This window comes from Condylostylus longicornis, unplaced genomic scaffold (genome assembly GCF_029603195.1).
Source record: "Condylostylus longicornis isolate FDR11 unplaced genomic scaffold, ASM2960319v2 ptg000342l, whole genome shotgun sequence".
NCBI classification, from domain to species: Eukaryota; Metazoa; Arthropoda; class Insecta; order Diptera; family Dolichopodidae; genus Condylostylus; species Condylostylus longicornis.
The window spans coordinates 1-104126 of record NW_026578304.1 but is presented as its reverse complement, the minus strand read 5'-3'; the positions used below and the strand labels follow the sequence as shown (position 1 = coordinate 104126).

At 27.7% G+C, this 104126-nt stretch overlaps 1 protein-coding gene across 1 annotated transcript; it reads left to right on the top strand.

Annotated features, from left to right (window-relative positions):
- The first annotated feature begins 8539 nt into the window (after positions 1-8539).
- Positions 8540-70982, top strand: LOC129616957 (GATA zinc finger domain-containing protein 15-like). The gene is made up of 5 exons (XM_055532430.1): positions 8540-8561; positions 11822-11938; positions 34338-35444; positions 55726-55889; positions 70881-70982. The coding sequence occupies exons 1-5, from the start codon at positions 8540-8542 to the stop codon at positions 70905-70907; spliced, it is 1437 nt and encodes a 478-aa protein (XP_055388405.1). The 3' UTR covers positions 70908-70982.
- Positions 70983-104126: the final 33144 nt, after the last annotated feature.

Sequence of the window (104126 nt, the reverse complement as noted above, 5' to 3'; positions counted from 1 at the left end):
TATTATATTATAATAATAATAATAATAATAATAATAATAATAATAATAATAATAATAATAATAATAATAATAATAATAATAATAATAATAATAATAATAATAATAATAATAATAATAATAATAATAATAATAATAATAATAATAATAATAATAATAATAATAATAATAATAATAATAATAATAATAATAATAATAATAATAATAATAATAATAATAATAATAATAATAATAATAATAATATAATAATAATAATAATAATAATAATAATAATAATAATAATAATAATAATAATAATAATAATAATAATAATAATAATAATAATAATAATAATAATAATAATAATAATAATAATAATAATAATAATAATAATAATAATAATAATAATAATAATAATAATAATAATAATAATAATAATAATAATAATAATAATAATAATAATAATAATAATAATAATAATAATAATAATAATAATAATAATAATAATAATAATAATAATAATAATAATAATAATAATAATAATAATAATAATAATAATAATAATAATAATAATAATAATAATAATAATAATAATAATAATAATAATAATAATAATAATAATAATAATAATAATAATAATAATAATAATAATAATAATAATAATAATAATAATAATAATAATAATAATAATAATAATAATAATAATAATAATAATAATAATAATAATAATAATAATAATAATAATAATAATAATAATAATAATAATAATAATAATAATAATAATAATAATAATAATAATAATAATAATAATAATAATAATAATAATAATAATAATAATAATAATAATAATAATAATAATAATAATAATAATAATAATAATAATAATAATAATAATAATAATAATAATAATAATAATAATAATAATAATAATAATAATAATAATAATAATAATAATAATAATAATAATAATAATAATAATAATAATAATAATAATAATAATAATAATAATAATAATAATAATAATAATAATAATAATAATAATAATAATAATAATAATAATAATAATAATAATAATAATAATAATAATAATAATAATAATAATAATAATAATAATAATAATAATAATAATAATAATAATAATAATAATAATAATAATAATAATAATAATAATAATAATAATAATAATAATAATAATAATAATAATAATAATAATAATAATAATAATAATAATAATAATAATAATAATAATAATAATAATAATAATAATAATAATAATAATAATAATAATAATAATAATAATAATAATAATAATAATAATAATAATAATAATAATAATAATAATAATAATAATAATAATAATAATAATAATAATAATAATAATAATAATAATAATAATAATAATAATAATAATAATAATAATAATAATAATAATAATAATAATAATAATAATAATAATAATAATAATAATAATAATAATAATAATAATAATAATAATAATAATAATAATAATAATAATAATAATAATAATAATAATAATAATAATAATAATAATAATAATAATAATAATAATAATAATAATAATAATAATAATAATAATAATAATAATAATAATAATAATAATAATAATAATAATAATAATAATAATAATAATAATAATAATAATAATAATAATAATAATAATAATAATAATAATAATAATAATAATAATAATAATAATAATAATAATAATAATAATAATAATAATAATAATAATAATAATAATAATAATAATAATAATAATAATAATAATAATAATAATAATAATAATAATAATAGTAATAATAATAATAATAATAATAATAATAATAATAATAATAATAATAATAATAATAATAATAATAATAATAATAATAATAATAATAATAATAATAATAATAATAATAATAATAATAATAATAATGATAATAATAATAATGATAATAATAATAATAATAATAATAATAATAATAATAATAATAATAATAATAATGATAATAATAATAATAATAATAATAATAATAATAATAATAGTAATAATAATAATAGTAATAATAATAATATTAATAATAATAATAATAATAATAATAATGATAATAATAATAATGATAATAATAATAATAATAATAATAATAATGATAATAATAATAATAATAATAATAATAATAAAATAATAATAATAATAATGATTATAATGATAATAATAATAATAATAATGATAATAATAATAATAATAATAATAATAATAATAGTAATAATAATAATAATATTAATAATAATAATAATAATAATAATAGTAATAATAATAATAATAATAATAATAATAATAATAATAATAATAATGATAATAATGATAATAATAATAATAATAATGATAATAATAATAATAATAATAATAATAATAATAATAATAATAATAATAGTAATAATAATAATAATAATAATAATAATAATAAAAATAATAATAATAATAATAATAATAATAATAATAATAATAGTAATAATAATAATAATAATAATAATAATAATAATAATAATAATAATAATAATAATGATAATAATAATAATAATAATAATAATAATAATAATAATAATAATAGTAATAATAATAATAATAATAGTAATAATAATAATAGTAATAATAATAATAATAATAATAATTATATAAGCGTCCTTGTGGCCGTGTAGGAGCTTCATCGGTGGGACCTGGGGGATCAGTCCCAGGATAGCACTGTGGCTATATACGGCCCTTGCTAGGCCCATCGTCACCTACGCGTCGATTGTATGGTGGCATAAGGCTCGTCGTTTGTATGGTGACATGCGTATAAATGCGACCCTTGATCCGTATTGCACCGTTTTCCAAGCCGAAATACATGAAATAGAGATCTGTCTGAAAGTCAATTTAGAAAGATAAAAACCGTACTATCTATGTGTTTTCGGACAGCAGGACTGCATTGTTGGCGTTTCATTCAGCTGAGGTTCAGCTGAGGAGCGGATTCACCGCAGAATTGCAGGGAATTAACAGGAGCCGGGTTCGCGCTATTGCGAATTTTCTTCACGGGGCATTGCCCAGTGAAGTACCCCCTGCATAGGCTGGGGAAGTCGGACTCCCCTCTGTGCAGATTTTGTGGGGGCGGTGAAGAGACCGCCGTGCACATCCTATGCGGTTCTCCGGTGCCGGGATTGTCTTGGACGTGGGTTTCTAAGTGTTCGGGAACTTGTGTCTAACTCTCTTGGAGATATCTTCGGCTTTATAGTTGGGACGGGGATATTATAGGTGGGAGCGTGGGGGATGCTACAATAAGTCAGGAATGGGTGCGGTGGCTGGGTGAGTTGCTGCTGCCCCACTCGGTTCCATTGAAAATCTAATCTAATTATATGAGCTTATTATGTCATAAATTTTTTTTAATCAATTATTATCTGGGCATAAGTTATATGAATTTTTGAACACATGCATTAAAATAATATTATGGTTTAATTAAGCCCATAATCAAAAACCATAATCTATATAATAATAATAAAACTCATAATCGAAATACAATAACAATCTGAATTTAGGTAATAAAACATAACATGCACTAAGTATTCTAGTTTAAAATGTTGGTATATATAATAAGGGAATTTGTATGAAATGTGTGAAGTATGCCTTTTTCGCATGTTTTTTAGACACATTTAACACATTTTACTGCAAAGCTATTAGAGACAGGGGAAAATATGATATGGGTCAACTTTTGTATTTCATAATATAACACAAATTTTCGAGAAGTTTCGATTTAAAAAAAGAAGCAAATATGACTTTTTTTAACCAGTCATCTGTAAAACAAATCCCCGATTACTCTATGTCGCATGGTTTCAAAGTTTTAAGTATTTATTTATATGCAGGAAAAATAACTAAAAAATTAAACATCGGAACATGGAATGTTCAAAGCTTGTATGAGGCTGGTAAGATTGATAATGCAATGTTAGAAATGATGAGGCTGAACATCGATGTACTCGGTATTAGTGAAACGTGGTGGCCAGGTGCTGGAGAGTTCCGAAAGGGTGATGCAACAATTTACTATTCCGGTAATCAGAATAAAAACCATAGGAATGGAGTGGGTATAATTGTAAGAGGTACCGCCGCGAAATGTGTTTCACTATTTATTCCTAAGTCTGACAGAGCGATGCTACTCAAAATCAATGCAAGACCTGTTAACATCAATCTAATTCAGGTATATGCACCAACAGCTGACAAAAGTGATGAAGATATTGAAGAATTCTACAACAACATAGAAGAACTGCTGAAAATAACTAAGCCACACGAACTTAATGTCGTATTGGGTGACTTTAACGCCAAGGTTGGCTCTACTAAAGTAGAGGGAGTCATTGGCCCTTTTGGTTTGGGTGAAAGAAACGAAAGAGGAGACAGACTGGTTCAATTCTGCCAAGAATACAATATGAAAGTCACCAACACGTGGTTTAGATTACCCCCAAGAAGGCTATATACATGGAAGTCGCCACAAGATAGTAAACCATATATTGTCCGAAACCAAATAGATTTCATAATAGTTAACAAAAGATTTAGTTCCTTCGTTTCGAGGGTCTGCACTTACCCGGGTGCCGATTTGACGGCAGATCACAACCTTTTACTAGCTAATATTAAAACAAAGCTAGCGGTCTTTCGAAAAACCCCACAGAGACAGAAACTTAATGTAGCTGGATTGAAAGATGACTCGACAAATAATATAACATCCGTTGAAATCAATCGAAGGCTCAGTGAAATCGATTTGGAAACAGATGACATAAACAGCATCTGGACAAAAACCAAAATGGTTTTGAATCAAGTTGCAAAATCAAAGCTGGGTGTAAAACAACACGTCTCAAATAACAACTGGATGACAGGCGAAATAATAGAATTGATGGAAGAGAGACGAAAGTATAGAAACATCAATCCAGAAAAATATAAACAGTTAAATGCAGTCATCCAAAGAAAAATCAGGAATGCCAAGAAAGACTGGCTCAACCAGCAGTGTGATGAAATGGAAAGACTGCAACAAGCCCATGACGACTTCAACCTTCATAAAAAACTAAAAGAGGTATCTGGTATCTACAGGAAGAAAACTCCATCTCTCCTAGTGAACAACGAAAACAAGATGGTTCATGAAATGGACGTAAAAAAGCAAGTTTGGGAGGAATACATCAAAAATCTATTTTCAGACAACAACAGATCAATTTTACCTGATATAACAACAGAAAATCTAACAGGTCAACCAATCATGAAAAGGGAAATTGAACAAGCCATCAAGTTGGCCAAAGATAATAAATCTACGGGCCCTGATGAAGTCCCAGCTGAAATAATAAAACTAATAAATGAAGAAAACTTGGGAATATTAGTAAAGTTGTTCAATAAAATATATGACACAGGAGTATACCCCAATGATTGGCTAAAATCGACCTTCATCACCTTGCCAAAGAAAACCAACGCGAAAAAGTGTGCAGAATACAGGCTTATCAGTCTAATGAGCCATACCCTGAAAATATTTCTTAAAGTCATCCAGAACAGAATATATAAAAAATGTGAAACAGCCATGGGAAAGTCTCAATTTGGTTTCAGAGCAGGAATGGGCACACGTGAAGCTTTATTTTGTACAAAAGTTTTGGTAGAAAATTGTAAAGATGTGCAAAAGGATGTATTTATTTGCTTCATAGACTTTGAAAAGGCCTTTGACAGGGTACAGCACGATAAATTGATCGAAATCTTGCAAACCATTGACATCGATCAAAAAGAAATTAACTGTATCCGAAACTTATATTGGAAACAAACTGCTGAGGTCAAAGTTGAAACTGAAACAACAAAAGAGGTAGAAATTCTTAGAGGCGTAAGACAGGGCTGCATTCTATCACCACTACTTTTTAATATCTATTCAGAGCACATATTTAAGGAAGCACTCAATGATGTAGATGAGGGTATCAAAGTAAACGGTATCAATATTAACAACATAAGATACGCTGATGATACAACTTTGATAGCAGGAAGCTTAGAGGGTTTGCAAACGTTGATAAATAAAGTAAACCACCACAGTAAGCAATTCGGTCTACTCATCAACATCGACAAAACAAAATATATGATAGTGAGTAGGAAAAACACATTCAACAATACAAATCTTACTATAGAAAACAAGACATTAGAAAGAGTGGCCAAGTTCAAATATCTTGGATGCTGGCTTAACGAAAATTGGGGCTCTTCAGATGAAATTAGATGCAGGATTGAAGTTGCTAGAGCCATGTTCTTTAAATACAAAAAAGTGCTTTGCAGCCATGATCTCAATTTAACACTGAAAGTCAGATTCATAAAATGTTACATATGGTCAGTGTTGTTGTATGCAATGGAAGTATGGACTCTGAAAGTGGATGATATGAATAGAATTGAAGCTTTCGAGATGTGGTTATACCGAAGAATTCTGAAAATTCCTTGGACAGATAAAGTGCCCAATGTTGAAGTGCTGAGAAGAGTCAACAGAAAGCGTGAATTACTTACAACCATCAAGCGCCGAAAAACAGCATACTTGGGACATATTATGAGAAATGAGAAGTATCACCAACTACAACTGATAATACAGGGCAAAATCCATGGAAAAAGAGGAATTGGTAGAAAACAAATATCGTGGCTCAGAAATATTAGAAATTGGACGGGCTTAAGAAATATAACGGAATTGATGACATCAGCAAAAGACCGAACAACGTTTAACGGAATAATAAACAACATTGCATAAGTCAAGTAGATCGCCAACATTCGAAATCGAATAGGCAGAAGAAGAAGAAGAAGGAAAAATCCGGTACATTTTTTTTTTCAGAGGCGATACAGATTTTTTTTTGTATCTCGAAAACAAGTATATCCGCTTTAAAGAAAATTTTTAATTTAATAAAATAAAACTTAACCTGTTTAAAGGTCAATTGATAAATGGTGTGCAGACGTGTATTTTTTTTGTTAATTTTCACTACCCTTTGATAAACACTTCCAGGTAAGCAATATGACGCATAATTTGATTAAGGTATATGTGAATCACGTGTGTTGTACATTAAACTGCTTTATTGTAAATAATAACTAGAAGCCCTTAGTACGAATCACACTAATTTTAAATATTTCTGAAAACAGTAAAACAAAATCACCTGTGAGCGAGTTATCACAGGTGCAATCCTACTATTTAGATTTCTCTTAGTATATATATAAGTAAAAGTGCTACATATATAAAATTAATTTAATGAAGGAAGGAAAACCAAAACTTAGATAAGATATGCCGTTAGCTCGCAAAATACAAAAAGTTACTTTCATATACCCACACTGCTCATTATAGTCAATCAATAAGTAATGATTTGCAATGAACATGAACTGTATGCCCAAAAATGTATACTTGTCCCGTATTTCTTGTTTTATTTACTTTCGGATGTATCACTCACATCGACTATATACCAATCAAACCTTAACTATTATATGCAGAAAAATCTGCATACACCAAACGTTGATACATTATTTGCATTGAAAAAAGCTTAATTGTGTAGTTAATTTAAAATTTTTTTTTCAACTTTTTAAAATATATTATTTCTTTTTGTATAATAAATGTATAAAAGCTCTACGTACAAGATCACATTACTTATAGTCACTTACGTAATTTATAAAACTAACAGAAAGTTGGGTATCCTTTTTTTTTTTAAAATTTCACGCAGCAACTTTGGCATCGAATGAGCAACTTTTGTATTTTCTTTAACTTTGATTTCGGACCATTCTTCTTTTAAAACATCTTTTAGCACACTTTTGGAAGTTATGTACCATTCGCGAGTTTTATATTCCAATAAATTCTATAAATATTCTATTGGATTCAAGTCGGGTTATTGGGGTGGTGTGTGCATCTGTTTTTTCATATTATAAAGTAACCACAGCTTCACAATACCAGCGGTATGTTTAGGATCATAATCGTGCTGAAATTGATATTCCTCCTGTAGATTCAATTTCTCAACACCTTTTTTAGCACTTTTCCAAACATTTTTTGAAATAAAGTGCTTATTAGTTTCACTCTGTCCGTCCGTCCGTGGACATGTTTACAAAACTTTTACACCCTTGAAGATAGAAAGCTGAAATTTTATATGTCCAAAGACCTTTACTAAAAACTTATTTCCGTAAAACAAAATTTTTACCTATCTCACCCCCTCTAAAAGTTATAGCCCCCCAAAACCCTGAATATGACCTTTTTTAACTATTTGTTGCAATGAAACCGTAAGTATTTTAGAAATTTTGCAAACGCAGAAAGGCAGTGGCTTGCTTCCTCTATCGTGGCATACTATAGTTAACACTAATCATACCAAGACTTAATATATACCTATTTTTACCATAGCGGGTCAAATGACCCGTTGTGGTAGATATCGGTATACAACAAGAATTACTCAGAATAAACAAAACAAAACAAACAAAAAAAATTGTTATAACTGTACATTAATTACTTAGAAAAAGTCATGAAGTCAAATGTGCAACCGCAATAAAATTATACGTGCATTTCCAATGCAAAAGTTCAAAATGGGTCATTTGACCCGTTATGGTATGTTTAGTGTTAAACTTCAGAAAAACAAAATGGCCGTTCAAATTTACCGTTATCTTAAGTCGTTTTTTTCCAAATTCTTGATGTCATTTTTCTTCAAGACCCCAGCCTGAAGAACTTTGAAATTTTAGGAGCTTTTAGACATTAACAAAGAATTCATTTCGTTAGAAGAAAATTTTTTCCCATCTTCACCCCCTCCCAAGTTATCGTTTCTTGAAATTTGTAAAATTTGAATTTTCGACGCCTTATATTTCCGAAACTGCAAGCTTTTTCAAACTTCTAACGGTAAATTTCATGACATTAAAAAATATAACTATTTTTTTTAGCTTACGTAATTAACCCTTAAAATTGAGCATTATGTCAAGCCCTCTTTAAATTAATTTTAGTTTTATTTCAAAGACTGATATAAATCGTAGTTTCGTATATGAATGAAAATATTTTTAATAGTGTGGTAGATATACTAGACTGTGTTTAAAAGCAGTATTTTTACGAATTGTTTAATGGAAAAGTGCTACAATACATACCATTGGTTTGACCCAATTTTATTAAAATTTGTTTTAAAAAATCTAAATAGCACTTTTTCTTCGTAGTCGATTCTATAAATTTCAATTCTCCTACACCACCATGTTTGACTGTTGGTAGTAAATTTTTCTCGTTTAGAGCTGTACCATATATGCGCCACACCACCTGGCGTCCTTTTTTCCCACAAATACAAAATTTGCTCTAATCTGAAAATATAGCTTTTTCCCAGAACCTGAGCGGTATATTAATATGCATTTTTGCAAATTCTGATCGTTTTAAATGATTTATTCTGATAGGTATAAACCGATTGAATTATACCCTGCAGCTTTCGTTGTTGTATAGCAATTACCCAAACCTATAACTGGACGCACAACTGCCAAGTTTCATGAATCTGACTTTATTATTTTTTCAAATATTTCAAATAAGCTTTTGGACTTGTATGGACTCGAACCTGTCAAGCAATTTAACCAAAACTTCAGAAGAGTATCTGGCCTATAACTGGACACACAACTGCCAAGTTTCATGAATCTGACTTTATCATTTTTACAAATATTTAAAATTAGCTTTTGGAGTTGTATGGCAGGTATCCGAACCTGTCAAGCAATTCCACTAAAACTTCGCGAATATATCTTATCTATAATTGGACACACAACTGCCAAGTTTCATGAATCTGACTTTATTATTTTTCTAAATATTTAAAATAAACTTTTAGACTTGTATGAGAGCTACTCGAACCTGTCAAGCAATAACTATAACTATTTTTCTTAACTATTTTGATCGTTTTAAATGATTTATTATCGACATAAATGGTTTTCTACATGAAATTCAGTCTTTAAACTCAGAAGAGAATTTTTGAGAATTCCTTTTTGAGAATTTTTCTGAGAGTATCAGCACAAATGTTTTTGCTAAAATTGTAATTTATATTTTTGAAAATTTCCGAAGCTGCTATTTTTGGTTTTTACTCTCTTGATATCACGTTTTTCTCTAGGCGTTAATTTTTATGGATGACCAGGACAGGCTTAGAGACTAATGTACATGTTTTTTTGAAATTGTTGATCACTCTTTGTATCTTCTGCTCACTGTTTCACCTATTTCTCTTAAAGTTTTACATCCTCTCTTGAGTTACAATTATGCAGTAAAATTTATTAAAATTAACTCAAAAAATAAATTTAGAGACTTTTTTTTGTTTTAAAGCCGATCGAAACATCATTCTGTTCCTATTTAAATTAAATCAGAACAATTTTCTGGGAATTTCCTTTTTTAAGCATTAAAGGGAATTTTTTACGAAATTTTGTTTTTGCCTTTTCTTGTTACTTTTTTTGATTTATATAAAATGAAATATAATATATTGAGTCGGTATAAACCGATTGAATTATACCCGGCATCTTTCGTTTTGTATAGTAATTACTCAAACCTATGACAGCATTCTATAGAAACTTCACGGATATGTCTGACCTATAACTGGACGCACAACTGCCAAGTTCCATAAATCTGACTTTATTATTTTTCCAAATATTTCAAAAAAGCTTTTGGACTTGTATGGACTCGACCCTGTTAAGCAATTCAACCAAAACTTCAAAAATATATAAATATATCTAATCCTTAACTGGACACACAACTGCCAAGTTTCATGAATCTGACTTCATTATTTTTTCAAATATTTAAAATTAGCTCTTGGAGTTGTTTGTTAGGTACCCGAACCTGTCAAGCAATTCCACTAAAACTTCAGAAATATGTCTGATCTATAATTGGACATATGACTGCCAAGTCTCATGAATCTGACTCTATTATTTTTACGAATATAAAAAATTTGCTTTTGGAGTTGTATGGCAGCCAACCGAACCGGTGCAGCCATCCCATAAAAATTTTTAGAGCATGTGTAGAATATGATTGGACACATGTATACAAAATTTTATATTTATAACTTTATTACTTTTTGAAATATTTAAGATAAACTTCTTCAGTTGTATGACAGCTACCCGAATTCGTTGTGCGAATTAGCCAAGTTATATATATAGGGTTCGTCTTTGGCACAAAAGAAACAATTTGTGAAAGTTTGTTGTCGATTGCATTATTCGTTTTTGAGTTATTGTGCGATCGGACAGACGGAAGGAGGGATATGTCTAAATCAAAGCAGAATTTTTTGCTGAGCAAGAATGTATATATATGTCCATACCGCAGATGACTTCTTCAAGTAGTTACAAATTCCATACCAAAGTTAATATACCCTTCACGACCTATATGAATTTGGCTTGTATAATATAATATATATATTTATAAATAAAGGCCAATAAATATTCTAGCATTAACCAATAAAGGACTTACACAAGAGACTAATATGTAAACTTGTTTTAGATTGCATTAAAATAATAAAATAATATAAAATTAATAGCTTATTGTCTAAAATGCTTATACGTATATGGGAATTAAAAAATTCGTCTCATTTTATATCTCATCTATAGTTTGATCTGTGTAGTTCATGGTACTAAATCTCTACAAAAAGTTTATTTCGTATTAACAAAGTTCATTATTCCTAGATATGAGCGAAAATGTGTAGTGTAATGTGTAATAAATTACGACATGTCGTTTAAAAGAATACATTTACACATATATTAAAATTATTTAATAGGTACTATGCAACTATGCGGCTACATAATATTATGCAAACTAAAAAATTATTTATATATAATATATAACAGTTTTGCATTAACTATGTATATCTATAACTTTAATTGCAGATAATAGTCTGATAGTAAAAGATACATATAAGAAACTGGGACCAGGACAAACCATCACACCAAGTCATTCAATTGATTCCATTTTAGGACTTAAAAACTACACAGAAGAAGAATCTGGTAATAAAAATTTATACATTAAACACTTTTTACAAGTTTTATTCAAAATTTCTGCTTGTATATTATATTTACTTATATTGTGAACATATTGTTTTAAATGTTTATTTATTAAAATAAATAATTGGAACGATTTGTTTAGTTACAACTAAAGTGTTACAATAATCCTTTCAGTGTTTCTATGCTTGCATTAATTCATATTTTGCATAATATATGCATAATTCATTTTGTACTTTCGTAATGGCTTTTATTTTCAGACTAGTAAATAAAATAAGTTAAATTTAAAAATTTTATTATAAAATTTCTTTGACTGTTTTTCTTGTGCTCGTTGACAATTGATGCTTACACATTATGTGATGTGGGAAAAAAATTACTTCAAATTCTATAAAACTTTTATAAGCCTAAATCACTGAGTTTTTAGAAATTTTCAAGACTGCGTCTCAATTAAAGTTAGGAATTCTTTTGCTTAAATATAAACTATAGTTTTCATTAAGCATGAATTATTTTAATAAAAACTGGCCATCTTCAGTTATTCAATATTTTTACTAAGATGTTAGCTCTACTAATGCAAATTAAGATTTATGGTTGAATTGCAATAAAAAAAGACTGTTTTGAGATTTGAAATTTATTTAAAATTTGTAATACGGAAAGAAGCTTCATAGGTAAAAACGAGAAAAAAATAGAGTTGACCTTGTCAACTCTGTGATACCCGTACGAATTTGTTATACTATGTGCGAATAACTAATGTGCCATAACTAAATATGGGGCAGACTATGACTTAAAGTTGCCGTATTATCATATTAATTTATGCAAAATTTCAGTACTATGTGTTTTTCCAACTTCCGGTTGTGCCAAACTACTATTGAAGTTGTATGGCAGCTACGAGAAAGAGCAAAGAAATTTTAGCGAATTTTATCAAGCACATCGGCCCTACTAATATATTCACTTGTGTGAAATCACAGCTTTTATAGTTTCTGAGATATAGCCAAATAACTTTTGAAGTTGTATGGCAGGTACTAGAAGGAGCCAAATAATTTCAACGACTCTTATGAGACACATTGGCCCTACCAATATATTCGTTTGTGGGAAATTTCAATACCATAGCTTTTATAGTTTCTGAGATATAGCCAAATAACTTTTAAAGTTGTATGGCAGGTACTAGAAGGAGCCAAGTAATTTCAACGACTTTTATCAGACACGTTGTCCCTATCAATATATTCGTTTGTGTGAAATTTCAATACCACAACTTTTATAGTTTCTGAGATATAGCCAAATAAATTTTGAAGTTGTATGGCAGCTACCCGAACCGGTACCCCGATCACGGCCAATTTAAATAGGGTTCTGGCAATTACTACAATAAATCATCTGTGAAAATTTGGTGAACTTAGCTCAATTAGTTTTTGAGTTATCGTTCGGACGGGCGGACGGACGGACGGATAGACAAAGCTAAATCAACTCAGAATTTGACGCTGATCAAAAACATACACTTGAGTCTATATCTAACACCGTTATTTCTTAGCGTTACAAACGGTAAGGCAAATTTAGTATACCCTTCGAACATATGTTCGTACGGGTATAAAAAACGTAGAACAATATTTAAACATTTCTAAACACTTTCGCCCTGCCAATTCCAGAATTGAGTTTTGTTTTTTTGGTTCAAAATCTTATTGTTTTGTTTAATGAAATGGGAAAAATATATTTAAAAGAAAATCATATAGCAAAAAATTTTAAAATTAATAAAAAAAACTCTTATTATTCAATTGGAAAATTTTTAATTTTAGTGTTATAAAGTCCCGTCTGCCTAAATCGTAAAAAAACTTCTGTTTCTTGCGATTCCGCCTTTGAATGTTTTTACAATATATTCATTTATAGCAAAAAGAAATACAAAAACAAAAATCTGATGTGATCACCACATAACTGACTGCAATGTGTATAGTTTAGTTAAGGGAAAGTGTTACCGAAGACTATAAGAACATCTTTAAACACTTCTTTCCAATTTTTAGGGCGCTAGTAAGCTTTTAGTTAACATACTTAGAAAAATGTAAGTTTGGCTCTTAGTAGAGTTTCGCTTTGTGCTACCCGAATTCTCTGAAATGCTTGCCAGTTAGTTTTGGTAACAACCAGAGCTGAAATATCAAATGTCAAGAAATTCCATTAATTAGTTGCGTAGATATAGTAAAAAATGTAAAATCGGCCCCCAAATCAGTTTCCAAGCCCTGATCTTTCCAAAAAAATTATATGCTCATAACTTTAACACTCCAAATTTAAAGATTAAATTTCAAGGAAATTAGTTTATGACTTCTCTTCATATGGGAAAACATCTAAAATTAGCCCGCTAAAAAGTCTAGTTTCCAAGGCCTGATATATCCAAGAGTTCGTCAATTCTTGATATAGCCAAAACAAACTTAATTAACAATAAAATTTCATAAAAATCGGTTCAGCCGTACTTGTGATACACGTGTGCACACACAAACAGATAACAGACAGACCGGGAAACCAACATCTCTCTAAAAATACTTTATTTACGCTCCGTACTATGGAGAAGTATGTTCCCACCAAAAGCACGATATGCAAAATTTACTACCATCACGTAACCTCCCGTATTGTATTTAATGCGGTTGATAAAAACAATATGAAAAAAATTAAAAGCCTAAGCAAAAGGGTAAAATACAGTCACTATTTTGTGTTTTGTATTCAATTGATACATTAGACAAAAACAAAACAACTGAAAGCAAAGAGAAGAGAACGAAAGTAATACTCGTATTCTCAAACAAAACACTTGCATATTAATACACGCAATAAAGTGTACATTTCAACATGAGTTCAGGCAGTAATGTTACAATTTCGCTTTTCAGTAGAAAAAACTATTTTAGCAAAAAGAGCGAAGTTTAATACGCGAGGTATCTATGAAAGGAATTCCATAAATGTACATATATATAAAAATTTTATGACTTTAAAGTTTTTACAGTCATGCAATATTAAAAATTTTTGCAGTCAAAAACTTATTGTTTGTATTTTAAAAAAAAAGTTGCACTCTTAATTAGACTTACGAAATTTTCAACTTAAGAATACATAATTTTTTTCAAAAAGGGAAATAAAGTTACCCATTTGGACTTTAGTGTCCAAAAGTGTAACTTTATTTCCAAATGGGTAACTTTATTTCCCTTTATTTAGTCCAACAAAGCACTTCAACTTTTTCTTCAAACATTATTTTTGAATAAATTTTTCATTTCCCTTGCCACATTAGCTTTTATTTTCGAGTACAGTAAAAAATGTCACACGTATACAATGCTTTTATGTTAAATACGGGCTCCTGCGGTTTGCTGATAAACTACCTTATATGTTATAGTTGTGTTCATATTGATTTTTAAAAAGCAGTATTCGACTGTATTTGATCGTCCTTTTTGAAAATGTCTGTAAAAATAGCGGGATTGTGGAAATTCCACTTTCAGTCAGTTTTAAAATGTGTTTAGGCAATGGCTATTTATGCATATAAAGGTTTACCTACATAAGCATATTATATGAAATTGGTGTGAATGCTAATGGAAATATTTCTTTTTCTTTTAATTAGAAACGACTTCGATTTAAAGAATTGTAAAATAAAATATGTGTCAATGTTACTTATATAGATGTGATATAAAATTTAATTAAAGAACTATTTTTTTTAGTAATTTAGAATTATTTAACAGATATTTTCATTACAACTATGCATTAACATTATTTAACAATTTAGAATGAAAAATTTGCCAATAAACAACATTGTTTGTTAAAATATTTTTATCATCCATATTTTCCAAAAAACCCCTAAAAATTTTTTCCTTGAATTTTTAAAAAATTGGAATCAATTGCTCTTGAACATTCTGTGTGTAATTGCTTATTCGAAAAACACGGCTTAGGCAGAAAGAGGCTGACTTTGTTTATAATTTTTCCTCTGGACTTATTTATCATTATGACGTATGAACAAGGGATGGAGAACTGGTGCTGAACTAAATTAAATGCTGCATCGTTTGATGTATTCTGAAAAATTCTAGGGATAAAATGATAACTTCTAGAAAAAGCAGAATTGAAGAACATTCAAGAGTAGTTTAATATTTCTCTTTAAAAATTCACATGAGCCAAATATAACAAAATAATCTTGTTTATCAACAAACTTATTGTTGTACTTCTATGTATTTAAAAGTCTTACATGAGACACAGCTTTTGCTGGTAATTATACTGTGCGTCTGTATTTGTGGACAAAATTTTAACCTATTCATAAACTCCTATAATGTACAAGACATGTTAATATTTTTGTGTTTGTGTCTATTGAATAAGATTTTATAAAAAATGAGATTAAAGCATTCTTTGGTTCATATATAAATTTCGTACGGGAAGGCTGTGTCGCTGAGCAGTAAAATAACTTATTTGCTGTTTAAAATTCAATTTTAATTTAAATTTAGTGAATAATTATATTAATTTTTTGTGTTATTAAATAAAATGAAGATAGGTAATTTTTATAAATAAATTATTTCTTTCATTTGTAATATTTGGTATAAAACAAAGGTGGAATTTGAAAAAAATAATACCAAAATTTATTTAAAACAAGTAAAAACGTTTCAGTCGGTATAAACCGATTGAATTATACCCTGCACCTTTCGTTATTGTGTAGCAATTACTCGAACCTCTGAAATCATTCTATAGAAACTTCACGGACATGTCTCACCTATAATTGGACATCCGACTGCCAAGTTTCATGAATCTGACCTTATAATTTTTCCAAATATTTAAAATTAGCTTTTGAACCTTATAATTTTTCCAAATATTTAAAATTAGCCTTTGGAGTTGTATGGTAAGTACCTGAATCTGCCAAGCAATTCCACCAAAACTTCACAAATATATCTGATCTATAATCGGACACACAACTGCCAAGTTTCATGAACCTGACTTTATTATTTTTCCAAACATTAAGAATAAGCCTTTAGATTTGTATGGGATCTACTCGAACCTGTTAAGCAATTCCACCAAAACTTCAGAAATATATATGACCTATAACTCGACACACAACTGCCAAGTTTCATGAATCTGACTTTATTATTTTTCCAAATATTAAGAATAAGCTTTTAGACTTGCATCCGTCCGTCCGTCCGTCCATCCGTCCGTCCGTCCGTACGTCCGTCCGTCCGATCGCACGATAACTCAAAAACGACTAATGCAATCGACACCAAACTTTCGCAAGTTTTTTCTTTTGTGCCAAGGACGAGTAGATCCCATACAAATCTAAAAGCTTATTCTTAATATTTGGAAAAATAATAGATCAGATATATTTGTGAAGTTTTGGTGGAATTGCTTGACAGGTTCAGGTACTTACCATACAACTCCAAAAGCTAATTTTAAATATTTGGAAAAATTATAAGGTCAGATTCATGAAACTTGGCAGTCGGATGTCCAATTATAGGTCAGACATGTCCGTGAAGTTTCTATAGAATGATTTCAAGGTTCGAGTAATTGCTACACAATAACGAAAGGTGCAGGGTATAATTCAATCGGTTTATACCGACTGAAACGTTTTTACTTGTTAAAATTTTTATTGTAATCATATTTAAATAAAATATAATATGTAGTATATTTGATTACGTACATATAAAGAGAAATGCCCCGAAAGTGTTATGTCGAAGGATGCAGAAGCAATAGTCTACGAGAAAAGGAGAACGTAAATGCTATACCTACATTTACTTTGCCAAAGAACGAAGTCATCAGGGACAAATGGATACAAGCATTAGGAAAAAGGAGTTCTACACCGCCGAAGTGTTTTTAATTTTTAAGAACTTTAAATTTTATTTTGTTTCCTGTGGCAAATATAATTTAATAAAGTACCAATTAATGTTAAGATTTTAACAATTTAAATAAGTATGTAATTTAATCTCTAATAAAAGAAAATTAAAAAATTTTGTAAATCTAGTTAAATACTAGGTACATATATGCAGTGATGCTTTTTTAAAAATTTTATCAACCGGTTCGCAGTGAAAAATAATTTTGGTTCATATTCTTTGCTAATAAAATACAAAGTAGAATGAAAAAAATGTACCACTTTTATTTCTCTATTCATTTCAAAAAATAAAAAATTGTTTAAATATAACAAAAACATAACGAAAAATTCAAATTTATTATCATGTATATATGATACTATAAATATTAATTCATTTTAGATATTTCCAAATAGCTAATTGATTTTCTGTATATTCCTTGGCTTTGGATTTTTTAACCCTGGTATCATCTGCTGAGTTATGGTTCCTTAACCAACTTGTTACATAGGGAACTGCACTCCAACTTTGCAGTGGTTCACCAAGTAAGTTTAAAGTCATAAGATTTGATAAATTCTTCACCGATAATCGAGATCTTATGTCGGTAATTATAAGGTTCATCAGAGAAAACCCCCGCTCTGCTTCAGCACTGCTAACAGCAATGGTATTTATAATATTTTTCGCTTTTTGAATGTTTTCTTGAATTTTAGGAATTTCCTGATTGCCATTGCTTATTATATCTTCTAAATAATTACGGAAATCATTCTTATGGATATCAAATTTGAAAACATTTCCAAATTCTTCAAATTTCTCTTCGGCCTCTAACCACGGAACCACAATATGTTCAATTTTCCATGTACTCGGCTCTAGCAAATTTGCTAGTTCATAAATTTTGGTGTTTTCAATATTTTTTTTATCACTACTTGATCTTATTTGAGAACAATCTATCAATCTTAATTTCATATTCTTGATGATGCTGTCAATAAGAGAATCTCTAGGCAGGTTTCCATAAATTTTATTTTCAGTAAAATTAATATTTTTTAATGCTTCGGAGTTAATAACTTCATCTACTTTTTTTTCGTAAAAACCGCGACTGTTTTTGAGGATTTGGAAGGCATTAATTGTTCTTCTAATTAGTTGATCGCCTCTGGCAATGTTTATATTTCTAGCTTGAAGTGCGTTGGATAATAGAGAGCACTCCTGAAGGATGTCGATCATTAGAGCTAAATCTATTAGGAAATATTTTGTTTTGTAATCGTTTTGCCATTCCAGAAAACTTTTGAATAGAGTTAGAAGAAAAAAACTCATATAAAGCAGGGTAGCTTCGCTATACAGCAAAAGCAGCTCTTAAGCTACATGAAGCCCATCTTGGCCCCAACACTCTTCCAATTTTAATGATATCCAAACAAATGTTCTCAGAAATATTATTCAGTTCTTTTTGGTTTTTATTAGATTGATGAAAAATACTATATATTCTGTCCATAAAAAGTTTAAAATGATTAATTTGTTTGATGTCGTTTATGGAATCATCTAAAACAAGTTGCAGACGGTGACTAAGACAATGCCAAATAATAACATTTGGAAAAATTTCTTTGATTCTTGCACTGACTCCAGATTTAAAGCCAAGCATAACGCTAGCGTCGTCAGAACAAAATCCTATTAAATTACGTTTTAAATAATTCATGTCAAATCCTACAGCGAGCAATACTCTCAACAAACTTTCAAAAATAGTTTTCGCATCTTGTGCATCAAGCTCCGTAATATCTACGAAAATTATTGGTGATATTTCAGAAGATTCTACTGTAGATGATTCCACTTTAATGAAAACTATGAGCGTTGATTTACTGGAAATGGTGGAAGCTTCGTCAATAATAATACAAATTTTTAAATTCTTCTTAATAATTGAAGTAAAAATTTTTTTCTTAATTTCTTTTGAAATATGTTCTACTATCTTAGTTGAACTATGTCGAGAATGAAGTCCAACTCCCATATTCAAACCATTTTTGACTTGAAGTTCAATCTCATCTTCTAGGTCTGAAAATGGACGATTTCTTTTGGCTAGGCTATAAACAGTATTAAAAACTTTCGTAGTAGATGCAATAAATTTCTCGTTTATTTTATCGATGCATGTAGCCAAAGTTTGTTTTTGCTGGATTTTTTTATGTTCAACAGCTTGATTGTGTGCTTTTGATGCAAAATGTTCGCTTATTTTTTTCCTTAAAGATGCTTGTTGCACTGTTTTGTTTTTTCCCGATGTGGTAACTTTACATTCTTTCCATTCCTTAGATACTAAATTGGAATTCATTTTTAAACAATACTCACATCCCAACTTCTGATTTACCACCAATAGGCCATCATATTTCATTTTAAAATGTTCCAACTGATTCGCATTCCAACATTTTGAAAATTATAAATTTCTAATGTTTGATTCTCTAATGTTGATGAACCTGCTTCTAACTCAACTCTGGACGATATGCTTTCATCATTTGGTGATGTTTTCCGGTTTCTGTTTTTTTGAAAAATAAATGTTTAACACATTTTGTCTCTTCATTTTAAAAAAAAATTAGGATTGATTGATAAATAAATTACGTAAGGTGAAACATTAAAACGGTTATTTATTTTAAATTACTTCCAAAATGACATTACGAATACCGATTTAATGTTAATTCACAATAGTGTTTATCAAAAATTCACAGTTTCAGACTTCAGCACAAAAATTCAACAAATGACATTGCGAATATACTTGAAAATTACCTATAAACATAGATTTAAAAATATTGTCAGAGCAGAAATTTGACACTTATATATGTATATGTATATTGGATGTATGGTACATTCGAAAAGAATGCTACGGCTTTTAAAAAACGATCATTATAGAAAAACAGTTTGAGTCATTCTTAGAACAAAATTTACAAGATTTATATTCAAATTTGTAATTTAAAAAAAAAAATTTGTAATGAAAACATTACAAAAGTATTTTTACTTTATGTCTACTAATTATAAAATGCCGGTTTATTTTTATTTAGATTTTTATCAAACGGTTCGCGCGAACCGGTGCGAACCGGTAGGAAAGCATCACTGCATATATGTCATAAAATTAATTGCTTCTGTGATCAAATATTACTAGTTTTAAGAAAAATTCATTAAAAATTTTATTATTTTTATGAAAGTATATTTTGTAGTTTTTTCAAAAACAATTTTGTTACGCTTTTACTACTTTGGTTTTAGCTGAAAAATATTTGGTACTTGTAATTAGTAATTAGTTTGTAAGAACATAAAATTTAATGTTGTTAATATTTAAACGAAATAAAATAATTTCTGAATAGTTTTTCTGAAAATAAGTTCTAAATAGTAAATTGTGTATTATCAAGTCTTATATAAAGATGTCTGTGACCTATTATACTGTTTGTTAGAATTGGAAATCTTGAATCTACTGGATGAAACTTATGGTTTAGTTTTGCATCCTACTGTATAAATTGAATATTCATTAACACCTGTTATTTAACATTTTTCGAAATTATTTATTAAATCATTATTTAATATAATTCTTCATTTGTTATGATGATTTCTGCTCCTGTATCTAGTAATAAATTCAAAGGTTTTGTGTTATAACAGCAGTAGTAATTATTGCTGCTATTATTTTTAAAATGTATTAATTTTTTTAACTGTTTGTCAATTGAGCTGTTTTTCAAATCTTGATTATTATTTATCCTTTGTGTTGTCCACAACGCGTTGTCTTCTTTCCAAGGATTCGACAGTTATTTTCTTCTCTCTAGTATACAATGTTTTTAGCTTTGGAAGGGTTTGCTGAAATGGTTTATCATGATTTTTGTTATATATAGAGTTGTTAATATTGTTAATAAAATTATTATAGTTTGTTTTGCGTTATTTTGCGTTTGAATCTTCGTAGATGTTGTGGCTAGTGGTACTGCGTTGCTATTATATTTTCATATCAAGATTTTAAAGGCCTTAATAAAATGTAAAAATCCAAAAATTTGTCATTATTTTTGGTTTTTATTGATTTTAAAAGTTGTTTCATCACCTACTATTAATTTTTAGCTTTCAGAAAGGCAGTTCTATATGCTCTTGTGCCCTTTTTTAGAATTTTAATCTTAGAAAGCAAAAACAAACCAGTGTTTTATGTTTCAACTAAAAGTTAAGGTTAATTTTTTTGATAATTTGTACAAATATTTATACTAAAAATCTTATTAAAATTCTTAAAAACTTATGCTATAAAATATTATGTTACAAAACTATTGCGAAACATATTTTCAAATTTGAGTTTATAGAACATACAGCTATGGTCAAAATAATAGAAACACTTAATATACGTTTTTAATTTCTTTTATATCTTTTGTAAATTATATTCGAATTAAATGCTATCTTTTGCAAAATTATTTTGCTATATTATGTTCTATTGTGAATATATTTATTGTCACTAAAAAACTGTAATCTGCGGGAATTCACCATTTGAAAGTAAAAATACCGTATTTCATCTGGTCAAAATAATAGAAACACCCGACGAATAAAACTAATTTTTTTTTAAACTATTTAAGCAAATATTGAACAATATTTAAATTATAATAATCAAATAATTTAATTTTTTGAAAAATTGGAAAAATATTGCAAAATTAGGGCTCGATCGAATCATTGTAGTGTTAAGAAAAAATAAATTATTAAAAACTTAAGAAACCAAGGAAAAAGTGTAAAAGAAATTGCCACAATTATTGAACGTTCAGTACATATAGTACATAGTACATACAGTTATCAAACCATAACTGAATTTTCTTCGATCCGTAGATCAATAAAGAATAAAATGAGTAATGAAATATGAGCTTATTACGAAACATACATCCACGAGAACAATTCAAATACGATATCGCCTATTGTAATAGTTCTAATTGTTATTACAATATGCGAGATCTGCTTAAAAAACAGAATCTAAGAAGATTACGAGTAATAATTGATTTTAAAAAAAAGTTTTATGCATTTTATATTTGCTTTTAATTTAAAACTTTGATTAAATAGATTTGAATTTTAAAACGTAAAAAATTAGATTAGGAAAACAAAATATTCCAATTGAGAAGAATTTTTTTCCAAGTGCTCATTTTCCACGTATAGGAGAACCTACTGTTAGGATTCCATTATTTCCAATTTTGTGCACGTTTTTTGCTTTACTTTTTTTATCTACACCGATACCTAAGGCGCAAAGTTGTATATGGCACTTTGAAGCATAATTTGTGTATGTCGAAAATTTTTTTTTTAGCCGTAGGTTAAAAATTCCAAAAGTAATCTAGGCCGAAAGAAATAATTCTCGCAAAAATTAAAATCGGAATAATAATCCATCAAGGGTCACCATTTTTCGTTATTTTACTCAATATTGATTACTTCACCGAGTTGTTCTGAAAGATGTTCCTAAAGTCAAATTTTTTGAATATGCAGCTAATATTTTATTTAGGTGTTCTGGAAAATGTTGGAAGACAGTATCATTAATAGAAAATATAGAAAACTCATGATTCTACCAATTCCGATCGGAAAACTGTAGCAAATCATTTTTGCCACAAAACATTATGTATTAAAACTAGAATTAAATATAAAAGAAGCTGTGTACAAATAAAAAAAAAACATAAGAATTTGGAAATCAATGTACAGTATAAATTTAAGTGTAATACTTATGCTCGGAAAGTCACAGAAAAAACTATCAAAATAAAATATTTTATTAAAATTTTAGTGTGCAGGAAGGAGGCGCAGAGCTCCGCTAATGTTAAAGTCGTTAATTATGTTGTCATGCGATGTAATGTCACATACAATGTAATAAGTTGCTAATTAAGCACTTGAATTTGTAATTCTTTTTATGAAAGAAGCAATAAATTAAAAACTTTTGAATGCGCATGCGCAATTGATCTTGATAAATCTTTAAAATAAATCTTTCTGATGCACCAAACAATCCTTAGAATTATGCTTTTATGTTATAAGAATAATTGAAGATTATAAGATATGCATTACATGCTTAAAAGTTTAATCAACGTTTACATAACATTTTACTGTTAATTTAGTTACAGACATAATTAACATAATATAACAAAATAAAATCACGAATTTTCAAAAAGGAGTTTTCCAAATCTTAAAACTGAATTTTGTATGTGTATGGATCTATATTTCACAATCATATAAATTCTATCATATCACATATTTTGATATTTTTTACCATTATTACCAATTATATATCAATTTAGTTTAATTTGATTAGTAATTTAATTTAAATGCTTATTTATCTTTTTAAAATAAAAAAAAAACAAATTTTATTAAAAAAATAAGAAAAACGGCAGACTTAAAAGTTATGTTTTTAACATATTGCAAAACTCGGCCAAAAAAAAAAATAAGCTTCATTGAAATAGCCAACATACACGAAATTCTAAAATTTAAAAAATTTGATTTTATAAATTCGTAGACAGGATATTTTTAGAGATAAATGTATAACTTTAGAACATTAAGAAAATAAAATCTGATGTAGTCAGCACATAACCGACAGCAATGTGTGTTGTCTAGTGAAGTGAAAGGGTTGCAGAATATTATAAAAATGTCTGTTGAATACTTCTTTCCAATTTTTAGGACTTTCAAGTACATCGGTTGAATCTTTTCTTCAAAATAATCAAAAACGTAAAACAGGCCGGCTAAAAAGTACAGTTCTCGAAACCTGATATATCCCAAAAGTTGATCAATCTGTGCCATAGTCGAAATAAACTTACATATAAAATATCATAAAAATCGGTTCAGCCGAAGTTGAGGTACAAGCGTGCACACGCAGACCGACAGGCCGACAGCTTGCAAAAAATAGTTTATTTAAACTTCCCTACCATGGAAAAGTGTATTTTCCTATAACCTACCTATTGCATACATAATACAGTCCGTAAAAAGATATTAAAACACAAGCTAGCTCCACTTGGGCATAACTTGGATCTTAAACAATATCAGCAAAAAAAGCAAATTTCTTTTGGAATTTCATTAATCTTAAAAAAATGTGATACTACCTAACTTTTCCTAATTATCACTTTTCCAAAAAAATTTTGAAAAAAAATGCTTATTAGTTTCACTCTGTCCGTGCGTCCGCCCGTCCGACCGTCTGTTCGTCCGTCCGTCCGACCGTCTGTCCGTCCGTCCGTCCGTCCGCCCGTCCGTCCGCCCGTCCGTCCGCCCGTCCGTCCGTCCGCCCGTCCGTCCGTCCGTCTGTCCGTGTGTCTGTTTACAAAACTTCTACACCCTTGAAGATAGAAAGATGAAATTTTGTATGTATATAGATCTTTACTAGAAACTTATTTCCGCAGAACAAAATTTTTACCTATCTTCCCCCCTCTAGAATTTAAACCCCCCCGCAAAACCCTAAAAACGGTCTTTTTTAACTATTTGTTGCAATGAAACCATAAGCATTTTTGAAATTTTGCCAACGCAGAAAGGCAGTGGCTTGCTTTCCCTAACGCGGTATACTGTAGTTAAACTTTAGAAAAACAAAATGGCCGTTCAAATTTACCGTTATCTTAAATCTTTTTTTTCCAAAGTTTTGATTTGGTTTTCCTTCTAGACCTCAGCCTGTAGAAGCTTAAAATTTTAGGAGCTTTTAGACATTAACAAATAGTTCATTTCGTTGCAAGAAAATTTTTTTCCATCTCCACCCCCCTCAAGTTATTGCATCTTGAAATTTGTAAAATTTGAATTTTTGACACCTTATATTTCCGAAACCGCAAGCTTTTTCAAATTTCTACAAACACAAAGAGCTAACAGTAAATTCCATGACATTAAAAAATATAATTATTTTTCTTAACTCACACAATTAAACCTTAAAATCGAGCATTATGTTACGAGTACCCCACTTTATATTAATTTTTGCTTTATTTCAAAGACTGCATAAATCGTTATTTCTAAATATATGCAATCCTAGAAATAGTTTTGTGTATGAATGAAAATAATTTTAATAGTGTGATAGGTATACATAGACTGTAATAAAAAGCAGAATTTTCACTAGTTGAAGGGAAAAGTGCTACAATACAAACCATTGGTTTGACCAATTTTATTTTAACAATATTTTTCCAAGAAATTATTATTGTAACTTTAGCAAAATGTAATATGCTGTTTCAAATATATTTAGAAAATTGGTATAAATTTTTACCTTTTCGCATGATATATACGAATTTCGGGTTTGAAATTTTCAGAACTCATCTTTCCCGTAGTTTCCAATAATTTTTAATTTCCCTATACTTATTCCAAAAGTTATTTGATTAATAGATAAATTATCTGTTATTTCATGAGTTTCCGATTAATGAATATGTTGTAGTAAGTTTATTGCTGCTATTAACATGATTTACTTAAAAAGGAAACCAATAGTAGTAACCAATTTGATTGAAAAAACTTTAATTTTTACTAATAATATGGAAGATGGTCCATAAAGTTTTCACCGTGAACTATTTAACTATGTATTAATGAGCTTTCACCGTGAACTAATTATTAACTATGTATAACTGGTTTTCCAAATTAGAATTAAATTATACTTAAAAAGACGGTCTTCATTTGTGGCAAGGCTAGGGGCTCCTCAGGGTATTATTTCTTGACCATTGCTATTTTTTGTTGAAAAGTACACTAATTATACGTTATACGTACATTAATTATACTATGACACGTTAATGTTCAAATAAAAACTAATGGCAATATAAAAAGATTTGATTTAAAATACGAAACTTTTCAGGGAAAATCTAGAAGATTCTTCAAAATAAAAAAAAAAATTCTATTAATGATGTTCCTTCAAAAATTTTAAGTTGTACGTGAACAAATGTACTGTAATGTGTTACGTATTTCATTGTAAATCGGGCCAAAGGCTGGGAGAAGTAAACTCCGAAATAAAACAAAATCAATTCAATGAAATAAACAAATGGATTTATACCCCAGGTGGTAATCTAGTAAGGTTGGAGAATCCACAATCTTCGAAGGCTGGTCTCACGGATTCTGCGTGAGACCACTTATTGCATCAAACTAACACTAGCGCCCCTTTTAAAAGAACACCTCGGGTCATGCGGACCTTCATGAAAGAAAATATGACAAACAGAAAAATACCAATATGGGTGCAGTTAATGAAATAAAAGATCAGAAAACTGATAACTGCCACTTAAATATGAGTGAGCTAGAAGCGCTTTGTAAATAAAAAATTAAATCTAGTCCCTCAGAGAGGAAAATATTAAGTAAAATTGGAATCAAGCAATGTAAATGCAATAAAAGAAATAAATACGGAACAAGTTACGACAAACAAAGTGAAATACTGCACAGACGAGGGGGATCTGGCTCGGGAAACCGATTGGATTCTCAAGAGAAAAAGCAAAAAGCGAAGAGCAGATATATTACCTGAAATAAGTCCTGAGGACAAAGTGAGCAAAATAGCAAAATCAGTGCAGATAAATGCAGCACAAGAAAGATTAAGCACTACAAGAAAGATCAAACCCCCTCCTGTTGTATTAAGCAACGTGGAGGAATATACAAAAACAAAGAAAATGCTACAAGAAATCAAAATAAAATTTAGGGTCAACATGATAAATAATAATCAACAGTAATATATGTTTTGTAACAGAGACGCATTAAAAACATATATCAATAAAAGCCGTATATTAGAAATATTACTAAGGACCCAAAATATTGATATATGTTTTGTAACAGAGACACATTTAAAACAGCAAACAGATATAAGAATAAATGGTTACATGGGATATAAAGCTGCGCATCCTAATAACGAATCAAAAGATGGTTGTGCTATTTTGATAAGGAATAATATAAAACATAATGAAATAACCAAAGTATAAAGAGACGATAGCCAATTTGTTTCTGCACGAATAGAGTCTTACAAAAAAATGTTGGTCAATATTGGTGTACTTCACTGCCCTCCGGGACCTGTTACAAGGAGTGGTTCATTCAAAGATCTCCTGAATCTTCTTAAAGAAAGGTTTATTCTTGGAGGTGACTATAATGCCAAGCATATTGATTTCAGATTGACCTCAATAAGAGGTAGAGAGTTAAGAAAAGCTATTAAAGAGATTGGTTGTCGCTACCACTAGTGGACCAACATATTGGCCAAGTGATAGAAATAAGATATTTTTTCATTATTTGTCAAATTTCATTAGTTTAGAAGGTAATTATGATTTAGATTCGTATCATTCTGCACTTATATTAAGCTTGACTGAGATAGTTACCAACAAATATAAAAACCTCATGTTGATTAATAATTTCACTGACTGGACTAGTTTTAAAGAAGAGATAGAGAATAAAATAAACTTAAGAATTAAAGTACGAACCCAAGATGATTTGGATTCTGAGGTAGAAAATTTTAACAAAATCATACAAAGCGTTGCCTGGAATAATACAAAACAATATGAGTATAAATCCGTGGGTATGTCCTACCCGAGAGAAATACTAAATATGATAATCGGAAAGAGAAGAACTAGACGCAAATGGCAAAACTCATGAGTTCCGGCAGATAAACCTGCACTCAATCGATAAAGAAGAGTCATTTGATAGTTACAATAAAAATTTGTAAGCCGGACAAGAAAGTAATTATTCCTTATGGAAAATTGTAAAAAATATTAAAAAGCCAATTTTACATGTCCTTCCTATTAAGGGAACGGATGGCAAATGGGCAATAGAAAATAAGGATAAGGTCGAATTATTTGCAGATCATCTTGAACAAATTTTTATGCCAAATGACATACACTCAAATATAAATATTGCAATGGGAAATGTGAGAGCAGAAAACGTTATCGCTCCATTTGCACAAAGAGAAATATTGGAAGAAATAAAAAGTTTAAAGTCAAAGAAAGTACCGGGTTATGATTTAATTTGCTCTGAAATACTGAAGCAATTACGAGTACTAAGAAAGGGTATAATAATGTCGACTTTTTAAATGAATTCTACATTAAGGTTACAATATGTGCATAATGCTTTGAAGGTGGCAGAAGTTATATTGACACCAAAATCTGGTAAACCTTTAAATGAGACCAAGTTTTATAGACCAATTTCTCTGCTACCAAATTTGTCTGAACTTTTTGAAAAGTTATTACTGTTCTGTTGAATATACTTCTGCATTTATTCCGAAGACCATTTGACTCCTCGCACCATCATTGCTCTTTTCTTTTGCCTCGCAATCGTTAGCGGACACGCCTACTGGGAGCAATCGTTAGCGGACACGCCTACTGGGACTGGTCAGGGACTGACCAGTCGACTTCTCCATGTCTTTTTGAGCTTTTCTTTGTCCACTTGCAACTTCACCAACCCTCATGAAATCTTCCCTCTGCACAGGCAAGAAGTTTGTCAATCCCTGGCGCCAACCTTGGTCTCTGTGCGAGAAATATGAAAAGTCCGCTATCAGTCGGCTTTCAACTTTTCTTCAAAAGATGTGAGGACTGAAATCACCATCTTATTGCGCATGGTCCACCATAGGACGCCTTAATCCGGCCCAGGCGGAATCTAAATTAATAAAATACAACGGTGGGATAGGTGCGAAGGAAGGGTTTGATTATCTTTGGTTACAGGCCTCATGTGGGGACGTATCCAAGACTGCTTCACTCTACCCGACTTCTACTCCACGGCAAGGTAGATAATCCCATAGAAGATTATTTAAAAATTCTCGTAGAAGATAGTTACCAAAACTATTGTCAAAAATCAATCTTTCTTTGTAAAATGCAATCCTTTACGAGGATGTAAGCGATCACAGGAATTTTATTCAATCAAAATTTACTATTCTATACAATTCCTGATATTAAGGTACGATACTTCTCCCTATTGTTTGCAAGATGAAATAACTTTTGTGTCGTTCCTACACTTGTCCAGTTACTAATGTTTGTCAACCATGATAGTTGTTTTCTCCATATGCTTATTCCCGTCTCGATTTTATCTTCGACTATTTGGCGCTGAAATCGACATGCATAATATTTAGGTTTACCGGCTGTATTAAATTTGAGAAGTAGTGTTTTTTCAGAATATGGAACAAACTCATTGGCATATTGCCGCATATATTTTGGAACGATAATCGCAACACCTGTGTTATTTTTGTCTGAAGAGTAGAATATACTATCATTTGCTTGGTATTTCACGCAATTTGACTACGAGGTTTTACTGACTCCAAGAATATCAATATTTAGCCGATTCATTTATAGGATCGTGTTGACCAATACTCCAGGATCTAATAAACTTCGAACATTCCACTTTTTGACAGAAAGTGGAATTTTCTTTCGAACAGAGCCTTTCTGGTTAATTTTGCATTTCCATGTGACTTTTCTAGGTATATTATTTCAGTGGTTTCCCGTTGTCTTTTGAAAGATGTACTAGTTTCCCTTCTTATAATTACTGCCGTCCCACTGAAAGAAAACGCGGACCAGGAAGTCGCCTATTCGGGATCGAACGCTTCTGAGTTTTGTTTGATTTCAGAATTTTCCTCTTTTAGCCTTTGAGAAAGTAATCTCGTCATCTACATAGCAGCAGCGTTTCTCTCTCTTTCATCTGTTCCTGACCTGATCGCTACTGTAGGATTGCTACCCAACCGCTCACGCAGGTTGCTCAAGTTAGCAGTTTCTACCCCGTGAAGGTGAGAGTAGGAATAAGGCAGAAGTGGCTAAGTGCTGTTAACTGAATAAAGCAACATATTTTTTTGAACAAAATAAATAATACCAAAAAGGATATAAATAAAATAATAAAAACCAAAACAAGAATAATGATAATAGAAAAAGCGAAAGCCGATAAGAACTAGAGAACAAAAATTGCAACTTAATCAGATGGTGAGAAGCTGGAAGCAATTAGGATGAAGGATTCATAGAAAACGGTGTTTTTGAGCAGCTCGAAGTTTATATATAATGTAAATTACGTGTGTAAAATTTATGGTTCCATAATACATAATAATGTACAACAAAAAATTTCAAAGGATTTAGCGGACCTTAATAAAATTTTTTATATAGTAAAAAGTAAAAAACGAGTAGAAAGATTTTCGAGCATTTATAAATAAATTACAGGAAAAACTACAGGAAAAATAATCTAAACAAGATATGCGAAAATTCCATCCTACATGGACTCTTCAACTTAATGCTAGGTTGAAATTACTTCAAGTTAAACATTTTAAGTCCCAAGAATTATATCCGCAAAAGAATTTTATCCGCAAATTAAAATTACCCCGATGAAATCAATATCCTACACAAAATTATCCACAAATATGACCTAACCGATATAACAAAGATCCTCAAAGATCCTCGGCGATATTGATTTCAATAGAAGTGAATCAAAGCACTCATTCCAAGACAATCGTATGAATCGTAAGAAAACATGTCATCGTATTAAAGATATACTTTTAAAAGACCATTAAACAACTCTACGAAAAGCAAACAGTATTTAATACGGAAATACGGACAGACAAAGATGAAAATTTTGCCGCCCCAATTTAGTCAAATCCTCGCCAACCTACATCCTGGAATTCTAACCAAAGCTTCGAAATTTGCGAACAATTTTTCGGTCAGATCCATCTCAATGTGCGAATAAAATAATACAAAGACGAAACTTAACTGGACGTATCCTATGGCACCGATGAAAGAGGTAGAGCGTTAAGGTTATGAGTTATTAGATAAGGCATTATAAGACCTTAGAAATTACCGTATGTCATTAAAAATTAATAATAGCAAAATATTACCGTAAATAAAATTTTAGAATACCAGAAAAGCACCCGATCTCGGGGATTGACAAAGTTCTTTTGAATCTCTTTATTGACGTCAAGAATGGATTTCACCTAATATTTCTAAGATCTTCTGCTATTAATTAAAGCAAACTTGCATTTTTTCGCTTTGCGAAATAATAAATTGTGTGTTAAAAATTAATAAGGGCAATAGATTACTGTAAATTAAAATGTTTCGAATTTCTTTATTGACGTAAAGAATGGATATCACCTAATAATTAAAATTAACTTGGATTTTTTCACTTTGGTGGAAGAACGTCTCGCCATTTTTTTAAAGAGCCCTCATCGTCATCTCGACAGAACATATTGAAAAACAATATCGTCTGTCAATCATAGCATTCAGTAGGGACCTTGATGAGCATCTAAACAATTTGCAACTTGCTTTCATGATATTAAATTTCGCAAATATGAGGGACTAGTTCAATAAACGCGGATTCTTTTGAACGGAGTTTGAAATACTAAGGTTTGTTTTTGGAACCGAGAAGTTGAAACTAAATCCTAATAAAATTGAAACTAAATAAGTTATCAACATGCCCATGCATCAAATACAAAATGTTAAAAACCACTTTAGTATGTTATGCTAACCACTCAAATTTTGCTAAATAATTAAAAATCTACGATCAAAGCAAAGAATTATGCAATGGTGCAGTTCTGATGAAAAGTAACAAGCCGATAACTTTTTTATCGCGTACACTAAATAAACAGAAGTAAACTACGAAACGAATGATAAGGAGATGTTGGCCATTATTTACCTTGCTCTAGATAAACCGAAGGCATTTCTTTTGTTGTTTTAATATTCCAAATCTTACCCTTTTTTCTGTAGGTTGTTATTTGGCTAAACTACTGAAAATAAAATAAATTAATATAAATATCTAATAAGTAATGTTTAAATGTGTTGTTCTTAAATTTAAGGTTCCAGTAATTTAATTAAATTAATATTTTAAGTTTACAATGATAAATTCTATGAAAAGACGCTGTTATGTTTAACATATTTTTCAAATTATTTCAAATCCGTTTGAGGTGTCGTTTTGAAGGATTTGTGAAATATAATATAAGAAAGTATAAACTTTTTTCTGCTAACGTGGTAAACGTACCGTTTAGTCTTTAATACCACGTAGTTTAGTCTCCAGGGACAGGGTAAATTGTCTTTTATTGTCTCCAGGGACAGGGTAAATTGTCTTTTATTGTCATAAAAGACAATTTACCCTGTCTTTTATGACAATTAGTTCACCTGGACATAATTTATCAGTCCTCTTATTCTATTTATGCCTTTTTGTAGTTCACATAAGTACTGTTTTCACCATTGTTTCTAAAACTGACAACGAAGACTGCAGCAATTCCCATCTGGTTGGTAACCAACCTTTGGGTTAATGCTCCTTCTGTTAGAAAGTATGCTGTTGTTAACGTAAAAATATCAGCCATAGTTGCGAAGGTTTGAACTCAGAATAGCTTCAGTTTCCATCACTAAGGTTTCCATTTCTCCCTTTTTTTATTGTAGCTTGGCCTTTGTGTCAAATCCTCCCGAAATTCCACTAGTTGAAGCCTTCGTGTTATAGCAATTTCTGCTAAAATTAATTCTCCACATGTTAAATGCACTGAGTTAACTCTTATTCTGGATTTCAAAACTTGTGTAAATCTTAATATTTACGCTACAATTCTCTTAACTGATCTAAATGAATCTCCGTGATTTATATGCCTTCATATATTTTGTCCTTCAGAAAGTACTGTTAATGCGGTTTCCCTTTTTCTAAAGTAGAAGTTTTGCTTGGCATAAAAACTGGATCTTCTGATCCGTGTAAGAATAATGTGTCGTTTTTTAGGTTGTAACTATAATGTGTAGTTTTTTAGGTTGACATATTGCACTTGCTTCATGTGGAAAAATTTCTCGTAACCTCCACCCTCTCACAAGCTATCGGCCCTTGAAATTTGTGAAATTTGAATTTTTGGTGCCTTATACTTCACAAACCGCAAGCTTTTTAATTTTTTATAAACGCGGAAAACTAACGCTGAATTCCATTCCACTAAAAAATATAATTATTTTTCTTAACGCTCATTCTAAACATATGCAATCCTTAATGAAATAGTTTCGTATATGAATAAAAGTAATTTTAACAGTGTAGTAGGTATACTTAAATTGTTCTTAGAAGCAGTATTTTCACTTGATGAAGAAAAAAGTGCTACAATACAAACCATTGGTTTGATCAAACTTTATCAAAATAATTTAGGTCATGCTGCAAATCTTTCAAAGCAACTATTCAGTTTGATAAATAAATATTCAGTTCGTTTTATAATTGGGTCCACTGTACTTTAGGCCACCGCCATACATTGCAAAAAAAAATCATCAAATGTATGAGGTGGACTAACGCGATTCTTTAACGTTCCTTTTCAAAGACGCTTGTTTCAAAAATGTTTCAAAATTGTTATTAAACAATAAAAAAAAGCTATTTTTTCGGCTAGTTTACCTATCAAGTTCAATCAAACTTTTAGAATAAATTTGCTCGAAACTGACTAAATGACGCGTGGCGTAAAATAATTTTCTGCCCATGATATATTCAAAAAATGCTTACTTATAAAAATTACAAGACCACGGAAATATTTGCTTGAACTAAACTCAAAGGAACTACATATTTGTTCTGTTTAAGAACGTATTTTATGATGAGTGAGCAATTTCACTTATTTAATGCAGGTTAGTAATTTATCAACTTAATGTAGGTTAGTAATTTATATAAATTTTACGAGACTTTATATTTATGAGTAACAAAATATATAAAATATATAAAAGATAAACAATGTATATAAAATATATAAAAGACACACTTTTTTACAAAATGTATAACAATTTCTTATCTGATTATGATTTTTGTTTTGTTTTTTTCAGAACAAACAAATAATGACGCACTGACAAATCGAATCAATCTTTCAAACAACCAAGTAATTTATTTAAATAACATAAACACAATTGACATAGAAAATACATCCAACGTTTCTAATACTGTTGCTGAACCACCAGAAACAAACAAAATTGTAACAGAGTTTATAAACTGCAAAAATATTAACGATAGAACGCGTGATAGTTTTCCAAATGCTGCTAAACATAATTTACACAAAAATTCAGAATTCCAAGCTATTGATACAAGGCAATTATCATCAATTCAACAACTTTCGTGCAATTTAGGATATTCATACCAATATGTTAATAATAATTCAAACGAAGAAGAGAATCATAAAAGTTTATATAATATAAATTTATGCGAAATCAACTGCAAATCAAGGAATAATGATTTTATGGAAAATACTTGTTGTAATAATCAAATTTCAATTGAAAGTGAAAAATGCTTAGATAATATCAAAAATGGAAACAGCAACTTTGAATATAATATGCAAAACTGCGAAGACTCGTCATCACTTAATGACGAGGATAATAAAGATATTTTGAAGAAAAAAACAGTAGATTTTAAACCTGAATCTAGCTTTGCGACAATTGGCTTTGCTGAAGCTCGATTGCTTTCGAATATTCCATCAACTCATAAATATCCCTTTGAAAACCAAAAATTGGGGCAAAATGAAGATCTGCCTTTTAAAGAAAATAAAAACAATAGGCTCAGTGAATCGTCTGAATTCGAAATATCTACAGATTCTGAAAACAAAAAATGTTATGTGAGCAAAGAAAACATAAATTCATACGAAAATATACAACAAAAAAATTATATAGATTTAGAATATAACACTGACGGTGCTAATATTAGAGATTCAAGTGAAAACTCGGATAATTTATCTATTATTTCATTACAACTAACCCAATTTCAGTCTCACCCTGAGGAAAAATTTAATAATACTCAAAACTATAAAGATAATCAAAAACAAGTGGAAATTGATAATGATAATCGCAGTGTGCATGAAAACCAAAATTCTAATGATGAAATTATTCAAACAAATGATCAACAAGGGAAATCAAAAGGCAGTAGTGATGAAGAGAGCTTTCAAGGTAAGATAATGTAAGACAGTTTTTATGCTAAGTTTAAATTAGAAAAAATTAAGTAACAAAATTAAGTAAGAACATTGAGTGAGAAAGAACAACTAGACAAATAAGGAAATTGTGAAAAATTTATTGTATGTAATGGAAACTAGGTACTTTTATATAAAGAAAATTATATAATATGCACAATATTATGTACTTTGCGAAATTAGAACATTTTTTTGTATATGCACCTATTAGCATTAGGAAAGTTTTGGTTTACATTGACCAGAGAGATGGTACAGCTCTGCGGCTAAACTCATAAACTAGATATTGGCAATACCTCAATAACTATGGGAAATGTAATTTGATTTAAAGGGTATTTCGCATAAAGTTGCTAATTATTTCAGGGATGATTTGATCAATTTCTAGCAAAATGTATAGGCGAGTGAGTGCAGGTGTACTCGTTTTCGAGATAAGGCCTGTTGAAAAAAAACGATGCCGGAGTTTTCCTGCATATAAATAAATGCTGATAGCTTCGGAGCAATGCAACAAAGAGTAATCATCAGGTGATTTTTTTTTTGTCTTTTCAGAAGACAGGCGATTGATTGCTCTTTATTATCGATTTGTAACAATTTTATTTGAGCCCGATTATTAGTTTCCGGGATAAAGCTCGTCAAAATCAGACTTTTTGTTTTTTTTTTTTTTTTGAAATTTTTAATTGATTTTAATTTTAATTGATAATCAAAATTTTGTGTGTTTTTTTTAAATTTTTTTTCTATGCGCTACAATGAGAGCTTAAAGTGAACCCATATAACATTTCCCTCCGCGTCTTATAGCTTTTCCAGTAAACGTGTTAAATGTGTTTTAAAAACGTACGAAAAATGCGTTGTTCATAAATTTCACATAAACATAACATACACTAAATAGTTTTTTATTTTTTTATATTTCAAGTACCTACAAAACAAACCCCCAATGGTTACCCTAAACGGTAACTTTGCTTTCCACCAGGTTGTAGCTCGCAAACGAGTCGCAATTTTTTGTTGACAGTTGATCCGTATCAGCTAAGAATCATCTCTAAAATTTTTTGTCGCTTTATGCCAAATGTTTAAAGTTACAAATATTTAGACACCCTGTATAAAGAAACAATTAAACAATTCAGTATTGAGTTCGTCATGTTGGTCTATTAAACAGGGTGTTTGATATTTAAGGTAACTCTCGAAGCAGGTTAATGGCTTCAGAATAACAAAAAATCCGAAGAGACATTTTGCTTTTTTAGTCCTTCTTCTTCAGTTATGAGATCTCACAGTTGGTATTTTGGAAAACCGTTTAATTTTTACATTTTTACTATTTATATTTCGGTCACTATTTATATTTCGGGTCCTGGCAATACTAGTGCTGCCAGGTGCAATCTGACACTTCCATTGGAAAGTTTGACATTTTTTAGGACAACTTCACTCAGAACGTTTTGTCATTCGAGCGCGAATTGTTTTGTTTACAGTGACTTGAAAAATTCATCTCGGTCAAAAAATGGAATTGTCCCGTGAAAATTTTCGTGCGATGATTTTTTACGATTTTCGGCGCGGATTATCGAGACAAGAGTGTCTCGATCAACTTGTTTCGACTTTTGGTGATGAAGCACCATCAAAAACCACTGTAAATCGCTGGTACCAAGAGTTTGGTTTCGGACGCCGTTCGCTCCAGGATGAATTTCGTGAAGGTCGGCCAATTTCGGTCGTTTTGCCGGAAACCATCGATGCTGTGCGCGAAATGATAATGATGGACCGGCATGTGACATACTGTGAGATTGAGGCATCCTTGGGCATTAGTTCCACCAGCGTACATAAGATATTGCATGAATATCTTGCCGTGAAAAAGGTGTGTTGTCGATGGATCCCAAAAAATTTGACGATTGCACAAAAGAAGGCTCGTGTCGATTGGAGCAAAGAAATGTTGAAAAAATTCAATCGCGGTGCGTCAAAAGACGTTTATAAGACAGTCACAGGTGTTGAATCATGGATCTATGCATATGAGCCCGAAACGAAACAGCAATCGACCGTATGGGTGTTCCAAGACGAGCCAAATCCAACAAAAGTTGTTCGTGGAAGAAGCACATCGAAGCAAATGATCGCGTTTTTTTTGGTATAACCGGTCATGTGGCCACAGTACCTTTAGTGGAACGTAGGACGGTCAATTCTGAATGGTACACCACCATCTGTTTGCCGAAAGTTTTCGAAGAAATAAGGAAAACAAACAAGCGCCGGCGAATCATTCTTCATCATGACAATGCAAGCTCTCACAAATCAGCTGAAACAATGGACTATTTGAGCACTCAAAATGTCGAATTGATGGGTCATCCGCCGTACAGTCCTGATTTAGCACCCAATGACTTCTTCTTATTCCCTCACATCAAAAAAAAAAAATGCGTGGACAACGATTTTCAACACCTGAAGAAGCAGTCAATGCGTTCAAAAACCATGTTTTGGAGGTGTCTCAATCGGAGTGGAAAAAGTGCTACGAAAATTGGTTTCAGCGCATGCAAAAGTGTATTGATCTTCATGGGGAATATTTTGAAAAACAATAAAACCATTTCCAATGATAAATGTTTGTTTTTTATTGCTAGACCCGAAATATAAATAGTGACCGTAATATGGCAGGTAAAGAAAACTTTGTTCGCTTATTTTGAAGCAAAGTCAAGATTTTTAAAAAATTTTTTCAATCGACTTTCCTTTAATCTTAATTTACTTATAATTACAACTCACTAATCTTACAATAATTTTTTTCTACAGGAGATGAAGATTCCTCTAAATATTTAAAAAACAAAATATTTTCAAAATGAAAACAAAATTTTTTAACCTTGTGTGATTTTCATAATGAGAAAGATATTCTTCACCTTATTTCCGATGCAAAATATTTTCAAAATTTTCAGAAATCTTGTGAATACAAACGAAAACATAAGACTAAATTCAAAAAAACCAACAAAATAAGCTATGTTGGAATAAATTAATTATAAAACAGGTTGTGCTGTTTTATAATTAATAACAGGAATTTGGATAATATCAAGAATCAATTTAACATTTTTCTAAGTATGCAAACCAAAAGCTTGCTAGTGATCTTAATATTTGAAAGAATTGTTTAAAAGACGTTTTTTAAATCTTATACAGCACTTTCGCCAAACTAGAAAATACACCTTGTGGTCGGTTATGTGCTTCAATTTTTTTTTTATTAAATTAATTTTTTTGGATCATTGAAAGTACTTCAGATGCAATAAAGCCAATTGTTTTCATATGAAGTGAAAAATACGTTATTTGAACACAATTATAATATTATTATAAGTGTAGTATATAATATTATTAAATTATATAATGTATAATTTCGGATGAAAATTAAATTATTTTGCACGCCCATCGTTATATTTGGTATGATATAAATGTGAAGCAAATTCATAAAATATCGTTTGAGTTTTTAATTCAGTCATCCTCCATGGCTTCCTCTGTTTTCTTCATTTTTATTTTTTATTGGTCTAAATGGCAATTTCTGGTCAATGGATTTATGTACAACATAATCAAACTAAATTGTAAATGCTGTTTGATTTCACGTGCAACACCAATTATTTTAATATATTAATATTGTAAATTTAATTAATGCTTCCACTTCATCTTTACATCAATCGACTGTATTGTCGTTCCCGAAAAGTAAATTTTTTGTATCAATAAAATATATTTATATTAAAGCTTGTTTGTTCAGTAAACAATCTAATTTATTCTTATAAGTATTTGTAGAACAGCGGTTAGCTTTTGAACAGGGCTTTCACGATTTTAAATTATTAGCGTAAACAAACGTGATGACAAACAATGTCATGAGAGAACGAATAGTCTTGAAAAATGATGTAAAAAACCGTCGTTATTAAGAGCTACCTATATGTTAATGTTTACCGATTTGTTGTGGCTAAAATTTAATCAACCACTGGGCTTTCGAACGGTGCGATATAAATTTTATTGGTTACATGGTATATAATAACAATATGGCTTGAAAATTTTAATTAGTTAATTACCGCAAGAAATTCACCTCAATTTATTAAATCAAGATGCTAGAATTTCAAAACGCGTCGCAGAATTGTACTATGATTGATGATTATTATTACTACATATGTAATTGCATTAAATGTATGTATAACTGTATGTTTCACTTTTTACTTTTTTTAGAATGAAGTCTTTTTACAAGTATATAAAATTTTATAATATTTAATGCTAAGAACTGCAGCTGTATATAAATGCTCTTTTTCAACAATTTTTTGCCTCCAAACCTTGAATTTCAAATTGTTAGCACTTTTCCAAAAAATTTTTTTAAAAAAAGTGCTTATAAGTTTTACTCTGTCCGTCCGTCCGTGTGTCAGTCTGTCCCTGTGTCTGTTTACAAAACTTCTACGCCCTTGAAGATAGAAATCTGAAATTTAATATGTACATAGATTTTTAGTAGAAACTTATTTTCGTAGAAGAAAATTTTTACCTACCTACCCCCTCTAAAAGTTATATCTCCCTAAAATACTAAAAAATAAAATTTGAAAATTTTGAGCAGTATTTGGCCCGTATAAATGTCCACTAAAAAAATTGAGTTACCTGTTTTGTTTGCAAACGGAGCTTTTATAGAAAATTTCACAAAAATCTGGGGGTTATTTTACTTGAAGTAGCCAGCATCATAACTTAATGTTATTTTCGGGAATATCAAGACTTTGAAACTGAAAGTTCTGTTTTTGGGGCCGATTTTGTATTGTATTATAGATATTGTATCATGTTCCATGAATAATATTGATGGAATTTCTTGAAATTTTTTTTGTTGGAGTTGTTTTCTTTTTTTGACAAAATAAATTGGCTTGGAATTCGTTTGGAAAGGAAATCACGAAAAATGAATGACTACTATAAACCAAATTGACACTTTTCTAAGTACGAATACATTAACTAAAGCCTGGTTTCTATTTTTCACAGAATTTGTAATAAATGTCTAAAGCATAATGTTATGCGGTCTTAACCTTAACAATGTTTTCGGTTATGTACTGCTGACCTCAGATTTTTTTAAATAGCTGTTTATTTATTTCAAAAATTATAAACAAACGTAATAAAGAGGAAACCTTGTTTTGAATTTCTTTGTTCCAATTGCTACTAATTATAAATACAAATTACGGTCGAACTAAATCGAAAATAAGTTCGAGAAAATAGAGCTAAAGAGCAACGCTAAATGTAAAAGAAAATTATTAATTTGAGAAATCGACTATCTATAGTAAGCAAAATCAATAAAGCATTTAAAACTTTGGATCTGAAATTTTGGAGTTGAATTTTCATATTAAAACTAAAATTTAAAATAATAAAATAATTTGTTGTAGATTATTTGGCAATTGATACAAATAATGTTTAATCAAACTTAAAATCGAAATTTATGATATAATCAATCAATCAACAAACAAAAATAAGTAAAATTTATGATTGTTATTTCGGGTAAGGCAAAAATATAAGAAATATAGTCGAAAATGCGCTTTCAATATATATATAGTTCAATTACCTATTCCCTCCAGTAGAAACTTTTTATTTTGTGCCTAACTGTTCCTGGAACAATAACCTCTTTTGTAAATGTGTAATAGATAGGGAGTCTTAATATTATTTTTACTCCTAATTTAGAATAAGCATTTTCATAATGATGGTAGTCATTAATTATAAACATATGAAAATAAATCAGAAATAATATAAAATAAAACAAGTAAAAACGTTTCAGTCGGTATGAACCGATTGAATTATACCCTGCACCTTTCATTGTTGTATAGCAATTACTCAAACCTGTGAAACCATTCTATAGAAACTTCACGGATATGTCTGATCTATAACTGAACACACAAGTTTCGTGAATCTGACTTTATTATTTTTCCAAATATTTAAAATTAGTTTTTGGAGTTGTATGACAGGTACCCGAACCTGCCAAGCAACTCCACTAAAACTTCGCTAATATATCTGATCTATAATTGGACACACAACTGCCAAGTTTCATGAATCTAACTTTATTACTTTTCCAAATATTTAAAATAAGCTTTTGGACTTGTATGGGAGCCACTCGAATCTGTCAAGCAATTCCACCAAAACTTCAGAAATATCTTTGACCTATAATTGGACACACAACTGCCAAGTTTCATGAATCTGTCTTTATTATTTTTCCAAATATTTAAAATTAGCTTTTGGAGTTGTATGGCAGGTACCCGAACCTGCCAAGCAATTCCACTAAAACTTCAGAAATATATCTGATCTATAATTGGACACACAACTGCCAAGTTTCTTGAGTTTGACTTTATTATTTTTCCAAATATTTAAAATTAGCTTTTGGAGTTGTATGACAGGTACCAGAACCTGCCAAGCAATTCCACTAAAACTTCGCTAATATATCTGATCTATAATTGGACACACAACTGCCAAGTTTCATGAATCTGACTTTATTATTTTTCCAAATATTTAAAATAAGCTTTTGGACTTGTATGGGAGCTGCTCGAACCTGTCCAGCAATTCCACCAAAACTTCAGAAATATCTTTGACCTATAATTGGACACACGACTGCCAAGTTTCATGAATCTGACTTTATTATTTTGCCGAATATAAAAAATTTACTTTTGGAGTTGTATGGCAGCCACCCGAACCGGTGAAGCTATCTCATTAAAATTTTTAGAGCATAAGTAGAATATAATTGGACGCATGTATACAAAATTTTATATTTATAGCTTTATTAGTTTTTGAAATATTTAAAATGAACTCTTTGAGTTGTATGGCAGCTACCCGAATCCGTTGTCCGAATTGGTCCAATAACAATAGGGGTCGTCCTTGGCACAAAAGAAACAACTTGTGAAAGTTTGGTGTCGATTGCATTATTCGTTTTTGAGTTATCGTGCGATCGGACGGACGGACGGACGGACGGACATGTCTAAATCAACGCAGAATTTTACGCTGAGCAAGAATATATATATATGTCCATACCGCAGATGACTCCTTCAAGTAGTTACAAACTCCATACCAAAGTTAATATACCCTTCACGAAGTGCAGGGTATAAAAAACCGGCAATTATTGCGATTCAATCACTATTTTCAAAACCAACTGTACGAGCATGTACTGAATCAAATTTATACAAATAATCAAGCTTACTTGGAATATTTTCATATTACTCCAAATCATTAATAGCAAAATCGACACAAAATGCTAAAGCAGAATCAATGGAATGATTGCTTAAAGATTCAAAAACATTTAATTGCATTGAATATTAACGTTCCTTATCGAAATTTATAAAAGGAATCGAATACAAGGAATTTTTCTTTTGGGTGAGACTTCTGATGATGCCATCAATTAATGTCGAATAAAAACTATGCAGTTGTCGGTGGCATCTTTTTTTCAGGTTGCGTTGAAAAAACTTCCATAATTAATTCTGGAATTTAATTTATTGTGGTATTTGATCGGTCTTTTTCCTTCGGCCTAATGCTTTTCCACCTTCAACTGTCGTAAGGAAAATTTTAATAAAGTTGGGTTAAATGATCTGCTTTGAAAAACAATCTATGTATACCTACCACACTATTAAAATTATTTTCATTCATATACGAAACTATTTCTAGGATTACATATATTTAGCATTTAGGTTAACATAATGCTCGATTTTAAGGGTTAATTGCGTAACTTTAGAAAAATAATTATATTTTTAATGTCATGGAATTTAGCGTTAGCTTTCTACGTTTATAAAAATTTGAAAAAGCTTGCGGTTTCGGAAATACAAGGCGTCAAAAATTTCAAATTTTATTTTTTAGTATTTTAGGGAGATATAAGTTTTAGAGGGGGCAGATAGATAAAAATTTTCTTCTACGAAAATAAGTTTCTAGTAAAAATCTATGTACATATTAAATTTCAGATTTCTATCTTCAATGGTGTAGAAGTTTTGTAAACAGACACACGGACAGACTGACACACGGACGGACGGACAGAGTAAAACTTATAAGCACTTTTTTTAAAAAAAATTTTTGGAAAAGTGCTAACAATTTGAAATTCAAGGTTTGGAGGCAAAAAATTGTTAAAACGAGCATTTATATACAGCCGCAGTTCTTATTATGCATTAAATATTATAATATTTTATATACAAATTATTGACTTCAATAAGAGTGTTTAAAAAAATTAAAAAGTGAAAAACAGTTATGCATACATTTAATGCAGCTTATATAGAAAATTTCAGGAAAATCTGGGGGTTATTTTATTTGAAGTAGCTAGTTCATTTCCTAAAAAGTATGCCAAAGGTCTCATACCCGAAGTAAGCTTGGAATTCATATATTAATTTTATTGAAAATAAGTTCAGCTAAACTTGAGATACAGCTCTGCGCAGACCACAGGCAGACATCTCTCTAAAAGTAGTTTATTTACGCTTTAATACCATCAACATATTTTTTTAGTGTGGTTTATAAAAAGAAGAATGAAATTCTTAAAGTCGTTGTCAAGTTATGGCGCGAACAAGGGAAATATGCATTTATCTTTTTACATATAAATTCGTAAATTGTGAATAACGAAAGGAAATATTATCCATGTTTTTATGATTTCCAATTCACAAAAAAGTTCTTTCTACACACGCCATGAAAAAAAAATTTACTCTAGGTATTGATAGAGTTGGAATATAAAAATAATGAGCCCTTTTTAAAGGTTAAACAAAATACAATAGGGTGACCTTAACTCATTTAATAAAATATTTTTTTTTAATAAAAATCTATTCATAAAGAAATGTTCAGTTTATGATTATGAATACTAAAATATACAAAACTTTGCTTTTAGATTTTTTAAAAGTTAATCAGTTATATTACGGCAGTTTTGTTAAAAATAATTCCTTTTCCAAATTGAAGTAAAAATTGATAGCTTTAAAGTAATAGTTTAGAAAATGCTATCGTGTACCGATTTCGTATACCGAATTAGAAATTCGGTACACGGTAGCATTTTTTAGTATTCCTTTTAAATATATTTTCTTTTCTATTCAATAAAAAACAAATTCAACTCGGTTATACATTTTACTGAAGAGCGCAAGAAGGGACTCATGGTGTTCGAATTCTTTTGAAAATTCCTCGGTTATTAATCAACTATCATTTCTCAATGGTGTGGTAAAATATGTAAAATCTGTAAAATATGTTAAAATATGTAGAGAAAGTTCAGTTTCTGAGATCTGACAATTTTAAAAATAAACTAATGCATTGTTTTAACATTCTGAGTTTAAATATTAAATTCTAAGAGAATTGGTTAATTATTTCTTTTTATAAAAGAAAAATGTAAATTTGACCCGACAGACAGACAGTCACCTCTCTAAAAATAGTTTATTTAGGTTAACCTTCACAACGAAGTGCATTTCCGCCGAAAACTCCACACCAACAAATATTTGGGACCATCACATAATTTCATTTACGTATGTATTGTATTGTATGCAATCTAAATTTTATAAATATTCAATATTATTGCTAGTGATTATTGGTCTTTGTTGCTGCAAAATTTCTTTTAGATTAAAAAAAGTTACGATAATTTTAAACAAAGAAATTAGCTAAATTTTATGACAATACAAAATCTAAGAAAACGTATATATATATAATTAAGGTTTTAAAAAACCCAAAAAAGGAGTCAATTATTTAATAATACGTGATATCTGATAGAATGATAAGTAAATTTCTATAAATTATGGTAAACAAATGCTGCATCATGTCAAATAATTAAGTTAATTGATTTTATTTCTATAAAAATATAAAGAAAAAAACAAATCCACTACAGATTATTTACGAGTCTAACAAGATTTCTGTTGCTTTCGTGTTATAACAAAATAATTGTAAAGTTTGCCAGTCACTTCTAAAAAGGTACAAAAATATGTAAAAGATTAAAATCTTCTAAAATGTCCAAAGAAATAAAATGAAAGAACAAATAAGATATTAATAGATTTAATTTAGCTGTAAAAAGAAAAAATCACGTACCGTATCAATTAGGACGTTTCAGAATGAGAGTTATAATCCATTCCAAATTAAATTTAAACAAGTAAAAACGTTTCAGTCGGTATAAACCGATTGAATTATACCCTGCACCTTTCGTTGCTGTATAGCAATTACTTAAACCTGTGAAACCATTCTATAGAAATTTCACGGATATGTCTGATTTATAACTGGACACACAACTGCCAAGTTTCATGAATCTGACTCTATTATTTTTTCAAGTATTTAAAATAAGCTTTTGGAGTTGTATGGCAAGTACCCGAACCTGTCAAGCAATTCCATCAAAACTTCAGAAATATGTTTGACCTATAATTGGACATACGACTGCCAAAGCTCATGAATCTGACTTTATTATTTTTATTCTTTATTATAAAAAATTTGCTGTTGGAGTTGTATGGCAGCCACCCGAACCGGTGCAGCTATCCCATTATAATTTTTAGAGCATGTGTAGAATATAATTGAACACATGTATACAAAATTTTATATTTATAGCTTTATTAGTTTTTGAAATATTTAAAATGAACTCTTTGAGTTGTATAGCAGCTACCCGAACTCGTTGTCCGAATTAGTCCAATAACAATAGGGCTCGTCCTTGGCACAAAAGAAAAAACTTGTGAAAGTTTGGTGTCGATTGCATTATTTGTTTTAGAGTTATCGTGCGATCGGACGGACGGACGGACGGACGGACAGACGGACATGTCTAAATCGACGCAGAATTTTACGCTAAGCAAGAATATATATATATGTCCATACCGCAGATGACTCCTTCAAGTAGTTACAAACTCCATACCAAAGTTAATATACCCTTCACGAAGTGCAGGGTATAAAAATTAATAAGCAGGATAAATACCAGCACCAAACTTTAAATTTTTACTTCTTATAGACTTGGTAATGTATAAATAAATAATTATAAAGTAAAAAATTATTTAAATAAAAGATTAAGTATAAGTTTATAAAAATAATACTGTATGATTTTCTATTTTGCATTCATGTTTTGGAATGGAATATAAATATAATTGTAGATACAAACAAATTAAAACAGCTAATTATTGTTTATACAAGCAATTTTGAAAAAACAAAAGCTTATTAATTTTCAAATTTTTAAATTATTTTAGAAATACTCGTAAATTATAAAATTTTTTAAAGCTACCTCTTTTTAATTTTCATGTACACTTATTTAAATTTAAAAATAAACCAACATTAACAGCTATGTATTAACGATCGATTGACGATAACTGAAAGTTTTTAGTTACTAATTACATACAGAAATGTCAAATATTATTTATAAACAGAGTAAGATTATTGGTAACTAAAACTAAAAAAGAAATTAAATACTGAAAGTGAAATTTGGTGTTCTAAAATTCACAAAAGTTTTCAACTTTACTATAATAATTTGAAATTTTAAAAGTGAAATATAGACTTATAGGCGTTTTTAAATTTGAAATTTAGCATAATATAAATATAAGTATTCCTCCTTTTATGTAAATGTTTAATATAAAGTTTTAAATACATATCTATTTGATGCGATTAACAGAAATTGGAGATTGATCAACATAGATTACAGTTTCCGTAAAAATTTATTGTAAGGCTTCCTTATTAATTCTAAAACTAATTTTAAACTAGAAAATTGATTTATCTTCTAGTTTTAATTAAAGCTGGAAAATTGACAAATTTGAATACAAAATTTCTAAATGAAATTAACTAAAAACTTAAAAAAATATCAGCTGTCTTTGATGTTTACTAAGCTGATTTCGAAAATTTTCGAAAACACGTTAAATGTAGAACACCGATTTTGAAAACGAATGGAACTCAAATTTACCTAAGATTTAATTTGTAGTAGAATGCAGAACATTATCGAATAACTATTGTCCAATGTACAATAAGGAACGGTATACGGAAAGAAATATTGAATGGATATTATTTGGAATTTCATATTTCGAGTCTAATTTTCAAAACCCCCGAACTAAAAAATTTTTCAGAAACCTTAAGACTCGAATCATAACTTTTTTCTACTTTTCTTTTTTTTTAAAATTTAAAATTTGAACTTCTAATTTTTGGATATCTAAAAAAACTTTCGCAGTAAATAATTATATTTCAGAAAATTACTGTGGCAAAGTTTGGTGTTCACAATTTGTTATTTGTATCCATTTCGCTCTCATATTAAAAGTAAAGTATCGAATTGTGTTGTACACAATAAGTTAATACGCCTGGTATAATAGCATAAGAATTCAACATAATTTATTGTCTTCCTTTCTAACGGTAACATTTACAAATCCCAAATATTTAGACATCAATCAAAACATCCTTTTAACACCTCTATGGAACTTAGAGAAGAATAGAAGGTGTCATTGGCAGCATTATATTTTAAATTTGAAAAGAACAGTTTTGTTAAGTTTTTAAGCTAAAAAATACTTTTCAAATTATAAACATACTTAACGAATATATAAAAGTGATCCAGAAAAGTATACAACAACATATACCATTGATTAGAGGATCGAAAATGGCTAAAACTTTTGTTCCGGTTTAAGTGCGAAATAAATAGCCTAATAAATTTGGAAGTTTTATGGCAGATAAATGAACCAGTACCCCGATTTCATAACCAATTTTGTGAAAATTTCGTGAACCTAGTTACTTTTTAAGTTATCGTTTTACAGTTACTTTTTAAGTTATCGTTGGGACGGACGGACAGACGGACAGACGAACAGGCTAAGGTAATTCGACTAAGAATTCGACGTAATATTTATAGTCACAGTAAAAATAATTTTGACCTTTTTATTATGATATAAACATAATTCTTATATGTAGTCAAACGAGCTAAAATTATTTCAATTATATGGATTAAATAAAACTAAATGGGATATAATGTATAGCAATTTCGTAAATAAACCAATTTCGATATATGGATGTTGTAATAAAGATATAAAAATAGCTTGGCAAAAGCCCTTTTGTATTTTTCAAAGTAAAATATAGCTGAATAAAAAATATTTTGATGGACACAAGTTTATTGGTATTCATATAAAAACATTGGCAAAAGAGAAAGAATTTATTGGCAATGTGTCATAAAAATGTAGCTAAACATGTTGCAATATACCAATACGTATATATACCTATGCAAATATTAACAATAAAATAGTTTTTATTTAGATTTTATAATCTTTGCTTTTGACATATTTTATGGCGGAAATACAAATCACAAGTCGCAACAAGTCGGTTGCGGAGAGAATCAGCAACTAGTTAGGAGCCATATATAACTGGGTAGAGAGTCGAAAAGCAGTAACATTTTTGTTCGGAATATAGTGTTAAATCGAAATATTTTTCTAGATACAGGAATTTTAAGAACGTCACTAAATTTTAACACACCTAAGATTTTTTGTTTACAGCTTCCGTTCCAGAAAAGAAGTTCAAACAAACATTTTTTGAAAGCGCTATTGGAAGGCTTTAAATAAAGAATCACGTATTATTAGGTTTTACATGTTTTTTTGGAAAATACAAGCTTTTGAGCTTTATGAAAGGTTAAATTTTCTTCACCTTTTATTTTTTACCTTTTTTTTTGTCTCGACAATTTTTCATGAAATTGTCGAAACTGCAAATTTTACCAAAAAAAAAATCCTATATCTCATGTACCATAAAAATTTTTTTAACGTCTAATAACTTAAATTTTTTGGTATATCTCCTGTACCATAAAAATTTTTGTATGATGTAGCTCGGAAATGGTTTGCATTTAACATCTACATATGTTCCCAACAAATATTTTACTCATTTTCAACCCTATACCCGGTGATATATGGCTCCTAGTATGTTGTAATGTACCATGTATATATCACATTAATATTATAAAGTATATAATATGAAAATAAAGCGCAAACTTTTGAGATACACTTTTATATTTAAAAACTACATTATTGTAAACCATTCAGAAATATTCTTTATTCTAACTGAATGATTTATTTTCATAAGAGGCTCAAAAGTGTAACTAATTTGAAAATATTGTATTTCTAAAACTGTTTTGAATTATATCCAAAATAAAAATAATTGTGTGTTTTTTATATTTATTATTACACACAAACAATTTATGCTATACATCCATGTACATATGTATATGTACCTGCACGCAAAAATTTTGCTTCAAAATATACACATTTTTTGCATACGCGTATACATATTATAGTAAGTGAATCGATTTTAAATACATATTTGCGGTACATAATTAGGCATATTTAAATGATGATAATATTATATCCACTGTTTCTACTTGTGAAAAAGGTATATGATTTGGAGAAAACGTTATATACATTATATACTGCATACATTATACTTACGCTCCACAATCGTTTAAGCAGCACTTTAAGGCTCAGTTTCACTTTATAATTTTTTGGTTATTTTTATTATTTAAAACAATTATTTGAAAAATGAAATATCTCGTTTTTTTGTGAAATGTATACAAAATTTATTTACTTTGTTTTCGAAAGTGAGACATTTAGTCAATAATTTGGGAAAAAATACAAAAACCCTATTGCAAAAATGGAAATCTTATTGAAAAGTGAAACAGCCATTAGAAAATTCTCAGAATTCTGATTTGGAAGTGAATAAAAAATAAAGTTGGGTCAAACCAATGGTTCGTTTTGTAGCACTTTTCCCTTCAACAATTAGTGAAAATACTGCTTTTAAATCTACCTTTTAAAAGATAGAAACCTGAAATTTAATATGTACATAGATCTTTACTAGAAACTTATTTTCGTAGAAGATAATTTTTACCTATCTGCCCCATTTTTTATATCTCCCTAAAACCCTAAAAACTACATTTTTCAACTACTTACCGTAGTACAACTATATGCATTTTTGAAATTTTACAAACGCAGAAAAGCAGTGGGTTGTATCTTCTATCTCAGCATACTATAATTAAATTTAAAAAAAAAAACAAAATGGCCGTTAAAATTTACCATTATATAAAATCCGTTTTTTTTTTTAATTTTTCATGTTGTTTTTCTTCTGGACCTAGCTCATTTCGTTAGAAGAAAGTTTTTTTCCACCTGCACCCCCTCTCAAGTTATCGCATCTTGAAATTTGTAAAATTTTAATTTTCGCCGCCTTGTGTTTCCGAAACCGCAAGCTTTTTCAAATTTCTATAAAAGCAGAAAGCTAACGGTAAATTCCATGACATTAAAAAATATAATTATTTTTCTTAAGTCACACAATATTATCCCTTAAAATCCAGCATTATGTTAACCCCTCTTTAAATTAATTTTTGGTTTATTTCAAAAACTGCATAAACTGTTCATCCTGAATATATGTAATCATAGAAATAGTTTCGTATATGAATGAAAATAATTTTAATAGTGTGGTAAGTATACGTCGATTGTTTTTCAAAGCAGTATTTTTACTTGTGAACTTTTCACATGTGAAGGCAAAAGTGCTACAAAACAAACCTTTGGTTTGACCCAGCTTTGTTAAAGTTTTTTTTGCACTTTTCCAAAAAATTTTTGAAAAAAGTGCTTATTAGTTTTATTCTGTCCGTCCGTGGCCTTGTTTATAAAACTTCTTTACCCTTGAAGATAGAAAGTCGAAATTTCATGCATACATAAATTTTTACTATTAACTTATTTCCGTAGAAGAAAATTTTCTGTCTCTCATTTTTTTACTACTTATTATCATGACATTTTTTTATTACTTATTGCAATTAAACCATTTTTCAAATTTTACAAACACAGACAGGCAGTGGGTTTCTTCTTCTTTCGCGCCATATCATACTTAAACTTGAAAAACTAAAATGGCCTCTAAAAGTTAGCGTCATCTAAGGTCCGTTTTTTACAAATTTTTGACACCGCTTTTCTTCTAAACATAACGTTGAAAGAGTCTGAAATTTTACAGCTCTTAGATATTCATAAAAGTTTAGTTTGTTGGAAGAAAATTTTTTTCCACCTCCACCGAGGTGGAGACAGGTAAAAATTCATGTTATCGCCTCTCAAAATTTCTAAAATTTTAATTTTTGTCACCTTATATTTTCGAAACTGCCAGTTTTTTCAAATTTCTATAAATGCAGAAAGCTAAAGGTTTCAAATCAAAAAATATAATTATTTTTCTTAACTGATGCAAATTTGCCATTAAAATCGGGCATTATGTTAAAGTGTCTTTAATTTTTTTTCTGTTTTATTTCAAAGACTGTATAAATTGTTCAGTATAAACATATGCAACCCTGGAAATAGTCTCGTATATGAATGAAAGTAATTTTTATAATGTAATACATAGCTAGATTGCTTTTAAAAGCAGTATTTTCATTTGTTGAATGGAAAAGTGCTAAAGAACAAACCATTGGTTTGACCCAACTTTATTAAGAAATGTTTTTCTATTAAATTTGAAGAAGTTAAATTTTACCTTCATTATCAGATTTATTATGACTCTGAAATTTTACTTTCGGACATACCAAATGTTTAACGACATTCATAGTTATATGTACAAGAATAACTCTTCGGATTAAAAGTACTAATCAAAATAAAACATATTTTACTCGTACATAGGTTGAGTTCAAGTTTGCAGATCTTAAAAAGTAGTTCTTATGTTTTCAGCGCTATTCTGCAAAAGAAAATTCAAAAACTGAAAAAAAAAGTTCTGAAAATAAAAACGTCCCACTGCAACCATCTGTTTTTGACATGTCAATTTTATTTTGTCTTTTTAGTTTTAAAACTTGGTGTTGGTATGTTAATATTATTAATTTATTTTTGTTTAAAAAAAATTAATAAAAAATGGATACGGATGGCAAAAAAAAGATAAAGGAAAGTAATTTTCTCTTAAACAACATCTTACTAAGCAGCTTCCAAAAAAAACTTAACAGAATAAAAAAACATCGAAATTTTTTACAACAAAAATCTAATGTATTAAAAATGTATTTGCTGGCAGCCTCAAGAAGAGGAAGAAGAAGATCATACCTACAGTGCAAAATTATTTTAATGATTTCTTTTAATTCAATGAGGGCTTGAAGCTGAAATCAACAAATATATTAAGATTTATACATATTCCATAAATAAATAATTATTTCATACATACCTTTGCTTTTTCTATTTCAATGTTTTTGTTTTCAATCTCTAACAGTTCTTTGTGTCTCACTTCAGTTCTTTCATTTTCAGCTTTATTAGAACATATATTTCATATTTTTTAGATCTCTTTGGTCTATTTTTCTCTTCTTCGTCGCTGATTCCTTCTGTAAAAGGAAGGCTTTGTATTAATGTGTTTTCCGGCGGTTTGATGGTAAATGAAGTGCCATATACTTCATCAAATAATTCATAAAATATCCAGATTGTTGCACCTTGACCAGTTTTTTTATTTTTTTTTTATTCTATTAAATGTTGCTAGAAGATTAGCAAATTTTTTGGCTATTTGCTCTCTGGAATAAGGAAACTCTGGATGTACTTCAAGAATGTTGTTTAAAACTACTCCCCACATCACACTCTTCTTTCTTCGCCCCGAGCAGAAGTCGTTTTCTAATTTCAGTCTTTCAGTTATGAGGAGTTTGGTTTCTGCACTGGACCATCTTTTTATTCTATTTTCTTCATCCTCAAATCTACATAATAAGAAAACCATTTCAAATTTATTGAAAAATTTAATTTTGATAATGTAGATATGTATGTACTTACATGTTCTCACTACTCTCGAGTGTTTCCGACATTATACAATTTTGAAAATTAGCAAGTTTTTTTTTTAGAAGAAACTATTGAATTTTGTTTTAGAAGAAACTATTGAAATTTATTGAAAATTTTTGAACAAAGTTAAATTTTTTTAAAGAAATTAAAAATGTTTTAGCGGTCTTATTACGCGGTCTTATTTCATACTATTAAAATTTAAGGTTATATTTTTTTCTTAATAATGACAGCACAAATTTAATGCTGCAAATGCTGCTGAAGTTCTTTACAAGTTCTACAAGCAAAAACGCGCTACTTTTTGCAGTATAAATACAAAAACGCATTTTTGTTCAAAATTTCATATTTTTGAGGTATGTACATACATATGTATGTAATAACTTAAGAAAGAAATATACTAACATACTATGTACACACGTATTCTGACAAAAAAAAATATTGGGTCAAACCAATGGTTTATATTTTAGCATTTTTCCCTTCAACAAATGAAAATACTGTTTCTAACAACAATCTATGTATGTATACTAACTACATTATTAAAATAATTTTCATTCATATACGAAACTACTACTAGGATTGCATATGCTTAGCATGAACGATTTATGCAGTCTTTGAAATAAAGCGAAAATATATTTAAAAAGGGGTGGTTAACATAGTACTCGATTTTAAGGATTAATTGTAACAAAAATAAAATAATTAAATTTTTCAATGGCATGAAATTTACCGTTTGCTTTGAAATTTGAAAAAGCTTGCGGTTTCAGAAATAAGGTGCCAAATATTTCAATTTTACAAATTTCGAAAGGCGATAACTTCAGAGAGGTGGAGATGAAAAAAAATTTGCTTCTAATCAATTTAATCTACATGTAAAATTTCAGCATTTTATATTCAAGGGTGTAAAAGGTTTGTAAACATGTCCACGGACGGACGGACAGATTGAATTAACTAATAACCACTTTTTTTTCAAAATTTTTTTGGAAAAGTGCTAAAAGTAGATTGGAAAAGTGTTACTTTTTTATTATTTTCTAAATTTTAGATTAAATATTTGAATAGAAATTTAGCAGTACCATGAACATAATATAATAGGCTTTGAAGTGTTTTTCGTTATAATTAATAATATTAATATTTTTTCTCAAACTAATATTAAAGTTTAAAATTAAAAATACGTTTTAAGAAATCAAAACCCGAAAACAATATCTGTGTAGATCTTATATATCCACGTTTAAACTGATAATAATATTTTTTTTTCTTTCACTTTCTAAATATTTCATTTTATAAGATTATTTAAGATTCTTCAATTACATAAAAATATTTTTGTTTTGTTTTAAATTCCGCGAATTTTTTTTAAATGAATTCCATTCTACAACAAAAGTATTCAATAACGTTTTATTCACGGAATGATGATATTTTCGCAGTTCGCATTTACTGCTGCAAGTATGAAAGATGTAAGTCTTGCTTGTAAAAATTTAAAGAAATATAAAATATAATACTTTTGTCTTGATTAAAGTAGTAAATATAAAAATATAAATTAACAGTGTAAATTATAAACATTCTGAATTATAAATAATCTCTTAATTACCAGATAATAAAAATTTTTAAAACATGAATAAATAGTTTTGTAATTATTTTGTAAATAACAAAATTAAATGAAACAGTTATGGTTGTCATATTAAAATACAAACTATATTTTTATTTTATTCTATTTGTTTTAATTTTCCATTTTCTTTAAACTAAAAGAAAAAAAAAATTCAAACTTGCACACTTCTTAGAAATTTCAGTAATAGTATCGAGTAAATTAATACGACATCATGATAGGAGAAATCTCCTCTTTTTTGACCAAATTCACATAGATTGTTTCTACCATTACAATTTATAATAGTTTTGTTTCGCTTTCATAACAGTGTGAAATATCATGGTTTTTATAAAAATAAATATACAATTAACGTGCGGAAAGATCAGCATACACTTGATTACCATAACTGTGTCTTTGGTTGAAAAACTTCCAAAGCTAAGTCAAGTACAAGTTTAACAGTATTTTGTAAATCATTCATTTCATTTAATAATACTAAATATTTATTTTCGAAATTTCATTTCAAATGGTATGATAGAACCAACATTCTTCTACTGTCAAGTCATATTTACATTACCGTTCTCAATAAATATGTATTCCACGTATTTTTCACATTATTGTCCACTTTTGACTCAGTACTCAAACAAACCTGCATGAATGCTGTACATTACCTTAACATAGAAATTTTACCTGCCTTTTTCTTTTTTTTCTGTACATAGGCCTTATTATATTTACATGATATGGGAAAGGGCTGAATATTGTCTTGAATTTTAAGCAATTTTTCTTAATATTGGTAAACAAACGTACTACAACTAAGAGAAGGCGATTTATTTTTGATTTTGAAAGAGACTTGTTTAAACCATTCATTTTTTTTTACAAATTCTCTGGCGAACTCCGAAAATCGTGATTTAATTTCAAATCAAGAATTTTCACGAATTTTTTGGTTTCTTTTCTAAAATTTTTTAATCGCGTGCTTTTAAAATAAATACGAGACAATGTATTTTTTGTAATTTATAATTGAATTTTTTTGTTCGCAGCTGTAAAAATATTAATAAATTTTTATAAATAAAATATATGTTACCAAACTTTTATTTTAGGTCAAGATGATTATTCAAAAAAAAAACACAGAAGGAATCGTACAACATTTACAACTTATCAGTTACATGAGCTAGAGCGTGCTTTTGAAAAATCACATTATCCTGATGTTTATTCTAGAGAAGAACTAGCTATAAAAGTCAATTTACCTGAAGTACGGGTTCAAGTAAGTAGCTTTATGTTTCTTAATTTTTTTATTTTGCTTATTAACTCTTGAGATCATAACTACATCAATTCCCGACGTATATATTTCCCGCCCCGTTTTATATGCATTATATAAAGTTAAATCATAAAGAACTGTAACTTCAAATTACAATAGAGTCCATTTTGTACTCTACATTTTGGCAGTCAAACATCATTAGGCATCGTATGTGCTCATAGATGCATTAGAAGCTCTAATATTCTTCAACAAACTAAAGTAAAACCAACAACACGATCAATTTAAAAAAAAACTCTGAATGTAGCCAATTTGGAGTATGTTATTAATTTCACTGTTAAAAACGCAAACATCTAAAACTGCAATATTATATCTTTTGGAAACATATTTAGATTTCGAAATGTCATGCACCTTCCTGGGTCATAAATAACGTACGAAAGGATATGAATATCGATTTTTGATTGAATTTCCTCTAACTTCAACATGAACCACATGAACCGTAAATTATGAATTATGTATAACAAATTAATGCGTAATTAAGTTTTACATGTGTTTTTATTTTCGGAACTTCTCATAATTTTTACCGACCGCATTGCATACAATAAGGAAGGTTATGTGATGGAAACCAATTTTACATATCGAGTTTTTGGTGGGAACGCACTTCTCCATAGTAGGGAAGCGTAAATAAACTATTTTTAGAGAGGTGTCGGTCTGTCTGTCTGTGTGTGCACGCGTGTATCTCATGTGCGGCTGAACCGTTTTTCATGAAATTTTATATGCGAGTTTTTCTTTTACTTTTATAAATAACTTTTGAATAAATCAGGCCTTAAATTAAATTTATAATCAGGCTTTATTAAATAACTTTTGGAATATATCAGGCCTTAGGAGCCAATTTTAGATTTTCGCCCATATAAAAGAAATAATAAATCAATTTCCTTGAAATTTAATATTTAAATTTGGAGTGTTAAAACAATGAACGTATAAATGTTTTGAAACGATCAGGGTTCAAAAACTCAACTGAGGGCCGATTTTACATATTTTACCATATGTATGGAACGGATTAATGGAATTTCTTGAAATTTGATATTTGAGCTCTGGTTGTTACCGAAATTAAATAGTGAGCTTTTTAGGAAATTCGAATGGCACATTTTGTAACGACCAGGGCTCTGAAACCAAAGTGGGAGCGATTTTACATTTTTTACTATATCTAAGGAACGGATTTGCTGGAATTTCTTGAAATTTGATATTTGAGCTCTGATTGTTACCGAAACTAACTAGCGAGCATTTCAAGGAATTGGGATGGCACAAAGTTAAACTTTACTAAGAGCCAAATTTACATTTTTCTGAGTATGTTAACTAAAAGCTTACTAACGGCCTAAAAATTGGAAAAGTCTTTGAATGGTATTTTTCCATAATCTTCTGTAACACTTTTACTTAACTAGACAAAATACATTGCTGTCTGTTATCTGCTGACGACATCAGATTTTATTTTCCTATTTTCATTCGCTCCATGTAATTCATAATTTCTTGGCGTATCAACAAATAACGATGGCAAAATAACTCGTGAAAGCATAAATATCATCACAACCATTTAGATGTAGATTCAAAAAATCCACCAAATTATTGTAGATTTCAGCCTGAAAGTTTGTGTGATTATTATCACGAATAAAACGTAATTTTGTGCTTTCAAGGCAGACATGTAAGACAAACCATCATTGACGAAGTAAGTTTTGTGCACTATACAAAATACTTAATTCGTGTTAGCAAGTGTTTAAGACGTTTATTGTAACTTAGTTATTTTTTTGCTATATTTAAAATTGAAGAATAACAGACCTGCAATGCGAAGTAAAGCTACATGCGACCTACAATCTCAGAAATAAGAAAGGATAAGCCATGAATTTAAATCTGGAACACTTCGAAATATTTTATTCTCCTTTGAAAAGAAAATCACGTTGCGTTCACAGAGTAGTATAGTAAGTAGCTTTCTGCTGTCGTTTCTACATCGTAGCAAATTTGTTGTGCGTAGCTTACTGTAGCATAAAAAGTTGCAATACAATCAACGCAATGCCAGAAACCAACATGAATTTTGAAATGGATCTGGTATACTACGAATCATTGCAAAAAATTGGTTGTACTACAAAATATGATAAAATTAAGTAGAATTATAATAATATTTTGACCTATTTTTAATTACGGTTTAGTTCGATTCAAGACCACTATAAAGATTTTTAAAAAGTTGTGTTCCGAATAGGGTCCTCATCGACTTTATACTCTCATGGCAAAATAGTTAAAATTTTTTTATGTAATTTAATCTCGGAAATTAAATGATGTGCAGTGCAGTGTGCGTAATGTAAAACATACTATAATTTACCGAAAAAAAATTTTCTAGCGCGAAATGAATCATCCTAATTATTTTCGTCATTAATTATTTTCTCACTAATTTTTCGACCGGTTATAATATAAAAATTTATTTTAATTTATTGAAAAATCAAACTCAAGACTTTTATTGAAAATAAAAACTAATATTTTTCTTTCCACAATTTTTAAGAAATTTTCAACATATATATTTCATAAGGAAAAAAATTTGCAAAACGTAAAACGTACATTTTTGAAATGTACTTAATCTAATATTTTTTAAAAATTAAAAACCAAATAAAAATTTATATAAATAAATGAATTTTCAAGTTGAGAGAAAATTACACCTTTAGACAGTTTCTTTCTTACAATTTTATAAAGCATTAAGGCATTGTTGTTTTATTGTACCGCTCACTATTAAATGCGGAATAATTTAAAAGCGGAGTTCTCTTACGTTATATTTTAATATTACAATAATAATGGATAACGTTAAAAAAGAATTTCACGCAGAAATAGCTCTTGTTAAATAAAAAGATTTTTTTTTAATATGATTAAAGAAATAAATTATTTTTATCGTAATAAAAGAAACTCGACTTTACGCAACGCTTTCGGTCTTTACTTTTGGAGCATTGCTCCAAATTAGCAAAATAGGAGTTTTTACAAAAAAAAAATATAGACTCTTAATAAATCTAGTGGAGAAATTTCGATATTAAGTTGAATCACCAACATCTCGGTTCTAAGTTTCTTTCAAATTTTCATTATGTTACTATTTATAAGTTGATTTTAATAAAAAAGATTAAATCATAAAATCTCAGAAAAGTTATTTTGTCAATGGCTAATTATAACTTGTGGAATTAAAAGTATGATTTGCAAGACAAGTTCTATTTCTGGAATACCATTCGCGAGTTTAATCACGCTATTACAATATTCATTTTAATTGGATTGTGCCGATGCAAAAATTTTTTTAAGATTTTCCCTTCGCCACTCCCCTTAAAAGGATCCAAGTTTTCTTCCCCATTTTTCTCCCAACATTTTAAATAACATCATTGTTAACTTTAATGTTAGGTTCCGCTCTTCTCATCTTTTTGTAATTAATTTGCACATATATGATATGAAATGTTACGAGGGTCACTATTTATATTTCGGGTCTAGCAATAAAAAACAAACATTTATTATTGGAAATGGTTTTATTGTTTTTCAAAATATTCCCCATGAAGATCAATACACTTTTGCATGCGCTGAAACCAATTTTCGTAGCACTTTTTCCACTCCGATTGACAAAACGTTCTGACTGAAGTTGTCCTAAAAAATGTCAAACTTTCCAGGACCCGAAATATAAATTGCCAGGACCCGAAATATAAATAGTGACCCTCGTAATATTCGTATAATTCGTAATTCCTCGTAATATGTCAGTAGAATTTAGAGTCTGTGTAAAAAATTCAAGAACATTCTTGAATATTTCTTACAGAAACAAGGACCTCACGAAAAAACTCTTGTTTGCTCAAGTACTGTTTTTTAATTAATGTTAATTTAATTAATAACACATATTCTGTAATTTTAAATTGTCTTTCATCTTTTATTTGATTTAAGGTAGTTTCTAAGTTTAAAATAATTCAAAATTTGTAATTGAATTTAACATCTTAAAATAAAAAGTTAAATTAAAATTGGAGCTTTTAAAATATGTTAGTAATACACGTGCTGTTTTAAATTGTTTTAACAAAAAAAAACCTTTTAGATTCCAATGTGAACAGTCCGTATAGTAATTTTTTTCCAAGATAATTTATTTTATTTCCTTAAGGTGTTAATTATGAACTGGCGCAATTTGTTTGTGTGAGGAATTACAATTTATTGGAAGACAAAGTATTACTAGATTCATAATGTTACAACTGTTAACTAAAATTATAAAATATAAAACTTTTTTAAAACGGCAATATTGCTTTTGAGTATAGTTAAACTGCTTGTGTATATTATGTATTTTTACAAAATATTAAAAAATAAATTCTTAAAAAATTTGAAAATTTTAAAATTCTATTCAAAATAACCCAAATGGCATTTTGCAGTTAAATTATTCAAACAAAAATTTTTTCATTCTGAAAAATTTAACATACCATAAAATTTTTCTTGAAAAATCAGAAATTTTAATCTGTCATTCAACATTATTTAAAATTGTTTTGAAAATTTTATAATTTAAAACCAATTCATTTTTATTTTTATTTTTTCCTATAAATTTGTATAGTAGTTACACGGCCAACATACATATTTACCGTTTTTATTTATTATATTTTCTTTTCTAAATCGGGTTTATTATATTTATCATTAAATACACTTCAAATTACAATTCTTTGTTACGTAAAGTATTCAAAAATTTATCCTTTTTTGAAGGCGTTTAGCGTCAGCTTACGTACACAACATATGCACAAAAATAAGCTGTCAAGCTAATAAGCTTACATTATTCTATCAAATTAATTGAAATGATAAATATTTTTTTTTTTAATTTTCTACATTCTTTCTAATCAGCCCAGAAATTACATTCAATTTATTAAAGTATTTATTAAAGTTTGTATTTCTAGAAATCAAAAATTTCGAAAATACCATTAAACATGATGGAAAAGTGAAAGTGGCCAACATTTTAAAGAGACTTTAATAATATCTTGTTGACAATTTAGAATAGATGTGGAATTATTGAATAAACGCAAAATTTCCTTTCGGCAAAAAGATTCAAATCCACGAAAATAATTTTAAAAGAAGAACGTTAGTGTAAAATGAAGTTGTACCATTTACACATGAGCAAGATTATTGCTAATTCAGTTAAAAATTGTATAATCTAAGCGTTGTAGAATAAGTTTAAGGCATTTCTTATGTCATATTACTGATATCTCATATCAAATTATATGTATATATTAACGGGTCCGGATACAACTATTGTACCTCAAAAACATAAGATTAAGTCAGGAAAGGAAAAACACTTCTCATTTTGTTATAAATAAAGGTATCGAAATGAAAAAAGGGCAAAATAATGGAAATAGTTTTCTTAATAGATCCTGGTAAAAAAATTATTTTTTATACCCGTACGAACGTATGTCCGTCCCAACTTCAACTCAAAAACTAATTGAGATAAGTTCACCAAATTTTCACAATGGTTTATTACAGTAAATGCCAGAACCCTATTTAAATTGGATATGATCGCACTATTCCATTTCGTAAGAGGAAACTTTAAAATATTTGAAATAAATGGTGTTTTACAAAGAAGATAATAAAAATTTGTTTCAAGTTTATAAATCTAAAAAAAGTAATATTTCTATACGATATTTTATAAACACCTATTAATATATAACAGATTTTTGTTTTAATAACAATATTTTCTCTTTAGTCAAATAAGTACATGCATATATGAGAAAATAATGTAGATAAATTAAAAAATAATTAATACGGATATCATATTACCACACTGTGCAAGAAGAAAAATTGAATTATTTCCATGTCGTACAAAATTGAACGACCCATGTCATACAAAAAAAAAATTTATCTATCACAAAAATTGATATATTATATTATAATATGATTCAAAAAAATTGTATAAAAATTTGATGTATAAAATAATGTTTTTCTTGGTTGAGAGTTAAAACATTTAATTTATTTTTTACAATTTTACTTTTATTTAAAGCTAAGTTAATTTTGCGCACTAATCTAATTTTTCAGTTGCGTGTGTTATTAAAAATACAAAAAAATACAATTAACTACAAAAAATGCCTATGTTGCATTTTATTCGAATTTTAATTTTACAATTTTAATTTAAAAAATTATAATATCGTTGGCTCTGCTAACTTCTCCAATCGTTAAATTCCGAACGCCCTCGTTTGGTTGTTGAATTTGTTGAATTATTTCGCTTATATTTGGGATTTCAAATTGCTTCGTTTTTTTTTCTGCATAGTTCGATGCTAGTTATTATTGCTATCAAAACTACAAGAAAAAGAATTATTATCCATTTATAATTATTATGGTTTGACAATTCATCATAAATTAAGCCTATGTGATTGGTATTATCGATATTAATTTTATGTAAATACGGCAATGACATCTTGGCTGCGTGATGAGTTTGTGATATTTTAAGTAATTTTTGTGCATGTATTTCGGTGTAAACATCGGGCAAGTTTATGCCATTATTTTGATACAATGTACCGTTAATTCTTATGGACTCCTTAAATTCTATTAGAACCGTTCCATTTATTGTAACTTTCTGGTTGTAAAATATTGTGGTTGGAGGGACGTTGTTGAGAATAATCATGTCATTTCTTATTTGGAGGATTGGTGGAATATGATGATTATTGTTTTGCAAAATTTTTATTTTTGCTACAGTGAGTAAATTATTAATGTTAATTGGGAAATTGCCAAGATTGATTATATATCTTAGTTCAATTTCGTCCAAAAGAAGTGAGTTAACTATATTATTTCTTGCCAACACTATTGATATTGAAATTGTATTTAAATGGTTTATTATATAATTATTTCGATTATTTAAAAATTGTGCAACACGCTCTTGTCACCCTTCTGAGTTGTCGAAGTCATTTTTGTAATTGTCACATATTTTGTTAATTTCGTCAGTAATTGTATTTATGCGGCTCTGTAAAATTGAGTTTATTTTAGTCTGTCTATTATTATTTTCTATTAGCATGTTATTTTTTGTCAGTAGGAGTTTGTAGTCATCGTGATCGGAAGTTCCGGCTATGAATTTTAGAGCGCTGCCAATAAAATTTATCGATCTAGGTATGCGTTTTGGTATTTCTAGCGTATGAATTATGTGCGAGATTTCGCTTGTTTGTTGTTCTAGAATACTCCGGTGCCATGATGTACTTGTCAATTTGTTAAGAAGATCCTTGCTTTCGTCAGTTATTTCTTTGTAATTTGTTACGTTGTGTGAACGATATACGCAAAGGTATCGTATAATGCTACACTTCCTTGTGTAACAGTAATAAAATTGGCCGATGAGTATAGTCCAAAATTTTGGCCGTTATAAGCCGAATTAGTAGCAGTAGTAGTCTGAAAAATTAACGAAGATTGCTTTTATGAATTTTTTTACCATTTATTAGCACGGTATATTAGCACCAAATCTTTTTCTACAATTTTTTCTACGTAAATTTTAGAAAATTTAGTTCCTAAACGTTTATTTACGCGAAGAAAGACTTAATCGCCTGGTTTGTATTTCTTTGTAATTGAGTTAGAATTCATTTTGTTTAGTACTTTTTCTTGACATTGTGAAAGCCTAGGTGTGGTTATACAGAATGAAAGGTGTGGTTATACTTATAAGTTGATAAGAGTATTAATTCAGTGGGATCAATTATACGAGTATTATGTTGTTCCTTAATGCAACGAGCTATTTTCAGCAATGTTGAATGGAAACGTTCAACCTGTCCGTTGCTCTCACTATGTAATGTGGGTATAAAGAATTGTTCTATACTAAAGTGATCCCTTAATAATGTTTTAATGCTATTTGAAGTAAAAGCTCTTTCATTGTCTGAAACTATTGTTTTGGTATTTTTAGATATTAATAAAATCTGTAGTAGAGCTTCTTTAATATCAATTATAGTTCTAGAGGCTTTCGGTTTAACTATAGGAAATTTAGATAATTTGTCAATACATGTAAGAAAATTTTGTTTTTCGTTAATGAAAATATCAATATGTAAGATTTCCCCAAGTAGATTTGGTATTGGTGTTTTACCGATCTCTGGTTTTGGGGGTTTGCGCTGATATTTATTTTCTGCGCAAATCCTACAGTTTGTAACTATCGAACGTATCATACTTCTCATATTAGGGAGATAGTATTCGCCAGTTTTAGATTTTCTTAAAGGGATCTATGAGCCCTATTGTGTTCTGTGTTAATTGTTTCCAGTTGGTCGTCTTTATTTGTCAAGTCTATTACGAATTTTCCAGTATGAAAAAATTTTATTCCGGGGAAATAAGACAATATTAAGTTTTGGACTTTAGCTAAAGCTTGGAGTCTACAAGATATTGCGTTAGTTACATTAGGGTTTACACAAGTTTGAAGTGTTTTTTGAAGGTAATGTAAATTGTTAAAATCAATTGTATGCCTAACAAATTTTTGAAAAATTATTTTAGTGGTTTTGTTATTATTTTCGGATTCCGAAATAACTAATTGTTATTTAAATTGATTTACGGGATACTGGATTGTTTTTATAACGTTTGTGCTAGAAATTTCACTGTGAATGGTTTTGCTTTCAGTTTCTGACATATTATTAATATATTGTCTTGAGAGGGCGTCGGCTACAGTATTTTCTTTTCCCGGTTTATAATGGAAAGTGGAAGAGAATTCTTCGATAAATGATCGCCATCTCTTGAGTTTTGTATTAGGATTTTTGTCGGACATGGCAAATGTCAAGGGTTGATGGTCAGTGTAAATGTGAATATTGTGTTGTCCGTATAGGTAATGTTTTCAGTGCCCATACAATCGCGAGAAGTTCTCGCTCATTAGCCGCATAGTTCTCTTCAGTTCTTCAGTTTTTGTTAGAGTTCGAGATATCATTGTTATTGGTCTTAGAGGCGTCCGTGGTTAGGTCAAACGGTTTCTTATAGTCAGGATATAATAAAAGCACTTCCTCTGATGATAGAATTTTCTTAACTTTATTGAATGCAGATAGGACCTCTGAGCTTAGCTCAATTTTGACGTCTTTTGATTTATTTGTTCCTATATGACCGTTTTCTCCTCGCAAATATTTTGTAAAAAGCTTAACAATAGTGGTATAGTCTTTAATTAATCTAAGATAATATCCAGCCAATTCCAGGAAAGACCTGAGGGCTCTTAGGGTTTTAGGAGGCTCGTAACCAACGATGTCTTTTATTTTATGAGGACAGGTTTTTATGCTCGATCTAGACGTGACAATATTTCCCGATATATTCCCGAAGAACATCATCTATAGCCCTTTGGAAAATGCTGGGAGCATTTTTCAAACCGAATGGGAGTCGGCAAAATTCATACTTTCCATTATTTACACTGAAAGCGGTTTTTTCTCTATCTTTTTCATACAAAATAATTTGATGAAAGTCAGATTTCAAGTCTAGTGTCGTAAAAAAATTTGATTTTCCTAAATTTGCCAATATAACTGACGTATCCGGTATAGGATATCTGTCAGATATGGTTCTTTCATTTAATTTTCTAAAATCTATAACCATCCGTAATTTTGGTTTTCCTAATTCGTCAACACCTTCTTTACTAACCACATGGATAGGTGAGTTATAAGGAGATTTAGGCTCTCTAATAATTCCATTTTGTAATAACGTTTTTATTTCTTCGTTAACAAAGTTTGTAACAGATATCGGGTAAGGGTAGCCCTTCGTGTATATGAGCCCATTCATATTTGTTCTTATTATAGCTTTAACTTTGTTATATGGTAGTGTTATATGGTAGTTTTTCGTTAGCTTAGGCGAATACATCGAAATGTTTTTTTTATTAAATTTTCAAAATCAAATAAAATGTTTTTAGGAATTGAATTGTTATCTATTGTTACCGAATTTGCCTGTATTGAGGAAACATGCTGAAGTTTTTTGTCTGCTGATTTATAAGTAAGTACACCTGTTTTGAAATTAATATATGCGTTTACCCTTTTTAGGAAATCATAGACTTTTACGGCGTCAAAAGCTTCCAGAGCTGGAAGGATATAAAATGTGGACGTTTCGCCCAAAATATTTATTTTACATTGGTTCGTAATATAATTACTTGCATTTAAAGATTTAACCACGAATGGTTTATTTACTGGGGTACCACCCCTTAGAAACGGTAGATTTTTAATATAATTTTTAGAACTTCATGTATCTATTAATATTCGAAGCTCTTGACCGTTCTTACTAGTTTTAGTAATGAATGGCAAGAGCGACCTTAAGCTAAAAAATGAACATCTTCGATAGGATCGAGAGTCTCATGTTCAAATGATGATGAGACCGCAGAGTCGTTATCATATGTTTCCATATGATTTACTCTCGGAATCTTTAAAAATGGTGATCTTCCTGATTTATGTACTGGTTAAATTGTTGTGGTGGAGTATTTGAGTTAAATTGTTGCGGCGGTGTATTGGTATTAAATTGGGTAGTTCTTCTGAACTGTGAGCTTTCACGGTCGACTTCCATTGGGGTTACGCCATCCCTCTGTTGGTTTTGGTGGGTTTTAGTTTGAAATGGAGTTTTCTTGTCTTTTGTATAATTACCAAAGGCGAAGGTGCTTGCAAATTCGTTTCTTTTATGATTGACCTCAAACTCTTGAGCTGTAGCAAGAGCCGTAGGTAAATCAGCAGGTCGAGCCGAGAACAGAATGTCGCACAGAGGACGGTGAAGTCCTGATATGAATACGATAAGAGCAGTTTCTCAGGCCCGTTCGTTAAGTGCTGTAGTTAAAGCTCGGTTTTGGCCATTACTCATAATATTTTTATTGATAATTAAGGTTAATTGTTTGTCAACCATGTCATAGTATTCTGTAAGTGTTCGGTTTCCTTATCTTAAGATACTGGGTTCGTTTTCTAGTACGTGCAAAGGTCGTTTGTCGGAATATTCCTGATCCAATTTTCCCAAAATTGCATCAAAATTTAGAACGGTATTAAAGGCCGCTAGGGTCGCGTTTGCAGACCCCACAATTTTATTTCGTAAAATGCCGGTAGCGATGTAGTAAGTTTCAGACCCGCGTGTATGGTAGTCCATGGCATACTTTGCAGCAGTTCTCCAAGCAGGATATGCTGCGGGTTCGCCCCGAAATTCGGGTAGAGATTTGATTAAATCAAGTCTAGTGTGTGTCTCGCGAGTGCCATCAACTATTGAAACAGGTTGAAAAATCTGTGGTTGGGGTGGCCTTAAACTTTCGATTGTTCCAGTCAAACTAGATATTTGAGCTGAAAGTTCATTTTTAGTCCATTCAACAATTGTATTAACTAAGGTTTGTACTTGCTCTGACGTTAAACTCATCTTTTAAGGTAGACAAAGAAAAAGCAAGTATAAAAAAAATAGTGGTGACAAGATTACAATTAATTAAAAATTTTTCACTTAAAATTTTTTTTTAATTTTTTTAGTATAAAGATTTTTTTTAATCAATTAAAAATTTTCACTTAAAATTCTTTTTTTTAATTTTTTTAGTATAAAGATTTTTTTAATCAATTAAAAAATTTTTCACTTAATTTTTTTTATTTTTTTCTGGTGTAAATTTTTAAAATTTCAAATATGTTTCTTGGAAATCTTCAACAAAAAGAATTTGTTAGATAAGCTTTTGTGAATATATTTTTCAATTACCCACTTCTATAGGATGTATTTATAAAATTAATTTTTACTTTAATTAACATTCTAATAATATTTTTTTTATAATTTTTTTTTTTATTAATTTTTATTTTAATTTTAAATATTTTAATAATTTTTTAATATTTATGAGAAAATGTAAAATGTAATAATCAATCTTGACTTACAATTTCATGGGTTCTAGGGATGATCACAGCGATATCGGAAGGATACTATTATGGTGTCTGCTTGCTGTTGTTGGTTTCTGTTGTTGCTGGTTCTGATGTTCGCGTCTTCTTCTATGAGAATTTTTTTGAAACACCAGATTATTTTGGTCTTGATGTTTGCGTCTTCTTCTATGAGAATTTTTTTGAAACACCGGATTATTTTGGTTTTGATGTTTGCGTCTTCTTCTATGAGAATTTTTTTTGAAACTCCGGATTATTTAAAGTGACACTTTTAGTATTTATTATCTTTCGAACTGGGCCACGTTTGTCGCCAAATAATGTTTTTCTTGGCTGAGAATTAAAACATTTAATTTATTTCCGTCCGTTCTGATGCGGATGTGATTTTATTCTGACTTAAAAATTTATTTTTTACAATTTTACTTTTATTTAAAGCTAAGTTATTAAAAATACAAAAAAATACAATTAACTACAGAAAATGCCTATGTTGCATTTTATTCGAATTTTAATTTTACAATTTTATTTTAAGAAATTTAAGATATGGATATGGATACGATTTAAGATATGGATAAAAATGTCTCCCAAATCGATTTAAAAATGGTAGTTGATCAAATAACATCTAAATAATCACGAAACTAAATGAAATAGCGAACCTGTGAAAGTGTTAAGTCAAAAATCACAGAAGTGATTTATGGATCGAACAACTACTTTTCTGTCCATGCTGATTTAATAAAGTTGCATATTTTAAATTAGAGAAAAAGTTGTCGACTGATGTGCCTAGAAGAATACTAGAATATAAAGGATGAGGAAACTCTCTTTGATGAGCCACCAAAGAACTAATTTTATACAGCTACATTCTTGACATTAGAAGGTTCAGTTCGTTGAGCTTCCGAACAACTCCCATTTCGATCAAAACTATAAACTTGAAATTTCATATGATATTATCAAATGTTGTGTCCAAAAATATACCTCAATGTGGAGGTTTTAAAAAACGGTGTGATAAAAAATTTCATTTAAAACGAGAAAAAATAGAGTTGACCTTGTCAACTTTGTGATATCCGTACGAATTTGTTATCCTATGTGCGAATATATATGCCATAGCTGACTATGGGACAGACTATGACTTTAAGTTGCCATATTACCATATTAATTTATGCAAAATTTCAGTACTGCGTTTTTAATATTTTCTAAGATATTGCCCAACTACTATTGAAGTTGTGTGGCAGCTACCAGACACAGCCAAGAAATATTAACGAGTTTTGTCAAACACATTGGCCCTACTAATATATTCGCTTGTGTGAATTTTTAATATCATAGGGTTTATAGTTTCTGAGATATAGCCAAAAAGCTTTTGAAGTTGCATGGCAGCTACCAGAAGGAGTTAAGCAATTTCAGCGAATTTTATCAAACGCATTGGCCCTACTTATATATTCGTTTGTGTGAAATTTCATTATCACAGCTTTTATATTCTCTAAGATATAGCCAAAAACTTTTTAAGTTGTTTATCAGCTACCCAAACCAGTACCCCGATCATGTCCAATTTAAATAATAATTTCATGTTCTGACATTTACTAAAATAAATAATTTGTTAAAATTTGGTGAACTTAGCTCAATTAGTTTTTGAATTATCATTGGGAAGAACGGGCAGACGGAGAATTCGACGCTGATCAAAAACATACACTTGAGACTATATCTCAGACCATTATTTCTTAGCATTACGAACGGTAAGGCAAATTCAGTATACCCTCCGACCATACGTATGCATATACACACATTTGCTTTTGCGCAAATACATTGGTTAAGGTCGAGGTTAAATTCGAAAAAACTATAGATAGCAAAATGCTATAGAAAATACAAAATGTGTTTTCGGTAAGAAAATAGGGAGGAAACTTTTTGTTTTATTGGACATATAACCAAAATAATTTGGCCTTAGCACAAACGGGACCAAGTCCATTAATGAGTCAATAACAGTTATAGGATGATTCGCCAAATAATGCCTTTATAAGGCACCCTTAGTGCATTCTTGTGCGTTAATGGTAATTAAAACCAAATACAAGAAAGTACTGTGGATGGAGTTATAATAAACGACCATCATGTACTTCTCTTAGTCGTCTTAAATCACTAGACTAATCTTTAAACAAAACAATCAAATTTTTTAACTTTGTTTTTATTAGACATGTATTCGAAAGTTTTTCTAGCATTTCTCCAAAAAAATTTTGAAAAAACTGCTTATTAGTTTCACCCTGACCGTCCGTGGACATGTTTACAAAACTTCTACTCTGTTGAAGATAAAAAGCTCTTCAGAGTTGTAAAGATACAATTTTTAGCACTTTTCCAAACAAATTTTGAAAAAAATGAGATTTTGAAACGTACGGACGGACGGACTCCATCTGTCAACTTATTTCCATAGAAGAAAATTTTTACCTATCTCTCCTCCTTTAAAAGTAATAACCCGTCAAAATCCTAAAAATGCCTTTTTTCAACCATTTTTTGCCGCGAAATCATAAGCATTTCTCAAATTTGGCAAACGCAGAAAATTAGTAGCTTCTCTTACCACGGCATACCATACTTGAACTTTAAAATAACAAAATGGCCGATAAAATTTACCGTTATAAAAAATCCGTTTTTACCAAAATTTTGATGTATTTTTACCTGATTTTGATCAGGTTATGAAAGTCTAAAATTTTAATAGGTTTTAGACAGTTTATTTCTTTAGAAGAAAATTTTTTGTGCTTTCCCCCACTCTTAAGTTATCGCCTCTCTAGTTAGCTTAATTTATAGTTTCTATAAACGTATCAAGCGGAAACGCCATGCCATCAAAATATAAAATTATTTTTCTTAACTCACGAAATTAACCCTTAAATCCGAGCATTATGTTAACGTGTCTTAAAATCATTTTTGTTTTATTTAAAAGATTGTATATTTTGCTCTTCCTAAATGTATTAAATTTTTATAATTATTTGGTGCATATATGAATGAAAGAAATTTTAATAATGTAATAGATTGCTTTTAAAAGCAGAATTTTCATTTGTTTAATTTTCATTGGTTTGACCTAACTTTATTTACCTTTAAGGGCATTTGATACAAGGCTTGTTTTTTAAAAAAGTTTTTTTTGTTCTATTATTTTATTTATTTTTAATTTGATTTATGCGAAGTTGCTAATAAAATTTTCTTTTTTTCTTTTCACAAGTATCAGGGTTTATATAAATATGCGTATGGGTAAAATTTTGGCTCAAATGTGGCTTTCAAAAATTATCTATCAACAAAAACTGTATTCGCGAATTTTCTTCGACTTTTGCAATTCTTCTTCGACAAAGAGTTGAAGCAAAACATGAAGTATAGTAAGTAATATTTAAGTGATAAGTGTTGGAAATTAACGTTCAAAGCATAAAGGTGGACATTAAATATAATAACAAATTTGTTCCTTTCTTCTTTGTAAATTTAATTTCTGTAAATAATTCTGCAATTCTATTACTTAAAAAGATTTATTTATATTTCCTTCATAAATTTACATTGAAAAATTTGCATTTACACGCTTATTTTATAATTCATAATTTATTTGGCAATATGGATTTAAATCCAATTTTTAGCTTTTATTCTTTTAACTTGATTTTTTTATTTAATTTGTATTTTTGTTATTTTTATTACTTTTATTATTGTTTTTTAAAACTTTCAGTTCAAACTTATGGGCCGAAAATACTTTAAACCTTGTTCTGAGTCAAGCTTAATTTAGCTAGGGATTGAAAAAATGAAAAATTAGTTTCTATAGATAATTCTGCAATTCTCGAAAATGAAAAAATTTAATAGAAGAAAAAACTAAACATTTGATTTTAAATACAGATTTTTAAGAGGGGCTTTAAGTAGAAGGAGTCATCATCATTTGGCAAGAATACTGGATGTTTAGCTGAGTCCGATGTATCTGCGTTACTAAGTCTTCCTCCAACTTTTAAAAGCATAAGACTCTGTGTCTTCATGTTCTAAAAAGGGGCTAAAGTTTTTTAAATACTTTTACAAAGAAATTTCTTTAATTGATTTTTAGCACTTTTCCAAAAATTTTTGAAAAAAAGTGCTTATTAGTTTCACTCTGTCCGTCCGTCTGTCCGTCCGTCCGTCCGTGTGTCTGTTTACAAAACTTCTACATTCTTAAAGATAGAAAGCTAAAATTTAATACGTGCATAGATCTTTATTAGAAACTTATTTTCGTAGAACAAAATTTTTACCTATCTCCCCCCCTCTAGAAGTTATACCCCCCCAAAGACCCAAAAATGGCCCATTTTAACAATTTTTTGCAATGAAACCATAAGCATTTTTGAAATTTTGCAAACGCAGAAAGACAGTGGCTTGCTTCCCCTAGCGCGGTATACTACAGTTAAACTTTAAAAAAACAAAATGGCAGTTCAAATTTACCGTTATCTAAAGTCCGTTTTTTCCAAATTTTTGATGTCGTTTTTCTCCTATACCCCAGCCTGCAGAAGCTTGAAGTTTTAGGGGCTTTTAGACATTAACAAATAGTTCATTTCGCTAGAAGAAAATTTTTTTCCTTCTCCACCCCCTCTCAAGTTATCGCCTCTTGAAACTCGTAAAATTTGAATTTTTGACACCTTATATTTCCGAAACCGCAAGCTTTTCCAAATTTTTATAAACTCAAAAAGCTAACGGTAAATTCCGTGAAATTAAAAACTATAATTATTTTTCTTAACTCACACAATTAACCCTTAAAATCGAGCATTATGTTAACCCCTTTTTATATTAATTGTTGCTTTATTTCAAAGACTGCATATATGCGTCATCCTAAATATATGCAATCCTAGAAATAGTTTTGTATATGAATGAAAATAATTTTAATAGTGTGATAGCTATACATAGACTGTATTTAAAAGCAGAATTTTCACTTGTTGAAGGGAAAAGTGCTACAATACAAACCATTGGTTTGACCCAACTTTATTTTAAATAACTAATTTCTAAAAAAAATAATGTTTTAAATTATCTCGCTAATTTTAAAAAGTGCATTGTTTCTTTCTTTGGAAGACAAAGTGCCAACAAGACAATCAAGTTTTATAGACTGACTTTTTTGAAAAATTGATAGCATAGATAAAACTATTTATAATATTATCATAATTTATTGATGAATTTGGATAATACATCGTAGAGATAATTGTCGAATTTTTGTCTCGTTAATGATTTCTGCGTAGAATAATTTATATTAAAGATATTGAGTTACTACTTTTCCAAAGTAGTTAACTCAATATCTTTTGCTTTCTGTGCAGGTCAAAATTCGCTTGGTTTTTCCAAAAATCCCGGACCAGTAAACCAATATGAATTCAAAAGCTCCGCCACATCTGAGCCCCTGCACAACATCTCAGCAGTACTTGGTTTTGAGTTCACGTGTGACCAATTATAATTTTCAGTTAATTGTTGTATTTGTTGAAATTCTATTAGCTATAAAAACAGTCTATATTGAAGGATGTGCGGAAAGCCATCATAAGACTATTTCAGAATCAGTCCATAGAAAACATGATCAAATTTAATGTTTATCGTCGAATTAACCTGTCCAACAGATTTCATGAAAGCACAGCAGGGGAAATGGATTGTGTTTTAATTGAAGTGGTTTTGGATTTGGTCGTTAATAGATTTACATAAGTTGTACCATCAGGGTCAAAGCATATCAAATATATGCAACACCCATAAGTTTTAGAGCTCGCATCGCATAACCCATGAAGTTAAACATGATGTGCATTTTTTTAATAGCTGAAAAAGCGAGGTATAGAGAATTGATTGTAAAAACATAGGTCATTTCTAAAATTTTGCTATTTAGAATGCAGATCTAAAGGAGGGATTCATCCTACTCCAGCTTCCAACACCCAAAGTCTCTGTATAAACAATTTTTTTATGATTTGTGAATCATTTACATCTAGAAGATTTTCCCTTTAAGGAATACTGTCGAGAAAACGGGAATTTATAAAATACCATTTCCTTAATTGCATACCTCCCGAAGCCAAAATGGCTTCTGCTTCACATTTTATGCGTGAAATTTCTTCATATGAATCACCCTACTAATTAAGTCGTCAACGTACATGTCCTGTAGTATTTTTTTTTTATCCTTTTAGATAATTATCTCTATTAAGGGATTAAGGCTTGCCAGATTCACTAAAAGCTTTTTCACCAAGTAGGAAGCTGCAGATTTACCGTAAGTTACAGTTTTTAATTTAAAAGTTTGAATATCTTGCATAGGATCATTTTGCCGTTATATACACTAGGGTAACAGAACTCATCATCATCATTTTACCTATCTACCCCCTCTAGAAGTTATACCCCCCAAAACCATAAAAATGCCATTTTTAAACTATTTATTGCAGTAAAACCATAAGCATTTTTCAAATTTACAACCGCAGAAAGCCAGTGGCTTACTTCTCCTATCGCGGCATACTATAGTCAAACTTTAAAAAAACAAAACGGCCCTTCAAATTTACCGTTATCTAAAATCCGTTTTCTCCAAATTTTTGATGTCGTTTTTCTTCTAGACCCCAGGTTTTAGGAGCCTGAAATTTTATCAGCTTTTAGACACTAATAAATACTTTATTTCGTTAAATGAATATTCTTTTCCATCTCCACCCCCCTTCAAGTTACCGCCTCTTGAAATTTATGAAATTTGAATTTTTGACGCGCTACATTCCCGGAACCACAAGCTTTTACAAATTTCTAAAAACGCAAAAACCTAACGGTAAATTCCATAACATTAAAAAATATAATTATTTTTCTTAACTCACGCAATTAACTCTTAAAATCGAGCATTATGTTAACCCCTCTTTATATGAATTTTTGCTTTATTTCAAAGACTGCATAAATCGTTCATCTTAAATATATGCAATCCTAGAAATAGTTTCGTTTTTGAATGAAAATAATTATTAAAATTATTAATTAGTGTGGTAGGTATACATAGAGTGTATTTAGCAGTATTTTCACTTGCTTTAGGGAAAAGTGCTACAATACAAACCATTCATTTGGCCCAACTTTATTTACACATTTTTTCATCATTCAAAAATGAAAAACTTTTTTCGACTTCGGATATATCGTGTAACAATTTTTATTTTATTTTCTTTTAATAGTACGAAGGCAATATTATGATGTAATGTGAAGAAAAATGAATAGCAATAAAAGTATTTCATGTATAGAGGGAGAGTTATCGCATTATATATTTTACTCTCACGACACAATTTAAGACGTGTAGGTTTATAGAAAAGTATCATCAAAGTTTGTATTATGATATATGCGCTGTATCATATGATTTTGTAATATTTTGCTACACTTACGACAAATCGAATTTACGTAACTGTATTATCACCTATATATTTATAGAAATAATTATACATTTTCCAAATAAATTTTTATGGTATAACCAAAATCTGATGTGGTAAATAACCGACCGTAATGTATATTGTCTAGATTAGTAAAATTATTCCAGAAGATTATTAAAATATGTTTTAAACACTTCTTTACAATTTTAAATACACTAATCAGCTTTTAGTTAAAATACCTAGAAAAATATGAATTTGGGTCTTAGTAGAGTTTTGTTTTGCGCCCTCTGAATTATACTAAAAGTTTGCCAGTAACTTCTGGTAACAATCAGAGTTCAAATAATAAACTTCAAGAAATTCCATCAATTCGTTCGATATAGCTAAAATGTAAGACCAGCTTACAGATCAGTTTCCGAGCCCTAAAATTTCCAAAAATTTATAGGTTCATTGTTTTATCACCTCGAATTTAAATATTACCAAACGAATGAAATCGTTTGATTATTTCTCTTTATATACGCAAAAATTAATATTTGGCACATACTAAACGCCCAATTGCTGACACCTGATTTCTTACAAAAGTTAGGACGTTTCTCGTACGGTCGAGCGAAGCTCATATATGTATGAAATTTTAAGTAAATCTGTTGAATATCTTTTTTCAACAGATTTACTTGAAATTTCATTTTTAGCTTAGGTATTTTCAAAAAAAAAAATTCAAACTTGTATAAAAATAATAATAAAGTTGGGTCAAACACCAATGGTTTGTATTGTAGCACTTTTCCCTTCAACAAGTTAAAATCCTGCTTTTAAAAACACTCTATGTATATCTACCACACTATTAAAATTATTTTCATTCATAAACGATACTATTTCTAGGATTGCATATATTTAGGATGAACGATTTATGCAGTCTAAAAAAATAAAGCAAAAATTAATATAAAAAGGGGTTAACATAATGCTCGATTTTAAGGGTTAATTGTGTGAGTTAAGAAAAATAATTATATTTTTTAATTTCATGGAATTTACCAGTAGCTTTCTGCGTTTATAAAAATTTGGAAAAGCTTGCGGTTTCGGAAATATAAGGTGTCAAAAATTCAAATTTTACGAATTTCAAGAGGCGATAACTTGAGAGGGGGTGGAGATGGAAAAAAATTTTCTTCTAACGAAATGAATTCTTTGTTAATGTCTAAAAGCCCCTAAAATTTCAAAGTTTTTCAGGCTGGGGTCTTGAAGAAAAATGACATCAAAAATTTGGAAAAAAACGACTTAAGATAACGGTAAATTTGAACGGCCATTTTGTTTTTCTAAAGTTTAACTGTAGTATACCGCGCTAGGGGAAGCAAGCCACTGTCTTTCTGCGTTTGCAAAATTTCAAAAATGCTTATGGTTTCATTGCAACAAATAGTTAAAATAGGCCATTTTTAGTGTTTTGGGGGGTATAACTTCTAAAGGGGGGGAGATAGGTAAAAATTTTGTTCCACGGAAATAAGTTTCTAGTAAAGATCTATATACGTATTAAATTTCGGCTTTCTATCTTTAAGAATGTAGAAGTTTTGTAAACAGACACACGGACAGACGGACGGACGGACGGACGGACGGACGGACGGACGGACGGACGGACGGACGGACGGACGGACGGACGGACGGACGGACGGACGGACGGACGGACGGACGGACAGACGGACGGACGGACGGACGGACGGACGGACGGACGGACGGACGGACGGACAGAGTGAAACTAATAAGCACTTTTTTTCAAAAATTTTTTGGAAAAGTGCTAAAAAATGATACCGAAAATTTTATACTTCCGTTTCCTTTTTTACCGGTATGAAAAAAGTAAAATCTTGATTCTGGAACAATAGCGCAACTTCTATTCAAACTGCAAATCCTTTATTTTTGACTGGTAAACCGTAACAGAATCGAGCAACTCAAACAGCACTTGTAATTTTCCAAAAATGGTAAATATTTCTAATTAAATAATTTTCACTTTTAAATGTTTTTAATATTGTTTAATTTTCACTTATAAAATTTTTAAATGTTCTAATAACTGGTAGGGCATAATTTAATTTTAAAAATGCAATATTATAAATTTTAAAAAATGCAAACCGATTTTAACTGAAATTTTACAAAAAATTTAACTTAAAATTCATTAAATATATTTTGATTTGAATTTCGGTATAGAACCTTAAATGTTTTGACTCTGGCTTGATTTAGCTAGAATGTTTAGATAATTTTTAATAGATTATTAATTATGAAAAAATTCAACAAATATTTTAAATTGTAATATTTGAAGGTGTTAGAAGAAGAAGAAGTTAATTAACATTTTCAATATTTCATTTTTATATTCTGATTTTAATAACGTTGCAACTTTTTACCTATTGGAAACATAGAATTTTTATTTTTTACATTTTATATTTTTCTTAAAATACTTTCAAATAGGGTATTTCAAATTTTTGTGAATTTTACGGTATAAAACCGGAATTTAGAAAAATATGCAATTAACTCCTTTTTACACCAACAAAATTTACAAAAAACAAACTGTCGTAGAATTCAAAAGCGTTAATTGAATTTTTGTTTTATAATTTTTTTTACTTTTTTTAATTTTTTCATAAAATTTAAAAAATAAAAAAGGAAATTTAATTAGAAAATAACAACATAAAAAAATTAGTCCTATATTTTCATAATAAACCTCACAAACTTAATAAAATAAGTATATAATTTTCTTTTAAATTAATTGAAAAAGAAAAAAATAAATACATAGGTTTTACAATATATTAATACTAATATTAAATATAATAATATTAAATAAAAATAAAATCATAAACTATTAAATATAATATCTATACATAATATTTATAAAATTACTAAAAAAAGCACTTTTTCAATGCAGATATAATATCTACCTGTGCATGTGGGTACTCAAATTAATAAACAAAAACAAAAAGTGTGAAATAATTTTCTGTTAATTTGTTAATATCATCCTTCCGACTATATTTTGATACAACTATTTATGTTCATTTGGAATGAAAATGAGCTGTTCTTTTAAATTTTTAACATTTCTTCAGTAATAGATTAGTGAAGTACATACTAAATTGAGCTTTTTCGGTATGAACGTTGTCTAGAGATTTCTTTTTTTCTTTTTCTTGGTCCAAAACCGGTTTTACCATTTCCTTTCCTTTTGATTCTATTGTTCCCATATTATAAGAAATTTGACTTACGCTTTCTTAATTAAACAATAATAGTAAAGTTTTAACAATAATAGCAAAATTTTAGCCCTCATAACACTTAACAAACACTAGTAACACTTTAAACTAAAATATCATAACGGTTTTGTTAATATTTTGTTTTTTTTTTTATTGAATTGTTTGTGGATGAAAGTATCAAATGCGTACTTAACCCTTTTATGAAATAAACTTTTTTCTCATTTTAATAGAATTTTATTTGGAATCAAACATTTATATTGTATGTTAAGTGAGCTTAACGCCTTCATTTAATAAAGAAAAGATTAAAATGTGTACTTAACTCTTTTTTTTATTGTCTAAATACCGTAAAACTTAATATTTCAAAAAACGGGTTTTTGTAAAAGATGCGTAATATTTTAAAAGAACCAAAGCTGTCAAAAACGATTTTTGAGAAAAATGTCACTTAACTCCTTATTCTTCTAACCCCTTCTCTTGTTTGAGAGTTCCACATTTTAGTGAAGATATCTTCGTCACTTGCAATATTGCGTGCTGAAATAATAAACATTTGTGCCAAATTTCAAGTCTCTTTCTGTTCTTAAATAGAGTTGTACAAGAACAGACACGAACTTGATTATAACGACTAATAATTCAAATTTGAGCAAGCACTAAAATTCGTTAATGAATAATAAGTTTCAAAAGAAACTGTATATTTACAAAAGCCTATATAATCGGTATTAACTATTTATTATTAATGGAAATTTCTTCAAACAACTGCAGAACAGATGGATGAAGTAATCAAAGAAACGAGTTAAAGGCGGAATAAGTAAAATATTCTTCTCGAACTGGACTCTTCTCGAAGTAACCTACCCCTTTCGGACGGTCTACCAACTGAGCTACAGAGGTATGAACTTCATAAAGTGCTGTTAAAGTAAATTGTTTTAAACTAATGCTGCATATTGATGTTTTTTGTGTGGTTGTGCTACCACATTTTCAATTAGTGACTTTTATTTAAATTTTATGAAATTATAATTGTCATAAAATTTCCTGAAGAGAGTTTTGTTTCTTCATACTAAACAACATGCATACCTACCCAAATTCAATTTGTTATAATAATACTTTTATGATATTTTGTAAATCCAAGTGTAATTATCTGAAAAAATAAACATCTCCTTTTAAGGGTTACTGCACTTTACTTCAAAATTATTAACACAACAATAAAAATTTTGTGTGACCGCACCATATGCTTTTTCTTCTAAAATAATAATGGTGTACTTGTCAACCTGAATCTATTTCGAATTTTTTTTTTCGTGAAAATACTTAATGTGACTTTATTGAAAATACCGTAAATTTATTGGATTAAACCGTGATAAAAAGAAAATTTGCAAGGTTGTCAAGAACATATTTTCATATAAACATATTTTCAAAGTTTATGACACTAGAGTAAAGATTATTTAGTTTCAGCTAAAGTATTTTAATCTCATATTCATTTAAGGGATTATATTAATTTTTCTGCAAATTATTTTTTTTGTTTCAATTAATAAATGGAAATTCAATTAATAGATAAAATGATTTTTACTTCGTTATAACTAAATTGAAAAATAAGTTTTATTGGTAAAGTATTTTTAGTTCGGAGGCTTATAAAACTACTGCAACATTGAAGGTATTATGAAATTAATGAATATGAATTAGTTTTGTATAATTAACTCTAAAATCCCAGTTGAAAATTTTTGGTTTCGACAAAAAGGTATATCGACTTAAATGGCTATAACTTCCTCAATCTTAAATTTTAGGTCAAAGTCAACGGAAATGCCATAGGTATTTCTAAGTTCAAATATCATTTCGCTCTTAGTTATTTCATTTAGTTAGAATTAGTATAGTTCAATTTTACTTGAACTTTTATTTAGTAATTAGAAAATATTACTCTAAAAGTTCAAGTAAAATTGATTCTACAAAATGGTTGAAAAAATTTTAATTTCTTAGATTATTAGAAACGAAATTGCCAATCCTCTATATAACGCGCATTGAATTCTAAATATAGAGCGTTGAAAGAATTTTTCAAGAAAATACAAACGCAATAACCTGAAAAATTTTTTACATAAATGTATGAAGCATGTAAATACGTACTTCGATTTGATGTTTACCACGTTTGGTATTTAAAACTCTGATTGACTTTACATGCACGTTCGTAGTGGCTTCAGGTTGGGAATTATAGGTATTCCAAAATAAAGTACCACAACCAAGTACTCATATATTTTACTGCTTCACAAACTAATAATTGAGTTTTTAAGAATTTTCTTTACATCTGCTTCTTTCCTTTTCTAATTAAATAAACTTTTCAATTATGGCTGCATAAAAAATATCAATATGAATTTTTAAGAGCTAAAATAAAAAATAGAATTGAAAATAAAATCAAAAATTTATAATATAGAAAAATAATCTCAACTATTGACTTGTAAAAATTAAAATTAAATACAAAACAATTACATAATAAATGTTTAACAAAATTTTTTTTTTCTTTGAATAAATAAAAATCAAATTTTCAAGTAATACAATTATGTCCTTTTAATGTTTGCTCAAAATTTAGAAACCAAACTCTTCCCCTTTACGTAAAAAATAATTATTCTTCATTTGAGTGTCATTAAAGAAACACTTGATTTCATAAACTTCATAAAAATAAAATTAATCTGCAAAAAAACAATAAATTGTTTAGGATATTTAACATTTGTTAGGTGTAATACGTATTTGATACAAAATAGGTTTATTGTAAATGCATCAAAAATTGAAGGGTGGTTTTATAAAACTAAAGCGGGGTCAAAATTATTATTCATTCGCATTATTTTTTTATGCATGCATGTGTACATACATACATGTATATTATGAACAGTACATGTATGTACAAGATCACTCCTTGCTTAAAAAATTAGTTTTTTAGTAGGTATTCGTGTTTTGATTATTATAAGGGTAAAACCTATAATGAGAAACACTTTTAAATGCTCTAATTTTTAAGTAAATTTTTGTAATATTTTTTATTCAATTTAAAAATATTGAACGAAAATATTTTGGTTGATAAATTATCGTAATATATTATTATTTTATAAATTCTTTTAACGTTTCACAAAAAAACAAATGCAAATTAAAAAGTATAACTACAATATTCGGCATTAGAATATTCATACCAGGAGGTATAACAGTAAACATCTGTTGCAATATAAATTAAGATAATATTAAACTCTTAAAATATTTTAAAAAATAAATATCTAGAAATAATAATACAAGAATTACATGCTCAATTTCTAGAAATAATAATACTACAATATGCAATCATTTTTACCTTTATTTTAAATTATAATTTTTACACAAAAAAAAGTTGATAAAAAATAATAGCTATAAAGCGACTGAGTTAAAAACTCAATGTTATGGTATCAGATATCATCATATTCAAATCGTAGTAAACATTCATGTATTATTACCGTAAAAATTAAAATAGGAAATTAAAAATAGGAAATTTATTCTATAGTACTAGTAACTTATGTAGACTTGAAAATTTTACTATTACTACATGCCCGTAGATTACAAAACTATAATAAAATAATTTAATAAGATATACATTTGTTATAACTTCCTCATGTGCATCTTACCTAATGCAACGTCCACTTAAACCAGCTTAGTAAACGTTGGAATCATGTTTACTTTTTTTGATATGCAAAGTTTGTATAAATATCTAGGAAAAAATTTTAATTTTTCTCAATTTAGAATGCTTGGTATCCTGAATGTACATAATATACAAATCAAAATGCTTAATACCATTTTAAAAAACTGATTGTTTAAAGGTTTTATCATTTTCATAATTGGAGTTATAAGAAAAAACTTGAGCTAGTACAAATTTTGTGAAAAATCGATAAAATCCCTGAATATTTTACCACTTTGAAAATCATTAGAAAAAATCTGATGTGGTCAGCACATAACCGACCGCAATGTGTATTGTCTAGATTAGTTAAAGTATTTCAGAAGATTATCCAATTGCGTTTTAAACACTTTTTTACAATTTTAAGGACACTCATAAGCTTTCAGGTGGCATACCTAGAAAAATATGAATTTGGCTCTTAGTAGAGTTTCATTTTGTGCCCTCCGAATCATACGAAAACTTCCTCAGCAGCTTCTGGTAACAACCAGAACTCAAATATTAAATTTCAAGAAATTCCATCAATTCGTTTTGTAGATATGGCAAAAAATGTAAAATCGGCCGTCAGATAATTTTCCGAACCCTGATCTTTCCAAAAAATTTATAGATTCATTGTTTTAATACGAAGAATTTAAATATTAAATTTGAATGAAATTGGTGAATTATTTCCCTTTATATACGCAAAAATGTATATTTGGCTCGTAGTACATTATCCGGTTGCTGACATGTGATTTCTCCCAAAAACTTGGCGGCTCCGCACACGCCTGAATGAAGTTTTTATTTGAAATATGTTGAATAGTTTCTTCAAAATGATCAAAAATGTAAAACAGGCCCGCTAAAAAGTCCACTTCCCCAGGCCTGATATATCCCAAAAGTTGATCAATCCGTGCCATAGTCGAAATAATCTTACATATAAAACTTCATCAATATTGGCTCAACCGAACTTGAGATACAAGCGTGCACACACAGACTGACAGACCGACAGATTGCTAAAAACAGTTTATTTACACTTCCCTATAATGAAGACTTCCCTACCACCGAAAACTCGATATGCGAAGTTTGTTGCTATCACATAACCTACACAATGGTCGGTGAAAAAGGAAAAAAGTCAAAACCAGATAATAAAAGCAAAACCTATGAACTTAACGCTTAAAGTCCTTTGCATTAAGTAAGTAACACAAAAATCTTAAGTGTAAAGGATTTATGCAACTTCTGTGAAAACACAAAAAAATCTGCAAACTGCAGGCGGAAAATTTTAAAATTTATAAGACAGTTCCTGTTCTTCTAGAAGGGTAGGAACATTGTGATGTACGGAACTGATGCAGGAAGTTTAGCTAGAGAAACTGGCTAAACTCCCAAAAAAAGAGCCACAAAAATTCAACAGGAATGAAGCCGACCATTAGAATTTGATAGCATTAAAACAAAAATATTTTTAAGGATCTAATTTGTATGTTATGTGGGATTCTATAGCGCCCTCAAATAGAGGTAGTGGACTAAGAAAAGGCTTGAAGAATTGGGATGATGTTATAATTCTACTAGTAATCCCACTTATTAACATGTGTTAACAAGGTTCCTTAACTTTAAAAATTAAAAGGTTTGTTAAACTAATACACCTGTTGAAAGAATTAATTCTCTGAATGCTAACCCGTATCAACTAACTATCCCAAAACTGTAATCAATTTATAGTACAAAAAATAAGAGCTAGATCATTTTATCCAGATGATAAAATGATTGTGAATAAACTTTTACACACAATCGAATAAAAAATAAAGTGGCAAATAATTTTAGGGATGATGCTTTTATGAATTCCCAACACAAATTTTATGAAAGTGTGGCTAAGGGATGGGGCTGCAGTTATACTAGTTTTCGAGTTGCAGCATATTGAAAAAACGGTACCAGATTTTTTCTGTATATAAATAGATGTTTATTTTCTAATTCGTTTTATTGACGTTGTAAGTTAAGCGAACCTTTTCAGTTTCATCTGAGGCCTGACAGATTTTTTTTGGTTTTTTATTATGGCAGAAACATTTTATATCTGGGAATACTTTTATCAAAAGTAGCGTTGGGGGAAAAAATTGCATATGACACATTCATGTTATTAGCCTCAGAAATTGTTTAAAGTTTATTAGACCTGTGATCGAATTTTGTATTCACATATGTATAACATTGCCACGCTGAGATTATTCATTACAATGTAATATATACATTACAGGTTATATTTACAAGTTGATTGCCCTTTTAAGCAGTACATATCTAAGTACAGTATTCTTTAAAATGAATCGCTTTCTGAATTTTAGGATTAATACCCAAATATGAATAGAGCTATTGCTTGAGCCATCAGAAGCACATGCTTCTATCCATTGAGGACAAATCTCGAACAAAATAGATACATAACAGCTATCAAACCACATGTAGTATAATAAATTGAATAAAAGTAATTTTAGTACCACCTAGATAACTATTTCGCAAAAAAAATCGATATAGAGCAAAAACAAATTTTCTCAATTATTTATTGATATTTCTATTTTGACTAACGAAAATTTATGATGAACAACGATATTTTGTGTAAAAATTACACATTGTGCATCTCTGGTAGTAAAAAATTTCAAAAGGATACTGTTAAATATAACTTCGAGAACGACTTTTTGGACAAAAATGTAGCACACCTTTTTGTTAAATGTTAACAGTTTAATCCATATCTGGACCATTGGGCTTATTCCATATCTTTATATTTTTGTATACTTGAAATTTTAATTTGATGCAGTCAAATGCAGTTTTAATTTGATGATTCTTTTCTTGGAGTAAAAATTTTACATATAATTCTACATATAGTAGGAGTAAATGTTATTAGAATCTAAAGCTCTATTAGTTTGGCGGTTTAGATTCTAAGTATATTGCAGGAACAGTGAAAACCATCTAACACCTAAACCATCACACATCACTTACACCTAAACTAAGGATTTATTTTTGATTGGGCTTAATGAAGCTGAGTTTAAAAAAAATTATTGAGTAACTGGTTTAAATTTCGTCTTTTTGTGTATAAAATATATGAAATACACACTGCTTACCCATTTATGTTAGATTTAAGGGTCGGAGTTATGTGAAAATGCTGCTTAATATTGATTTAGGTGAGATATTTTTTGAAATTCAGAAACTGCGGTCCGCTTCAATCGGCTCTCGAAAATTTTTCAAAGCATCATTACTTCTTTCTGACAAAATCAGAATTAATTATGGTGATGAAATAAGTACTCAAATTTATATTAATATTCAATATAATTTATAGGTACTCAAAATTATATTGATTTTAAGCTATCCTTTCTAAAAAAAACTACAATAATAAAATAACTTTATTATTTGCATCTAAATGTATTGTTAAAGATAATTTAAATGTTGTGGAATACAAATTTTTAAAATTTGTTTCTGGTCATAATCACGGTTTTACCACAACTCTGATCTGACATTCTCAGCCTCTTTACTGAGTTTTTGGATCGGTTTTGGTCTCATTCTACAAAAGATTCCAGTTCCCCAAAAGTTTTTTTTCTTTTTAGTTACTTCAGCATGCTCATTTCTCAATGCAGCAATGCGTCTAGCCAATATCATCCTTAAATCTGTTATTTGATTGCCCCACCAGAGGTTAAAATACAGAGACATATTAAGCTTATATTCCTCGTTTGGAAGGCACTCAGATATATGTTCCCATGGCTCGAAGTGCCTGATGTTACATTCATGTATTGCTCAAATACAGCTTTAATATGACCATCATATTTATCTTTTATATTGAATAACGTTTAAACAACAAAAGTCTGTTTAAAGCTATAAATTCTGCTCACGTCATTCCCGAAGAGACAGAGAATATAATATCAAATTTAAGAGTCGGGCAGAAAGGGCTGCTCAATTTTTTTTAGAAAAACATTAATTTACATTTAAATAGGGTTATGTAGCATATCTTTGAAAAGGTTTTGATGAAGACCTCAAAATTTGAGAAGAAACTGCATTGCTCCATCTGCACCGGCTTTCGTAGTGCGTTTATGCAAAGTGTATATAATACCTCCACTTAATCATTTGATTAAGTGAATTTGAAAATCATTACGAATCGATATTACGAAATTCGAACACTAATTCAAATGTTAATATGTTTGCGATCGTATTATCAAGTGTGTATGAAAATTTACCTAACAGTATTCAATTAGAGCCTAGGTTCGTAGTCCACAAGCACTTAAATACTGTTAATAGCTCCAATTTCATTATGTATTCGCCGTAATGAACATATAGACAGCAATAAATTCAAAGAACTATCGAAAGCATAATAAAATAGTTAAAATCCAAGAGCAGCTCTGGATGTTTTATAGAAATTGAAAAACGATTATTGTTCGGTACTGTCTTCCGTGATGTTCCAGTTATTACGGGTCTCGAATTTGTACAGAACTCTTTTATATTAATCACGAATTTATGAGTTTTGTTAAGGGTTTTTACCTTTCACCTCAACGACAAGCAGCTTCAGCAAAGAACAGAACACAATGCATAGTCGAATGTGATACAAACGTGATTTCTAAAAAGAGTTAAAAGAATTTGCAATCGTATTATTAGTTCTTCTTATATGCAAGTTATGCTAGACTAAATTGAAGTTCATAATATAGAAAAGATACTGGATTAAGAAGTAAAAGTTCAAGTAATGCTAAAAGAAATTAGTACAGATAGTTGGCGCAAAAGTTTCTCGGTTTCTACTTTGATATGGTACCAATAGTCGAAAAAAGTAACGCTTTTTTATTACTGCATTCCTTGACTGCTATCTATTTCTATTAATAGAACTGATAATTTTCTTTAACTCTACTAAATGCCTTTAAATTTTTCTATGGTGTCCATTTTGACCATGTCCGTGTATGGAGAGAAGATTGAAGATCAAGCGGTTATGTATCCTACCATAAAAGTTAGAGAAGTACAAAAACGTATAGCACAAATAAAAAATCACGGATGACGGATCACCAGCCTTTAATTGTAAAATAATTAGAGATTCATATAAAAAATTTGTTTGAAAATGGTGACATAAAATGTTTCCTCAAGAGATATGAGGAAAAGAAATGAACTTTTAGTCAATTCTTTGAAAATAAAGCAGATTTCAAGGACAGCATTTCTGCTCACTAGAAAAAAAAATATGTTCACATTTTCATACAAAATAAAACCACGATGTATCAATATATTTGTATTATAATGCACTTTTAAGATAAACCAATTTTATAAATTGTTTAAAAATTTTGATTACACATTTAGTTCCAACTTTTTAAAAATTTATTTCATTTGTATATAACTATTTTTTTATATAGATGTATTTACTATCATTTTTATTTTCTTTATACATCAATTAGGCAGTCAAAAATAGTTAATCGTCACAAAATAGTGACTTAGAGGAAAAATAAATTAAAGACAAAAGCTACCTTTCACCGAAGAAAAAAAGAGTGAATGATAAAAAACATGAATGTATCATTCATTTTTTTTAAATGATAAGAATGTAATTGATAAAAAAATGTTGATAGGTCCTTCATATTATTTCAGTGGTCATTTTCATAGATTAAATATTATTTTGATGAGTGTATGCACGTACATCAATAATAATTTGGTTGTACCATATATGTATGAATGCTTATATGTATGTATGTCTTTCCATAATTATTTTTGATTCATGTAGGAATATACAATTTTTAAAAATTGAAATCACATATCAATGAAATACATAAATAGAAGATTAAAGCACATTTCAATTAGTTACTTATTTAAATTGCAAGAATTATGTAATAGAATACATTTTCAAAACAATTAATTATTTGATACAACTTAGAATTATTGCTTTTCAACACTTGTGTAGATTAATTGCCAAATGGTTGCAAATGAAAAAAAAAATTATTAAAATTGATTAAAAATTTATAAGTTGTGGAACATTTTTACAAATTCTAAAAGTTTTCCAAATTTAAAGTATTATACAAAATTGTATCTTAAAGGATTTATTTTTTATCTACCAAAAATAAGGGAAAAGTAAGCGACATTTCACCCAAATTTTAAAATATTTGCGTGTAAAAATTTTAAAGGAAGGGCAAGACTGTGGTTTTTGTCTAGTACATTTGCTTATTCTCTATATTCTCTATACTATTAAAGTCTTCTTCTTCATTGTATGCAATTTCAAAAAAATTTAATCTCTCAGATGAATATAAATTGATAACAGTTGTTTTCGCCGTCAAAGAAAGGAACCGAAAGAAGGAAGTGATTGCGCGGAAACTTTGAGGAGTCGGGTCGTTTTCAAAAAATTGAAACCAATTTGATCAAATACAAATGAAAGACAAAATAAAAATCAAAGAACCTGAACGACAAATTCAAGACACCGCTTGAATTTATTAGTAAACAATATCAATAATTTCGTCAAAAGATTACTGGTCAAGAAATATTCTATCAAAGAAATAAGATTTCTATAAGAGAAATATTCCATCATGCTACCAGTTACATTCAAACTGCCGAACCAAAACAATAACAAAGAATTGCGCAAAACTGTTTAGACTGTTGGTAGCAGGTAATGGTAAGAGAGGCAAAATTGTCATCCCCCTACATTGGCTCCCAACAATGTCGTTGTCTTGTGTCAACAAGAGGTGGACACGAAAATTATAAAACTTCTAAATACATTAAGAATGAGGAATATGCAACTGCATTCAAAGGGTCTTAGGGTTGCAAAAGAAGTTAGCTGCAAAAAGACCATGGGCTCTTGAGTGGTCAGTAAAATGTTAGGTACGTAATTTTTGATCAAATCAAATTAATTTACACTATTAAAACGTATTTGGATATGTTCGAGGTTAATCCCGTGTTTAAATATTCGAAGTTAAAACTCTTAACTTAAAATATTCGAAGAACAAGAAGGAAACTGTTATCATTCATCAATATTTGTATGCAAAAAATTTATTTAGATAATAAGATTAAAAAGTATATCTCTTCATTTTTATACACATAGGAATTAGTGTGTGACGGAAAGTGTACGCAATAGATGTCAACCAATTTTCTTTTGACATATTTTTAAGTGCGGCATCCTTATTATTTTTTCGTATATAAAATATAGGGAAAAATGTTAAAAATTTTAAATATGACACTTTACATTTCTGTAATTCATTCCAGTACAAGGTGGCAAAAATGTTATTCCAAGGTACTTTGTGACCACTTTTCACAAAATACTACTACTTCTTATGGGTGTGTTTGTTTTTGATAGTATAAAATATTGTATATTTAATAATTTCTGGAAGTGTGAGTTACAACAAGAAGTGAAACTTGCTTAAGAAAATGGTTAAAGCTAATTGCTAGTATTATATTATTCTTAGTGTATACTCGTACAGCAATTCCTCGCTTAAAGTGCTTATTGTCAACGGTAAGTTACCATTTTCTCGACATACGAAAAAAATTTGATGTGGTCAGCACATAACCGACCGCAATGTGTATTGTCTAGTTAAGTGAAAGTGTTACGGATTATAAAAATGTCTGTAAATACTTCTTTCCAATTTTTAGGGCATTATTATGCTTATAGTTAACATACCTAGAAAAGTGTAAATTTGGCTCTTAGTAGAGTTTCGCTTTGTGCTACCCGAATTCCCTGAAATGCTCGCCAGTTATTTTCGGTAACAACCAGAACTCAAATATCAAATTTCAAGAAATTCCATCAGTTCGTTCCGTAGATATGGTGAAAAATGTAAAATCGGCCCGCAGATCAGTTTTCGAGCCCTGACCTTTCCAAAAAATTTATAAATTTATTGTTTTAATACGAAGAATTTAAATATTAAGTTTCAATGAAATCTGTTGGTTATTTCTCTTTATATACGCAAAAATGTATATTTGGCCCGTAGTAAACGTCCAGTTGCTGACACCTCATTTCTTCCAAAAGTTAGGAAGTTTCGCGGACGGTCGAGCTGAGCTTATGTATGTATGAAATTTCAAGTAAATCGGTTGAATATTTTCTTCAAAATGTTCAAAAATTTAAAACAGGCCCGCTAAAAAGTGCAGTTCCCCAGGCCTGATATATCCCAAAAGTTGATCAATCTGTGCCATGGTGGAAATAAACTTACATATAAAATTTCATCAAAATCGGTTCAGTCGAACTTGAGATACACGCGTGCACGCACAGACCAACAGACCGACAGACCAACAGACCGGCAGACCGACTGATCGATAGACCGACAGACCGACAGACCGACAGACCGACAGACCGACGGACCGACAGGTTGCTTAAAATAGTTTACTTACACTTCCCTGCTATGTAATACGGTCGGTAAAAAAGAAAAATTAACTCTTCAAATTAGGGTTATTTCTACAAAAAATCAATTAAGAAAATATTAGAACTAAAATTAAATTTTTTTTTCCAAAAATTAAAAATTTCGTTTTAGTGTTGTCAAGCCATGTCACCAAAACTTCAAAAATATAATGTGACATATAATGGGATACGCGGCTGCCAAGTTTCACAAATCTAACTTTAATATTTTTCCAAATATTCAAAATGAGCTTTTGGATTTGTAGGGCAGCTACTCAAACCAGTGCAGCCATTTCATTTAAATTTTCAAAGAATATGTACAATATATTTGGATACACGTGTACAGAATTTGATATCAATATCTATATTAGTTTTTGAAATATCTAAAAAAATCTCTTTGTGTTGTATGGCAGCTACCAGAACCCGTTGACCACATTAGGCCAATTTGGTAAATAGGTTCCGGTCAATAGTGTCCGTCCTTAAGACGCAAAAAAACAACTTCTGAAAGTTTGGTGTCGATTGCATTAGTCGTTTTGAGTTATCCTTCGATCGGAAGGACATGTCTAAATCAATGCAGAATTTTACGCTGAGCAAAAATATATTTATATGGAGACGACTCCTTCAACTGGTTACAAACTCCATACCAAAGTTAATATCTTTCACGAAGGTGCAAGGTATGAAAAAATTAATTTATTGTTTTGATTAATAATTTATTGTATATAAATGGCATTAATATCATTGATTTTTTATTTAAATGTTTCTTTATAAATTTAAAACACATGTTTCCTGCGAATATACATATGCACGTGCCGGTAATATATTTCATTAAGTATGAATAAGTAAGAAAATGACGCTTAACTATAATATTTAAATCATTATTAACATTTCAAGTCAAGTAAGTACAATTTTATTTATTGACTTAGGTTAAAATAGCTTCAAGTCAAGAACGTTTATAAAGAGTAAGATCAAAAGTAAAGAGTAATCAAACGTCTGTAAAACAAGCTCCCGATGGTTGCTCTATGTCGCATGGCTCCGAAGTTATAAGGATTTATTTATATGCAGGAAATCTGCACCAAATTTGGAACGTTTTTTTTTCAAGACGCAGAAGCCCGAAAACGAGTGTATTTTTTTATTCAAAGAGTTAATCTTATAAAGAAAAAACCTTACTTAAACAAAATATAATTATTATTCTTACATATGTATGTATATACAAAAATTGTTTTAAATTATTCTCATGGCAGTAAAATTCAAATAAAGAATTTTGAATACTAATGTAAGAATAAGATAACATTTAAATATTTAAATTTTTCTGTATTCAAAACATTTAACGCAAAATGTTTTAATAAAACGCCTTCCCCACCGAACTTTGTTTTAATTAAATACAAAAAATATAAAATAGTGGGTGCTATTATTGATATGTTAACAATAAAATATTGATCCAACAAAAATTTTATTAGACTTTGTTTAGTTTACAATTGACACAAATAGTTCATACATATATGCATATGTAGGTGTATGTCATTCACAAGACTTACCATTTGTCATATATGTATACGTAAAAATATTATGTTAAAATATTACGTAGTTTAGCAAATTATGTTAACTGTATTTTTTTTTAATTTGGATGAAGAACATTGCAATAATTTTTATAACATCAAAAACATTTATTAATTTTAATTAATATTGCCAAAGATTTCATTTTTGTAATGCTGATTTTACGAATTTTTAAAAATTCGGCGACAAATTAGTGATTTCGTAAAAAATTTGCATTTGGGTAAATCTTGTATCCACGCTTAAAGTTTGAATTTGATTGAAATTCAATATAAAAAAATTTTCTTTTAGAGTCATCTTTGAATTGAACCATTGAATTATAGTTACGAGTGCATGCTTTTAAACAAGATTTTGAATAGATTTATCTAAAACATGAAGTTTTTCACTAATTGCTGAAAAATCAAACTTTGCTAAACCGTAATGTTGAACCAGATAGTTCTCTTATATGATCATACCTCAAACATGAATGAATTTTCAACTACTTAGATAGAAATCCTACGGGAGATATTTATTTTTTATGTTTTTTGAAGTTTCTTAACAAAAATTTTATCTATATAAAAATCACAAAGCCCCATTTGAATCCATTTCGTTCTCTATATCGGCGACTTTAATGCTAGTTAGAAACAAAGGTAAGAGCATTTTACTAAAAAATTAAAAGCATATTAGATATAGTCGAAAATTAAAGATAATAACAAGGATACATTTTTTGGGGGTAATTTATTTAACGCTATTTTTTTGTGTAATTCATATGAACACCGAAAGTACCAGTAATGCAAAACACAGCATGAAAAGTTGAAATGAGAGGTTTGTCGCATAAAAAGTTTTTCTTTTCTTTTCTCAGTTAGAGAAAAGTATATAGAAAAAAAATCTTGCCTGCTTTGCGACATTAATGAGCAAAATACGAGTATGTAGCAAAAGTATAAAAAAGTTTAAATATAATTGTTTCTTTCCTATGAAATGTATGTTGGCTTTAATCGATAAAGTCACAACGCAAATATCAAAATGGATAATTCCTTTATTAACAAAAAAAATTAAAAAATCAGCAATAACTTTATTGTTCGACTTATGTAACGTTGACTAAGTACGACAGACATAACATTTCCATTGTGCAATAAGCTATTTCAAAAGCTTCTAATTTGAATATCTAATTTCCTTTCGAAAGCAGGTTGATTTCCGACTTTATTTAAGAAGCCTTTGAGTTTAGGGCAGAGGTTCTCAAAGTTTTTTCTCTTGTTTACCTCTTGTCGTGTTTTTCTATTTTGATAGACTCCCTGCTACTTTCTTTGATAAAATTTCTAACAGTAGCAATCATATAAGAAAGTTAAATGAAAAACTTATTTAATTTAATTAATTTAGTTATTAAATTTAAATAATTTAATTATTAAATTTAAATAAAAGCAAAATAATTGTTACATGAACGAAACAAAAAAAAAATAAATTCAATCTTATACTTGTCACTTGCTTTTCGTAGAAATAAATTCAATCTTATACATTTTCACTTGATACACCCCCAATTTTTTTTCACCTTCGTAGACACCTAGCAGGCCTTCAAGAACCCCTGGGGGTTTATGTAGACCAGCTTGGGAATTACTGATTTAGGGAGACTTTTCAACAACATCCTTAAGTACCAAATTATTCAAGTTTTTTAAATTCGGATTTTAAAAGTCGAGATTTACTCTACCACTGGGATCTGTATGATAATAAATCACAGCATAATCACATTTACATTTACCTAATATTTATACTTTTATAGAATTCGCTACTTTTTGAGCTATAAGTGCCATCTGATCTCATAGAATTTAAAAATTTTCAACACAGCTATTAGTCTTAGTGCAACATTTCCTCAAACTCTTCTTTGAAACTGAGAGCCCCAGAGCAACACATTACATGATTTAGTCCTAAACAGGACTCGTCATAGCTCTCTGTATTTATACCCGTACGAACGTATGTTCGAAGGTTATACTAAATTTGCCTTACCGTTTGTAAGGCTAGGAAATAACGGTCTTAGAGATAGACTCAAGTGTATGTTTTTGATTAGCGTCGAATTCTGAGTTGATTTAGCTTTGTCTGTCCGTCCGTACGTCCATCCCAACGATAACTCAAAAACTAATTGAGCTCAGTTCATCAAATTTTTACAAATGATTTATTGTAGTAAGTGCCAGAGCCCTATTTAAATTGGATATGATCGGGGCACTGGTTCGGGTAGCTGCTATACAACTTTAAAATTTTGAAAAATACTGTGCCGAAATTCTGCATAAATTAATATGGTAATACAGACATTTAAAGTCATATAGGAGAACACATAGGAGAACAAATTCGTACGGGTATCAAAGAGTTGACAAGATCAACTCTATTTTTTCTGGTTTATAATAAAATTTATTATCTTTGTTTGAAATTTTTTATCAGGATATGAAGACCATTTTTTGAAAATATTTTTAAGCGATTAAAAAGCTTCAGAAAAATAATTGTAACAAGAGTATTTGAGAAATTTGTTTCAAAATTATTTTCAAATTCAAGGATACAGGAAACTTATAATTTTCTTTTTTTAAAAGAATCGTGACTCTAATACACATATGTGCATTCACTTCGTGCTTATTAGAGAATGTGAATTATACATGCATGCAAAGGACGTCATTTGAAGTTTATATACTTCAGAATACTTTCATAATTTTGTTAAACTGCACTGCGTACTGACACATTTTATATTAACTCCAAAGTACAAAACCGTAATCTTTTATTATATAATGATTAATATTGAATACTATGAACATAATATAAATGTTTTTAATTTTGTGTATATACAGAGTGATTCAGAAATCGGTGACATAACGTCCATCATTTAGGCCATCAAAAGTGAGTAAAAATTTTGTTCAGAAACTGGGTGTCAAATCCTAGCGGTTTTCGAGGTAGAAGGATTTTAAAGAATTTTCACGAAATTTCTACTTGGCCAAGTTTTTTTGCTTATAACTTCTCTTCCGAAAAGGATAGAAGTTTCAAATAAACAGTTTTTGTAAGGGCTAGTCCTGTACTCTAATTTGAAGGCGACATATTATTGATTTTATATTGTATCAATAATATTTAAAATAAATAAAAATTAAAGATAGTGACAATTTTTTGATTTTTCACATTTTATTAGGGGCCTTAAAATCTTGACATAGAAATGATTTTTTTCCTCTATCTCCTATACCATATAAAATTTTTTAACATTTAATGACTTTGATAAAAGCTTGAAAAAGTGGCCCAAATTCTGAAAAAAAAACAAAAAATAAAAGAAGGGAAAAACTAGTTTTTTTCAAAAGTTCGAATGCTTAAAGTACGTGTTCGAATCCGAAAGTACGTAAAATACAAAATCAATAATATTGCCTTCAAACCCTGTATTAGCCCTTTCAAAAAATGTTTATTTGAAACTTCTATCTTCTTCGGAAGGGAAGCTGTAAGCAAAAAAACTTAGCAAGTAAAAATTTCGTGAAAATTTTTTAAAATCCCTCTACCTCGAAAACCTTGGTATTTGACACTTAATTCTTCATATGTATATGTACAGTTTTTTGTTAACCAAACTTTTATTCTACTACTTTAGGCATTTTTCAAATAGTTTAACATTAAAATATATCGGACATCTGGTTTTTTTCATAAATTTTATTGGTATACTTTCCTTCCATTTTATATATTTTGGTTTTGTCGAATTTCAAAAAAAAGGTCGCGAAAAAGGTTGATCCGCTTCTGACAATTACTTTTTAGCAATTTTAATATTTTACAAAGTGTTTAAAAGTATTTTTTATGATATATGTATACGAGTATATATGGTGATTTTCTTTGAAAAGAATGTTCTAACATACATACTAATACAAGCCTGTGTGACTATACCTTTGAGAATAAATTTATTGCTACATTTCATGTTATACGAAAATAAGTTTTGTCTGAATAATATACTTTAATTCTCTCTTCAATACTTACATATGTACGAGTATGTACAATGAATATACAATTCCACGCAAGTATATACTTTTATAATAAAGTTTTTATGAGACACTAAAAAAACAAGTTAACTGTTAAACAAAGAAAGAAATTTTTCTGGTGTAAGTTAATTATTTTGTTGAATAAAGAAAATTACGTTGTAAATAGTTTGATTAAATATTAACACCATAGAATTGTTTTAAACTTTTTTCCTTAGGTATTTATAATTACTTACGTGATTTATGTTTAAAATGTTTGTATAAATTTTATTTGGTTTTGCCTTATCCTTCATAAAGAAAATCTGACTCCAGAATTATTTTGTCGTAAACGCAACACAAAAAAGTGATATATGAAGTACGTTCTACCAAGTTTTCTGTGCTTTATCTATTGGTGAAACCCTGGAATTGCATATAGTATCGTAGTTCCAAGTGACATTAGTTGGGGATATAAGAATTTTTTTCACATACGCCACCAAGTCAGCAAATTTTAAAATTATACTGTTTTTAATGACAAAAACTTCTGTATAAAAGTAACGAAAATGAGCATAATTTTCTATCGTATGTAAAAGAAAAGTTTATGTTTTAATCAAAAAATTATTATGCAATATGGCTTTAAAATTACACATACATTTTAATTGACCTATATATTTTGATTTACATCATTTATTTGTCATTAATTCGTTCCTATCTTTAACATGTTCGTCAACTTTGGGCGCCCATAGTTCGTTACACATAATAAAGGTTATCGGGTTCGAATTACCCGTGTCTAAACTGTCCTCTTATAGTCCATAAAGATATTCTCTTATAGTCGACTCGAAATTTAAAACCTGAGTACTTCAGAAACTAAAAAAATAATAATTGCAGATCTTTTGTATGTTCTTCAAGAGAAAAAATCCATGCTACTAAAATTAAAGCAATCATAGTTATAATGTAAGTTAGACTGGTAGACCAGTCTAACTATAAGTACCTTTACTCATTTTTGACCAGAAGCGATAGGTTTAATTTTGTTCTGGCTTGAAATTGTTATTAAAATTCTATAATTAATCTTTAACTATGTGTGGTAGATTTTTTGACACTTCGCAAATAAAACTGCAAAAATTTTTCGTTTATCATGTTTGTAGCAACATCATATCACTTGTAGCTCTCTCTTTTGTGGCTAGCTTTAATTTTGTATTCATTTAAAGCTAGCCCCAAAAGTTTAGTGGCAAAAAAATACCACATACAAGGTAATGTGATTTTCATTATAAATGATCATTTTCATAAAAAATTATAATTTGGTTATACTAAAAAATTGTGCAAAAACTGTGCAAAAGCATATAACGATTAAAGCTATGATTGAAATTGAGGCCCCTGATTTTTTTAATTTTAGGATATTCAAATAATACTTTTTGTTTTTACATAATTGCAATAAAATTAGTTCGCTTTTGCAATTTTTTTGGTAAAAATTTAAGTTACATTTTTGTTAATTTTGAATCCGCACCTCGCACGTAATACAATTAACTTAAATTTAAGAAATCAATATGATTATTTATTTAAAGACGAGATACTATGCCTCCCATTGCCAAAAAATTATCAAATCTCAATAACTCAAATCTCAATAAAAATTATCAATAACTCTTGAATCGCTAATTTCATAAATTCAATGTCTTAATCAAAAAATATGGGTTGATCGTCTCGTTAGTTTGAAAACTCTCGTAAAACAGAAAAGTAATGAACAGTGAATAAATTTTGCACGCCCATGTGAATATAGCATAATAGATTTTTCTTCCAGATACTGCCTAGCCTTTTCAAAGGTGAGGCAAGCGAAGCATTTAACTTTATTTTATTCACATCCTTGTTGATACAGTTACAATAGTGTTGGTAACGTATTTTTACTGTGGATAAGATATTATTTAAAAAATCAGTAACCGTACTTTTGCAACATTAAAGAGCTTTTTTAGAAGCTTACGCAAATTAACTTTTAATGAACTTCTAAACTTTCTGGGTTATGAAAATTACGTATTTCCCTTTCAGAACAAAAAACCAGTTTTCATGTTGACTTTAGTTTAGTTGACTTTTCATGTTGACTTTAGATTTAATCTAAATTAGCATTTAGGTTATTTAACAATTAGGTTAAAATCGGATCAATATTATTGTCCGAATTCGTTTTGTTGTACATGTATATTTATATGACATGTACATGTTGCACATTTTGTATGGCGTATAAGACAAGATAATTCTCAAAGACCATATCTGCATATATTTCTATAAATTTCTATAAATTTTATCTAATGTTAACAAAACAAGAGTTCTTAGTTTATTCGTTCATTGGCTAAATATTTATTTCAAACTTTAAACTCGATTTCCCAAAATTTAAAAAAGTGAATGTACGACAAAACAAGTTTGGGACGGCGATTTTTGTAAATGCAATAACATAAATATTCATACACATACATTTATTCAATTTATAAAGAGATATAATCGAAAAATAACAAATATTTTCTTCTATTCACATTATCAATTACTTTTTCCATTTTCAGTTTTTCTTTATATTACTATGTTTATTTTACTACAAACAAGAGACAAGTGTTTTAGTAGACAATTTAATAACTTGCTTATATGAGGGTCACATTGTTATTTCACGATATGATTGTAAATGATTAATTTTATATTATTATTGTACAATTTATATATATTTCTTTTTCTACATATTTACTAACATAAACACCTGAAAATTAATTTGTCATTCCTGTTTTCTGACAAATTTATATTTATTACAAACATATAACAATAAAATAAAATAATTAGCAATAATATCAAAATAATTTTGCCACTTCAGTTATTTTTTGCTTGTGATAAATCAATAATTTGTATCTCAATATTATTAATCTATGTTTGGGGAATGTTTTAATTTAATACTTATTCCTATCATATGGCCCCGTGAAGTGACTAGAAGCATATCACATGTGGAAACGCAGTAAGAATTCCCGCTTTCTCTCAAAGAGCCTAGAAGTTCTTGTACCACAAAAAAGAGGTTTCAGGTTCAGGCTTTTTTTTATGATAAAAACAAAGAGTTCCAATGATTTAAATGGAAAGTAACCATCATTTAGAAGTGTTAGAAGTGAACCTCAAAATTAAAATGGTTTTTTATTTACTCATATTTTCTAAGTAATTATTATTATAAAATATTTAAATATTATATGCCGAAACTCCAGAGTTCTGACATGAAATGAATATGATGTTAATAGTTCTGTACAGGGTTATCCGCAACTATTATTAAAATCCATACGGAGATTGGTGTAGGAGGGCGCAAAACGAACGTCTAAGGATAATTTTACAGAGTTAAAGAAAAGTGTTGAAGATAGAGCAATGTGTGTGCGTATTTTTTTTCTCAGTTAATAAATTTACAATACAGTAATTTTTGTTGTTGATGTCACAGTTACCGCTTTCGAATGTCTGTAACATCCAAAATAGATATAAAACGCAAACTTTATAAAGTTTTTACTAGTGTTTCCAAACTGGTCTGAAAGATATTTGTTAATTTTACACAAAAAATATTCTTAAATATTTATTACCTAAATACTTGTAAAAAAATTCCATTTAATACTCCACTTTTTTTCAAAGAGTTTCTTGACATTAATACGGAAATCAAATTAACCTATGGGCTATATAATATGTTTTTTATATAAAATAAATTATTCAACCCATTTAAGACTTTAATGCTTTTAATGAAAAACGCCAATTGAAACCATTGCCAATTGAAAATATAATAAAAGGTATGGCCAGAAAAAATTTTTTTCAAGATAAAAACATTATTTAGAAAAAATGAATTTCCTCTTCCTTCTAGAGTGAAAATCAAATAACCTTTTAAAAAATATATGCTTTTTTATTCCTCCGAAGGTAAAATATTCCGCTTTAATGTTGCGATATACTTTCAAAAAAACGACGACTTCAGAAACAACTTCGAAGACTTCAATCGGGTATAAGGAGCAGTATCATAAGAATTTTTCAGTAACACAGTTTCTTTTCTTTTTTTGTTTTCACTAAGTGCATACATTTTTCGTGAAATGATCAGCAAAATAATATCACCGTTTTTTATTCATATTATGTCGACAAAATCAAGAGACAAAATTGACGCAGCATAAAATTACAAAGACTACTATTTTTATTATTATTATTAATATTATTTATATTATTATTATTATTATTATTATTATTATTATTTATTATTATATTATTATTATTATTATTATTATTATTATTATTATTATTATTATTATTATTATTATTATTATTATTATTATTATTATTATTATTATTATTATTATTATTATTATTATTATTATTATTATTATTATTATTATTATTATTATTATTATTATTATTATTATTATTATTATTATTATTATTATTATTATTATTATTATTATTATTATTATTATTATTATTATTATTATTATTATTATTATTATTATTATTATTATTATTATTATTATTATTATTATTATTATTATTATTATTATATTATTATTATTATTATTATTATTATTATTATTATTATTATTATTATTATTATTATTATTATTATTATTATTATTATTATTATTATTATTATTATTATTATTATTATTATTATTATTATTATTATTATTATTATTATTATTATTATTATTATTATTATTATTATTATTATTATTATTATTATTATTATTATTATTATTATTATTATTATTATTATTATTATTATTATTATTATTATTATTATTATTATTATTATTATTATTATTATTATTATTATTATTATTATTATTATTATTATTATTATTATTATTATTATTATTATTATTATTATTATTATTATTATTATTATTATTATTATTATTATTATTATTATTATTATTATTATTATTATTATTATTATTATTATTATTATTATTATTATTATTATTATTATTATTATTATTATTATTATTATTATTATTATTATTATTATTATTATTATTATTATTATTATTATTATTATTATTATTATTATTATTATTATTATTATTATTATTATTATTATTATTATTATTATTATTATTATTATTATTATTATTATTATTATTATTATTATTATTATTATTATTATTATTATTATTATTATTATTATTATTATTATTATTATTATTATTATTATTATTATTATTATTATTATTATTATTATTATTATTATTATTATTATTATTATTATTATTATTATTATTATTATTATTATTATTATTATTATTATTATTATTATTATTATTATTATTATTATTATTATTATTATTATTATTATTATTATTATTATTATTATTATTATTATTATTATTATTATTATTATTATTATTATTATTATTATTATTATTATTATTATTATTATTATTATTATTATTATTATTATTATTATTATTATTATTATTATTATTATTATTATTATTATTATTATTATTATTATTATTATTATTATTATTATTATTATTATTATTATTATTATTATTATTATTATTATTATTATTATTATTATTATTATTATTATTATTATTATTATTATTATTATTATTATTATTATTATTATTATTATTATTATTATTATTATTATTATTATTATTATTATTATTATTATTATTATTATTATTATTATTATTATTATTATTATTATTATTATTATTATTATTATTATTATTATTATTATTATTATTATTATTATTATTATTATTATTATTATTATTATTATTATTATTATTATTATTATTATTATTATTATTATTATTATTATTATTATTATTATTATTATTATTATTATTATTATTATTATTAATTATTATTATTATTATTATTATTATTATTATTATTATTATTATTATTATTATTATTATTATTATTATTATTATTATTATTATTATTATTATTATTATTATTATTATTATTATTATTATTATTATTATTATTATTATTATTATTATTATTATTATTATTATTATTATTATTATTATTATTATTATTATTATTATTATTATTATTATTATTATTATTATTATTATTATTATTATTATTATTATTATTATTATTATTATTATTATTATTATTATTATTATTATTATTATTATTATTATTATTATTATTATTATTATTATTATTATTATTATTATTATTATTATTATATTATTATTATTATTATTATTATTATTATTATTATTATTATTATTATTATTATTATTATTATTATTATTATTATTATTATTATTATTATTATTATTATTATTATTATTATTATTATTATTATTATTATTATTATTATTATTATTATTATTATTATTATTATTATTATTATTATTATTATTATTATTATTATTATTATTATTATTATTATTATTATTATTATTATTATTATTATTATTATTATTATTATTATTATTATTATTATTATTATTATTATTATTATTATTATTATTATTATTATTATTATTATTATTATTATTATTATTTATTATTATTATTATTATTATTATTATTATTATTATTATTATTATTATTATTATTATTATTATTATTATTATTATTATTATTATTATTATTATTATTATTATTATTATTATTATTATTATTATTATTATTATTATTATTATTATTATTATTATTATTATTATTATTATTATTATTATTATTATTATTATTATTATTATTATTATTATTATTTATTATTATTATTATTATTATTATTATTATTATTATTATTATTATTATTATTATTATTATTATTATTATTATTATTATTATTATTATTATTATTATTATTATTATTATTATTATTATTATTATTATTATTATTATTATTATTATTATTATTATTATTATTATTATTATTATTATTATTATTATTATTATTATTATTATTATTATTATTATTATTATTATTATATTATTATTATTATTATTATTATTATTATTATTATTATTATTATTATTATTATTATTATTATTATTATTATTATTATTATTATTATTATTATTATTATTATTATTATTATTATTATTATTATTATTATTATTATTATTATTATTATTATTATTATTATTATTATTATTATTATTATTATTATTATTATTATTATTATTATTATTATTATTATTATTATTATTATTATTATTATTATTATTATTATTATTATTATTATTATTATTATTATTATTATTATTATTATTATTATTATTATTATTATTATTATTATTATTATTATTATTATTATTATTATTATTATTATTATTATTATTATTATTATTATTATTATTATTATTATTATTATTATTATTATTATTATTATTATTATTATTATTATTATTATTATTATTATTATTATTATTATTATTATTATTATTATTATTATTATTATTATTATTATTATTATTATTATTATTATTATTATTATTATTATTATTATTAATTATTATTATTATTATTATTATTATTATTATTATTATTATTATTATTATTATTATTATTATTATTATTATTATTATTATTATTATTATTATTATTATTATTATTATTATTATTATTATTATTATTATTATTATTATTATTATTATTATTATTATTATTATTATTATTATTATTATTATTATTATTATTATTATTATTATTATTATTATTATTATTATTATTATTATTATTATTATTATTATTATTATTATTATTATTATTATTATTATTATTATTATTATTATTATTATTATTATTATTATTATTATTATTATTATTATTATTATTATTATTATTATTATTATTATTATTATTATTATTATTATTATTATTATTATTATTATTATTATTATTATTATTATTATTATTATTATTATTATTATTATTATTATTATTATTATTATTATTATTATTATTATTATTATTATTATTATTATTATTATTATTATTATTATTATTATTATTATTATTATTATTATTATTATTATTATTATTATTATTATTATTATTATTATTATTATATTATTATTATTATTATTATTATTATTATTATTATTATTATTATTATTATTATTATTATTATTATTATTATTATTATTATTATTATTATTATTATTATTATTATTATTATTATTATTATTATTATTATTATTATTATTATTATTATTATTATTATTATTATTATTATTATTATTATTATTATTATTATTATTATTATTATTATTATTATTATTATTATTATTATTATTATTATTATTATTATTATTATTATTATTATTATTATTATTATTATTATTATTATTATTATTATTATTATTATTATTATTATTATTATTATTATTATTATTATTATTATTATTATTATTATTATTATTATTATTATTATTATTATTATTATTATTATTATTATTATTATTATTATTATTATTATTATTATTATTATTATTATTATTATTATTATTATTATTATTATTATTATTATTATTATTATTATTATTATTATTATTATTATTATTATTATTATTATACT

Excerpts from the sequence above, each read along its gene's own strand:
- LOC129616957 (XM_055532430.1), top strand. The coding sequence starts at position 8,540 with ATGGGTCATTTGACCCGTTATG. Across the intron at positions 11,939-34,337 it reads CTACACAGAAGAAGAATCTG|AACAAACAAATAATGACGCA; the intron begins GTAATAAAAATT and ends TGTTTTTTTCAG. Across the intron at positions 35,445-55,725 it reads TGATGAAGAGAGCTTTCAAG|GTCAAGATGATTATTCAAAA; the intron begins GTAAGATAATGT and ends CTTTTATTTTAG.